This window comes from Aegilops tauschii, chromosome 7 (genome assembly GCF_002575655.3).
Source record: "Aegilops tauschii subsp. strangulata cultivar AL8/78 chromosome 7, Aet v6.0, whole genome shotgun sequence".
Lineage (NCBI taxonomy): Eukaryota > Viridiplantae > Streptophyta > Magnoliopsida > Poales > Poaceae > Aegilops > Aegilops tauschii.
In genome coordinates this window covers 30,721,713-30,865,891 of record NC_053041.3, presented here as the reverse complement: position 1 = coordinate 30,865,891, position 144,179 = coordinate 30,721,713, and the positions used below count along the sequence as shown (strand labels likewise).

The 144,179-nt window shown below is 46.9% G+C and overlaps 7 protein-coding genes across 7 annotated transcripts; 4 read left to right on the top strand and 3 right to left on the bottom strand.

Moving 5' to 3' along the window:
* Window positions 1-103: 103 nt before the first annotated feature.
* Window positions 104-1,543, top strand: LOC109783546 (stem 28 kDa glycoprotein-like). Its single transcript, XM_020342145.4, has 2 exons — window positions 104-622; window positions 996-1,543. Exons 1-2 carry the CDS (start codon window positions 165-167, stop codon window positions 1,378-1,380), a joined length of 843 nt encoding a protein of 280 aa, XP_020197734.1. The 5' UTR covers window positions 104-164; the 3' UTR covers window positions 1,381-1,543.
* A 3,152-nt stretch (window positions 1,544-4,695) lies between these two features.
* LOC109783553 (ethylene-responsive transcription factor RAP2-13-like) lies at window positions 4,696-5,067 on the top strand. Its single transcript, XM_020342152.1, has one exon. It carries the CDS (start codon window positions 4,696-4,698, stop codon window positions 5,065-5,067), a length of 372 nt encoding a protein of 123 aa, XP_020197741.1.
* A 60,816-nt stretch (window positions 5,068-65,883) lies between these two features.
* On the bottom strand, window positions 65,884-67,056 carry LOC141026700 (uncharacterized). The gene has a single exon (XM_073503546.1). The coding sequence runs from the start codon at window positions 67,054-67,056 to the stop codon at window positions 65,884-65,886; it is 1,173 nt and encodes a 390-aa protein (XP_073359647.1).
* A 1,823-nt stretch (window positions 67,057-68,879) lies between these two features.
* Window positions 68,880-73,291, bottom strand: LOC141026699 (uncharacterized). Its single transcript, XM_073503545.1, has 6 exons — window positions 72,690-73,291; window positions 72,289-72,482; window positions 69,986-70,407; window positions 69,683-69,881; window positions 69,400-69,418; window positions 68,880-69,045 (listed from the first exon to the last, which is right to left on the bottom strand). Exons 1-6 carry the CDS (start codon window positions 73,289-73,291, stop codon window positions 68,880-68,882), a joined length of 1,602 nt encoding a protein of 533 aa, XP_073359646.1.
* Window positions 73,292-85,037: 11,746 nt separating this feature from the next.
* LOC109737035 (7-deoxyloganetin glucosyltransferase-like) lies at window positions 85,038-87,555 on the bottom strand. Its single transcript, XM_073503278.1, has 5 exons — window positions 87,298-87,555; window positions 86,737-87,065; window positions 86,151-86,329; window positions 85,655-86,017; window positions 85,038-85,564 (listed from the first exon to the last, which is right to left on the bottom strand). Exons 1-5 carry the CDS (start codon window positions 87,553-87,555, stop codon window positions 85,038-85,040), a joined length of 1,656 nt encoding a protein of 551 aa, XP_073359379.1.
* A 7,575-nt stretch (window positions 87,556-95,130) lies between these two features.
* LOC120968293 (uncharacterized) lies at window positions 95,131-98,022 on the top strand. The gene is made up of 3 exons (XM_045230609.2): window positions 95,131-96,563; window positions 97,235-97,342; window positions 97,677-98,022. Exons 1-2 carry the CDS (start codon window positions 95,139-95,141, stop codon window positions 97,337-97,339), a joined length of 1,530 nt encoding a protein of 509 aa, XP_045086544.2. The 5' UTR covers window positions 95,131-95,138; the 3' UTR covers window positions 97,340-97,342; window positions 97,677-98,022.
* A 1,088-nt stretch (window positions 98,023-99,110) lies between these two features.
* Window positions 99,111-106,529, top strand: LOC109737032 (protein FAR1-RELATED SEQUENCE 5). Its single transcript, XM_045230739.2, has 10 exons — window positions 99,111-99,335; window positions 99,448-99,564; window positions 99,665-99,787; window positions 100,035-100,296; window positions 100,407-101,097; window positions 101,204-101,542; window positions 103,978-104,096; window positions 104,209-104,496; window positions 104,582-105,197; window positions 106,350-106,529. The coding sequence occupies exons 1-10, from the start codon at window positions 99,145-99,147 to the stop codon at window positions 106,358-106,360; spliced, it is 2,757 nt and encodes a 918-aa protein (XP_045086674.1). The 5' UTR covers window positions 99,111-99,144; the 3' UTR covers window positions 106,361-106,529.
* The last annotated feature ends 37,650 nt before the right edge of the window (window positions 106,530-144,179 follow it).

The following is a 144,179-nucleotide window of genomic DNA, read 5'->3' as shown; positions in this document are numbered from 1 at the left end:
AAGATAATGGATGTACCAGAAACAGATTTTGTACTGCGTACCCGAGACACGTGAATAACGAAAACACATGTACTCTACTATTTGACGTGCCGCCCACCACATACTCGTTGCACGGCACTGCAATAAGCAGAGCACCACAGAGCTAGCAGTAGCACACACTAACAATGGCGATGGCAAAGGTGCCCATCCTCGTTGCCGTGGCTCTCATGGCCGCGGTGGCCTCCTGCAGTGCAAGGGAGCCCAACATCTGTATGCCGCTGGCGGAGGTTGCGGCGACTGCTGCTGATGACGCCGTGGCGCCACTCATCCACGCGTTGCGGCCGCTTCTGGGCTCCGGCGGGCAGCTCGGGAGCCACGGCGGCGTGCCGTGCGACAGCTGGCGGCTGGGCGTGGAGGCGTACAACGTGCGGGACTGGAAGATGGTCCCCGCCAACTGCGAGGGATACGTGGGCCACTACATGCTCGGCAGCCACTACCGCCGCGACTCCAAGGTCGTCATCGACCAGGCCATCGCCTACCTTGACAGCCTCAGGCTCGCCGGCAATGGCAAGGAGGTGTGGGTCTTCGACATCGACGAAACCATGCTCTCCAATCTACCTTACTACGCCACGCACGGCTTCGGGTATGTACGTGCACATTATACATGCTATTTGCCTATTCCTTGCAGGTGTATTTGAGCAGGGGCCTGCACTGATCTTTCCGTTTAGCAAAAGAAAAAAAATTCTATGTGTACCTTGTTAAAATTAACCCACTAGGAAACACCAATAACATCATGACACCATGAAATTGAAACCGTCCTTATCAACAAATTTACGCCGTAGTGTCAAAATTAGTAGTAGCATATGACGTGAAAATTCATGCTGCGTGTGATACAGCGATCGATGTCCAAGGAACAACACGAAGATGCTTTATTTTCTTCAGTATGCAGATCAACTAGCTGACATCTCATTAACCCATGGACCTGTAATAATGTGTGCACATCAACCCATGTGCAGGGCTAGGCCGTACAATGCGACGAGCTACAACGCGTACGTGCTGGAGGGGAGCGCGCCTGCGCTACCAGAGACAAAGCGGCTGTACAACAAGCTGCTCACAGTGGGCATCAAGCCGGTGTTCCTAACGGGCCGGACCGAGGACCAGAGGGCCATCACAGTTGCCAACCTCCGCCGCCAAGGCATCTCCGGATGGATGAACCTGCTGCTCAAGCAACCAGGGTTCAAGGGCTCCGCAGTGATCTACAAATCCGGCGAGAGGCAAAAGCTGCAGGACGCTGGGTATGTCATCGTGGGAAACATCGGCGACCAGTGGAGCGACATCCTCGGCGCACCCGAGGGTGCTCGCACTTTCAAGCTGCCCGACCCCATGTACTACATCGGCTAGGCCCGCAGCCATCGATTTCTTGTGGTCGATGAATAAGCTCCTTCTTCTGAATAATTATATACATGATCCCGTCTGTTGTTGTTGCTTGGTTAGTTTCCTCAGTTGGGATCAATTGGTATTATCAATAAGACGTACGGGAGTAAAATGGATGTTGCTCAATCAATGGATCCATGGGCTGCTGCTTTTTTTTCTTTTTTTTTCACGAAATTCATGGGATATTGTTGTTTGATGTGTGGTTCGTCTGTCATAATTTGGATCATGCACAATTGCGTGGCATAGCGGTCTTTTGATGGTTCATGCTTGAGGTACCAGCACTACGTAATAGTTGCACAATATTGGAAGTGTTTAGCTGCCTGCATATAACTCCAACCCACATCTCCTATCCTAACTCCCTTATAGGGTGTTGTAAGAATTCGAGAGAGTTACGGTAAAGTTGTGATGTTCTTCACTTAGAAACTGAAGAGCCTTCGGGGAAGAATGAAAGTTTCAAAGGGAAAGTGTCAGGTTTGAATAGGAACTGCAATTTTCAAGTTATCATCTCCCCTAAAACATTCCCTACGTTAAAAATACACCACCTACAAGTGTCATGTAAAATTTTGGCTTATTCGTTGGCTAATTTCATATTTTTAAGGCACTTTTGTTATTTCAAATATTTTTCTAAGCAACATGCTTCCTCTGTTCCAGAATAATCGAAGTTCTAGGAAGTCTAGAAAAACTAAAAGTGAGGACGTAGGAGCTGCTTTACAAAAGATATTTAGCTAAATGACATCCATTAATGGTCCTAAAAAAGGCAGTCGTTCAGGGCAAAAAGGGGAATATCATGGCCTTGAAAAGGAGATATAAATGATCGGGGTTATGGCGATTTGTCATAACCTTACTAAAGTTGCATGATACCTTTAATTACGGAGTACAAGAGATCAGATACCGTCTTTGTCTCAACCATAAATGATGACGACCAGAAATCAGCGGATGTTGTTTATAAGACACCGCTAGCACCTTATGAGAAATCAAAGTCTTTGGTTTCCAGGGGAGTATGGTCGCAAGGTTGAAACATAAAGGAACTGACGGAAGGGCACCATCAGGCGTGGAGACTGCAGCTTAATTTGACTCAACATGGGGAAACTTAGCAGGTCCAGCCATAGCTTATTGTAGGTCCCAAATGATTACAGACTATCAACATACTAATACGCCATGGATACCAAATTTGAGGTCTCAAGTTCCCGGAGAACTTTCAACAAGAACATCATAAGTAATACCATGAGCAGCAATCCAAAAAATGAAAGATGTGGAAACGTCCAGCCAAGGAGGAGAGCTACGTCACCTTGTTCCTCCGCCGCCGGATACTACCGTGTGGCTTAGAGCATCTCCAGCCGCGCCCCCAACAGCCTCCTCCCCCCAATCCCCTGGCGATTTTTTAGCGCCGGCGCCCAAAAATCGGCCCAGTCGCGCCCCCAGGAGCCTGTTTTTCGTCAGTTTGGGCCGAAACTGGCGCCGACGGACCCAGGACGAACCCGGCGCGCTGGGGGGCGCCCGGGGGCGCCGGGTCAAGTGATTTTAGCGCGAACGAACTGCGGGCACGCCGAGTCACGACCCCCGCCTCGTCGTCCTTACAATGCCTCGGTTTCCCGCGGGGAATCAATGCCAAGACTGCCGCCGGTCCGCCTTTCATTGATTCCTCATGGGCGGTGCGGCGATACCCCCCTCCCGCCACGCGTACACACGGCGCCCACCCATGTCCGCTATATAAAGCAGCGCCTCCCCTCGCCTGTGGCCGCACCCCACCCACAGCCGCTGAGCTCTTCCTCTCTCTCCCCGTGCGCAGGCGCCGCCGACGTTCCTCCCCTCTCTCCCCGTGCCCAGCCGCGACGATGGGCGAGAGGTTCCCCGATGATGGGGCGGCGGTCAATGGCGCGCCCCCTCCTTGCGTCGTCAAGCTGAAGACGGAGCCGGGTCTGGCCGCCGTGAAGACGGAACCAGGGCTCGCCGCCGTGAAGACGGAGCCAAGGCTCAACGACGCGGCGGCCTTGAAGTGGGCGCGAGAAGACTGGGCGCGGACGAAGCTGGAGCGCCAGCGCCTCGCCCTAGAACAGCGATGACGACGCGCCTCCACCTACGCCAAGGCGACCCCGGGCAGGGGTCCAGCATGGGCGGCCGCGTGAAGGAGGAGAAGGACGATGAGGACAACGGCGGCGGCGGCGACTTCGCCTCTCTCAGCGCATTATTTGGCCTGTAGTTGCAGCCTCTTGTGTTTTTTAAGTAGTTTATCTATGTAAAAAACTATTTCAGTTCGCCGAAGTATTGCTGTTTCGCCGAATATTTGTCTCGTTCGTCGAATTTTAGTTGAATTAATGTTGAAAACAGTTTAAAACAGGCGCTTGGGGGCCGAACCTGGGGGCGTCGGCTGGGAACCCGATCGCCCCCAGGCCGATTTTAGCACCGGTTCGTCCCCAGGCAGCGATTTTTCAAGCCACCTGGAAAGCCAACGGCTGGAGATGCTCTTAGTATATATCGTGTATTTGTGTTAAGTTCTAGTTGGGATGATGTGACATCGAAGGAACAAGTGGTCTCATACCAGAGCGCATCATTATCAGTGATGTCGCATATCTCACCATGTACGAGAATTCGGTAGGGCAGCATAAAAAAAGAATGCAGTAGGGCATCACAGCATGACAGTGGATTTTTGGAGCAGGGTGCATTGGAGCACCTTATTTTAAATAATTTAAAATAACATTGAAAATTTCAAAAAGTCCGAAAATAATTCTACATCGTCATATGGATGCATATTACACATGTTTAAAATTTAGTGATGAAATAAGTAAACATGTGAGTTATATAAAAATGACAAAGTGGTGATTTCTAAATAATGAACAATACATGCACTGTTCACCTTTTCAAAATCACGATTTCATCATTTTTGTCTAAGTCAAATGGTTAGAGCAACTTCAATGGGGCGACCCAAATGGACGGCGATTTCGTCCGCTTTTTGTTCGTTTGGGTCGGCCGTCCGCCCGACGTCCGGCCTCTTTTAGATTTGGGTCGGCAGTACGCCCAACGCGCTGACCCATTCATGTCCGCGCGCAATTTTTAAAATTTAGTGATCAAAATTGAAAAAGGCCCACGGCCATAGATCGTCCCAGCGGCCATGTCGTCGCCCTAGTTTTGGCGCCCCAGAGCGCGGGGAAAAATCGGCCTAGCGCGCGCTGGTTTTGGCGCGCCGCGTCCGGCGCGCGTTATTAAGAAGGCGTTCCCTTCACACTCTGTCCGCCGCCCACTCGTTTCGCCGCCTTTCACTCGCCTCGTCGCCTCTGCGCCACTATGTCGATGCGCCGCCTGGGCGCTTCGGATTTTCGCGGAGTCCGCGAGCGCCGCTCCGGCGCCTTCTCCTCCAAAATCTGGTTTGGCGAAAAACGCCTCAGTCCTGGCACCTTCGACACCGCAGAGGAGGCGGCCCGCGCGTACGACGCGGCGGCGTGGCGCCTCCGACGGCCTCGTCGGGAGATGAATTTTCCTGACGTGTCGACGAGCCAGCAGGCGCAGGATCTCGCGCCTCTCCCGCGGCTTTTCACCGACGAGGATCGTCGTGACAACCTGAGGCGGCAGCGTCGCCTCGCCATCGCAGAGATGAACGAGGAAGCCTTGGCGATGTGGCGCGAACGCTTCCCGCAGGACATCGTCAACGAGCGCTAGTTTTACAAGCAACGCAGGACGGAGAGGAAGGCGAGGAGGATGGAGCGAGCCGCCTATCGGGAGGACAAGCGTGCGTGGAAGCAGAGCGCTCAATTGAAGATGAAGCTAGGAGAAGCGTTGTCCTGGGACTCCGAGGACGAGCGGTATGCTGACGCCTACATTCAGACTTCGGAGGACATTACTTAATCGGAGTCGGAAAACGACGAGTAGTTGATCTCTTTTTTTAACAGTATATGCTATGAACTATCTATGTATCACTATCCGGCCACCCCGACGAGTAGTTCATCTTTTCTTTTAACAGTTGATCTTTGGTACTATTTTATACTATTTAGAAACATTATAACCGAACACTTTTCCTACCCTCTCAGGCCATTAGCATTTGTGTCCATTGGATCTTAGTTTGATCGGCTTTTTTGGCCATCCGATGTCTCTTAATCTCGCGTCGATGACACGTCCACACTTCGTTCGCGGCAATTCCTAAACGGCGCCCGCTGCGCCCGTTAATGGGTTAAATGCAAACCGGCGCACACCCCCCGCCAAACTGGGCCGGCCCATTTAGTTTTTGTTTTTCTACTAAAATAGCAAAAGCAAGACAAGGGCGACGGAGGGAGACTCGAACCTTAGATCTCCAAGTGCAAATAAACTGGCGTAACCACACGGGACGCCTCGCCTCTTGTGAAAAGTTGTCCCTTTCTTTCTTTTTCTTCTTTCCTTCTTTTTCTTCTTTCTTTTCTTTTTTCCCTATTCTTTTCCTTCCTTTTTCTTAATGTCGTTAACTTTTAAAATACGTGACTATTATTCAAATCGATGATTTTTCTAGGAATTTGTGAACTTTTTTCGAATTGGTTAATTTTTCCGCAAAATTGATGAACTTTTTTGAAATCAATTAAAAAAATTGAAAACTGGTGAACTTTTTTCCGAATTTGTGAACTTTTTTTGAAACTCGATGAACTTTTTTTCAGACTCGATGAACTATTTTCAAGTTGATGAATTTTTTTTGAAAATCGATGAACTTTTTTCGAAAATAGATGAACTTTTTCTGAAAATTGATGAACTTTTCTTCTATTCTGATGAACATTTTTCAAATTTGATGAACTTTTTTTCAAACTCGATGACCTATTTTCAAGTTGATGATTTTTTTTTGAAAATCCATGAACTTTTTTCAATTTTGATGAACGTTTTTCCAATTCGATGAACTCTTTTTAAATTCTATGAACTATTTTCAAATTTTATGTTTTTTTGGAAATCCATTATTTTATGGTTCTGTGCTATTAAATAGCGCAGCGACATTGTTTATTACGCTTTTGTCGCTTATACAAAGCTCGAGTGGCTAGCGGGAGTGACGGTGACTTCGAAGTGCATGAGTTCAAGACCTGTAGATGTGTTTATTGCGGCTTTTTGCGAGCTTTTGCGTTCATTGTCTGCGCGTTTTTGTGGGCCAGCCCAATTAAGCGGCGTAGCGAGCGCCAGGGAGGAGTTCGGGCGCCTGAAGCGCCCGATAGGAGCTCCCCGAGTTACGACCTTGCTTTCGTTCGTTCGCTCGCAGCCTCGCGTGGCGGCGCCTCTGCATGGTCGACCGATGCGGGGGCTTGGACTACCATGGCGACTGCGCCGTGTTTCCAATGACACAACGTGACGGACAACGCCTCCTGGGTCCGTTAGGTTGCACGGAGGCGATGGACAGTGGGTCCTGGGTTTGTTTGGTTGCACGGTGCATCGGTATTGTGTGTGGCAGCGAACAGCCGTGAAGTTCAATCACTAAGGATGATTGATTGAGAGGTTAATCGATCATTAATGCCAGTCGATGCTCCGTGAAGTTCAATCGCTAAGGATAATCGATTGAGAGGTTAATCGATCATTAATGCCAGTCAATGCTCCGGGCAGGTCAGTTTTCATTCGCGATTCATATTTTTCATTCAATTCATGAGAGCCTATATAATCTGAACCTTGCCGCTGCTCCTTTCCCACTCTGCCCAATTTCAAACCATTCTCGAGCACAACATCGATGGGTGATTCTTAGGTCTCCAGTCGTTCCAATTCTCCCTCTTTGTCGCATCTCCTCTGCTGGGTTAGAAGGTGATGCGCTGGTTCCAATTATCAATTGTTGTCTACACATACAGATGTGTTCTCTATCTAATTTGGAATTTCAAATTATTGCAGGTTCTCTACAAGGACGAATTCGAGCTACGTACTGCTTGGTTTGTTTCGTTCTTCTAGCTGAACCTGTCTGTATTCAATGGCTCATGGACAGGTCAGTATTAGTGTGCCCTTATGCCTCCTTTAATTATGTGTCATCTCACTATCTATCTGTTGTACTATGACCTTTTATTTGCATGATATGGTTTCACTCTCTATGATTGTTTGGAATAATCAAACTACAGCCTACTGTTCATATCCTAGGTAGCAGGTTATTTAGCAAGTGAAAAATGCGCAAAAGAAAGACAAACGTCATACAAGGCGCTGAGGGACCAAATGGAAATATTGTGCTTTTCCCAGATCATAACCAACAAAACATACAAATGTCATACAAGGCGCTGATAAGTTGACATCACTATCTACATATACTGAAAATATTGTGCTTACCAACTCAAAACGAGCAAAACACCATGGTCCTCCTCTCAATTTTTTCCCTACATACAGAAGAGAACACGTCAATAAAAACCAGCAGACGCACATTAGGCACAGGAAACATGCATGCAAAAATAGCAAGTCTGGAGCGTTGTGTGATGCAAGTGGATGACCACAATTGCCTCTAGCAGAAGAGTACGTAGATGCCCTGAAATACTATAATTCGCACCTTCCTCTGTATTCTTAATATGAGAAAAACAACTAAAACCGTCAGATATACTCTTAAATAGGGCTAAGTGGACCAGATGCCTCATGGATTGCTACTCCCGTAACAAAATCGGTGGTTTATAGTTAATTGGACCTTTCTCGCGCAAGAGGGCCATTTAAGCTCACAGTAACATATCTCTTATTTGTGTTTGCCAGGATATGTGTGATTCCTGTTTCTGCATATATCTCTTATTTTTCTCTTCACACTAATAGAAAACAGGGCTTTCGTTCGGGCCAGATAAGCCCATTAGTCCCGGTTCAGTCACGAACCGGGACTAATGTGAGCATTGGTCCCGGTTAGTGCGGCTAAAGGCATTAGTCCCGGTTCAAATGAGCCCTTTAGTCCCGGTTTGAGACATGAACCGGGACTAAAGGGTGCGATGCCTTTTAGTCCCGTTTCGTATCTCAAACCGGGACTAAAGATTAATCATTTAGTCCCCGTTTGAGACACGAACCGGGACTAAAGGGTGCAATGCCCTTTAGTCCCGGTTCGTGTCTCAAACCGGGACTAAAGGTCCCATTTTCAAACTCTACCCCCCGGCACGCCTTTTCAGTTTTGTAAAAAGCAAAAAAGCATGATAAAACTTCAAAAATTAAAATCCTTCGAGATGTAGTTATGTTACTACATCTACTAGTTAGGAAAATTTAAAAACTTAAATTTGGACATGTTTTGCAAAAAGTATAGAGAAAATGTAAAACGGGTATAACTTTTGCATACGATGTCAGAAAAAACATATAATATATCAAAATGTTCAGCACGAAAATCCACATCCGATTTTGACAGCCTACGGCCTGTTTGCAAATTTTGAAAAGTTTCTTCCACAAATGCAGGTTTCATATAGGGTGTGTTTACATGGAAATGTTCGGCCAGGCCACATTTGGGTAGCACTTGTACTACAGGACCCCGGTCCACGTCATAATTTAAATTGGAATACCTTTCTATTTTTGTGACTATGCTCTAAAACTGTTTGCGTGTATCACTTGGAGCAAGAGATGCAAGAGAAGTTGGGGCTTGTTTGGTAGGTTGCATTACCCTCATCCAAGACAAGCGATATTTTGCCCCCAAAAAAGGAGGAGCGATATTTGGTCCGTTCGGATGCATTGCCCACACCAAAATGTTGGCCGGTACGGAATTTAAAGCACAACTGGGCCTGGGTGAGTGGAAATACTCAAATCAACCATTTCTACCCAGTCAGGCCTGAGCGATGCAAGCGAACGAGTGCATGTGGGTGAGTCTAGCGGTGCGAGCTGGTGTAGGCCTGTAGGTGGGTTTGTGCATGTTCTTTTCTACATAGCTTTCATTTGAGATAAGCTCTAAAAGAAGAAGATGCACACCGATGCTGTGATTCCATTCAGGCACACCGATGCATTTACACAGGATGAACGTATCAATTGGTACCAGCAAGAAGTCCTGGTTAGGAAAAAAACTACACAATATCAAATGACTGTACATTTGTCCTACTAGCAAAAATGCATTTACAGACATAGCCAAATGATGTTGAGGTTATTTTCCAGTTGAAGAGTTCCTAATTTTAATTCATAGAAGGAGAACTAAAGAATAATGATTTGGACTAAAGCTTTAGGCTGAGTTGGCTCCCTGCACTAGTAGGAAAAGGGGCTTTTACCCCGGTTCATAAGGGCCTTTAGTCCTGATTCTGGAACCGGGACTAAAGGGTCGTTACTAATGCCCTAGCCCTTTGGTCCCGGTTCTTACACGAACCGGGACTAAAGACAGTCCACGTGGCCGGTGCGGGGAGCCCAGGCAGGAGGGCCTTTGGTCCCGGTTGGTGCCACCAACCGGGACCAATAGGCAGGGCCTTTTGTCCCGGTTGGTGTCACCAACCGGGACCAATAGGCATCCACGCGTCAGCAGCTGGCAGGAGCTGAGGTTTTTGTTTTTTTTGAAAGGGGGTGGTTTAGGGGTTTTGGGGGGTTAATTTAGGTGTTTCATATATTGTGTTAGCTAGCTAATTAATAGAGAGAAGTGTCCTCTCTTATCTCCGTGCTTGGTCGACGCTACGTACGTATGGAGAGGAGTAGACACGCTAGCTAGTAATCAAATGAAGGAAACAGAAGATCGTCATGAACATATGCATACAGAGAGAAGTGATATCGACCACCTCTCCTTCTCCGAGATATTGGTCGAACAACAAGTTCTCGTATATCTATCCGACACTACCGGCTACATATATACAATAATTATCTCTTACAATACAATCTCCTAATTAAATTGTAGGAACACATGGTCCACATAGTATTTTCCGTTTTCAACGATCACGTGGTCAAGGAAGAATGCCACCAATTCCTCTTGAATTCCTCGCATACGATCTTCTGCTAGGAGTTCATCCCGCTTCCGAAACATCTAATTTGAAGAAGGGGGTCAATACATATATATATGAATAAATGAAACTCAACACAAATGATGGTAATAAAATAAAATTGTGAATATTATTGCTTACGCACTTCATATTGTTCTTCAGTGTAGCACCGCTCACAGGTCGTGTAGCGGATGGACTCGCAAACGTAGTATCCACAGTAATTATTCCCGGGTTCCTGCCACAACCACTTTACAAGAAATAGAGGTCAATCTAACTGATAAGCAAGCATGCTAAATGGTATTGATGAAACTAGCGCTTGAATCACTAGGAGATGCGCGGAACATGCTACTATAGTACTTACTTTCGGGTGATTAAATTGCAGCTTCTTCGGCACGCCCGGAGCTTTTGAGGTGAATTTTCTCCAAACCCTGCCAGACAAAGAAAACAATTACTTGATATCAGGAAATGAACAAAGTTGCTGATATGGTGGATAATGATCGATTTAACTTACTTCTCGAGCATTTGAGTCATGTTCGCATAGTCCTGTGGATCTTTTCGTCTTGAGTCTAAGACGGTTACTACTGCCTGCTCAAGCTTAATCTCTAGGAGAATATAGTGGAAGCTGCGCATGCATGCATAAGTCATCAATTACATTATCATAACCTAGACTAATAAGGGAAACCGTATATGCACAAGACAGTAACACTCACTTGAAGTTGTAAGGAAAGAGTATTATATCTTTGTTTTGATTTAATACCAATGATTGTAGCAAGTTGGCCTCGGCTTCTTTGGGATGTTTTTCAACCGTATATGCATCTATGAGATTTGTGTTAATGAACCCAATATCACCGATTTGTCTTTTCTTCAATTCGGCGATCTTCAATCTGCATAATATAGTGAGGATAAGTATAAATACATGCAATGAAAGAGCTGACCTATATAGAGAGACTTAATGACAGAAGTAGTACTACTTACAGACAGTAGCAAGTGATCGTTGTTTTATCGAGGGCCTTTTGATTGTAAAACTGGGAGAAATCCTCAAATGGAACATTCAGCAGATCAATTCCAACGAGGTCATGCTCCGGTTTAACTCTCAGTGTCAAAGTACTCATCCCATCAGACTCTCTGCAGGTTTTCATGTACCAATCATGTAGTCTTCGCATCATCGTTGATAGAGATCTTTCATCTTTGACGAGAGGCTTCCCGTAATGGTATTTGTGTTCGTCCACCTCCATGATTTCATAATGTACATCGTCGGGCAGGTAATCTCCAAGATTGCTATAACCGGGCACCATACTCGGATCATTAGCGACGATGTCTTTTGACACCTTGAGCGGGGGGCATGATTGGTTCGCTTGTTCGCCGAGCTGGGCAATTTTTTTCCCAGCTCGTCGTTCTTTCGACCTTTTATCGCTGACAGTACTTCCCGACCGCTCCGCTTCGGCATATGTCTTTGCAAGAATGCGCTCATAGTTGCCTCTCGGCGGAGACTTTGGTGGTTTTGTCAGGGCAGCCAGAGTGCGCTTTGCTTTCACCGGATCTACCTTCTCCTCCGGAGGTGGATGTTTCTTTGCTTTCACCCCTTCAAAGAAGTTCTTCACTTCGGCTCGCACGATCTTCGCGTTCTCCTCCTCGGTCCTCTCGTATGGTAACTCCTCTGGAGTCTTCAGAGAAGGACCGAATCTGTATTGCCTCCCGCCTCTGGCAGCTGTACTGCTAGACGCCGGCAGAGCAGACGGAGCGGATGCGGCTGTCTTCTTTCCTTGCTTACGAGGCGGAGGAGAAGGACTACGACGCGCCGGAGCAGCCGCAGCGGCGGCGGGTCTCTTCTGCCCTTGCTGACGAGGCGGAGAAGGAGGAGGATGGCTGCTCTGGCGCGCCGGCGCTGGCGGAGAAGGAGGCGGAGTGCCGCCACGCGCCGGAGAAGGAGGCTGAGTGCCCTGATCACTCGCCGGAGGAGGAGGCGGAGGAGGAGGCGGAGTGCCCTTACATGCCGGAGCCGTCCAGTTCGGAAGCTTGATGAGCTCCTTCCGCCATAGGCACGGAGTCTTCAGAGCTAAACCCAGCCGAGTCTCCCCTTCACCGGTAGGGTGGTCAAGCTGGAGGTCCTCAAATCCCTCCATTATTTCATCCACCATCACCCTAGCATATCCTTCTAGAATCGGCCGGCAGTGGTAGGTTGCGCCGGGTTCAGGAGGTAAAACAGAGCCAACAGCCGCCTTGACTTTGAAGTTCTGCCATTCCGCCATAAGGTGGCAATGTTGAGACTCCGTGATAGCATCCACGGGGTAGCTAGCAGGAGCCGCATGCTCCAGCTGAAGCTGCTCGGTGGAAGCCATGCTGCTTCTCCGCTGAGATGGCGGTGTAGCTTCGGGGACAGTTTCGGCATCTCGATTGCCGTCTCGTTCCTCTAGTGCTTGAACCCTTTCGTGCAGCTTCTGAATTTGGATCTGCTCCACTTTTTTCCTCCTCTCCTGGGTTTTGTAACCGCCCGCGTCCGGAAAACCAGCCTTCCACGAACGGAGCCTGGCGTGCCTCGTGTCCGTCCAGGGTGCTCAGGATTCCCGAGGGCCATTGTGAGCTCGTCGTTCTCTCTGTCTGGAACGAACGTACCTTGCTGCGCTACATCGATATAGTGCTTAAGCTTCTTGACGGGTATTGCAAGTTGCTCGTCCGTCCAACGACACCTCCCTGATACAGGGTCCAAGGTTCCGCCAGCCCCGAAGAACCAAGTCCGGCAACGGTCTGGCCAGTTCATTGTCTCTGGTTCGATCCCTTTATCAAGCAGATCCCTCTCAGACTTGGCCCACTTAGGCCGGGCTTTGAGGTAGCCACCTGACCCCGTGCGATGGTGAAGCTTCTTCTTCGCAGCATTCTTCTTGTTTGTCGCTAACATCTTCTTACTCTTTTCCGATGTCTTGTGGGCCACAAATGCGGGCTAGTGATCTCTGATCTTCTCATACCGGCCGATGAATTCTGGTGTCTCTTCTTTGTCGACAAACGTTTTCAGCTCATTCTTCCACCTCCCGAATAGGTTTGCCATCATCTTAAGAGCACGAGACTTGATTAATTGCTCTATAACTGGCTTCTCCGGATCCTCCTCTGGCGGTAGGGTGAAATTTGCCTTCAGCTCAGTCCAAAGATCATCTTTCTGCATATCATTGACATAAGACACCTCAGTGTCTTCCTTCTTAGGCTTATACCATTGGTGGATGCTGATCGGGATCTTGTCCCTAACTAGAACCCCGCACTGAGCAGCAAAAGCATCCTTTGTCCGGAGGGGTTCAATCGGTTGGCCGTCGCGCGCGATTGCTGTGATCTCAAACCTTTCATCCGAGCACAACTTTCTCTTCGTGCCTCGTCTCTTTACCGAAGTTGTGCTCGATCCGGAGGGCTAGAAAAAAGAAGAAAGACGAGTGTTAATTAATATGTGTACATACCAAAACAATGAATGCATCAATTAGCTAGTCAGCACAGGCTTAACTAATATATTTACCTGGCCAGACTCTGTTCGGTCACCGGAGCCGTCACCACGGGCTCCTTCTTGCACCAGCATTGGGTCACCGGAGCCATCATAATCATGTCTTTCCTCTTCCACTCTTCGATCACCGTAGCCTGCTTCTTCACCCTGTTCTTCCAGACCATCATTGTCATTAAGATACGACAAGATATCACCTCCGGCTAAGATTATGTCCCCCAACACCTCTTCTGCTTGCTCCTCTCGTCTGTGCTCCATTGTTTCTGCAAATATTAGAACATGGCAATTATAACACAAACATGACAGCAGGTGGATATATTAGTGCAAACGTAGACCTAGCTTATTCCGGGTTTGGGGTGGCCTAGGCAACGCTTCAAGGGTAGGGGCGTGGCGGGAGGGGGTAGGAGACCGACATCGTTTTTTTCTAGGGTTTGGGTGTCCTCGAGAGTTTTGGTCGAGCGAGAGGGCCGGGGGGGTGCTCCCGTGGTATAAGTTATCACAGTCGAGAGGGGGTATAGATATCGACCGTCCATCATGTCGAAGTTATCTGGGAGGGAGTTATATATATCGACAACGACGACATACATACACGGGAAAATAATGTTATCGGGGAGGGGGTATATCGACCCCCCCCACGTGTTGAAGTTATCGGGAGGGGGTTATATCGACAACGACGACATACATACACGGGAAAATAATGTTATCGAGGAGGGGGTATATCGACCCCCCCTCGTGTTGAAGTTATCCCCCCTCGTTTTGAAGTTATCGGGAGGGGGTAATATCGACAACGACGACATACATACACGGGAAAATAATGTTATCGGGGAGGGGTATATCGACCCCCCCCCCACGTGTTGAAGTTATCAGGAGGGGGTTATACGACAACGACGACATATATACACGGGAAAATAATGTTATCGGGGAGGGGGTATATCGACCCCCCCTCATGTTGAAGTTATCCCCCCTCGTGTTGAAGTTATCGGGAGGGGTATATATCGACGACGACAGACCCGATAAAACATAAGAAAACGAAGAAGAAATAAAAAGAGGATAAGAAGAAAGGAATAGAGGAGAGGATTGAAGAAAAAAAAGAAGAAAAAAAAGAGGAGAAGAAGAAAGGAATAGAGGAGAAGAAGAAAAAATAGAAAATATTCTATTTTTTCTTCTTCTCCTCTATTCCTTTCTTCTTCTCCTCTTCTTTTTCTTCTTTTTTCCTCTTCTTATTTATTTCTCCTCTTCTTCCTCTCCTCTTCTTCTTTCTTTCCTCTTCTTATTTTCTTCTTTCCTATCCTTCTTTTTCTTCTTTTTCTTCCCTTCCTAGCTAGATATATAAAACTTTTCTAAAATTGTAACTTTTGCATATATAAAACTTTTCCATGGATCATCATTTCTCATATATATCGAATATATATCCATTGTCATATATAAAAACTTTCTATATATGAACAAAAAACTTTGTATGAACAAAAAAACATTTTTGACATATATATTCATACATTTTGAACATCTACATACATACAATTTTTTTTGTTCACATATACATTATAGCCACATACACATATACATCACATATGAACAAAAAAATTAAACTAATAAAAAAAAAAAATATAGCCACATATGAACAAAAACATATAGCCACATACATACACATATACATTATATATATATATGATCAAAAAACAATTAAAATCAAAATAAAAAAACAGAGCCGGGCGGCGGCTCTCACAACGGGGGCGGCTAGGACGATGGCGACGGCGGGGGCGGCGAGGGCGCCGGCGCGCGGGGGCGGGACTGGGCGGGGGCGGCGAGGGCGCCGGCGAGCACGCGCGGGCCGGGCAGGGGGCTCGGGGCGCCGAGGTGGCGCGCGCGAGCAGGGGAGGACGAGGCGGGGCGGCGCGTGGGGGCAGGGCGACGGCGACGAGCACCGGGCGGCGACCCGTCGAGGCAAGGGCGCGGGGCGACGGCGACGAGGAGCGGGCGGCAACGGCGAGCACGGGCAGCCTGGCGGCGTCGGGGGCAACTGGCGAGGGATCTGAAAATTTCCCGAGTGTTGGCTTATATAGGCACACCTTTGGTCCCGGTTGGTGGCACCAACCGGGAACAATGCCGCCCTTTAGTCCCGGTTGGTGCCACCAACCGGGACCAAAGGTCCCTTTTCAGCAGCGCAAAGGGTGGGAAGCGGCGGCCTTTGGTCCCGGTTGGTGGCACCAACCGGGACTAAAGGGGGGCATTGGTCCCGGTTGGTGCCACCAACCGGCACCAAAGGCCTTGCGTTGCCCGCGGCCAAAAGTTTAGTCCCACCTCGCTAGTTGAGAGGGGCTCGGAGTGGTTTATAAGCCCCACTGCGGCTGCCCTCTCGAGCTCCTCTCAAATGCAGGCTTACGGGCCTAATGTCACACTGTGCTGTCTGTGGGCCTATTGGGCCTTCTGCGGGCCTGAATCCTGGCCCAGGTTGGGTTTCTAGTCGTATTCAAGGCGTGGTGGCCCAATAGGTGGCAGTTTTTTAAATTATTTTTCCAGTTTTTTGGTTCTGTTTTTTGCATTATTTATTTTCTTTTGTTTTTTGCTTTATTTTTTAATTCTTTTTGCTTTTACGTCAGCAAAATTATAAACTGTTTGTTAGTGCCATTAGTTTTAGAAAAAATGTAAACTTTCTATTAGTGCCATTAGTTCTTTATGAAAATTCTTTTTGCTATATTTATTTTGTTTTGTTTCTACTTACAACAAAAAACTTATTTATTTTATTTTATTTGTTTCTAATTACTTATTTATTTTACTTTATGATAATTCTTTTTGCTATTAAAGTTTCTATCAAAAAAATTTCTTTATGAAAATTCTTTTTGCTTTTAATGATTAAAAATAAAAAAGAGGCGCAATGCTCGTTGATTTGCTTCAAGCCTTTCGGAATAGTGTAGACTGCACTGCACATAGCTCGATGCAGTCTACCTTATTTCTCAAGGCTTGAAGCTAAGCAACGTGAGCATTGCGCCTCTTCTTCATCATCTCTGCACTCAGGGCTTATAAACCGCTCCTAGTGCCTCTCAGCTAGCGAGGTGGGACTAAAAAACTGCTTAGTAAGAAAGTCTAGTACCGGTTCGTGCCACGAACAGGTACTAAAGGTGCTCGTGGGGCCACAGCCTCATTAGTACCGGTTCGTGGCACCAACAGGGACCAAAGGGTGGAATTGGTCCCGGTTCGTGCCACCAACCGGGACCAATGGCCTTGCACAGCGGCGTGGTGGTGAGTTTAGTCCCACCTCGCTAGATAAGAGAGAGCCGCTCCTGTTTATAAGGTGCGGTGCGCCTGAGCTGTCGAGCTCCTCTCTAAAGCAGGCTTACGGGCCTAACCTCTCTGTACATGCCTGTGGGCCTACTGGGCCTTCTGCGGGCCTGAATCCTGGCCCATGGATGGGTTTCTAATCGTATTCAGGCCGTGGTGGCCTAGTAGGTGGCATAATTTTTAATTTTTGGCCTGTTATTTTTCATGCATTTACTAATTGTTTTGAGCTATAAGACCCTAAAATTGAAAAGCATTTCAAATGAACTCTGAAAAGGATGAAAGTTGGCATGGTATCATCATTTCATCCACATAGCATGTGCAAGAAAGTTGAGAGGGTTACGGCAAAAACTAGATGCACTTCTTGTACAAAACGGACAATGGTATCATACTCGTCTATTACAAAGTTGGCATGGTATCATCATAATAGTTGCGGGAGAAAGTCTTCACTTTTTCTTCGCTTGTGTCATTTGCTTATTGCGTCGTAACCATGGATAATCTTCATCGTTTATCAGGATGCTTGGGTCAGCCTTGACTTTGAAGGGAGGAATTTCATGAAACTTTTCATAATCTTCAGACATGTCTGTCTTGCCCTCCACTCCCACAATGTCCCTTTTTCCTGAAAGAACTATGTGGCGCTTTGGCTCATCGTATGATGCATTCGCTTCCTTATCTTTTCTTTTCCTCGGTCTGGTAGACATGTCCTTCACATAGATAACCTGTGCCACATCATTGGCTAGGACGAAAGGTTCGTCAGTGTACCCAAGATTGTTCAGATCCACTGTTGTCATTCCATACTGTGGGTCTACCTGTACCCCGCCTCCTGACAGATTGACCCATTTGCACTTAAACAAAGGGACCTTAAAATCATGTCCGTAGTCAAGTTCGCATATGTCCATTATGTAACCATAATATGTGTCCTTTCCCCTCTCGGTTGCTGCATCAAAGCGGACACCGCTGTTTTGGTTGGTGCTCTTTTGATCTTGGGCGATCGTGTAAAATGTATTCCCATTTATCTCGTATCCTTTGTAAGTCAATACAGTCGAAGATGGTCCCCTGGACAACGAGTACAACTCATCACAAATAGTGGTGTCACCTCTGAGACGTGTTTCCAACCAACTGCTGAAAGTCCTGATGTGTTCACATGTAATCCAGTCGTCACACTGCTCCGGGTGTTTGGAGCGCAGACTGTTCTTGTGTTCATCGACATACGGGGTCACCAAGGTAGAGTTCTGTAGAACTGTGTAGTGTGCTTGAGACCAAGAATATCCGTCCCTGCATATTATTGAGTCCCCCCCTCCAAGCGTGCCTTTTCCAGTCAGTCTCCCCTCATACCGCGATTTAGGGAGACCTATCTTCTTAAGGCCAGGAATGAAGTCAACACAAAACCCAATGACATCCTCTGTTTGATGGCCCATGGAGATGCTTCCTTCTGGCCTAGCGCGGTTACGGACATATTTCTTTAGGACTCCCATGAACCTCTCAAAGGGGAACATATTGTGTAGAAATACGGGCCCCAGAATGACAATCTCGTCGACTAGATGAACTAGGACGTGCGTCATGATATTGAAGAAGGATGGTGGGAACACCAGCTCGAAACTGACAAGACATTGCGCCACATCACTCCTTAGCCTTGGTATGATTTCTGGATCGATCACTTTCTGAGAGATTGCATTGAGGAATGCACATAGCTTCACAATGGCTAATCGGACGTTTTCCGGTAGAAGCCCCCTCAATGCAACCGGAAGCAGTTGCGTCATAATCACGTGGCAGTCATGAGACTTTAGGTTCTGGAACTTTTTCTCTGGCATATTTATTATTCCCTTTATATTCGACGAGAAGCCAGTTGGGACCTTCATACTGAGCAAGCATTCAAAGAAGATTTCTTTCTCTTCTTTCGTAAGAGCGTAGCTGGCAGCACCTTCATACTGCTTCGGAGGCATGCCGTCTTTTTCGTGCAAACGTTGCAGGTCCTCCCGTGCCTCAGGTGTATCTTTTGTCTTCCCATACACGCCCAAGAAGCCTAGCAGGTTCACGCAAAGGTTCTTCGTCACGTGCATCACGTCGATTGAAGAGCGGACCTCTAGCTCTTTCCAGTAGGGTAGGTCCCAAAATATAGATTTCTTCGTCCACATGGGTGCGTGTCCCTCAGCGTCATTCGGAACAGCTAGTCCGCCGGGACCCTTTCCAAAGATTACGTGTAAATCATTGACCATAGCAAGTACGTGATCACCGGTACGCATGGCGGGCTTCTTCCGGTGATCTGCCTCGCCTTTGAAATGCTTGCCTTTCTTTCGACATTGATGGTTGGTCGGAAGAAATCAACGATGGCCCAGGTACACATTCTTCCTGCTTTTGTCCAGGTATATACTTTCAGTGTCATCTAAACAGTGCGTGCATGCGTGGTATCCCTTGTTTGTCTGTCCTGAAAGGTTACTGAGAGCGGGCCAATCGTTGATGGTTACAAACAGCAACGCGTGCAGGTTAAATTCCTCCTGTTTGTGCTCATCCCACGTACGTACACCGTTTCCATTCCACAGCTGTAAAAGTTCTTCAACTAATGGCCTTAGGTACACATCAATGTCGTTGCCGGGTTGCTTAGGGCCTTGGATGAGAACTGGCATCATAATGAACTTCCGCTTCATGCACATCCAAGGAGGAAGGTTATACATACATAGAGTCACGGGCCAGGTGCTGTGATTGCTTCTCTGCTCCCCGAAAGGATTAATGCCATCCGCGCTTAAACCAAACTATACATTCCTTGGGTCAGCTGCAAACTCAGCCCAGTACTTTCTCTCGATTTTTCTCCACTGCGACCCGTCAGCGGGTGCTCTCAACTTCCCGTCTTTCTTACGGTCCTCACTGTGCCATCGCATCAACTTGGCATGCTCTTCGTTTCTGAACAGACGTTTCAACCGTGGTATTATAGGAGCATACCACATCACCTTCGCAGGAACCCTCTTCCTGGGGGGCTCGCCGTCAACATCACCAGGGTCATCTCGTCTGATCTTATACCGCAATGCACCGCATACCGGGCATGCGTTCAGATCCTTGTACGCACCGCGGTAGAGGATGCAGTCATTAGGGCATGCATGTATCTTCTGCACCTCCAATCCTAGAGGGCATACGACCTTCTTTGCTGCATATGTACTGTCGGGCAATTCGTTATCCTTTGGAAGCTTCTTCTTCAATATTTTCAATAGCTTCTCAAATCCTTTGTCAGGCACGGCATTCTCTGCCTTCCACTGCAGCAATTCCAGTACGGTACCGAGCTTTGTGTTGCCATCTTCGCAATTGGGGTACAACCCTTTTTTGTGATCCTCTAACATGCGATCGAACTTCAGCTTCTCCTTTTGACTTTCGAATTGCGTCCTTGCATCGACTATGACCCGGCGGAGATCATCATCATCGGGCACTGGTTCCTCTTGATCTTCAGCAGCTTCCCCCCTTGCAGCATCATTGGGCACATCGTCTGGTTCCTCTTGTTCTTCAGCAGCTTCCCCCGTTGCAGCATCACTGTATTCAGGGGGCACATAGTTGTCATCGTCCTCTTCTTCTTCGCCGTCTTCCATCATAACCCCTATTTCTCCGTGCCTCGTCCAAACATTATAGTGTGGCATGAAACCCTTGTAAAGCAGGTGGGTGTGAAGGATTTTCCGGTCAGAGTAAGACTTCGTATTCCCACATATAGGGCATGGACAACACATAAAACCATTCTGCTTGTTTGCCTCAGCCACTTCGAGAAAATCATGCTCGCCCTTAATGTACTCGGAGGTGTGTCTGTCACCGTACATCCATTGCCGGTTCATCTGCGTGCATTATATAGAATTAAGTGTGTCAAAAACCATTACAGAACATCATGAATAGATAATTAAGTAACCAAATTAATAGAAGTTCATCATCACATTAGAACCAAAGTACATACATAGTTCTCATCTAACAACATATATATAGCTCTCCAGAGCATCTAATTAATTAAACCATACATTGAAACTATGTAAAACATTTCAATGCGAAAACAAATGCGATCATAATCGCAACCAAGGTAACAATTGATCCAACAGCATAATGATACCAAGCCTCGGTATGAATGGCATATTTTCTAATCTTTCTAATCTTCAAGTGCATTGCATCCATCTTGATCTTGTGATCATCGACGACATCCGCAACATGCAACTCCAATATCATCTTCTCCTCCTCAATTTTTTTATTTTTTCCTTCAAGTAATTGTTTTCTTCTTCAACTAAATTTAACCTCTCGACAATAGGGTCAGTTAGAATTTCCGGTTCAACCACCTCCTAGATAAATAAAATCTATGTCACGTTGGTCGGTATATTTGTCATAAAAAATAAATGAACATGAACCAAATAGTTATAAAAAGATAATATATACCACATCCGAATCATAGACAGGACGAGGGCCGACGGGGGCGGATACCAAAACCATCGCACTATATAATAAGAAGGAATAATAAAAGTAACAAAATTAGACAAGTAACTATCTAAAGTAAGAATTTTTTCCTTTCAGAAAGAAGATAAGAACAAGAGGCTCACCACGGTGGTGCTGGCGACGAGATCGGCGCGGGCGATCGACGGCGGTGAAGACGGGGACGGGACGTGACGGACCGCTAAACCTAGACAAATCTTGGGGAAAATGGAGCTCGGAGGTCGAGTTTCGAGAGGACAAAGATTAACTAGTGTGGCTCAGACATTTCATCGAACACCTCATGTGCATAGAAGGTGAGCTAGAGCACCCAAATGCCCTCCCCTCGCCGGCCAGAAAAAACAGAGCACTCTGGAGTGCTCTGCTGTGGCGATGGGGTATATATAGGGAACTCATTGGTCCCGGTTGGTGGCACCAACCGGGACTAAAGGCCTTTGGTCCCGGTTGGTGCCACGAACTGGGACCAATGCCCCCTTTAGTCCCGGTTGGTGGCACCAACCGGGACCAAAGGCCTTGTGCTGGAACTGGCGCGGTGCGGTGGGATGTTTAGTCCCACCTCGCTAGCCGAGAGGCTTCCACAGTGGTTTATAAGCGCAGCTGCGCTGACCACTTCGAGCTCCTCTCAAATGCAGGCTTACGGGCCTATTCTGTCACTATTTGCCTGTGGGCCTACTGGGCCTTCTGTGGGCCTGAATCCTGGCCCATGGATGGGTTTCTAGTCGTATTCAGGCCGTGGTGGCCCAGTAGGTGGCATTATTTTTTTTCCTCCGTTTTTTTCTCTTTTGCTTTATTTGTTTTGTTTTGTTTCTACTTACAACAAAAAACTTATTTATTTTATTTCTAATTACTTATGTATTTTACTTTAATTATTTTATTTTTATTTATTTTACTGCGGCGAGCTATTGATCTACAACATAGATATGCTAATACTACCATGACTAAGTTCATGATAAATTATAGTTCAATTAATCATATTACATAAGAACTCCCACTTAGATAGACATCCCTCTAATCCTCTAAGTGATCACGTGATCCATATCAACTAAACCATGTCCGATCATCACGTGAGATGGAGTAGTTTCAATGGTGAACATCACTATGTTGATCATATCTACTATATGATTCATGCTCGACCTTTCGGTCTTAGTGTTCCGAGGCCATATCTGTTATATGCTACGCTCGTCAAGTTTAACCTGAGTATTCCGTGTGTGCAACTATTTTGCACCCGTTGTATTTGAACGTAGAGCCTATCACACCCGATCATCACGTGGTGTCTCAGCACGAAGAACTTTCGCAACGGTGCATACTCAGGGAGAACACTTATACCTTGATAATTTAGTGAGAGATCATCTTATAATGCTACCGTCGATCTAAGCAGAATAAGATGCATAAAAGATCAACATCACATGCAATCAATATAAGTGATATGATATGGCCAACATCGTCACCGGCGCGACACCTTGATCTCCATCGTAGCATCGTTGTCGTCTCGCCAACTTATGCTTCTACGACTATCGCTACCGCTTAGTGATAAAGTAAAGCATTACAGGGCGTTTGCATTGCATACAATAAAGCGACAACCATATGGCTTCTGCCAGTTGCCGATAACTCGGTTACAAAACATGATCATCTCATACAATAAAATTTAGCATCATGCCTTGACCATATCACATCACAACATGCCCTGCAAAAACAAGTTAGACGTCCTCTACTTTGTTGTTGCAAGTTTTACGTGGCTGCTACGGGCTGAGCAAGAACCGTTCTTACCTACGCATCAAAACCACAACGATAGTTCGTCAAGTTAGTGCTGTTTTAACCTTCTCAAGGACCGGGCGTAGCCACACTCGGTTCAACTAAAGTTGGAGAAACTGACACCCGCCAGCCACCTGTGTGCAAAGCACGTCAGTAGAACCAGTCTTGCATAAGCGTACGCGTAATGTCGGTCCAGGCCGCTTCATCCAACAATACCGCCGAACCAAAGTATGACATGCTGGTAAGCAGCATGACTTGTATCGCCCACAACTCACTTGTGTTCTACTCGTGCATATGACATCTACGCATAAAACCAGGCTCGGATGCCACTGTTCGCGAACGTAGAAATTTCAAAAAATTTCCTACGCACATGCAAGATCATGGTGATGCATAGCAACGAGAGGGGAGAGTGTTGTCTATGTACCCTCGTAGACCGAAAGCGGAAGCGTTAGCACAACGCGGTTGATGTAGTCACACGTCTTCATGATCCGACCGATCAAGTACGGCACGCACGGCACCTCCGAGTTCAGCACACATTCAGCTCGATAACGTCCCTCGAACTCCGATCCAGCCGAGTGTTGAGGGAGAGTTTCGTCAGCACGACGGCGTGGTGACGATGATGATGTTCTACCGACATAGGGCTTCGCCTAAGCACCGCTACGATATTATCGAGGTGGACTATGGTGGAGGGGGGCACCGACACGGCTAAAAGAGCAATGATCAATTGTTGTGTCTATGGGGTGCCCCCTTCCCCCGTATATATAGGAGCAAGGGGGCGAGAGGCGGCCGCCCAGAAGGAGGCGCGCCAGGAGGAGTCCTACTCCCACCGGGAGTAGGACTCCCTCCCTTCCTTGTTGGACTAGGAGAAGGGGGAAAGGAGGAGGGAGAGAGGAAGGAAAGGGGGGGGGGGCGCCGCCCCCCCTCCTTGTCCAATTCGGAGTAGAGGGGAAGGGGGCGCGCGGCCTGCCCTGGCCGCCTCTCCTCTTCTCCACTAAGGCCCATGTAGGCCCATTAAACCCCCGGGGGGTTGCGGTAACCCCCGGTACTCCGGTATATATCCGATAACCCCCGGAACCATTCTGGTGTCCGAATATAGTCGTCCAATATATCAATCTTCATGTCTCGACCATTTCGAGACTCCTCGTCATGTCCGTGATCACATCCGGGACTCCGAACAACCTTCGGTACATCAAAACTCATAAACTCATAATATAACCGTCATCGAAACTTTAAGCGTGCGGACCCTACGGGTTCGAGAACTATGTAGACATGACCGAGACACGTCTCCGGTCAATAACCAACAACGGAACCTGGATGCTCATATTGGCTCCCACATATTCTACGAAGATCTTTATCGGTCAAACCGCATAACAACATACGTTGTTCCCTTTGTCATCGGTATGTTACTTGCCCGAGATTCGATCGTCGGTATCTCAATACCTAGTTCAATCTTGTTACCGGCAAGTCTCTTTACTCGTTCCGTAATACATCATCCCGCAACTAACTCATTAGTTGCAATGCTTGCAAGGCTTAAGTGATGTGCATTACCGAGTGGGCCCAGAGATACCTCTCCGACAATCGGAGTGACAAATCCTAATCTCGAAATACGCCAACCCAACAAGTACCTTTGGAGACACCTGTAGAGCACCTTTATAATCAACCAGTTACGTTGTGACGTTTGGTAGCACACAAAGTGTTCCTTCGGTAAACGGGAGTTGCATAATCTCATAGTCATAGGAACATGTATAAGTCATGAAGAAAGCAATAGCAGAATACTAAACGATCGTGTGCTAAGCTAACGGAATGGGTCAAGTCAATCACATCATTCTCCTAATGATGTGATCCCGTTAATCAAATGACAACTCATGTCAATGGCTAGGAAACATAACCATCTTTGATCAACGAGCTAGTCAAGTAGACGCATACTAGTGACACTCTGTTTGTCTATGTATTCACACAAGTATTATGTTTACGGTTAATACAATTCTAGCATGAATAATAAACATTTATCATGATATAAGGAAATAAATAATAACTTTATTATTGCCTCTAGGGCATATTTCCTTCAGGTGCTTTGTGAAAGTCCAATTAAGCGTCTTGATCTATCTCTATAGATCTTGATGCCCAATATATAAGCAGCTTCACCGAGGTCTTTCATTGAAAAACTCTTATTCAAGTATCCTTTTATGCTATCCAGAAATTATATATCATTTCCAATCAACAATATGTCATCCACATATAATAATAGAAATGGTACAGAGCTCCCACTCACTTTCTTGTAAATATAGGCTTCTCCAAAAGTCTGTATAAAACCACATTCTTTGATCACACTATCAAAACGTTTATTCCAATTCCGAGATGCTTGCACCAGTCCATAGATGGATCGCTGGAGCTTGCACACCTTGTTAGCATCCTTTGGATCGATAAAACCTTCAGGTTGCATCATATACAACTCTTCTTCCAGAAATCCATTCAGGAATGCAGTCTTTACATCCATTTTCCAAATTTCATAATAAAAAAATGCGGCAATTGCTAACATGATTCGGACGGACTTAAGCATCGCTACGGGTGAGAAAGTCTCATCATAGTCAACTCCTTGAACTTGTCGAAAACCTTTCGCAACAAGTCGAGCTTTGTAGACAGTAACATTACCATCAGCGTCAGTCTTCTTCTTGAAGATCCATTTATTCTCGATGGCTTGCCGATCATCGGGCAAGTCAACCAAAGTCCACACTTTGTTCTCATACATGGATCCCATCTCAGATTTCATGGCCTCAAGCCATTTTGCGGAATCTGGGCTCGTCACCGCTTCCTCATAGTTCGTAGGTTCGTCATGGTCTAGTAACATGACCTCTAGAACAGGATTACCGTACCACTCTGGTGCGGATCTTACTCTGGTTGACCTACGAGGTTCAGTAGTAACTTGATCTGATGTTACATGATCATCGTCATTAACTTCCTCACTAATTGGTGTAGAAGTCATAGGAACAGATTTCTGTGATGAACTACTCTTCAATAAGCGAGTGTAGGAGATATGCCCTAGAGGCAGTAATAACAGTTATTTTGTATCTCCAAAGTTTGTAATGAATGTTTAGCTTCCATGCTATAACTGCAATGATTCTCGAGTCTGCAATATCCACGAGGCTCGGAGGGAAACTCATGTGCACGTGTGGTATACTAAAAGGTAAAATGTATTCCTAGTCTTGCCTCTAAGACTGGCTCATGTATTGCATGATGATCATGTTTTCCTGATCATGGGCATGTCTATGCTGGCAATTCTGAGGGCGCAATGTTCGTAGAACACTTGTGTTGAATCGACCCAAATTGATGTTATGCTATGAGATTCTTTTCGTCACAAGTTTATGGTTAATAACACAGAGATAGTTAATGTTTGCATAATTCCTTAGACCATGAGAGTATCGAGTTCCTTCGTACTTGCTTCGTGAACTTTTGGGTTTGTTAAACGTCATCCGTAACTAGGTGGCTATTACGGCGGCTTACGGGTTCACGGAAAAGTATGGCAAGTAACGAGATAGATCAAGATTGGGATTTGCTCCTACGACGATGGAGAGATATTCTCGGGCCCTCTCGGTGTTACGGTATCCATAATCGTCTGGCCAGACACCTTGTGATTTGATCACTGGGATGCCGGAACACGGAAACGAGAAAAGAGAACAGAACCGGTAACGAGGTAACTTGCATGGTGGACAAATTGTTCGTCCACGGGGATGCAATAAATCTCACCTCGGGTGTTTGTGACATATCGTGAAGCAATAGGAATAGCTCACTACAACTGGAGGTTCACTCGAATATTCATTCATGTGGGTATAGGGGTCAATATGGGTGTCCATGGCTCCGATGTTGATCATTGATCGGAAGGGGTTCCGGGTCATGTCTATACTTCACCGAACCTATAGGGTCACACGCTTAAGTGTCATTTATCTGCTGAATACTAGACAGGGAGTATGAGAGAAAATCACCGAAAAAGTTTCGGACACCGGAAAGGTTTCGGACAGCGGAATTGTACCGCAGAGAGAGGTCATCGGATAAGTTTCGATGGTACCGAAAAGTTGTTTCGGGATATACCATTAAGTCAGATTGGTTTCGGCAAATGCCTGATAATTCTTGGAGGGTGCCAGAATCATTCTGGAAGCTTTTTGGAATTTTCTGAGATAAAAACCGGAAATGTTCCGGAGCTGCCGGAGCCACTTCAGATGTGTTTCGCAGATGAAAATCACTAAAACCGGAATTGTTTCGGAACGCGTTGAAAATTATTTTAGTGGGTACTGAAAATGTTCTAAGCCCACATAAATATTTTCAGTTCGAACGGACGCTAAAAAATGTCGTCGTGAATAGTGAAAGTGCTTTTTGGGTATTTTTGGAGAGCCACCTTTTTGGACTTGGTCAAAGTTCTAGAAGGAAGTGGCTTACAAGGGAAGGAACCCCATTTGGGGGGGCCCCATAGGGGTGGCCGGCCATGGGTGGAGGAGCTCCTTGGAGCTCCACATGGCATCCCATTTTGTCCTTAACACCCTCATGTGTGACCTAATGCATGGGTTTTTTTGGTAATTTGTGGAGGCACACTACCCCTTGGTTTTCCTATAAATAGAGGAGGTGAGGGCTGCCATTTCTTCATCCCTTGCTCTCATACACATGCCATGCATTATCTGGCTTCTTCTCTCCCTCCCACGAAAAGAGTTTCGTAGAGCCGTAAGGCTGTCTGGTTCCGGCAGGAACTAGTTCTGGACGGCGAAGCCCTGCCAGATAGCTGACACCGTATGTGTGCAACCCCGTAGAGAGATTGTAGTTTCGATCTTTTGCCCGAGGGGCTGTTCGAGTGTCCTCCCGAAGGGCTGTCCGAGTCTCCGTCCGAGTTTCGAGGGTCCTCCCGAAGGGCTGTCCGCGACATCGTCCGGGGGACTGTCCGACCGCCTCCCGAAGGGCTGTCCGGAGAGGGAGTACATCCTCGCGGTTGGGAGGTTGTAAATCCTAGCTGCGGGGATCTGCACCGACGATCTACACCGACCCTTCTTCCGCTGCGCTTCGAGTCGGTACGGATCAGATCAAACCATGTATGCAGTCTCCATAGTGGTCCTGGGCGTGCTCGCTATACCGAAAATTTTCGTTTTCTGTTGCGTTCCCCTACAGTGGCATCATGAGCCGTGCTATGCGTAGATGAAGGTTACGATCTAGAATACATGGAGATGTATGGGTATTGCATAATATAATTTTGGAGTAGATGAGATCTATTGCTGAAAATTATTTATGCGGGTGACAGATGAAATCTGTTACCCGACGTTCTTGTTGCTTCCCTAGAATTTGCGTTTGCTCAATCTCGAGACAGCATGGTGGAATTTGACAAAGTTCTGGCAATCCGTGATCCTGATTGAGCATGGAAGTGCTATCAGTTCTTTGGGTTCTGCCATAGTCAAAAGAAAGATGAAATTCGCAGATGAAAGGGCATTGCAGATATGATCTGCACGGGGGTCATGCGTATGATGAAGTTTAGTATGGGGCTCGAGATTTAATTATCTCGTGTTTCATACACCCCGAGATGTTAATCTAGAAACTTGAATAATCATACTTGATGATAAAACGTTGGTAGCTGCGGTTTAAGTCAAAACCTTAGAAGCCACGTAAAATAAAATTTTGCATAAACCGATTAGAGGCGTCTAACTTGGTTTTGCAGGATGTGCATGTGATGTGGTATAGCAATGCTCATATTCAATTTGATTGTGTATGAGATGACTATATGATGTAATTAACATGACCTGCGTGTCATGATTCGGCATGATGGCTGGAGCCATATGATTGCACTTTAATGACCTGCGTGTCAACCTTAAGTAATGCATTTATTTTATCTACTATGGAGATAGTGATATTATCTGGTGCATCGACAAGGTGGTGGCAATCTTCGCGAAGGTGAACACCGACGCGAATGCCGAAGACGAAGAAATACTTAACTTCTCCGTCAGAAGAGGCTATACCATATCATGCTATTATGAATTGCCTGAGATGTTTATCCCTCTTAATACACCCTTCTTGATTGCGCGGTAGTCGCTTTTATTAGAGTGATCTCTCAAACTTAAAATATCAAAGTAGTTAGTGTTCACCCAAGTGTAGCACCGTCTGAAATTCGTATCTTTTCGGGGTGCGCCATGTACACATGAGCACGAACGAATCGAGAGGAATGAGGCGGGTGAGGTCAGACCTCGCAGCAAGATCACTTGGTTGTCTTTGACGTTCAGGTAGGAGAGTCCTGAGCTCAGAACACGCCCATCGAAAGATGAACAAGAATCACATAGAGATGTGATCGGCAAGTTGGCCTACCGATTGAAATTCGTGTCATCAGTGATGAACCCGTCAATGGCATCGAATAGAAATATGGATCTTGAATCACCCTAAATCAATTATGAGAGATATTGATTTGAGTGGGAGCGCACTTTAGAATAAAATGTTTATTCACTAGTGCAAATTTCATTATAAACAAAAGTCTAAGTGAAACTTGTGTTTTCCGTTGTAGATCAAATGGCTCGCAACACCGCGTTCAACTTAGGCCCGATGTTAGAGAAAGAGAAGTTAGCTACGACTGGAAACAACTATGCGGACTGGGTCCATAACCTGAGGATTGTCCTCAGGAGCGCTAAGAAATTGTACGTGCTTGAAACTGCTCTTCCAGCTAAACCGGCGGCAGATGCGCCGGAAGATGAACAAAATGTCTGGGCCACTAAGGATGATGATCACAACTTAGTGCAGTGCCTCATGCTAGCTTGCATGAGTCCAGGGCTTCAAAAACGTTTTGAATTCCATAAAGCCCGTGATATGATCCGGGAATTGGATGCTCTCTACAAGGAAACCGCAAAGTCTGAACGATTTGATATCATGAAGGCTTTGATGGAATGCAAGATGGCTGAGGGTAGTTCAGTTGGTGAACACGTGGTCAAAATGATTGGCTATTCTGAAAGGCTTAAAGCCCTAGAATTTCCACTTCCACCTGGCCATATGATGGACATGTTGCTTTCTTCACTCCCCCCGTCTTACGACGGTTTTGTCATGAACTACAACATGACAGGGATGGAGAAGACACCGGAAGAGGTGCTCGCCATGCTGAAAACTACAGAAGGAGGACTGCGGAAAAATCGCAAGCAAGTGTTGCTTGTGAATAAAACCGCCAGTTTCAAAAAGAAGAAAGGCAAGCCAAAGAAGGGCAAGGGCACCGGTAAGACCGGCTCCCAAAGCAACTCTAAAGGCGGAGCCAAGAATGAAACTGAGTGCTTCTACTGCAAGGGCACAGGACACTGGAAGAGAAACTGCAAGAAGTATCTGGAAGATAAGAAGACCCGGAAAACTGGAAAAGGTATAATTGTTATACAAGTTAATGTCATTGACGTTTTGCTTGCTAGCGAAAATTCTAAGTCTTGGGTATTTGATACCGGATCGGTTGCTCACATTTTCAATTCGATACAGGGGCTTCAGAAGGTGCGCAAGCTGGCAAAGAATGAAGTCGTGATGCGCGTCGGGAACGGCGTTGGGATCGCCGCTCAAGCCGTCGGCATTATGCCTCTACGTCTCCCTTCAGGATTTATCTTAGAACTAAGTAACTGTTATTTTGTTCCACTATTGTGTAGAAACATTATCTCCGGATCATGTTTGGTACACGATGGGTATTCGTACAAGTCTGAGAACAATGGTTGTTCACTTTATTGTAAGGATATGTTTTATGGATTTGCACCCATTGTTGGGGGCCTTTTCATACTAAATCTTGAATGTGGAAATGATGTCTTTAACGTGAATGCTAAATGCCTTAAGAAGGCTGATACCACCACCACTTTCATGTGGCACTGTCGGCTTGGCCACATCGGAAAGAAACACATGCAAAAACTCCATAAAGATGGAGTTTTATCGTCTTTTGATTTTGAGTCATTTGACACATGTGAAGCTTGCCTGATGGGGAAAATGACCAAGACGCCGTTCACGGGTCATCCTGAACGGGCGGGTGAATTATTGGAAATAATACATAGTGATGTATGTGGTCCAATGAACACAGGCGCATGGGGTGGGTATTTCTACTTCGTGACTTTTACTGATGATTTGACTAGGTATGGCTATATCTACTTAATGAAGCATAAGTCGGAAACCTTTGAAAAGTTCAAAGAATTTCATAATGAGGTAGAAAATCATCGTAACAAAAAGATTAAGTTTCTGCGGTCTGATCGCGGAGGCGAATATCTTAGTCATGAGTTTGGCCAACATCTGAGTGACCGTGGAATCGTTTCACAGCTTACGCCTCCCGGAACTCCACAAAGAAATGGAGTATCGGAACGACGTAACCGAACCTTGTTGGACATGGTAAGGTCGATGATGTCTCTTACAAATCTTCCGATATCTTTTTGGGGTCACGCACTCGAAACTGCTGCTCACACACTTAACAGAGCACCGTCTAAATCAGTTGAGACGACACCATACGAGTTATGGAACGGGAAGAAACCCGGTTTGTCGCATCTCAGGATTTGGGGTTGTGAGGTATACGTAAAACGTTTACAACCTACCAAACTAGATCCCAGATCAGACAAATGTTACTTTGTAGGTTATCCCAAGGAAACAATTGGGTATTCCTTCTACCACCCGTCCGATAACAAAGTGTTTGTTGCTAGAAATGGACAATTTCTTGAGAAAGAGTTTCTCGCCAAAGAATTAAGTGGAAGGACAGTACAACTTGATGAGATTAGTGAATCTTCGGCAACAGTTGATATGGCTAAGGAACCGGAAGAAATTCCGCTAATTATCCCTGCAACTGAGCCTGAAGTTGTCGCATATGATGCGGAGACTTCAGACAATGTTGTAACTGAACCGCGCAGATCAGGTAGGGCTATCCAGCCACCTGAGTGGTTTCATAATGAAATCTTCATTCTTGAAGACGATGAACCTGCGCACTACAAGGAAGCGATGGCGGGGCCCAGCTCAAAGGAATGTCACAAGGCCATGAAATGCGAAATGGAATCCATGTACGAAAACAAAGTTTAGAACTTGGAAGAACTTCCTGAAGGCGTAAAGCCGATTGGTTGTAAATGGATTTTCAAAAGGAAGACAGACGCGGATGGTAACATTACTATCCACAAAGCTAGACTTGTCGCGAAAGGGTTCACACAAGTTCCAGGAGTGGACTACGACGAGACTTTCTCGCCCGTAGCTATGCTTAGGTCTGTTCGGATATTACTAGCAATTGCTACTTATTTCGATTACGAAATATGGCAGATGGATGTCAAAACGGCTTTCCTAAATGGAAACCTCAAAGAGGATGTATACATGATACAGCCAGAAGGTTTTGTCGTTCATAAGGATGCTGGAAAGGTATGCAAACTTCAGAAAGCCATTTATGGTCTGAAGCAAGCGTCAAGGAGCTGGAACATTCGTTTTGATGAAGTGGTCAAAGAATTTGGCTTCATCAGGAATGACGAAGAATCTTGTGTTTACAAGAAGTTTAGTTGGAGCGCAAAAGCATTTCTAATCTTGTATGTGGATGACATATTATTAATTGGAAATGACGTAAATTTTCTTAGCGAAATAAAAGACTCATTGAAGAAAAGTTTTTCAATGAAAAACTTAGGCGAAGCGGCATATGTATTAGGCATCAGAATCTATAGAGATAGATCAAAACGCCTGATAGCACTTAGCCAAAGCACGTACATTGACAAGGTGTTGAAAAGGTTCAACATGGAGAACTCCAAGAAAGGCCTACTCCCCATGTCACCTGGCACAGTGCTTTGCAAGAATCAGAGTCCTCGGACTCTCGATGAGCGAGTGCAAATGAATGATGTTCCATATGCCTCGGCAGTTGGTTCTATTATGTATGCCATGCTATGTACAAGACCGGACGTTTCCTACGCGCTAAGTGTTAGCAGCCGGTACCAAAGTGATCCAGGGTTGGAACACTGGGCCGCAGTCAAGGGTATTCTTAAGTACCTCAGAAGGACCAAGGATTTACTCCTTGTGTACGGAGGTGATGAAGAGCTCATTGTAAGTGGTTACACTGATGCAGGCTTCATGACTGACCCAGATGACTTCAAATCTCAATCAGGCTATGTTTTCATATTGAACGGCGGCGCAGTTGATTGGAAAAGTTCCAAACAAAAGACTGTAGCGGATTCTACGACGGAGGCGGAATATGTTGCTGCTTCAGAAGCCTCCAAGGAGGCGGTATGGATCAAGCAATTTCTTGAAGACCATGGTGTGGTTCCTAGTGCCCAGGACCCGGTGGAGATCTATTGTGATAATAGTGGCGCCGTGGCTCAGGCAAGGGAGCCAAGTTCGCACCATAAGCGAGTGTAGGAGATATGCCCTAGAGGCAGTAATCACAGTTATTTTGTATCTCCAAAGTTTGTAATGAATGTTTAGCTTCCATGCTATAACTGCAATGATTCTCGAGTCTGCAATATCCACGAGGCTCGGAGGGAAACTCATGTGCACGTGTGGTATACTAAACGGTAAAATGTATTCCTAGTCTTGCCTCTAAGACTGGCTCATGTATTGCATGATGATCATGTTTTCCTGATCATGGGCATGTCTATGCTGGCAATTCTGAGGGCGCGATGTTGGTAGAACACTTGTGTTGAATCGACCCAAATTGATGTTATGCTATGAGATTCTTTTCGTCACAAGTTTATGGTTAATAACACAGAGATAGTTAATGTTTGCATAATTCCTTAGACCATGAGAGTATCGAGTTCCTTCGTACTTGCTTCGTGAACTTTGGGGTTTGTTAAACGTCATCCGTAACTGGGTGGCTATTACGGCGGCTTACGGGTTCACGGAAAAGTATGGCAAGTAATGAGATAGCTCAAGATTGGGATTTGCTCCTCCGACGATGGAGAGATATTCTCGGGCCCTCTCGGCGTTACGGTATCCATAATCGTCTGGCCAGACACCTTGTGATTTGATCACTGGGATGCCGGAACACGGAAACGAGAAAAGAGAACAGAACCGGTAACGAGGTAACTTGCATGGTGGACAAATCGTTCGTCCACGGGGATGCAATAAATCTCACCTCGGGTGTTTGTGACATATCGTGAAGCAATAGGAATAGCTCACTACAACTGGAGGTTCACTCGAATATTCATTCGTGTGGGTATAGGGGTCAATATGGGTGTCCACGGCTCCGATGTTGATCATTGATCGGAAGGGGTTCCGGGTCATGTCTATACTTCACTGAACCTATAGGGTCACACGCTTAAGGTTCATTTATCTGCTGAATACTAGACAGGGAGTATGAGAGAAAATCACCGAAAAAGTTTCGGACACCGGAAAGGTTTCGGACAGCGGAATCGTACCGCAGAGAGAGGTCATCGGATAAGTTTCGATGGTACCGAAAAGTTGTTTCGGGATATACCATTAAGTCAGATTGGTTTCGGCAAATGCCTGATAATTCTTGGAGGGTGCCAGAATCATTCTGGAAGCTTTTTGGAATTTTCTGAGATAAAAACCGGAAATGTTCCGGAGCTGCCGGAGCCACTTCAGATGCGTTTCGCAGATGAAAATCACTAAAACCGGAATTGTTTCGGAACGCGTTGAAAATTATTTTAGTGGGTACTGGAAATGTTCTAAGCCCACATAAATATTTTCAGTTCGAACGGACGCTGAAAAATGTCGTCGTGAATAGTGAAAGTGCTTTTTGGGTATTTTTGGAGAGCCACCTTTTTGGACTTGGTCAAAGTTCTAGAAGGAAGTGGCTTACAAGGGAAGGAACCCCATTTGGGGGGGCCCCATAGGGGTGGCCGGCCATGGGTGGAGGAGCTCCTTGGAGCTCCACATGGCATCCCATTTTGTCCTTAACACCCTCATGTGTGACCTAATGCATGGGGTTTTTTGGTAATTTGTGGAGGCACACTACCCCTTGGTTTTCCTATAAATAGAGGAGGTGAGGGCTGCCATTTCTTCATCCCTTGCTCTCATACACATGCCATGCATTATCTGGCTTCTTCTCTCCCTCCCACGAAAAGAGTTTCGTAGAGCCGTAAGGTTGTCTGGGTTCCGGCAGGAACTAGTTCTGGACGGCGAAGCCCTGCCGGATAGCTGACACCGTATGTGTGCAACCCCGTAGAGAGATTGTAGTTTCGATCTTTTGCCCGAGGGCCTGTTCGAGTGTCCTCCCGAAGGGCTGTTCGAGTCTCCGTCCGAGTTTCGAGGGTCCTCCCGAAGGGCTGTCCGCGACATCGTCCGGGGGACTGTCCGACCGCCTCCCGAAGGGCTGTCCGGAGAGGGAGTACATCCTCGCGGTTGGGAGGTTGTAAATCCTAGATGCGGGGATCTGCACCGACGATCTACACCGACTCTTCTTCCGCTGCGCTTCGAGTCGGTACGGATCAGATCAAACCTTGTATGCAGTCTCCATAGTGGTCCTGGGCGTGCTCGCTATACCAAAATTTTTCGTTTTCTGTTGCGTTCCCCTACAGCGAGCAGGTACAGTTACCTCATCAAGTTTTACTTTCCTCCCACTCACTTATTTCGAGAGAAACTCCTTTTCTAGAAAGGATCCATTCTTAGCAACGAATGTCTTGCCCACAGATCTGCGATAGAAGGTGTACCCAACAGTATCCTTTGGGTATCCTATGAAGACACATTTCTCCGATTTGGGTTCGCACTACTAGGAAAAGGGCTATAGATGGAATGGCCACTAATGGCGCACCAGACATGTGGTGCGCCACTACTATATAGCAGTGGCGCACCATGGGCTGGTGCGCCATTAGTGTGAAAGACACTAATGGCGCACCAGACACACGGTGCGCCACTAGTAACAATTTTTTTTCCAAACATACTAATGGCGCACCAGGGCACGGTGCGCCTTTACTAGTTCTAACTAGTAATGGCGCACCAGCCTCATAGTGCGCCGCTACTATTTTTTTTTTGCAAAACTACTAATGGCGCACCAGGGAACAATGCGCCATTACTAGTTGGCGCACCAGGGAACAGTGCGTCATTACTAGTTAAACTAGTAATGGCGCACTGTTCCCTGGTGCACCATTAGTGTTTTTTTTTTTGCAAAACTACTAATGGCGCAGCACCAGCAGGTGCGCCATTAGTAACCAGGGTTACTAATGGCGCATTTGTTGGTGGTGCGCCATTAGTAACCTGGGACGAGCTAGATATTTTGGACAGCCACACTACCCACTCACTTTCCCCACTTCATTCTCTCCACCTCCTGCTCCAAGCTTGTCTCGGCTGCCTCCTCCTCCTCACCTCATTTGCACCATAAATTCATCCAAATTAAGTGGTTAAATTACCTTTTTTGATAGGTAAGTAAGGGGGAAGCTATCTTTATGTTGTTCTCCCTCCAACAACGTGCACATGCACTTTTTATGGCCTAGCTAGATCTATGTATGTTTGTGGTGTTGCATATGTTTGTGGTGTTGCATATATGTTTGTGTTTGCAGGTACCGGTATTTGAAATGCGATAGTTGCCAATATTTTGCCGGAATGTTGATTCATTTCCGTTTCGGCGAGAATTTTGGCACTATGCATTCTTTTTGGTCCTATTTTTAGGGAAAGTCATGCCAAATTTTTTCTTGGTTCTAAAATATCATTTTGCTCTACCCCGCAGGCGACCATGGTCCGCACGATGACCGAAGGTATCGTGATTAGGTTTTTGAGCTCCGCGAAGGCCGAGATGCTTGAAAAGAACGAGACGGAGATAAGATGTCCGTGTCGAAGATGCAAGCTGAAGAGCCTTATTGCGGACCCGTATTCCGGGCAGGTGCGGGACCACCTGCTCTTGCGTGGTTTAATGGATGGCTATCGGTGGCAAGGTAATGAAGATGACTATGAAGTCGTCCATGGGGGCCGGGCAAGAAATGAGGAAGGGCAGCAAGACAACCACCGCGGCTCGGGCGGGCGAGAAGACGAAGAATCTCCAGGACATGATCACGATGGTGATGCTGTACACAGTGATCATGTAGAAGATGCCGGACATGATGATGAGGAAGATGCCGGAGCAGACGAAGGGCATGATCATGAAGATGAAGATGCCGGCGGAGCAGACGACGATGGACCATCGATGGGCTGGGTGCAGGACCCTCATATTCAAGAGCTGCTTCTCAAGCAGACGGATAACGCAAGAGCTGCCGCCCGAGAGAAAGCCAAGCTGGATCAACTGGAGATAGACGCGGTTACTCCATTGTATGAAGGATGCAGGCCCGAGGATACCCGCCTGAAAGTAATGCTCATGGCTCTGGAGATGAAGGTAAAACACAAAATGACTGACGCATGCTTCGACGAGAACATGTCATTCTGGCACGAACGTCTTCCCAAGGAGAACAAGTGCCCAACCAGTTTCGAGGAGGCGAAGAAAATCGTGTGTCCTCTGGATTTACCGCACGTGAAATACCATGTGTGCATGAACAATTGCATCATTTATCGGGACGAGCACGCGGAGTCTACCATATGTCCGGTGTGTGGCGTCACTCGATACAAGAAGAGGAAGAAAGCTCCTCGAAAAGTGGTGTGGTACTTTCCGATCACTCCTCGTCTGCAGCGGTATTTCGCGGACCCTAAGGTAGCAAAGCTCCTGCGTTGGCACGCAGATAGGGAGGAGAAGAAGCGAGAAGATGACGGAAATTATCCGGAGATAAATAAAAAAGACAATATGCTGAGTCACCCTAAGGATGGGAGCCAGTGGCAAGCGCTGAACTTCGAACACCGAGAATTTGGGAAGGATCCAAGGAACATCGTGCTGGGCGCGAGCACCGATGGAGTCAATCCGTTTGGCAGCCAGAGAAGCACACATAGCACCTGGCCTGTGTTTGTGTGGATGTACAACCTTCCCCCCAGGTTGTGCATGAAGAGGAAGTACATTCACATGAGTATGCTAATTGAAGGGCTGAAACAACCAGGGAACGACATCAATCTGTATCTGGGGCTGCTGAAAGAGGAGCTAGACACGCTGTGGAAAACGCCAGCCAATACGTGGGACGCCGCAGAGAAAGAATATTTCCCTATGAGAGCCGCACTGCTCACGACGGTGCACGACTATCTCGGTTACGGATATCTCGCGTGGCAGGTGGTCCACGGATTTTCTGAATGCGTCAGGTGCATGGATGACACAACGTATCGCCAGCTAGATAGAGATCTCGGGTCTTCGAAAACCGTGTTCATGGGACATCGAAGGTGGCTTCGCGACGATGACCCGTGGAGGAAACGCAAGGATCTGTTCGATGGTGAAACCGAACCCCGAAGACGCCCGCGTATGAGGAGCGGCGAGGAAATAGACGAGCTGTTGAAAAATTGGAAAGATTGCCCACTGCCGGGAAAGAAGCAAAAGGCGCCAGAGCCGAGAAAGAAGCGAAAGGCGCCAGAGCCGCTGCTGAAGGTATGGAAAACGAGGTCTGTTTTCTGGGACTTGCCGTACTGGAAGATCCACCGTGTGCCTCACAGCCTTGATGTCATGCATATCACGAAGAACGTGTGCGAGAGTCTGCTTGGTACCCTGCTCAACATGCCAGAGAGGACCAAAGATGGGCCGAAAGCAAGGGCGGACTTGAAATCAACGGGCATCAGGGAGGAGCTTCACGCTAATGATGATGATGATGATGATGAGGCGAAGCAGGACACGGAAAGTCGTCGCAAAGGCAAAAAGGCCAAGAAGACTGGAAATGACTTCCCTCCCGCGAGCTTCACTCTAAGTCAGGAGGAGATCGATCAGTTTTTCACCTGCCTCGTAGGAGTAAAACTTCCTTACGGTTACGCGGGGAAGATAAGCAGATACCTAGACTTAGCGAAGCAGAAGTTCAGCGGGATGAAGTCTCACGACTGTCACGTGCAGATGACGCAGATACTTCCAGTTGCATTCCGTGGGATCATGGACGCGCACGTCCGTGAAACGCTATTTGGCCTATGCAACTTTTTCGACGTCATCTCTCGGAAGTCGGTTGGCGTGAGGCAACTCAGAAGGCTACAGGAAGAGATCGTGGTGATACTATGCGAGCTTGAGATGTACTTCCCGCCCGCATTCTTCGACGTTATGGTGCATCTGCTGGTCCATATCGTGGAGGATATCATCCAACTTGGGCTGACGTTCCTGCACAGCATGATGCCGTTCGAAAGGATGAATGGTGTCATCAAAGAATACGTTCACAACATGTCACGTCCAGAGGGAAGCATAGCCAGGGGCTTTCTGACGGAAGAGTGCATCTCCTACTGCACGAATTATTTAGGCATCGAGAACCCCGTTGGTCTGCCCGTCAACTGGGACCTTGGCAGGCTCGCTGGATGGGGTCACCGTGAGGGTCGCCATGAAATGCATATCGACTTCGATGGTCGACTCGCCGACTTTGAAAGAGCAAACCTAGTCGCGCTACAACACATAGACGTGGTCGATCCTTGGGTGGTAGAGCACAAAACCTTTATTGAGAAGACGTACAATGACCGAGGCCAACAGAGGACGGACGGAGATATAATCAAAGAGCACAACTCATGTTTCACGCGTTGGTTCAAGCAGAAGCTTCTGTCGTACCGTTTACATGAGGGTTCTTCCGGGGAAGAACAACTCATATTCGCCTTGTCACAGGGCGCCGAGCACAACCTGATGATGTATGAGGCGTACGATATCAACGGCTACACATTCTACACCGAGGACAAGGACATGAAGAGCGATGGTTATCAGAACTCCGGGGTAACGATGGAATCCTACACCGGTAACGACAAGGACAGATACTACGGAAGGATCGAGGAGATCTGGGAGCTGAGCTACGCTGGAGAGAAGGTCCCGATGTTCCGTGTCAGATGGGCCAAGAGCGTCATAAAAGAAGACCGGTATTTCACCACCATGGTTATACCCGAAGCCAAATCCAAGACCGCAGGCGCGAACGTCACCGCGAAAAATGAGCCATGGGTACTGGCTTCCCAAGTGGGCCAATGCTTCTTCATTACCGACCCGTCAAAGCCCAGTCGTGTTGTCGTGAGGAGAGGCAAAAGGAAGATCATCGGAATGGATGGATTCGCCAATGAGCAAGACTTCGACAAGTACGGCGACCCGAAGATGGAACATGACGACGACGATGAAGTATTAGCATACACCACAAGAAGAAGCAGGACCACCCTACCTAAAGGACGTCCTTTCAAGAGAAGAACTCCATTTACGAAAAATAAGGGCAAGAAGATTGTGAACAGATAGCTAGCTAAGATCGATTGTATTTAAATTGTAGCCTTCATTTCTCGATTGTATTTCATGGGCACTTTTTGAACTCACGAATATTTTTAAATTTCATGGACACTCGATCTCGATCACCCTCCATCTCGATCGCTATCCCACCTCGCCAGATCTGGTCCCCCTCGCCGCCGAGCACCCCCCGCACCCTCTACCCCGCTCCACCGGCCGCCGCCGACCCCCCGCACCCTCCCCCGCTCCACCGCCGCCGACGACCCACCGCACCCTCCCCCACTCCACCGCCGCCGACGACCCACCGCACCCTCCCCTGCTCCACCGCCGCCGACGACCCACCGCACCCTCCCCGGCCCGCTCCACCGTCACAAAAAATTATTACTGTTTTTATAAAAAATTATTACTGTTTCATATTCATATCCATTTTCTAAAAAATTATTAGATACAACAAAAAATAATAATAAAAAAAATTACTTATGGCGCACCTCTGGCTGGTGCGCCATTGCTATATATAAAAAAAGATTACTAATGGCGCACCTCTGGCCGGTGTGCCATTGCTATATAAAAAAAAGATTACTAATGGCGCACCGATCGTGGGTGCGCCATTGCTATCTAAAAAAACATTCTAATGGCGCACAGCTTCGGGGTGCGCCATTAGTAAGTTTCCCCCTACCTAATTCCTCCCTCTCCCTCGCCAGATCCCCTTCGTACCTCTCCCTCGCCAGTAACTCCCCGACCCCCGCCGAACTCCACCCCCGCCGCCCCCGCGCCCCCACCACTGCAGCTCCCCCGCGCCGCCGCCCCCGCGCCCCCACCACTGCAGCTCCCCCGCGCCGCCGCCCCCGCGCCGACCCGCGAAGCACGTGGCCGCCGGCCTCCCCACGACCAACCGAGGCGCCCAGGAGGACCGCCGCCGTCTTCCTCTTCGACGACGAGGACCAGGACGAGCTCGGACGCCCTCGAGCCATCCCTTCGACGCCACCGCCGCCGCCGACCCCGACCCCAACCCCGACCCCGACCCCTCCGGCGACCGGCCGCGCCCGCCCAGGTCCCTCTCCTCCTTCCTCCTTCCTCCTTCTTGTCCAGCGCCCGCCGCCCCGACAGCATCTCCAGCAACACCACCCTGCAGTTGTCCATCTTCCCCTTCTCTTCTTCCCTTTCTAGTTTTCTTCTTCGTCTCCCGCATCTCATGCGTGCGTGTGTGCAGTTTGTCAGGAACAAGATCGCCAACGTCGAGGGGCTCCGGGAACTGACGAAGCTTCGCGTACTCAACCTCTGCTTCGACCCCCTCCGGCCTCCAGTGTTCCAGGTCTCACCCCTCCACCCAAATTCACTTCTCTTTGTTTATCAAAATCCCTGCTCATTTTCCCCTGCACGAATCATATGCCGATGGCACCACTGTTAGCCCCATCTGATCAACCATTGCGTTGGGAGCCTGCAAAAGAAACACACAGATTCAGATAGACACCAACCTTCTGAACTGAAACTGAAGAAAGCAGTGGCATCCTTTCCACAAGCTGCATTCTCTTCTTTGATACACACTTGGGTACCGTGATAAGTGTCAACACACAACAAACACGAAAAAGGAAGAAAATGAAAACAGTTACTCTCACGCTCCTACTTCTACCCCACCTTGAAATCACATTTTGCTTTGTCAGAATACTTGAGTCTGGATGGATGTTGTGGCCTGGACTTGGGACTATCTTGTTCTAAGCACTGCTATTTAAGAAGGTTTTAAGCATAAAAACTTTAGCTTTAAGAATGGCTGTGTTCTACTGGTGGTGTGGGGGGTTCAGTTTTGTAAAGTGACCAAGCTTCCCTCTCAAGCACCAAAGATTCTTGGCAATGGGGGCAAGAGCTCCTTTCCCTTTTTTTTGCAGAAGTGACTTTAGTCATGTTAGTACTCCTACTACTATTAGCACATTGTTTGGTTTTGATGCCCATTTTCTTTTTCCCTTGTCACTGTATCAGTTTCAGAACCAGACAGTAAGTTTTGGCACAGAGGAAACAAACAAGAGGTCAGCAAACAAGGACCAACACACAATCTGCAGGTTCTCACCTAATAAAGTAACCCTGCTCAGTAGAGAGGCTTTTGCCAGTTCCCCATCCTGCTTTGCCTAGCCTATTGTACATGTCCACTTTTTGTTACATTGCGTTATCTTTCTGTAGAGTAGCAATGCTCCACTTCCACATATTTTTAGTTAGTTATCTTCCAGTAGTATTTCAAATTGAAGCCCTGAGCAGCAACACCTCTTGTGTTGTTCACTATCACATAGTTGCAAAACTCCAGTTGCTTTGGTGCAGTTCTTCTGGCCACTGGCAGTTTTTATGCTGCATGACACTCCTAGTTCATGGGGTGGATGGTCCATGGCTCATAGCTCAGAAGATGGATATATGGCTATTTAATTTGCAGTCTCTTATCTACCCTGCCAGTTAATAAACAAGTACTCTGTTTTCAGATAGCTTGATAGTTAATCAACAAGTACTCTGTTTTCAGATAGCTTGATCATTGCAATTTGTTGCTGTCAGCATGAGTTTATGTTGTTATAAGTTTATGATCGTACAACTGCAATTTCATTTATGTTGTTATAAGTTTGTTGCTGTCAGCATGAGTTAACTTGCTGTCATTTATCAAAATTCAGAATGTGCTGGACTATATGTTCATTGGTACTACTTGTGATGCTGCTACTGTACTACTTGGGAATTTTGTCAACTTGTGATGCTGCTGCTGTACCCCGATAGGCCCTTGAGTTTACTGGAATGTCGATTAACTTCCGTTCCGGCAAATTCGGGTACTCCATATGTCCTATTTTCAGCAAAGGTCATGCTGAAATTTTCCATGAATTTTAGCATGACTTTGCTAAAAATAGGACATATGGGGTACTTGTGACTAATGCATGGGCCGGGGTCTTAGTACTTAATTAAGTAGGATCAACTGCCCCTTTATTCTTGTTGCATTAAACCATAGGTGGCAATAGAGCCAAGTGATTATGCCCAACTTAGAATTCTCCTTCCCAGCTTAGCTTTTAGGGTGCCTCGGTGTCGATGAGAACCTAAATGATGTACGCTTAGGCTTTTAGGGTGCCTCGGCGTCGACAAACCCTAAATGATAAAAGCTTAGCTTTTAGGATGCCTCGGTGTCGACAAACCCTAAATGATGAGACCATGATCTTGTTCCTTGACAATAACCAACTTTTTGACCAAACTTTTTTCCTATTTAGAGCGAAACATGGCCCACAACGATGAGGCCGGTGGTTCGGGCGGCAAGCAATTCTGGGAGCTATCCCAGGAGATGGAGGAATAACCTCACCGCTATGAGCACGCCGCCGCGGAAGACACCGATCCTGACTACACAACCCCTAGTGGTGTCGGGGATGACACCACTGATGGTGCCGCCGAGGATGCCACCACTGATGATGGCGGCGCACGCACACATGGCCGCCAACCGAAGAGGCAACGGAAGGACCGGCGCCCGAGCGTGCTCGGCACCGTCAAGGAGGAATTTACTGAAGTGAACTCCGACGGGCATCCAACGGCGCCCAAACAAGTAGTCAAGGGGTACTCGGTTTAGCTCGGGTGCATTCTCCGGAGCACCGTCTCGATCAACACCAAGAACCTAAGGCATATGGACCGAGGGAATTTGCGCAGCCTCCTCTTCACGAAGCTGCATGAACGATACAAGTTCCCCGCTGAGTTTGCAAACACACGCCTCTCAGGGAATAAAGTGATGACCGCAGCTCTCTTCTATGTGATGACCGCAGCTCTCTTCTATGTGATGGTAGTTTAGATGATCGCAGCTCTCTTCTATGTGATGGTAGTTTAGATGATCGATATCGACTTGTAATGTGAAGACAAACTCGCTACTCGCGGTCTCGAGACTTGTAATGTTCTATCTTTGTTCGGTCTTTTGAATTCGGAGACTAATATGATGAATTGTATTCGGAGACTAATCTTCTATTGTATTCGATGAATCTGCTGTTGCTGTGTGGTGCTGTTTATATTCTGTCCAATAATATATTTTGTAATCTGTGCAAATATCAGAAAAGAAAAAAATCCCTAATATACATACTAATGGCGCATCACCCCAACGTGCGCCATTAATATGCCAAAGGATACTAATGGCGCATCACCTCGCAGTGCGCCATTAGTATGGCAAAGCACATGGGTAAATATGGCCCCCTGGGAGGCATACTAATGGCGCACCGTGGCCTATACTAATGGCGCACTGCCTGGTGCGCCATTAGTATACCACATACTAATGGCGCACCAGTGGTGCGCCATTAGTAAAAAATACTAGTGGCGTGGTACTAGTGGCGCACCAGTAGTGCGCCATTAGTAGGCAAAACTGGTGCGCCACTAGTAGGCCTTTTCCTAGTAGTGTCGAGCTTATCAGGTTGAAGCTTTTTCGCATAAGCATCGCAACCCCAAACTTTAAGAAACGACAGCTTTGGTTTCTTGCCACACCACAGTTCACAAGGCATCGTCTCAACGGATTTAGATGGTGCCCTAATTAACGTGAATGCAGCCGTCTCTAAAGCATAACCCCAAAACGATAGCGGTAAATTAGTAAGAGACATCATAGATCGCACGATATCTAGTAAAGTACGATTACGACGTTCGGACACACCAATACGCTATGGTGTTCCAGGTGGCGTGAGTTGCAAAACTATTCCACATTGTTTCAAATGAAGACCAAACTCGTAACTCAAATATTCTCCTCCACGATCGGATCGTAGAAACTTTATTTTCTTGTTACGATGATTTTCCACTTCACTCTGAAATTCTTTGAACTTTTCAAATGTTTCAGACTTATGTTTCATCAAGTAGATATACCCATATCTGCTCAAATCATCTGTGAAGGTGAGAAAATAACGATACCCGCCGCGAGCCTCGATATTCATCGGTCCACATACATCAGTATGTATGATTTCCAACAAATCCGTTGCTCGCTCCATTGTTCCGGAGAACGGAGTTTTAGTCATCTCGCCCATGAGGCATGGTTCGCAAGTACCAAGTGATTCATAATCAAGTGATTCCAAAAGTACATCAACATGGAGTTTCTTCATGCGCTTTACACCAATATGACCTAAACGGAAGTGCCACAAATAAGTTGCACTACCATTATCAACTGTGCATCTTTTGGCTTCAATATTATGAATATGTGTATCACGACTATCGAGATTCAATATAAATAGACCACTCTTCAAGGGTGCATGACGATAAAAGATATTACTCATATAAATAGAACAACCATTATTCTCAGATTTAAATGAATAACCATCTCGCATCAAACAAGATCCAGATATAATGTTCATGCTCAACGCTGGCACCAAATAACAATTATTCAGGTCTAAAATTAATCCCGAAGGTAGATGTAGAGGTAGCATGCCGACGGCGATCACATCGACTCTGGAACCATTTCCCACGCGCATCGTCTCCTCATCCTTAGCCAATCTTCGCTTAATCCGTAGCCCCTGTTTCGAGTTGCAAATTTAGCAACAGAACCAGTATCAAATACCCAGGTGCTACTACGAGCATTAGTAAGGTACACATCAATAACATGTATATCACATATACCTTTGTTCACCTTGCCATCCTTCTTATCCGCCAAATACTTGGGGCAGTCCCGCTTCCAGTGACCAGTCTATTTGCAGTAGAAGCACTCAGTCTCAGGCTTAGGTCCAGACTTGGGCTTCTTCACTTGAGCAGCAACTTGCTTGCCGTTCTTCTTGAAGTTCCCCTTCTTCCCTTTACCTTTTTTTGAAACTGGTGGTCTTGTTGACCATCAACACTTGATGCTCCTTCTTGATTTCTACCTCCGCAGCCTTTAGCATCGCGAAGAGCTCGGGAATTGTCTTATCCATCCCTTGCATGTTATAGTTCATCATGAAGCTCTTGTAGCTTGGTGGCAGTGATTGAAGAATTCTGTCAATGACACTATCATCAGGAAGATTAACTCCCAGTTGAATCAAGTGATTATTATACCCAGACATTTTGAGTATATGTTCACTGACAGAACTATTCTCCTCCATCTTGCAGCTGTAGAACTTATTGGAGACTTCATATCTCTCAATCCGGGCATTTGCTTGAAATATTAACTTCAACTCCTGGAACATCTCATATGCTCCATGACGTTCAAAACTTCGTTGAAGTCCCGGTTCTAAGCCGTAAAGCATGGCACACCGAACTATCGAGTAGTCATCAGCTTTGCTCTGCCAGACGTTCTTAACGTCGTCAGTTGCATCTGCAGCAGGCCTGGCACCCAGCGGTGCTTCCAGGACGTAATTCTTCTGTGCAGCAATGAGGATAATCCTCAAGTTACGGACTCAGTCCGTGTAATTGCTACCATCATCTTTCAACTTTGGTTTCTCAAGGAACGCATTAAAATTCAACGGAACAACAGCACGGGCCATCTATCTACAATAACATAGACATGCAAAATACTATCAGGTACTAAGTTCATGATAAATAAAGCTCAATTAATCATATTACTTAAGAACTCCCACTTAGATAGACATCCCTCTGATCATCTAAGTGATCACGTGATCCAAATCAACTAAACCATGTCCGATCATCACGTGAGATGGAGTACTTTTCAATGGTGAACATCACTATGTTGATCATATCTACTATATGATTCATGCTCGACCTTTCGGTCTCCAGTGTTCTGAGGCCATATCTGCATATGCTAGGCTCGTCAAGTTTAACCCGAGTATTCTGCATGTGCAAAACTAGCTTGCACCCGTTGTATGTGAACGTAGAGCTTATCACACCCGATCATCACGTGGTGTCTAAGCACGAAGAACTGTAGCAACGGTGCATACTCAGGGAGAACACTTATACCTTGAAATTTAGTGAGAGATCATCTTATAATGTTACCATCGATATAAGCAAAATAAGATGCATAAAAGATAAACATCACATGCAATCAATATAAGTGATATGATATGGCCATCATCATCTTGTGCCTTTGATCTCCATCTCCAAAGCACCGTCATGATCACCATCGTCACCGGCGCAACACCTTGATCTCCATCATAGCATCATTGTCGTCTCGCCAACTATTGCTTCTACGACTATCGCTACCGCTTAGTGATAAAGTAAAGCAATTACAGGGCGATTGCATTGCATACAATAAAGCGACAACCATATGGCTCCTGCCAGTTGCCGATAACTCGGTTACTAAACATGATCATCTCATACAATAAAATTTAGCATCATGTCTTGACCATATCACATCACAGCATGCCCTGCAAAAACAAGTTAGACGTCCTCTACTTTGTTGTTGCAAGTTTTACGTGGCTGCTACGGGCTGAGCAAAAACCGTTCTTACCTACGTATCAAAACAACAATGATATTTCGTTAAGTATGTGTTGTTTTAACCTTCACAAGGACTGGGCGTAGCCACACTCGATTCAACTAAAGTTGGAGAAACTGACACCCGCCAGCCACCTGTGTGCAAAGCACGTCGGTAGAACCAGTCTCGCGTAAGCGTACGCGTAATGTCGATCCGGGCCACTTCATCCAACAATGCCGCCGAATCAAAGTATGGCATGCTGGTGAGCAGTGTGACTTGTATCGCCCACAACTCACTTGTGTTCTACTCGTGCATATAACATCTACACATAAACCTGGCTCGGATGCCACTGTTGAGGAACGTAGTAATTTCAAAAAATTTCCTACGCACACATAAGATCATGGTGATGCATAGCAACGAGAGGGGAGAGTGTCGTCTACGTACCCTCGTAGACCGTAAGCGGAAGCATTACGAAAACGCGGTTGATGTAGTCATACGTCTTCACGATCCGACTGATCCAAGTACCGAACGCACGGCACCTCCGAGTTCAGCACACGTTTAGCTCGATGACGTTCCACGAACTCCGATCCAGCAGAGCTTCGCGGGAGAGTTCCGTCAGCACAACGGCGTGATGACGGTGATGATGTTGCTACTGACGCAGGGCTTCGCCTAACCACCGCTACGATATGATCGAGGTGGATTATGGTGGAGGGGGGCACCGCACACAGCTTGGAACAATCAACTTGTGTGTCTTTGGGTGCCCCCCCCCCCCCGCCCCCGTATATAAAGGAGCAAGGGGGAAGGCCAGCCGGCCCTTGGGGCGCGCCAAGGAGGGGGGAGTCCTCCTCCTAGTAGGAGTAGGACTCACCTTTCCTAGTCCAACTAGGAAGAGGGAAGGGGGAAGGAAAGAGAGGGAGAGGGAAAGAGGGGCCGCGCCCCCCTCCCCTAGTCCAATTCGGAATCCTCATGGGAGGGGGCGTGCCACCTCCTGGGCTGCTGCCCTCTCTCTCCCCTCAGGCCCACTAAGGCCGAATACTTCCCCGGGGGATTCCGGTAACCCCTCCGGCACTCCAGTTTTCTCCGAAACCACCTGGAACACTTCCGGTGTCCGAATATAGCTGTCCAATATATCGATATTTATATCTCGACCATTTTGAGACTCCTCGTCATGTCCGTGATCACATCCGGGACTCTGCTACCTCTTGAGCAGTGCGTTGGTTTTTCCTGTGAAGAGGAAAGGGTGATGTAGTAAAGTAGCGTAAGTATTTCCCTCAGTTTTTGAGAACCAATGTATCAATCCAGTAGGAGGCTACGCTCGAGTCCCACGCACCTACACAAAACAAATAAGAACCTCGCAACCAATGCGATAAAGGGGTTGTCAATCCCTTCACGGTCACTTACGAGAGAGAGATCTGATAGATATGATAAGATAATATTTTTGGTATTTTTATGATAAAGACTAAAAGTAAAGAAAGCAAAATAAATGGTAATAGGAATAGCTAAGTGTTGGAAGATTAATAAGATAGAGAATAGACCCGGGGCCATAGGTTTCACTAGTGGCTTCTCTCAAGAGCATAAGTATTACGGTGGGTGAACAAATTACTGTCGAGCAATTGATAGAATTGAGAATAGTTATGAGAATATCTAGGTATGATCATGTATATAGGCATCACGTCCGTGACAAGTAGACCGAAACGATTCTGCATCTTCTACTATTACTCCACACATCGACCGCTATCCACATGCATCTAGAGTATTAAGTTCAAAAGAACAGAGTAATGCTTTAAGTATGATGACATGATGTAGAGGGATAAACTCATGCAATATGATATAAACCCCATCTTGTTATCCTCGATGGCAACAATACAACACATGCCTTGCTGCCCCTGCTGTCACTGGGAAAGGACACCACAAGATTGAGCCCAAAGCTTAGCACTTCTCCCATTGCAAGAAAGATCAATCTAGTAGGCCAAACCAAACTGATAATTTGAAGAGACTTGCAAAGATAACCAATCATACATAAAAGTTCAGAGAAGATTCAAATATTTTTCATAGATAATCTTGATCATAAACCCACAATTCATCGGTCTCGACAAACACACCGCAAAAGAAGATTACATCGAATAGATCTCCATGAGAATCGAAGAGAACTTTGTATTGAGATCCAAAGAGAGAGAAGAAGCCATCTAGCTAATAAATATGGACCTGAAGGTCTGAGGTAAACTACTCACACATCATCGGAGAGGCTATGGTGTTGATGTAGAAGCCCTCCGTGATCAATGCCCCCTCCGGCAGGACGCCGGAAAAGGCCCCAAGATGGGATCTCATGGGTACAGAAGGTTGCGGCGGTGGAATTAGGTTTTCGTGGATGCCTCTGATGGTTTGGGGGTACGTAGGTATATGTAGGAGGAAGAAGTACGTCGGTGGAGCAACGTGGGCCCCACGAGGGTGGAGGGTGCACCTGGGGGGAGAGTAGGCGCGCCCCCCTGCCTCGTGCTCTCCTCGTTTATTACTTTACGTTTGTTCCGAAAATCACGTTCCCGAAGGTTTCATTCCGTTTGGACTCCGTTTGATATTCTTTTTCTGCGAAACACTAAAATAGGCAAAAATAGCAATTTGGGCTGGGCCTCCGGTTAATAGGTTAGTCCCAAAAATAATATAAAAGTGTATAAATAAGCCCATTAAACATCCAAAACAGAATATATAATAGCATGGAACAGTAAAAAATTATAGATACGTTTGAGACGTATCAGACTCCGAACTACATTCGGTACATCAAATCACATAAACTCATAATACCGATCGTCACCTAACGTTAAACGTGCGGACCCTAAGGGTTCGAGAACTATTTAGAAATGACGGAGACAGGTTTTCGGTCAATAACCAATAGTGGAACCTGGATGCTCATATTGGCTCCCACATATTCTACGAAGGTCTTTATCGGTCAAACCGCATAAGAACATACGTTGTTCCCTTTGTCATCGGCATGTTGCTTGCCCGAGATTCGATCGTGGTACCACAATACCTAGTTCAATCTTGTTATCGGCAAGTCTCTTTACTCGTTCCGTAATACATCATTCCGAAACTAACTCATTAGTTGCATTGCTTGCAAGGCTTATGTAAATGTGTATTACCGACAGGGCCCAAAGATACCTCTCCGACAATTGGAGTGACAAATCCTAATCTCGATCTATGCCAACTCAACAAGTACCATCGGAGACACCTGTAGAGCACCTTTATAATCACCCAGTTACGTTGTGACGTTTGGTAGCACACAAAGTGTTCCTCCAGTATTCGGGAGTTGCATAATCTCATAGTCATAGGAACATGTATAAGTCATGAAGAAAGCAATAGCAATATACTAAATGATCGAATGCTAAGCTAACGGAATGGGTCAAATAAATCACATCATTCTCTAATGATGTGATCCCGTTAATCAAATGACAACTCATGTCTATGGCTAGGAAACTTAACCATCTTTGATTCAACGAGCTAGTCAAGTAGAGGCATACTAGTGACACTCTGTTTGTCTATGTATTCACACATGTACTAAGTTTCCGGTTAATACAATTCTAGCATGAATAATAAACATTTATCATGATATAAGGAAATATAAATAACAACTTCATTATTGCCTCTAGGACATATTTTCTTCAGTACATCCATACAAACACGAGCCATATGCTATGGTTGGTGTTCTGGTTGCCAAACGAATTCATGCCATCAGTACTCACGCCAAGCACGATGTTCCTTGGATCATCTGCGAAATATCGATATTTAGCGTTGAATGCTCTCCACTAGCTAGCATCTGCAAGGTGTCTCGGCTTTGGATCATCTTCATCGCCGGGCTTCACCCTCTCGCCGTGCCAGCGCATGAGCTTTGCTTCCTTAGGATCTACGAAGTGCCGTTACAGATGGGGAGTGATTGAAAAATACCATACAACTTTTTGAGGAGCTTTCTTTTCGGTCTTCTTGTATCGAGAAGTATTGCACACTAGACAGCTGGTTTTCCCCATGTGCTCCTTCCAATAAATGAGGCAATCGTTGATGCATGTGTGGTATCTAATGTGCGGCAGATCAAGAGGGCAGACGATTTTCTTGGCCTTCGTGATACTAGTAGGACACAGGTTCCCCGCGGGAAGAACTTTCTGTAGAAATTTCAAATGCTCATCGAGGCTTGCGTCGGTCCATTTGTTTTTTCTGCCTTCGCCTTTAGAAGTTTGAGCGTGAAACTCAAGCGGGTCACCTTGGGATCACAACCATCATACAATGGACTCTTCGAGTCTACCTCCAGTTGCTCCAGCTTGGCCTTCTCTCTAGAAGCAGCACTGTCGCTAGTCGTCTTCTTACAAAGCAGGCCTCGGACATGTGGGTCCCGCACGACTGAACTCTCATCTGCTGCACCTTCCTATCTGCAGTACGCTCATCCCCCGCCTTTTGCCACAGGTTTCAAGCTCTCCACCCATCTCCCTTCACCTGCCTCTTTATCCAAGGCTTCGTGAATGGCTTCGAGCCCGAGGACTCTTCTTTCCAAGCCAACCACCTCGCCACCGACCGGGACTTCGCCTCCACTGTCCGTAACTGCGATTTCGACCTCACCAGCCTCCTACTCCCAGACGAGGATGAGGACATCGACCAAGAAGATGAGAACAACGAGGAGGAGCACGACGAAGAGAACAACATAGAGGAGGGCACGGATGGAGAAGATGAGAACATCGAGGATGAAGAGAACAATGAGGAAGAGGAGTACAATGAAGCCGCCTCACCCGTGTGGACGATTGAGCGGTGATGCGACGACTATGTAGTCCTCTTCAACCAGAGGGCCAAGAAGATTGCTGCCTAATATCCTCTTATGCAGGCACTACGTCTCTTCCCCTCGCTGCCACGCCTCTTCTCCAATGCCTTAGACTTCGAGTTAAAGTATCATTGTACACTGGTAGAAAAAAGGCCTTTAGTCCCGGTTCGCAAAGGCCTTTAGTCCCGGCTGTGCAACTGGGACTAAATATGCGCGACTAAAGACCCCCCCCCCCTTTAGTCGCGCCTCTTACGAACCGCGACTAAAGGCTTTAGTCCCGGTTCTCCTGGCTAACCGGGACTAAAGGCCCGTCCACGTGGGCGCCAGGGGTCCGTCGGGGCGGAGGACCTTTAGTCCTGGTTCTCGTGGCTAACCGGGACTAAAGGCCTCCTCCGCAGGTTTAGGGTTTTAGCCCCCCTAAACCTGGTTTCTTTTTAATTTGTAGTGTTTTATTTCTTTTATATTTTATTTTGTGTTTTATTTTAATTTTGATGAAGTTTCAGTACACATATTCTACGCTACTATATACATGCATATGAAATTTCAAACAAGAAGAATCCAAGAGGAATATATAATATATATTCAATCTCGGGTGACCATATACAACTTCGAACAAGTTTCCATACACAATTAGGATGGATGACCATATACAACTTCGAACAAGTTTCAATCTCGGGTATGCATATAAATTTCTTCGTCCTCGGTATAGTGTTCTCCTTTAGGATTGATGACTTCCCTCATGAAAAATCCTGCTAATTCATCTTCAATTGGTCGGAAGCGAGCTTCTGGACTAAGCCTCCTCCGCAAGTTATCCGTCGCCTTCCGCACGCTATCCGATGCCTTCCGCTCAGAGGTTTCTCTCCGGATGTTCTCACAAACATAGTATCCACATAGATTGGTCCCCGGTGGCTGCTTATCCACATTAACTAACCTTCTAAAATCTAGCTCATGTTTGAATTCACCGACAATTTCTTCTGAGAACCGTCTCCAAACCCTACAAGGCAAAGAAAATTAAATGAACAAGGGAGTTATTAGTTACTTGATATTAGGAAATGAACGAAAGAGACCGATCGATATAGAGCTCAAATGATTGAAAATAATTACTTTTGCAGCATTTTTCTCATGTCGGCCCAACGCTTTGGATCCGAATCCATAGAGTCCATGATTAGAACTCTGGAGGTGTGAAGTTCAATATTTAGCAGAATCCAGTGGAACCTGCGGACACGTTACATGCACAGTCATGCATAACTCATCGATTAGACATACCATGCATGGAGTAAACAAAAGAGAATGGGCACAAGAGAGAAACACTCACCCAAAATGGTAAGGAAATAGAATATGACTTTTGAGTTGATGCTTTCTAAGAAACTTGTACAAGTCTTTCTCCACGTCTTCGGGGTGATGTTGTAACACATGTCCATTAACGATATGTGGGTCAATGAACCCAACATCATGGATGTTTCTTATTTTGCATTCCCAAATCTTCAATCTGCATAATAGCGTACGCAACAATATAGTTAGGACAATATATATATATATATATATATATATATATATATATATATATATATATATATATATATATATATATATATAGTGCAGGCAATGAAGAACGAGATGAGGTAGAAATAAATCACTTACAGAACGTAGCAACTCAGCATAGATTTGTCGAGGTCGCGCAGATTGAACAGCTGGAACAATTCACTCATATGAACTTGTACAGAGTACAGTTTGGTGTGATGCTCCTCTGTAACATCCACATAAACATATTCTTTGTCGGCCCATGTTATGAATTGCTTGTACCAACGTAGCAGATTTCGCATTTGTGGTGGTAGACTCTTTTCCCGCGCAGGCTCGACGAGAGGCCCATTCCGCACATATTGTAATGCTATCTCACATACTGGCGCATCCTCATGGCCTAAGAAGGCACGAAGAGTCAAACCCATCTCGGACGCTTTTTTCATGGCACTCGCTACAGTCAATCCAAGTGCTGCCGCAGCTGCTATGATCTCGGGGTCCTCTTCCGGACCGGCTTTCACTATGAGCGGGGGGATCGATTGTTTCTTCTGCATCCCGAGCTGGTCAACTTGTTTCCCGCTTTTTTTACTTTCTTCTTTCTCCTCCTTCAATATTTTTGCTTGCCTACGAAGTTCATGTCCATAGTCGTCAGGCATATTCAGCTCGGCTTGGGACGGTGTCGTCAAAAAATCCTTAGCCCACTTCTTTTGCTTCTCAGTGAATACTTGCTTGGGCTCAGGCTCTTTTATCGCCTTCATATCCGCCTTCCATTTCTCATAATCAGCAGACGCGGCCAATTTGGTTTCAGTTTCACTAAGTTCCCCAGGCCTTGGGAGGAGAGGCTTCAGTGATGGCTCCGGTACCCTTGTGGTCTTAGGTACATAAGGGTCCGGGTTAATAGTCCAGGAGCGGGTTTCCTTGCTGTCCGCCTGCTTCTGCTTCTTCGCCGGAGGTGGATTGGGGGGCGTCGTACCCGCCGGAGGAGGATAGGGGGGCGTCGTACCCGCCGGAGGTTGTGGATCGGGGGACGGCATCGAATGGCGTGAAGGAGGTGTAGGTGAACCACCACGACCACCACCACCGCCACCACCGCCACCACCACCACCATCGGAGGGGGGTGGACTTGCTAGCCTTGGCGCCTCGCCTGGAAACACTATGTACTCTTTTTCCATAGAATGATCTGGCGCTTGACATCTCCAAGTCTTCTCTCCCCTTCGGGTGTAGCTTTGTCAATCTCCAGGTCCTCAAACCCTTGGACTATGTCTTCCACCGTGACACGAGCATAGCCATATGCAATGGGGTTGTTGTGGTGGAGTACTCCAGGTGTACAGGGTAAAGCACTGCCGCTAGCTACCTTCGTGGAAACGTTCCCCACGGGATAATGCAGATCACATTCTTTCATCTCCTTTACATCATCCACGGGGTAGTGAGGCTCGGTGCACGAATCTCGATCATCGGTGCACTAGCACCAGGCGGGGCATCCGTGGAAGCCACGCTGCTTCTCCGCTGCTGGCTTCCGCGATCCACTTCATGATCTTCATGCGGCCCTGCAGCCGATTTTTCTTTTACTAGTTCATGCACGGTCTGCTTCAACTCATGGAGTTCTGATGCAAACTTCGCCATAAGATCTGCATCCCGGTCCGTCTTTCTCTTACGGCTTCTGTAACAGTACAGGTCATTGTCCTGGGAAAACCCTACTTTCCACGGAACTTTGCCTTTGCCTCATACACGTCCTCCGTGTTCATCATTCCCGAGGGCTGTTGTCAGTGCGTCTTTCTCTCTGTTGAACTTGATCAAGCCCTCTTGAGCTTGAGTCATTGCGTCAATAAGGGCTTGGGTGGGAGCAAACTTTTTCTGCCGGTGAACACACACCCCTGTCTCCGGGTCTAGCGACCCCCCATGCCCGTACCACCAGCTTTTGACCCTTGGGCCCCATCACTCTGTACCTAGAGGGATTCCTCGCACCCTCAGGTCCTCCTCCATCTTCTGCCACCTAGGCTCCGAAAGGCGGTATCCTCCTAGCCCCATAATATGATGGAACTTTTTCTTACTCGCATTATCCTTATTTTTTTCGATATTTCCTTGAAATGCTCCGATTGCTTTTGCCTCACAAATTCTGGCCAATCATCTTTCAGTTTCTCATGTTGTCCATTGAAATCTGGAGTCTTGCCCTTGTTGACATAGTCACGGGTTAAATTTTTCTTGAAGTTCCGGAATGCTTCGCCCATCTTCTGAAGAGCGAACTCTTTAACTAGCCTCCTCCTCTCACGTCCACCCGGAACCTCGTTACCGAATTCATCGACTTTGTTGTATTCCGGAGGTAGAATGAAATGTTCCATAAGCTTTCTCCAGCAATCCTTTTTCGTTCTCTTGTCGACAAAACTGAAACCAAGACGTGCCTTCTTTGGCTCCTTCCATTCCTGGACGGTGATCGGGACGTTGTCTCTAACAACGACTCCGCATTGGTTGATAAACTTTGAGGTGTGCTGTAGGGGCTTGCCGGTTTCACTGACAAACTCAATGGCATATGTTTCTCCTGTTTTCATCGCCTTGGATTTGCCACGCTTTGTCGTACTCGATCCGGCCGAGGGCTAAAAAAAGAAAGAGAGTCGATGTATATATATATGTATTCACATTTCAGTAAGTTTGTATCACGAGAGGCTCAATGTATATATATACCTCGCCGGAGGTGGTTGCTACTTGCAATTCGAGATCGTCGTTTGTTGACGGTTGACCTCCGTCGACAATGTCCGTTCCTTCACCTTCTTGATCATCGACAATGTCTGTTCCACCGTCAAGGTTCAGAAAAGAAGAGACTACATCCTCTTCTGGCTCATATTCTGAGCCCGGCACATAAGGAATCTCGTTGTTGATGATGCCCATTAAATAACGTTCAGCCTCCGGATCCCTAAGCGGCTCGTCTCTATCGTCCGCCATATGTGACTCCTGCATGTAGTAAAAATTCTTTAAGTATAAAGGAATTAAAAAATAAGATTAAGGGGACATAGAGGAGGAGGAATTAAAAAATAAGATTATTGAGCACTGCCAAGTATTTTGTTTTTCCTTTTCTTTTTCCATTTCTTCTTCCTTTTCTTTTTCCTTTTCTTCTTCCTTTTCTTCTTCCTTTTCTTTTTCCTTTTCTTCTTCCTTTTCTTCTTCCTTTTCTTCTTCCTTTTCTTTTTCCTTTTCTTATTTTGTTTTTCCTTTTCTTTTCTTTTGTTTTGTTTTTGTTTTGTTTTGTTTTTGTTTTGATTTTGTTTTGTTTTTGTTTTGTTTTGTTTTGTTTTGTTTTCTTTGTTTTCTTTGTTTTTCTTTGTTTTTCTTTGTTTTGTTTTCTTTGTTTTGTTTTGTTTTCTTTTCTTTGTGCTCATCTCAGACACGTACACCAGGTCTGGCCCACAACTGTAAAAGTTCATCAACTAATGGCCTTAGGAACACATCGATGTCGTTCCCGGGTTGCTTTGGACCTTGGATGAGCACTGGCATCATAATGAACTTCCGCTTCATGCACAACCAAGGAGGAAGGTTGTAGATGCATAGAGTCACGGGCCAGGTGCTATGGCTGGAGCTCTGCTCGCCAAAAGGATTCATGCCATCAGTACTTAGACCAAATCTTATGTTCCTTGCGTCCGCTGCAAAATCTTTGAACACTCTGTCGATCTTTCTCCATTGCGTTCCATCAGCGGTGTGTCTCAACTCCCCGTCGGACTTACGGTCCTCTTTGTGCCATCGCAACGACTTGGCATGCTTTTTGTTCATGAACAGACGTTTCAACCGTGGTACTATAGGAGCATACCACATCACCTTGGCGGGAACCCTCTTCCTGGGTTTCTCGCCCTCAACATCGTCACCAGGGTCATCGCCTCTGATCTTATAACGCAATGCAGTGCATACAGGGCATTCATTCAAATTCTCGTATTCACCGCGGTAGAGGATGCAGTCGTTAATGCATGCATGTATCTTCAGAACCTCTAAACCTAGAGGGCAGACAACCTTCTTTGCTTCGTACGTACTGGCGGGCAACTCGTTATTCTTCGGAAACATATTCTTCAACATTTTCAGCAAATTTTCAAATGATGAGTCACCTACACCTTCCTGTGCCTTCCATTTTAGCAAATCCAGTGTGCAGCCCAGCTTTTTCAGACTATTATCGCATCCTGGATACAACGACTTTTTGTGATCCTCTAACATGCGATCCAAATTCTCCCTATCCTTGTCAGTTTCGCAGCGTCTCCGTGCATCAGCAATGGTCCGACCAAGATCATCAGCGGGCTCATCATGTGCCTCTTCTTCACCATCACCTAACCCTTCCCCACCTTCAGCATCATCCTCCATGAAAGTATCACCGAAATGATCATGATAGTTGTCATCGATATCATCCCCTTCTTCATCTTCTTCCATTCTAACCCCTCTTTCTCCATGCTTGGTCCAACAATTATAGCTTCGCATGAAACCGTGCCGAAGCAGGTGCATGTGAACGTCTCTTGAGGAGGAGTAACCCTTCTGATTCTTACAGACAGCACATGGACAGATAATAAAACCTTGCTGCTTGTTCGCATTTGCCACTACGAGGAAATCTTTCAAACCCGTAGTGAACTCGCCGGAGACTCGGGGACCGTACATCCATTGCCGATTCATCTGCATTATTATTATATAAAGTATATAATTAACCATCATGCATTTGTTAAACTAACTAGCTAGAAATAATACAAATTAAACAATGAACTACACACATGCATATTTTATCAATGACACATGAAAAGTTCAAGTTGCTAACCGCGATCGTGGAGGAAAAATAAATGAGAAAGCTCAAGTGTGGCTCGGACACTTCATATCATATTTGTTTCAGGCTCTCGGGCATTTCATCGAACACCTTGTGTGCATAGGAGGAACCAAAAGCAAACCCACCACCCCCTTCTGAATATTGTGAAGTGAGCTGAGTGAAGTGAAGTGAGCTGAGTCCTATATATAGGGATGGGCCTTTAGTCCCGGTTGGCCTGGCCAACCGCGACTAAAGGCTTTCAGGGACCTTTAGTCCCGGTTGGCCAGGCCAACCGGGACTAAAGCCCCTCCCGTCCGCCAGCTGGATGGGCCTTTAGTCCCGGTTGGCCAGGCCAACCGGGACTAAAGCCCCTCCCGTCCGCCAGCTGTCGACCGAGCGCGCTGGGTCCAGATAGTTGGTCGCGGGTCTCCTCCCGAACTGCGACTAAAGACCCCTTTTGTCGCGGTTCGATTATTTTGGGGACTAATGGGGGCGTATGGAAGCCTCTTTTTCTACTAGTGGTATAGAAACAATTCTCACTCATAGTATCAACAGGCGCGGCAGCACGCCACGCGGGCATGGTTAGTTAAGCTAATGGATGAATACATGAAACCGGATGTGATGGTTTTGATGGAGTGCAAGCAAAAGGCGTTGGACCTCCCAGAGATCAGTTACAAGCGTTGTTTTCGAGAATCTTTTTTCTGCGAGAGGGATTTTCAATCTATTCATCAATCATCGTTGTACAGACTACAGAGAACACTAGAGGTAACAAAAATGACAACCAGGTCCTTGGACCACCTAGCAACCAATACAAGCACTCGAGGGAGCCGAAGGCGTGCCGCCGTCATCATCACTCGCTCATGAGAGCCAGACAAACCTTATTGAAGTAGACAGTCGAGAAGTCGTCGTGCTAAGGCCCCAAAGGACCGGAGCACTAGAGCACGAACCATCGCCGATGAAGAGAGTTGTAGACCGGAAAGATCAATCCTGTAACCACACGAATGGAAGACGAACAAAAACTGGAGCCAAATATATCAACCAAACACCAGCACCGACCGAATCCCACGAGATCCAACGGAGACACACCTCCACACATCCCCGGTGATGCTATTCACACCATCAAAACGGGATAGGACGTGGGAGATATTATTCCTAGTGAGGGACATCACCACCACCACACAAGCCCAAACAAGACGTTGAACCTAACAAAAACGAGAACGGGTCCCTCCAGCCGGCCGGGGGCCGAGATCCTCCGCACCTCCACGGCTCAAAGGCCATCGGAGGCGGGGCGGATTGGCGGCCGCGCCGACGAGAGGATGAAGGATACTTTTCTTGAGGAGGAGGAACAACTAATCAAGTAGCTGATGAACTAACCAGACATTCTTTCGATTCTAGATCTTCTAGCTTATTATAGGATGATGCAATCCCTAACTTTATTTCACATCTTGCGCTTAAAAATATCGTAGATATGTAGTTTATTTCTTAAGTTAGTTTTTTGACGCAAAAACCCTTATTAAAGGAGACTTTTCTGGAGGTCCTGGGCTGTATCCGTTCCGCTGGCATAAAACTCGGCCTTGGGTATTCGAACGAGACGAGACGCAGACGACCCATTTTATTCGGCTGCACCTTCCCCCACCACTGCTAGCTAGGTCTCGAGTGATGGCGCTGCCGCCGCCGCCGGTGAAATGCCCCACAGCCGTGCTCGATCTCGACGACTTCCTTCTCCGCGAGGTGTTCCTCCGCCTCCCTGCGCTGCCGAGCCTCGTCCGCGCCGCGCTCGCCTGCCGCACCTTCCTCCGCGCGGTCCGTTCGTCTCCCGCCTTCTGCCGCAGGTTCCAGGCTCTCCACCCGTTTCCCTTTGTCGGCCTCTTCATCGAACGCTTCATCAATGGCTTTGAGCCCGAGGACTCCTATTTTGACGCCCACCACCTCCCCACCGACCGGGACTTCACCGCCGTTGTCCGCGGCGGCGATTTCGACCTCACTGACCTCCCATTCCCAGAAGACTTTGAGGACAGCGACGAAGAGGACGAGAACAACGAGAAGGAGAACATGGAGGAGGACAGCCACGAAGAAGATAATAACAACGAGGAGAACATCATGGACGAGGACACCGATGAAGAAGATGATAACAGCGAGGATGAAAAGGAGGACGAAGAAGAAGACGAGAACAGCGAAGATGAAGAGGAGGACGATGAGGCCACCTCGCACGTTGTCCTCTTTAACAAGAGGGTCAAGCAGATAGCTGCCTACAACCCTCTTACGCTGGCACTGCATCTCTTCCCCTCGCCGCAACTTTGAGTTCCACATTATCTCCTCCCAAGAGGACCCTGGCGTACCACCCCGCTTGGTGGTGTGTTTCTACACTGACTTCGATGAGGCGGTCGTCGGCCTCATCTCGTCTGATAGCAGCATCAAGTCCGAGTGGCGGAAGTTCCATGAGACCGTGATCGGGCTCACCGGCAAGATGGTGAATGGCTCCATCTATTGGACCCACGTGGGGAAACCGTACATGACCCTGCTCGACACTACGACGCTGCAGTACACTAAGATTTTTTTTAAAAAAGAGGATGACCCCCGGCCTCTGTATTTGGGCGATGCATAACCTGGACCTAATACCAAACAGACATCGCAGCCAAGCCTAACATCTAAGACCAGAGACCCCAACCTAGCCACTTGCCGGGTCTGAGGCACACACTGGTCCGCCATGCTCTCAGAGGCCGCCGCCGCCAACTGCCACCGCTCCATCTTCAGAACTGTACTGATTCATCAACCTTGCTCGGTCTAGCTATCGTCGACGCCACAACGGCGCCCAACGGCACCTCCTCTCTGCGCGCAAACAGCTGAGCACGTCGCGGTCGCCACTGATACACCTCAGCGCCATGCTGCCAAGTACCACCAGCCGACACAGCTTGAAGTCCTTGGAAAATCTGTCGTGCGTAGCACCTGCTGACCAGGCATGACAAAGCGTAGCACCTGTCGGTCAGGCATGACTTGACATCTTCACCGAAGCTCTGTGCAAGACGAAGCCGCTCCACCTCCCGCCTCTGACTTCCAGCGCTGCTCCCCAAACGATGCTCCCAAGAGAGAAACGACACCGCAGTGCCGCCATCGTCCGATCTGGAACACCAGATTCTAGGTTTTCCCCCGGAGCAGCACGAGTGGGTCGACAGTAGTTACACGACGATGCCTTCATCAAGGTAACGGCGTAGAACGCCGCCATCGCCTGCCGTCGGCTCGGTTTTCACCGGCAACCATGTCTCCCCAACTCGCCGCCGGGACTAGATGATGGATCTCGAGATCCGATCACCCAGCTTCTAGCCGGCCACCGCCGACGAAGAAGATGACCACCACCACTGGCTACACCAGCCAGAACAGATCTGCCATGGGTGCCGCCAAGCAGTCCACCAGGCCCTCGACGCCGCCGCCGATCTAAAGCCAGATGACATGCCGTCGAAGACCGCATCGCGCCGCCGCCCGACGTGGCCCGACGCAGGGCCGACCGCCGCCGCCGTCGAAGCCAACGCCGTCGCTTCTAGATCGGCCGCACCTCCACGCATGTTGGGGCCCCGCCACCCCTGAGACGCGGGAGGGAGGAAGAGCCCCCGCCACCGCCGTCGGCCTTCGGGCGCAAGCCGGCGGCGGGAGGAGACGAGGAAGATGGGCTAGGCCCCGGCGGCGGCTAGGGTTGAGGAGCGACCCGAGTCGCCCGGGCGGTGAACACGTCGAAAGCTTCAACCGTGAACACGTCACCGCAGTTCACTAAGATGGATGTGCTGCCGCTCTTGGCAGAGCGGCAAGATGATCGTGAGTGTGCTTTTGTGCTCGGCAATACCAAGGATGGGAGGCCCTGTCTCGTTTCTCCAGATATGTGGGGTGATTGCTCGCTTAATGTTTTTTCCTGGAGACGTGACGAATGTATTGGCGATGGTCTCAATTACTGGATACTGGACCAGACATTTCCCTTGAAAACTATTCGTCAGTTCATTAAGTTCTCAAAAGGTGATGATGAATTTATTATTTTGCGGCTTATGCAGCTTATCGATGGGGTCGTGTACCTGCGTACTGCGTATGACGTGTATACCGAGGCTCCTCCATTATTGTTATCCTTTTGTCTCGAAACAGCGGAGCTGAAAATGATCTCTGTGAAGATTATCACAAGCCCATCCATCCCTACATCATGGCGTGGCCGCCTTCTTTGGTAATTGATAAGGTGAGCCCATGCACATTGTAAGAAAATGCTTTGCCACAGTTTCTTTCTATGTTCAAAACCTGGATTTTAGTATGCAGTTTTTATTTACTTGAGAACACTGAATTAATGGATTGTTGTAGGAATCTTCTATCCACTCTTACTGTACATGATTTCCTTTTTGCATTTCTATTTCACTTGAAAATACTGAACCATTATAAACTCTAATACTATGTAACCGTGCTATATATTGCTGAGGCAGTTCTATGCTGATAGTGTGCACATTATTGTGGCACCGTATTTGGTATTATGGTTTGTTATATTATTCTTTGTTTGACGGATGAAGCACTTGATTTGCCTAAAGCAGAAATTCAGAATCCGACTTGTCAAGGCACCCATTCATGAAAGATGGAAACCCTTCCACCCTTCAGTGTTACTGTTGTAATAGGTAAAGTTTCTCTGTAGGTTGAGCTACACAGAACCTCTTATCTCCAGCCCTCCAACATTGCTTTGAGATCCGTACTCGTCAACTAACTTACAGCGAGAAGATTTCTCTTTTTTGTTTCTCTCAAATGAAAGAACATATAGGCTTCAAACTTTGCAGATCAAACCAAATTTAGAACTTCAATGTGTGAAAAAACTTTCAGATTTTTTTGACCGACATAAATATACAAAATGAGGATTTTTTTATTAAAAAAATAATTTTTAGCACTTAAAATGCATGAAAAAATCTGAAAGTCTTTTCGCACATAGTAATCAGAATGTTTTGTTGTCCTGCAAAGTTTGAAGTTTATACGTTGTTTTGTTTGAGAGAAACAAAAATGACAAATGTGCCTGCACGGATCACGATGCAAAAATGGATGGCTAAGATAAGGGGTACCACGTAGCTCAAGCTACACAAAACCACACTCAGCATATGTTGTATACTTGTTGATGTTGGGCTCAACAATCTGTTGACTGCTTACAGCAGTATATGTCCATCGAGGCAACATGGGCTGATCTGTGTACTTTAATTTGGAGTAGAAACACTGTACTTGTTTTGGGCTGTTCACAATACATGTAGATTCTTCAGGGTCCCTGTTCAAAAGGTCAAGCTTTGTGTACACCAGGATCCGAAGGAAGTGACGTGAAGGCTTGAGGTGGCTTAATAGGGCCTGCATCTGTTGCAAAAGCATAATAGGTAACTGAAATGTTATATATAAATTCTGAAGGTGGATGTTTGCATAACTAGACATGGCCTGCACATTGTTACGATGGTATAAATGTCGATTCAGTTGGCCTGCTAGTTTTCTATAATCTTGCATCTCCAAACTTTGAAGAATCGACCTGAGACAATCTTTTTGTTGCTTTCTCTTTTAACATTTGGATGGTACCTTTTGGATGCATGAAAGCCAGCCATACCTAGATTTTGAATTAGCCTCATATTTAATTATTTTGGGGTCAGATGGTAGACTACTTGACTCAGATTTCTAACTACGCACTATATTGATGATTGGTGTGCACTTGTTTATCTTGTTTCTGTAGGATCACTTGGAGACCTGGTGAGATGGATGGCTGTGGTGTCTTTTGGCGATGCTGATGCATGGCAACTCAAATTCTGAATGTTGCCTTTTGCTTATTTATTTAGTATTCTGGAATTTCGGACCTACTTCAACCTTACTTGTCGATTGCTTGTCTCTTAAGATGTTTAATGGTCAGGTTATGACCAGCATCGTGATTTGAAGTTGTAAGCCTTGTTGCTGCTGATTTGACGCAATACTGGATTGCTGGGGTAATTTATTTCTATTTTTACCGCTTCTAGCTAGCTAATTCTTGTTTAGGATTTGCTTTGCCAACGATGTGCATGGATCTTCTGTGGTTAATTTTTCCTGCTGCTTGCTGTCGAATCAATGGAGCAACAACCCCGAGCTGGGCCTGAGCCTCGTATATATTATGTAGCACTCAAATCGATCCTCGGCTGACTCGTTATCGCATATGGTGCATCTACTCATGTTGAATGCAACAATTTTACAATGCAGTTCATATGCAACGTTTTTTGAGTCAAGTAACGATAATTTAAAGCATCTGAACCTTGGAACTGAACACTTGGAACATCACCAAGCTACAATTGAAGTTCATTAAATTTATTAAACATTTATATCCTCATCATGTTTTGATGTTCAGTTCACTAAATATAAAACATTTACTAGTGTGGATTGACGGCGGGAGCCGGAATGTACCTATGTATAACAGTAAAAGGGTACACAGTACTTGCGTTAGTTTGCTATAGATTATCTTTATCAGTTCGAGAAAAAAGGAGTATAAAAACAACTTTTTAAAGAAATAAAGATGCATTATGTAAGTCGCCATAATGCTCTGTAGCCCAGATGACCTTAGCTGAACTGTTCAGTTGAAACTATTCAAGGTTCATGTCAGTATTGCAAGCAGTTTTGGAGTGTCTCCGATAGTATTACTAGTAGCGACTGAATACCACTGAAAAAAATAGCGCGCTATAGCGTCGCTAATAGCACGCTATAGCATATTGAGAATCGTCTCGCTAAATATATTGATGTACAACGTCTCCCTAATAGCACGCTATAGCGCGATATAGCACGCTAATAGCATATTTTGAGCTCGGCGCTATTTTAGTGTAGCACGCTATTTTTTTCATTGCTGAATACTGATAACCGGCTGCAGGGCGGATCCAAAAAGTGACATGCTATTGTAACAAGCACGACCACTACAACATAATGCAACAAGCGCATGAAAGAGGTCTTCGTATGTTATATTGCAGGGGCCTACTTATGATAGTATTGGAGATGCCCTAAGGCAAGAACAATTGGAAGAATCTGGATTGACAAGTCCAAAAGTTACCGAAAAAGTTCACTTGTGTATAATATAGATATACTTAAGAGAGAAAATGTTAAGCTTATAATAGATACTCAGACATATAACAGGTAACATATACTTGTAGATAATCAAATAGAAGTTAAGCAAAGCCCTAGAAGGCTATGCTAGTTGACACTCAAATCGTGGTGAAGCAACAGAACAGCCGCTGCCACCAGTGTGCGTCCATTGTGTGTCTGTCGCTCACCTTAGTCTTTACGCCTGCCTGCTTGTTCAAGTCCAATTTCCGCGTCACTATGGGTTCCTCGGCCACAACAATCTCACCATCGTAATCGGTAGTGTGAAGTCCGAGGTCAACGGTGACATCGCAAAGGATGGACAGACAATCGTCCTTGAGGTGCTTCTCCTTGTCCAGATCTTCGCGGTTAATGAATTCTTCCCAGCCCCCATAATCGCACACGAGGAGGCCCCAATAGTTTGTGAAGCGGAGGCCTTGTGGCGAGATTTTAGTGCACGATGGCTTGAGCCCCATGTCGAGTATGCTCATCTTGAAAGTTGCTGTGGCGTGGCCGATCTTACCGTGCCGGATGAGGTAGAGGGAGATACAGCCCTCGGACTTTTTCTCGTCGCCGTTTGGGTAGCACTGGATTCGCCAGTCATGGCCGCCGACACTGAATCGTCTTGATGTGACGGCGGAGCCATTGGCCACCATCTCCCTTACTCGCGAGAACCCTTCAATCCTGAAGATGTGGGAGCCCGTCGCCTGCCTCGCGGTGACGGTGGAGGCGGTGATCTGCTGACGGGTCTCGGCGTGAATGGCGCACAAGAGCCCGGGTGTTGACGTGATGGGCGCGACGGCAGTAGGCTCATGGGTGTAGTGGACCGAGACGTCGCAGAGGACAGACAGGCAGTCATCCTTGAGGTGCTGCTCCTTGTCCAAATCTTTGAGCTTCATGAATTTTGGGTAGCCATGACCAGTGCCCGTGAAGCGGTGTCCTTCTGAAGAGTTAAAAGTGCACGACGACGACGGCTTCCAGGCCTTGTCGAGTATGCTTATCTTGTAAGTTGCGGTGGCGTCGCCGGTCTTGGCGTGGCTGTCATGCATGAGGAAGAGCGAGATATGGCCCTCGTCCTCTTCTAGTCTGCCGTTCGGGAAGCACTTGATACGCCAGTCGTGGCCGCCAACGCTGAACTGTTCTGACACGACCGACGCGCCATTGGCCACCTTCTTCGTGAATCCTTGGATTCTGAAGACGTGGAAGCCAGTCTCCTGCGTCGCATGAGCGGTGGAAGCCGTGATTGGCTGCAGGCCGGCGGCGCGCAGGGCAGACAAAACCTCGGACGTTGACATGATCTGCAGCCGGCAGGGGTGACGATCGCTTAGGGCTTGAGACGAAGATGATATGTGTATGGCACGACAGGTTAAATCAGCACACGCGTGTCTTATAATATGGTACTCCTGTGTAGAGATAGATAGATAGACTCTTTTTGGTATGGAAACCGATTTCGTAGCGTGTTACTCCTCTTTTCATATGGAAACCGATTCCATATCGCGTCTCTAGGCGTGAAATAGGAAAAATAAATCAATTATACAATTGGATTTGACCATCTACAGCCGGACACGCCATATCCGTCCCAACGCCAGGGGTCCTCCTGCCCGGTCAACCAGACCATTTGCGGGCGGATATGGGGATGCCCGGACGCGCCTGCCATGTCGGATACGGCCCACTATGGCCCGCCCGACCCCACATATATTCAGCCATATCTACACTCTAGACAAAACCCTAGCCGCACTCCATTCCATTTCACTCCCCTCCAGTCCCCTCCACACCCTCGCTCTTCTCCGGTGAACTCCGTTCGTCTCCGGCATGGCATGGATGCAGCGGATCCGTCTCCAAGATGTCCGGATCCATCGACTGGGACCTTGTCCCATGTGGTCACGAGGAGGATATGGCAGTCCACGCGGCTCTCCGCCCCTCCCGAGAGGAGTTCGCCCAACCACGGAAGACTTGTTCCGGTGGGAATCCATTGTGTCGGCGCAAATGGGAATTGGATCCGCCTGGGCTCGTGGTTATGTACCCCTACCTCGCAATATGTGGCGTGGTCCATCTGGCGTCCGAACCCTGGGATGGCTGCGCAACCCATTCAGTGGCGTGCCGTCCCTGCGGGCTTGGGCTCCAAGACGGAGGCAAATGTTGGCATGGTGTAGGACAAGTATGCTGCAGATGCGAGTCGCATGCCGTCAGACTGGACCGACTGGCCACGTCCATCATCGATCTAACATCGGCCGGCGACTGGCTTCGAAGAGGAAGAGCAAGGCATGGGAGACGGCGGCGCCTCGAGTCATGTGAGTCGGTCCGTGTCTCATGTCTTATTCTACCTCGCAGGCAACCTCACCTTCACTCCGAGGGGCTCATCCGGTCACTGGATATGGACAAGGCCGGAACAATAATGACGGTCGCAGGCAAAATTTTGGACTAGTTTTAAGTTGCATGTAGTCGAATGGATTTGATGATTTGAAATCAGATATCCAGTTGTGGAATCAATTTTTTTGCATCACTGTCCGCGGACGCACCCGACGCGTCCGCGGACATTTGGTGGCCGGATTTTGCTACTTGTGATTGTAGATGCTCATAACTCTTTTGACTTGGAAATGGATTTCATATTTGGTGGCATGAAAGGGTTGCATGTGTATCACATATCCGGTGCGCCACGCAGGGCAGAAATCCATCGGACCTAGTACTAAAGTTGAACTTAGCAATCTCATATGCGATCCCATTGGCAAGCCGATTAATTTTTCGGATTTTAAAAATCTAGTGTCATCCTGGGATACTCAGAGCCTCATTCTTCACATCAACGGGTGGAGACCTCTCAAGCTTCTCATTTAAAGGAAAGAACAAACGAACACATAGTCAGTCAGTATCCTAATGGAGAATGGAGAGTGTTAGATTGGATTGATGGAAGCGTTCCTACTCCTTCGTAGAGGAGCCGCGGGTATATATTGATTGTGAGCAGAAACAGCCTCTGCCTTGGCGTACAAGAAGCCCACCGATCGCAAGGATCCAGCGAGATAGAGATAGGACGTTACACGGGAGAGAGAAAGATAGAGATAGTAGTTGAGATTACATAACGTGAATATCTCTAAGTCTAACACCCTCCCTTAATCTGAACTACCTATCCTAAATTGAGATTGTTCTTGAATGCTTCAAATGGCTTGTACGGTAAAGCTTTAGTGAACCCGTCGGACACTTGATCTCTGGAAGAGATAAAGCGGATCTCCAGCTCCTTCTCTGCAATCCTTTCTCGTACAAAGTGAAAGTCTATCTCAATATGCTTGGTTCTGGCATGAAAGATAGGATTAGCGCTTAAATATGTGGCACCCAGATTATCACACCATAGGCATGAAATACAGTGTTGCTTCACACCCAATTCTTCAAGCAAAGATTCAAGCCAAATAATTTCAGCAGTAGCATTTGCCAATGATTTGTACTCAGCTTCAGTACTTGACCTTGACACTGTTGCTTGTTTCCTGGCACTCCAAAAAATAAGATTAAAACCAAAGAAAACAGCAAAACCACTTGTTGATTTTCTATCATCGCTGCAACCTGCCCAGTCTGCATTAGAGAAAGCACTGACAAGTGTAGAATTGGACCGTCTAAAATGAATTCCCAAACTTATAGTGTGCTTGACATACCGTATGATCCTCTTGACAGCTGTCCAATGAGCAGAAGTGGGAGCATGTAAGTATTGACATACTTTGTTAACAGTAAAAGAAATATCTGGTCGTGTCAAGGTTAGGTATTGCAAGGCTCCAACAACACTTCTGTATTTGGTGCTTTCTTCCTCCTTAAGTAGCTCCCCTTCATATGCTGACAGTTGTTCTGATGAAGATAATGGTGTGGGTGATGCCTTGCAATCCTTCATTCCCATCCGAGCCAAGAGTTCAGTGGCATATTTTTCTTGTTTCAACACTATACCATCCTGAACCTTTTTAACTTCAATGCCTAAAAAGAAGCTCAAATCACCAAGATCCTTTAAAGCAAATTCTGAGCTTAGATCATGCAGAAGGGCATCAGTAGCATTCTGAGAAGAGCTTGCAACTATAATATCATCAACATATATGAGCACAAAGATAACAGTGTTTCTCTTATTGTATATGAAGAAAGATTTGTCAGCCTTTGATGCAATAAAGCCAAGACGTTTTAACTGCATACTTAACCTGGAGTACCATGCTCTAGGTGCTTGTTTCAAACCATAAAGAGCTTTGCAAGTTTGCATACATAAGGAGGTTTTTGTTTATTTTCATAACCTGGTGGTTGCCTCATGTAGACCTCCTCTTCCAGAACACCATGCAAAAACGCGTTCTGTACGTCTAGCTGCCTTAGGCTCCATCCCCTAGACACAACAATAGCTATCACAAGTCTGATGGTTGCAGCTTTTACCACAGGGCTAAATGTATCCTCATAATCAATACCATAACGCTGCTTAAAACCTTTAGCAACGAGACGTGCTTTATATCTGTCAATGGAGCCATCTGTCTTTTTCTTGATCCTATACACCCATTTACAGTCAATAATGTTTTTACCTTTCCGGTTTGGTACCAAGTGCCATGTTTTGTTTCTCATTAAGGCGGTATATTCTTCATCCATAGCCTTTTTCCACTTCTGATCTCCAAGTGCATCATCCAATTTTGTTGGCTCGCCTGAAATGCACAACATGCCATACGAAATAGTGCCATCAGTTCTTATTTTTGGATTCTTAATACCTTTTTGTAGCCGAGTTGTAACTCTTGATGTGATTGGTGGAGGCTACTGTGCACGCTGGCGCACGGCATTGCTCATCGCAGAAGATCCTGGAGAGGAATCAGGAGATGCCACACCGGATCCAGTGGCCACGGGTGTGGTTTGTTCATTCAGCGCCGCGCCGTCTGTTGCCGCAGAAGATCCCGCGACAGATGAGCCTGTCGGGCGCATGTGCGAATTGCGCCTCGCAATTGGCTGCATGCGCGAGCCGTTCGAGGGGGATTCCCCGCGTGGAGACATGGCGGCCGCGGATTGCGTCGCCCGCACCTAGCCATGCAAACTGGCTGGCTCGCGATCCGGAGCGGATATCCGCGCCCGATACGAGGAGGATTGGCGCGCAGGGGTCGCAGGCGCCGCCAGATCGTCCTCGTTTGCCGCACCAGCTTCGTCCTCTTCTTGCACATGAAATATAGCATTGTTTTGAACGGGATTTTGATCATTTTCATCGTTTGGAACTCCATTTTCTTCAGAGACTTGCACACACGGAAGACAAGGACTGGTTCCAGTTGGAGTACTACCATCATGTTGGTTAGTGCAATTGTTTCCCCCGTGATCAAAATCTCGAAGTATAGATGGAAGAAGAAGAATCTCCTGACGAAGGAGGGCGCCGGCATTTGGATGGAGAGATTCAAACGGAAAAATTGATTCATCAAACACAACATCGCGAGATATATAAACTCGGCCTGTGGGAACATCTAGACACTTTACTCCTTTGTGCATAGGGCTATATCCCAAAAACACACATTTTTTGGAACGAAACGCAAGTTTGCGTGTGTTATATGGTCTTAGGTTTGGCCAACATGCACAACCAAATACTCTAAGAGATTTGAAGTCTGGTTTGACACCAAAAAGACGTGTGATGGGACTCTCAAATTTGATGACTTTGCTTGGTCGAATATTTATGAGATATGTGGCAGTGAGAAAAGCTTCATCCCAGAATTTGAGGGGCATGGAAGCATTGGCTAGCAGTGCTAGTCCTACCTCAACAACATGGCGGTGTTTGCGTTCAGCCGACCCGTTCTGTTGTTGAGCATGGGGGCAAGAAACATGGTGAGAAATTCCAATGTTTTGAAAAAAAGAATTTAGTTTTTCATACTCACCACCCCAGTCGGTTTGCATAGCAAGAATCTTTGAGTCTAGTTGGCGTTCAACAAGGTTTTGGAAATTGAGAAACACTTGGAAAACATCAGATCGTTTCTTTAGCAAATAGATCCAAGTGAACTTGCTATAATCATCAATAAAACTAACATAATAGGAAAATCTGCCAACTGATGTGGGAGCTGGTCCCCATACATCTGAAAAAACTAACTGCAATGGAGCAGTGGATACACTTGTAGATATAGGATAAGGTAGCTGATGACTCTTAGCTTGCTGGCAAGCATCACAAATTGACTCAACACTAGACTCATAGGGAAGATTATTCTTGCTAAGGACATGCTTAACTATGACTGAAGAGGGATGACCAAGACGACTATGCCACTTTGCCGAGGAAGGTTTGGTGACACTCCACGCTTGTTTATTCGACCATGATGAAGATGAAGATAATATGAGTGGATATAGGCCTCCCTCACACTTTCCTCTAAGTATGACCTTCCTCGTTGCCAAGTCCTTGATCACAAAAGAGTAGGGATAAAATATTATGAGAACGTTGTTGTCAAGGGCAAAACGATGAACAGAAACGAGATTTTTGGAAGCATGTGGAACATGTAAGACATTATTAAGATGTAAATATTTTACGGGGGTTTTAACAATTGATTTTCCAACATGAGTAATGTCCATACCAGTTCCACTTGCCGTGTGTATCTGATCACCGCCATGATACCTTTCCTGCATCGTCAGCTTGTCAAGTTCCCCGGTGATGTGCTCAGTAGCATCGGAGTCGGCATACCAGTTGGTGTCAATGCCATAGTTGTTGGTGACGAGGTTGGCTGCCTTCTTCTCCTCATGATCATCATCATAGCGATGCCAGCAAGCTCTTGCGCCACCGGCATGAACCTTGTAGCAGATCTAGCACTCCGGATAGTCTCCTTGTTGTTGTTGTTGTTGTTGTTGTTGTGGTTGGGGACGAAGTTGTTGCTGCTGATAGCCACCACCAGCACCGCAACCAGGAGAGGAAGAAGAGCGGTTCCCTCGACCGCGTCCTCCTCTGGTGCTTCGGCCACGGCCTCCCCTGCCACGGGACTGCCCGCGCCCCGTGTAGACGGCGTTGGCAGAGGAGCGGAAGCCTGCTGGTCCGTCCCCCAGCATCTCCATGCGCTGATCAAACGCAGAAATCTGCGCGAAGAGATCGTCGACGCTGATGGAGTTCTTGATTGCGCCGATTGCTGCCACGACGGGATCATAGTCCCGATAAAGGCCAGCCAATATGTAGTCCACCATCTCTGGATTGGTTATTACAGGACGCCCAGCCACAGCTAGCTCGTCCCCGAGGTTCTTCATCTTGGCGATGAAAGCGTTGCTCGACATGTTGCCCTTCTTGGTGTTGGAGATGGGCATCCGTAGATTGGTTATGTGGGATTGTGACTGCGCAGTGAATATTGTGGTAAGAGCAGTCCACAGATCAAAGGTGTTGTCCTTACCGATGACTTGTGCAAGGATTTCCTGGGTGAGCGAGTTCAATAGGTAGCTCAGAACCTGCTGATCCTTCGACAACCACGGGCCGTATAGAGGGTTCGGCTCAATGGCCGTGGTTTTATCCGCCTTGGCGACTTCTATGGTCTTTGGCGGTGCGGCGTCGCTGCCGTCGAGGAGGCCGGTCACTTGCGCGCCTCGCAGTGCCGACATGACCTGCGCCTTCCACAGGAGGTAGTTCCCCCTTGCGAGCTTCCCTGTTGGTGGAGCTCCTAGGTTGAGGCCGACGGCGCTTCAGCTCGTGGCCATGGCGATGGAAGGGTGTTTAGGGTTTTGGTTTTGCTAGACGATAGGAAGAGACTTGGCTCTGTATACCATGTTAGATTGGATTGATGGAAGCGTTCCTACTCCTCCGTAGAGGAGCCGCGGGTATATATTGATTGTGGGCAGAAACAGCTAGCCTCTGCCTTGGCGTACAAGAAGCCCACCGATCGCAAGGATCCAGCGGGATAGAGATAGGAGGTTACACGGGAGAGAGAAAGATAGAGATAGTAGTTGAGATTACATAACGTGAATATCTCTAAGTCTAACAGAGAGACCATTTGAGTTCACCACAGGATGTAGCTGTTCTTTGAGAGCTTGTGGCGGATGAAGTGCGCCAGATTCGGGACGCCTGCGATCAGGCACGTGGGCAGGATGGAGCCGGCCATGACGTACATGTTGTTAGCCAATGTTGCAGCAGACGAGGTTTGGGAGGCAGCGGTTTTCTGGTGTTTCCCATGACTAACAAACGGAACGATCGGATCTTTTGACAAGTTCTAGTACCATGAAAGGTTGGACGATGCAATTGCATTGCAATTGCATTGCAATGCACGCAGGCTAAACGATGTGTCTGTCTCCTGTATATATGCCACACAGGTTAGGGTTTAGAGGGTACAAGTAGTTAGGATTGCATACAGCTTGATCACAACAGCCTAACAGCCTAACAGCCTAACAACCTGAATATATAAGTACATACATTAACTGCATGCATCAATTCCATGCAACTAATTCATGGGCACCAAACTTGAAAAGGCCACGTAAATTTCTTTACCATTCCGATATGATGGCACATGATCATGAGGATACGTACAAGCCATACAAAGTTAGTACCCACAACGTAAAAAAAAAAGTTAGCACCCACCGCCATCCCATACCTAATACAAATTGCCTGTGGAACAACACACGAGCGGATTCTCTAATGTAATTTGCCCAAAATCCAACTTCCACATATGACCGACGTAGCCAAAATCATTGCCGAGGAGATGTATTGCGGGAACAAACTTACGAATTCCAACCAAAAAAATACAATCTTCGCGCATGAATCATGGAGAACATGAGCAGGTCACATGCGGGTAAAAGCCTAATAAAAATGAGGCGGCGGCCTCTCAAGAGAAGATGCCGGATTGAGTATATACAGTACTCTGGAAGGTAGGTGCCGGGCAACCGGACTCCATGCCGCCTCGATCCCCGCCGGTGAAGTCCAACGCATTACGGCCTCGCTCTCGCCTTGAAGCTGAACATACAAAGGGGTTTGGGGTTTGGGGAGGGCACTAGTAGAAAAAGGGCCATTTATTCCGGTTCGTAAGGCCCATTTGTCTTGATTGGGGAACCGGGACTAAAGGGTCGGTACTAACGCCCTATACCTTTAGTCCCGGTTCTTACACCAACCGGGACAGATGGGCCTCCACGTGGCCGCTGCGGTGATCCTAGGCAGGAGGGCCTTTGGTCCCGGTTGGTAGCACCAACCGGTACCAAAAGGCGTCCACGCGTCAGCAGCTGGCAGGAGCTAAGGTTTTTTTTTGAAAGAGGGTGGTTTAGGGGGTTTTGGGTGGTTAATTTAGACTGTTAGCTAGCTAATAGAGAGAAGTGTCCTCTCTTATCTCTGTGCTTAGTCGACGCTACGTACTATACGTATAGAGAGGCCCTCGACACGCTAGCTATTAAACAAATGAAGGAAACCATTAAGTACAGAAGTTCGTCATGAACATATGCATACAGAGAGAAGTGATATCGACCTCTCCTTCTCCGAGAGATTGGGCGAACAACAAGTTTTCGTATATCTATCCGACGCTACTGGCTACATATATACAATATTAAGATTTCTTACAATATAATCCCCTAATTATATATGAACTCAGCTTTCACATGGTATTCTCCGGCTTTATTGATGACGTGGTCAAGAAAGAATCCCGCCAATTCCTCTTGAATTGCTTTCATGCGATCTTGTGATAGGAGTTCATTCCGCATCTGCCACGCCTAATTTGAAGAAGGGGGTTAATACATATATATGAATGAAACTCAACAAAAATGATGGTGTAATAAAATGAAATTGTGAATATTATTGCTTACGCACATCATATTGTCTTTTAGAGTAGCCCCGCTTATTTTTGCAAGTCGCTTTGTAGATAAACTCGCACACGTAGTATTCACAGTAATCATTCCCTTGTTCCTGCCACAAGCACTTTACGAGAAATAGAGGTCAATCAAACTAATAATGAAGCATTATAAATGGCATTGATGAAAGTAGCTAGAATCAATGGGAGATCAGCGGAACTAGCTAGCTAGTAGTACTTACTTTCGGGTATGTAAATCGTAGCTCCCCCGGCAGTCCTGGAGATTGTGCGGTGAATACTTTCCAAACCCTGCGAGACCAAGAAAATAATTACTTGATATCAGGAAATGAACAAAAAGTTGCCGATATGGTGCGATAATGATCGATTGAACTTACTTCTCGAGAATTTTAGTCATGTCCGCATAGGTCTCGGGATCTTTTCGTCTCGAGTCTAAGACGGTTACTACTCCCTGCTCAAGCTTAATCTCCAGGAGAATATAGTGGAAGCTGTGCACGCATGCATAACTCATCAATAACATTACTATAACCTCAAGTAATAAGGAAAACCGAATATGCACAAGACAGTAACACTCACTTGAAGTTGTAAGGAAAGAGTATTTTATCTTTTTTTGATTTGTTACCAACGATTTGAGCAAGTTGGCCTCGGCTTCTTTGGCTTGAAATTTAACCGTAAATTCATCTATGAGATTTGTGTTAATGAACCCAATATCACACATTTATGCTTTTCTGCATTCGACGATCTTCAATCTGCATAATATAGTGAGGATAATTATAAATACATGTAATGAAAGAGCTGAGCTATATATAGAGACTTAATGACAGAAGTAGAAATTACAGACAGTAGCAAGTGACCGTTAATTTATCGAGGGCCTTTTGATTGAAAAACGGGAAGAACTCCTCAAATGAAATAGACAACAGATCAATTCCAACGAGGTCGTGCTCCTCTTTAACTCTCAGCGTCAAAGTATTCGTCCCCCTGGACTCTCTGCAGGTTTCCATGTACCAATCATGGAATCTTCGCATCATCGTTGTTAGAGATCTTTCATCTTTGACGAGAGGCTTCCCGTAATGGTATTTGTGTTCGTCCACCTCCAAGAAATCATAATGTACATCGTCGGGCAGGTAATCTCCAAGATTGGTATTGGGTAAAATCTCCGGATGATTAGCGACGATATCTCTAGACACCTTGAGCGGGGGGCACGATTGGGTCGCTTGTTCGCCGAGCTGGGCAATTTTTTTCCCAGCTCGTCGTTCTGCTAACCTTCGATCACTGACAGTACTTCCCGACCACTCCGCTTCGATATATGTCTTTTCAGTAATGCGTTCATAGTTGTTTTTCGGCGGAGACGGTGGTGGTTTCTTCAGGGCATCGATAGTGCGCTTTGCTTTCACCGGATCTATCTTCTCCTCCGGAGGTAGATGTTTCTTTGCTTTCACCGCTTCAAAGAAGTCCCTCACTTCGGCTTGACAGATCTCCGCGGTTTCCTACACGGTCCTCTCGTATGGTAACTTCTCTAGAGGCTTGAGAGATGGGCCGAATCTGTATTGCCTCCTGCCTCTGGCTGTACTACTAGACGCCGGAGCAGACAGAGCGGCTGCGGCTGTCTTCTTTACTTTCTTACGATGCGGAGGAGAAGGACTACGACGCACCGGAGCGGCGGCGGGTCTCTTTCGCCCTTGCTGACGAGGCGGAGAAGGAGGAGGCTGGCTGCTCGGGCGCGCCGGTGCGGGCGGAGAAGGAGGCGGAGTGCCGCCACGCGCTGGAGAAGGAGGCGGAGCGCCCTGATCACTCGCCGGAGGAGGAGGCGGAGGAGGAGGCTTAGTGCCCTGACTCGCCGGAGGAGGAGGCGGAGTGCCCTGACTCGCCAGAGGAGGAGGACGAGGCGGAGGTGTCAAGTTCGGAAGGTTGATGAGCTCCTTCCGCCATAGGCATGGAGTCTTCAGAGCAGAACCCAGCCGAGTCTCCCCTTCACCGGTAGGGTGGTCAAGCTCAAGGTCCTCAAATCCCTCCGTTATTTCGTCCACCGTCACCCTAGCATATCCTTCTGGAATTGGACGGCAGTGAAAAGTTGCGTCGGGTTCAGGAGGTCGAACAGAGCCGACAGCCGCCTTGACTTTGAAGTTCTGCCATTGCGTCATAAGGTGGCAATGTTGAGACTTTGTGATAGCATCCGCGGGGTAGCTAGAAGGAGCCGTGAAGACAGGCTCCAGCTGAAGCAGCTCGGTGGAAGCCACGCTGCTTCTCCGCTGAGATGGCGGGGTAGCTTTGGGGGTAGATTCGGCAGGTCGCTTGCTGTGAACTGCTCCTCGTTCCTCTAGCGCTTGTACCCTTGCGTGCAGCTTCTGCAGTTGGGTATGCTCCACTTTCCTCCTCCTCTCCTGGCATTTGTAACTGCCTGCATCCGGAAACCCAGCCCTCCACGGAACGGAGCCTGGCGTGCCTCGTGTCCGTCCAGGGTGCTCAGGACTCCCGAGGGCCATTGTGAGCTCGTCGTTCTCTCTGTCTGGAACGAACGTCCCTTGCTGCGCTGCGGCGATATAGTCCCGAAGCTTCGTGACGGGTAGTCGCAGTTGCTCGTTCGTCCAAACGCACTTCCCTGATACAGTGTCCAAGGTTCAGCCAACCCCGAAGAACCAAGTCCGGCAACGGTCTGGCCAGTTCAATGTCTCTGGTTCGACCCCTTTATCAAGCAGGTCAATCTCAGCCTTGGCCCACAACGGCCGGGCTTTGAGGTAGCCACCTGACCCCATGCGATGGTGATGCTCCTTCTTCGCAGCATTTATCTTGTTTCTCGCTGACATCTTCTTACTCTTGTTCGATGTCTTGTGGGCCAAAAATGCGTCCCAGTGATCTCTGATCTTCTCATACCGGGCGGTGAATTCTGGTGTCTTTTCTTGGTCGACAAACGATGTTTTCAGCTCATTCTTCCACCTCCTGAATAGATCTGCCATCTTCTTAAGAGCATGAGACTTGATGAATTGCTCTTTAACTGGCTTCTCCGGATCCTCCTCTGGCGGTTGGGTGAAATTTGCATTCAGTGCAGTCCAAAGATCATCTTTCTGCACATCAGTGACATAAGACACCTCAGGGTCTTCCTTCTTAGGCTTAAACCATTGGTGGATGCTGATCGGGATCTTCTCCCTAACAAGAACCCCACACTGAGCAGAAAATGCTTCCTTGGTTCGGATGGGTTCAATCGGTTGGCCATCGCGCGCAATTGCTGTGATCGTGAACCTTTCATCCGAGCGCAACTTTTTCTTCGGGCCTCGTTTCTTTACCGAAGTTGTGCTCGATCCGGAGGGCTAGAAAAAAAGAAGAAAGACGAGAGTAAATATGTGTACATACCAAAACATTGAATGCATCAATTAGCTAGTCAGCACAGGCTTAATTAATATATATACCTGGCCGGACTCTATTCGGCCACCGGAGCCGTCATCAGGGTCTCCTTCTTGCACCGGCATTCGGTCACCGGAGCCATCATAATCATGTCTTTCCTCCTCCATTGTTTGATAACCGTAGCTTGCTTCACCCTTTCCTTCCAGACCATCGGTTTCGTTGATATACGACATGACATCACCTCCAACTGCGATTATGTCCCCCAACACCAGTTCCGCGTCCTCTTCTCGGCCGTGCTCCATAGTTTCTGCAAATATTACAACATGGCAATTATTATACAAACATGACAGATGGATATATTAGTGGCAAACGTAGACCTAGCTAGCTAATCATAACAAGGAATCATATTAGTGGCCTCGACGCTTCTCTAGGGTTTGGGGTGGCCTCGGCAACGTTTCAAGGGTTCGGGGTGGCCTCGACGACAACACTCTTTTAACTTGGTAAATTTGGGTGGCCCTCGAACCTCTACCCTAGTTCCCGACCCTCGCCCCTTGAACCCTAGGCCCCTCGACGACCCTCAAACCCTCGGCGGCCCTTGACCCCTCGGTGTTCCTCGACCCTAGGCCCCTCGACAACCCTCGAACCCTCGGTGACCCTCGAACCTCTACCCTAGTTTCCGACCCTCGCCCCTCGAACCCTAGGCCCCTCGACGACCCTCGAACCCTCGGTGACCCTCGAACCTCTACCCAAGTTCACGACCCTCACCCCTCGAACCCTCGGCGACCCCCCCTCATGTCGAAGTTATCGGGGACGGGGTATATCGACCCCCCTCCTCATGTAAGAAGAGGAAAAGAGATCAAAGAAGAAAAAAGAGGAGAAGAAGAAAGGAATAGAGAGAAGATCGAAGAAAAAAAGGAAAAAAAAAGAGGAGAAGAAGAAAGGAATAGAGGAGAAGAAGAAAAAATAGAATTATTCTATTTTTCTTCTTCTCCTCTATTCCTTTCTTTTTCTCCTCTTTTTCTTTTCTCTTCTTATTTATTTCTCCTATTCTTCCTCTCCTCTTCTTCTCCTTCTTCTTCTCCTTCTTCCTCTTCTTATTTTCTAAAAATGTAACTTTTGCATTTATAAAACTTTTCTAAAAATGTAACTTTTGCATATATAAAACTTTTTCTTCTTCTAACTTTTGCATACATAGATAAAACTTTTCTAAAAATCTAACTTTTGCATATATGAACATATATACACAGAGAACATACATACATATATACATTTTTATAAAAATGCAAAAAACAAATTATCATATATATGAACCAAAAATCTGGAAAAAAAACAGGACATATAATCATATATACACACATACATATAATCACACATATTCATATAATCTGGAAAAAAAACAGAGGAAGGCCGGCGGCCGGACCGAACGTGGCGGCGGCGTGTGGTCAGGGCAGGCCGGGGTCGTGGGGCGGCGTCGGGGCAGGGGCACTGGCGCGGCTGGGGCGGCGCGTCGGGGCAGGGGCGCACGGGCCGGGGGCGGCGTGTCAGGGCAGGGACATGGGCCGGGGCGGCGCGCCGGGGCAGGGCAAGGGCGCGGGGCGACGGCGACGAGGAGCGGGTGGCGAAGGCGACGGCGACCATGGGACGGCGACGGCGAGCACGGGTAGCCAGGCGGCGTCGATGAGTTCGGCGTCGTCAGGGGGCAAATGGTCGATGAAATTGAAAAATTTACAAGTCCTGCTTATATACACATCGCATTGGTCCCGGTTCGTGGAACAAACCGGGACGAATGCCCCCCTTTGGTCCCGGTTCGTGCTACCAACCGGGACCAAAGCTCTCTTTTCAGCAGCCCAAATGGCGGGAAGCGAAGGCCTTTGGTCCCGGTTGGTGGCACCAACCGGGACTAAAGGGGGGCATTGGTCCCGGTTGGTGCCACGAACCGGTACCAATGCACCCCTTTAGTCCCTGTTGGTGCCACCAACCGGGAAGGCCTTGTGCTGCCCGCTTCGCCGCCAAAAGTTTAGTCCCACCTCGCTCGCTGAGAGAGCTCGAGAGTGGTTTATAAGCGTTGTTGCGCCCACCCTCTCGAGCTCCTCTCAACTGCAGGCTTTCGGGCCTAACCTGTCACTTTGTGCCTGTGGGCCTACTCGGCCTGTTGCGGGCCTGAATCCTGGCCCATGGTTGGGTTTCTAGTCGTATTCAGGCCGTGGTGGCCCGGTAGGTGGCACTTTTTTGTTTTTCTTGTTGCTTTATTTATTTTATTTTGTTTCTACTTATAACAAAATACTTACTGTTGCTATTTTATTTTATTTTATTTTTTGTTTCTACTTATTTATTTTATTTTGTTTCTACTTATTTATTTTATTTTCTCTTTGCTTATAATGTTTTGAACAGAAAATACTTTGATAATTTTAGTTGATTCGTTTTGCTATTAGAGTTTCATTAAAGTTTTCTAGTTCATTCTTTTTTCTATTAGAGTTTCATTAAAGTTTAATTTGTTTCTACTTATTTATTTTCTTTTCTTTTTTGCTTTTTTATTGATTTTATGTAAATTCTTTTTTGCTTTTAATGTTTTGAACAGAAAATACTTTGATAATTTTAGTTGCATAAATTTTATATAATTTTAGTTTCAATAATACTAGAGGTTTATAAAAGCTTTTTAGTTGATTCCTTTAGTACCGGTTCTAAGGCTATTACAAAGGCATTTCATTTAGTACCGGTTCTAAGGCTCCCCACGAGCACCTTTAGTACCGGTTCTGCAGCTGTTTTTTAGTCCCACCTCGCCACGCGAGAGGCACTCGTAGCGGTTTATAAGCCCTGAGTGCGGAGACGATTTGAAGGAGAGGCGCAATGCTCACTAGCACGTTGCTTAGCTTCAGGCCTTGAGGAAGTGGTGTACACTGCACGGAGCTATCACGGTTTCGAACGAAATTCAAAAGAGCTCTGAAATTCAAAAGCATTTCAAATGAACTCTTGAAAGGTTGAAAGTTGGCATGGTATCATCATTTCACCCACATAGCATGTGCAAAAAAGTTGAGAGGGTTACGGCAAAAACTAGATGCACTTCGTGTACAAAACGGACAATCTCTTTCGAAGTATCAGGGTTTCATACGGAAACTCATCTGTTACAAAGGGATTTCATTTTTTTGAACTTATTTGAACTCCAGACTTTTTGTGTGTTCAAAATGCACCATTCAAAACCACATTATCAATTTTCAACCCTTTCCGACTTCATTTGTTATTTTTCATGATTTACTGATTTTTTTGAGCTATAAGACCCTGAAATTCAAAAGCACTACAAATGAACTCTGAAAAGGTTGAAAGTTGGCATGGTATCATCATTTCACCCACATAGCATGTGCAAAAAACTTGAGAGGGCTACGGTAAAAACTAGATGCACTTCGTGTATCAAACGGACAATCTCTTTCGAAGTATCAGGGTTTCATACAGAAACTCATCTGGTAAAAAGAGATTTCATTTTTTTTAACTTATTTGAACTCCAGACTTTTTGTGTGTTCAAAATGCACCATTCAAAGCCACATCATCAATTTTCAACCCTTTCTGACTTCATTTGTTATTTTTCATGCATTTACTGATTTTTTAGCTATAAGACCCTGAAATTCAAAAGCACTACAAATGAACTCTGAAAAGGTTGAAAGTTGGCGTGGTATCATCATTTCACCCACATAGCATGTGCAAAAAAGTTGAGAGGGCTACGGCAAAAACTAGATGCACTTCGTGTACAAAACGGACAATCTCTTTCGAAATATCAGGTTTTCATACGGAAACTCATCTATTACAAAGGGATTTCATTTTTTTGAACTTATTTAAACTCCAGACTTTTTGTGTGTTCAAAATGCACCATTCAAAGCCACATCATCAATTTTCAACCCTTTCTGACTTCATTTGTTATTTTTCATGCATTTACTGATTTTTTGAGCTATAAGACCCTGAAATTCAAAAGCATTTCAAATGAACTCTGAAAAGGTTGAAAGTTGGCATGGTATCATCATTTCACCCACATAGCATGTGCTAAAAATTTGAGAGGGTTAGGGCATGGACAACACATAAAACCATTCTGCTTGTTTGTCTCAGCCACTTCGAGAAAATTATGCAGGCCCTTAATGTACTCAGAGGTGTGTCTGTCACCGTACATCCATTGCCGGTTCATATGCGTGCATTATATATAATTATGTGTGTCAAAAACTATTACAGATTCACATGGATAGATAAGTGACCAAATTAATAGAAGTTCATCATCACATTAAAACCAAAGTACATACATAGTTCAAATTAAACAACATATAGCTCTCCAGAGCATCTAGTTAAACCATACATTGAAACTATGTAAAACCTTTCAATGCAACAACAAATGCGATCATAATCACAACCAAGGTAACAATTGATCCAACGGCATAATGATACCAAGCCTCGGTATGAATGTCATATTTTCTAATCTTTCTAATCTTCAAGCGCATTGCATCCATCTTGATCTTGTGATCATCGACGACATCCGCAACATGCAACTCCAATATCATCTTCTCCTCCTCATATTTTTATTTTTTCCTTCAAGTAATTGTTTTCTTCTTCAACTAAATTTAACCTCTCGACAATAGGGTCGGTTGGAATTTCCGGTTCAACTACCTCCTAGATAAATAAAATTTATGTCACGTTGGTCGGCATAATTGTCATAAACAATAAATGAACCAAATAGTTATAAAAAGATAATATATACCACATCCGAATCATAGACAGGACGAGGGCCGGCGGGGGCGGATACCAAAACCATTGCACTATATAATAACAAGGAATAATAAAAGTAAGAAAATTAGACAAGTATCTATCTGAAGTAAGAATTTTTTTCTTTTAGAAAGAAGATAAGAACAAGAGGCTCACCGCGGTGGTGCTGGCGATGAGATTGGCGCGGGCGGTCGACGGCGGTGAAGACGGGGACGGGACGTGACGGACCGCTAAACCTAGACAAATCTCGGGAAAAATGGAGCTCGGAGGTCGAGTTTTGAGAGGAGAAAGCTTAACTAGTGTGGCTCGGGCATTTCATCGAACACCTCATGTGCATAGGAGGTGAGCTAGAGCACCACAAAGCTCTCCCCTCGCCGGCCAGAAAAAACAGAGCAGCGTGGAGTGCTCTGCTCGCCGGTGAGGGGTATATATAACCACCTCATTGGTCCCGGTTCGTGGCTGGAACCAGGACTAAAGCTGTGGGCCAGGAGCGAGGACCATTGGTCTCGGTTCGTGCCTAGAACCGGAACAAATGGGTCCACAAGAACCGGGACAAATGCCTCCCGAGGCCCGGTCGGCCCCCTGGGCGCACGAACCGGGACGTATGCCCCCATGGGTCCCGGTTCGTGACAGAACCGGGACTAATGGGCTATCCAGGCCCCAACCAAAGCCCTGTTTTCTACTAGTGGGGTTATCTCTCCACTAGAGGATTTGTTCAATCAGGGTTTTTTCTAAAAGAAGAATGAGCGCGGCAGCATGCACCGGATGATGTTGCATCCGATCTGGGAACCGCTCGACAGTTCTGTAACAAACTGTTACCGCATTGTGAGTTCTATGACCAGGTTTCTGGTTTTGAGTTTTTGTATGGGTCTATTACTGCCGTGCAAGTTAATGTACTCATGGTGATATTAACTCGTACTGCTTACATCATAAGACAACATTCGTTGTGATATGTGTCACTTGTCTCTTGTAAATATGATGGGAATCATTAACAAGAGCCAAACATGTCTAGCACTACAAACCTGGTTTAGGGTGCGAGACTCTAAAAGCAGCCCATCGATGCACACAATTAGTGTCCCCTATGCGCTCAAGCCATGGCTACTTTTCTATGTGCCTCGCTATGCACCACAGGAGTGGCCCCACACTCGATAATTTGCTTTTCTATAACAAGTGTTGCGGTCATTTTGTCTTTTTAGTCAGTGAAGTGATGGTGATAGTCAACTGGCATCGTTGAGTTTTGAGGCGACACAAAAAGGTAGTAGTGAATAAACTACTAAAAGCATCGTGAAATTTATCTCAAGAATACATACACCGTTTTATACATTGGCATGGCCTGGCCAGTTCAGAGTTCAGACAAGGAAATTCGATGAATAATCTGTGTTCGTTATCTTTAACAATGAACATCCAATTTAAATTTCGACATTGAATAGATCACAACGAGACATATATTCATTTGCATCAATTTATTACCAATGTAGACAAACCTGAATCTACTCATATTCCGTGACCCTCTTGGTAGGAGTCACAAGAAGCACCTCATTGACAACCTTCTCTAGATTTACCCAAGAGGATCCACCTGGCAGTGCAGCAACGGTTGACTTCTCCTTCCATTCCATCGCCACTGTTTTTAATTCTTTTCCCTTGTCCCCTTCCATCATTTCTATGATGGCCTCCTTCACCTCATTTCTTTCAACGTTGTCGCTGATCTCCAGCCCAACACGCCACTCAGAGCAAACATACCGCTTGTTCGTAAACTGGTCGGCGCCGAATGGCCAACAGAACATTGGCACCCCAGTGCTCATACTCTCTAAAACCGAGTTCCACCCAAAATGTGTCAAGAATGCGCCAACCGCCTCGTCTTGAAGCACTTCCTCTTGTGGACACCAGCTCGTCACGTAACTCCTTTCCTCCGTCTCCTCCAAGAATTCCGGTGGCAGAATAGAAGCCGGGGCATTGCCGTCGCCATTGTTCACTTGGTCATTTCTGATCACCCACAGGAACTCTTGTCGACTGTTTGCTGAACCTCATGTGAACTCTATTTGTTGTTCGCTCGTTAGCGTTGTTATGCTCCGAGAGCTCACATACACCACTGAGCCATGCCGCTTACCATTGAGCCATTCTAGGAAGGAGTTGTTCTCCTTGGAAAGGTTTGATTCCAATGTGTCAACCACACTACCAGAGACTTGACCGAGGAGTTGCGGCAATGGCCCCACGGCATAGATCGGTGGCAGGCTGGTAGACATCTCCGCAATGGCTTCATGATCTATGTCATCGAAGGTGTTGAAGATCATGGCGGATGGGGTGGTCCTGTAGCATGCCATTGAGCGCAGCAAGGTCTTAAGCATGGCATCGTCAAGGTCGGTGGTGCGGATGAAGCTCGGGAAGTCTCTGACGCGAACGTCTTTGGGCATCCCCGGCACCGAGTCCAGGACCGTGTTGTCCAGGTATCCATTCTTTAGGTGCTCAGCCTCTGTTTGTCAAAGAAAGAATTAATTTATCATTCCACTTAATAGTAGCAAATCCAGCATAAGGATTAAGACTGATTTTCATAGCAAAATAACTGGATTAATCGCTGCATATAGAGAAGAGATATCTTGGCTTACCTTTGAGCGGGACAATGCCCATATCGACAAGCGACTGACATTGGTGGAACGCCAAGAAGGCGCAGGCGCTCATTGTCCAGAGGGTGACACAGGGAAGGCCCATCTCCTTGGCCGCATACAAGACGTGCTCCATGTCGAAGATGACCCAGGTCACAGGCGGGAGATCGAACACGAGGTTCCTGAAGGGAGGAACGAAGGCATCCATGGTGGACAAGAGGGCAACCATGTCTTGCGACGCGTCCTCCTCGGACGGGGGCAGGCCGTCCGGGACAGCTGTGAAGCGGAACCCAGGGATCCCTGCGAGCGCGCGGGGCCGCGCGAGCAGAGAAGACGGCGGCGGTTGTGCTCCGTGTGGACAAAGGTTGTAGACGGGAAAGTTTGCAATACAATCGACGTTGTATTGATGGGGTGCTGGTGCACGTATATATAATACAAAGGAGGTCCTCTGCTTGACCTATACAAGACTAGGAGGTGGGCCACAACTCCAATACACATGCAATACAAAATACATACTCAACCCCCCCCCCCCCCCCCCCCCCCGCGCGCGCGCGCAGTCGAAGCATCGCCGGAGACACGGAGACTGGACCGAAACTCCTCGAAGACGGGAGTAGGCAATCCCTTAGTCATCACATCAGCAAACTGTTGCGTCGTCGGCACGTGGAGAACCCGAACACGGCCAAGGGCAACCTGCTTGCGCACGAAGTGAATATCGAGCTCAATATGCTTCGTCCATCGATGGTGCACCAGGTTGGCGGAGAGGTAGACCGCGCTGACGTTATCGCAGTAGACAAGAGTGGCCTTGTGAACATCACAAAGCAACTCCTGGAACAACTGACGTATGTAAGAGCACTCAGCCACGGCATTAGCCACGGCGCGATACTCTGCCTCGGCGCTGGAGTGGGAGACCGTGGGCTGCTGCTTCGATGACCAAGAGATCAACGAGGGCCCAAGGTAGACGCAGTAGCCTGACATAGAGCGTCGCGTGTCGGGGCAGCCAGCCCAGTCGGCATCCGAGTAGGCCACGAGGTCAGTGGAGGAGGAGGCCGTTAGGGTTGAGTCCCAAGGACATGGTGCCGCGTATGTAACGGAGAATACGCTTCACCAGAGTCCAGTGAGAGTCAGGCGGGGCGTGCATATGGAGGCACACCTGCTGGACAGCGTACTGCAGGTCGAGGCGAGTCAGCGTCAGGTACTGTAAAGCACCGACAATAGAGTGATAGAACGCTCCATCGGACGCAAGAGACCCCTTGAGAGCAGAGACCTTCGCCTTCGTGTCGACGGGGGTGGGCGCCGGCTTGCAGTTAAGCATACCGGCACGCTCCAGGAGCACGTGGGCGTACTTCTGCTGATGCAGAAAGAAGCCGTCAGTCCGTCGGACCACCTCGATGCCGAGGAAGTAGTGCATGGGCCCCAAGTCCTTGAGGGAGAACTCATCATGAAGATGAGCAGTCAGCTGCTAAAGGAGGTTGGGGGCGGACGCCGTGAGGATGATGTCGTCGACATAGAGCAGCAGATATGCAGTGTCAACTCCCTGATGATACACGAAGAGTGAAGCATCGGAGCGAGTGGACCGAAATCCGAGAGACTGCAGGAAGGCTGCGATACGCTGGTACCAAGCCCGAGGCGCCTGCTTCAACCCGTAAAGAAAACGGGAGAGCAAGCACACGAAGTCGGGGTGCTCGGCGTCGACGAAACCAGTGGGCTGCTCACAGAACACCTGCTCGGCGAGATGGCCATGCAAGAAGGAGTTGGAGACATCCAACTGGTGCACAGGCCAGCCGTGCGAGACCGCCATCTGAAGCACGGCGCGAATTGTGCCCAGTTTCACAACCTGGGCGAAGGTGTCGGTGAAGTCCACGCCCGCGCGCTGCTGAAAACCACGAACCACCCACCGAGCCTTGTAGCGCTCGAGAGAACCGTCCGGGCGAGTCTTGTGGCGAAACACCCACTTACCAGAGATGATGTTGGCACGAGGGGGTCGCGGAACAAGCTGCCACATGCGGTTGTGCTGTAAGGCATCGATCTCCTCCTGCATCGCAGCTAGCCAGTGGGGATCCCGAAGGGCAGCACGAGTGGAGGTGGGGACGGGTGATGGCGTCGACGTCGGGGCGGCGCACACATACTTGTCGGCGGAGTAGCGCGTGCTGGGCCGAAGCACTCCTGCTCGGGCACGGGTAGTCACGCCGAGTGACGGGGCATCAGGCCGGCGGGTGCCGCGGCGGCGGGGGCACCCGGTGCGGCGGCGGAGGCGGCGGCGGCGGGGGCCGTGGCGGCAGCATCGCCGGCCGATCCGGCGCCGGAAGAGGCGACAGGCGAGGTTGACGTCGAGCCCGTCACAGGGGTAGCGGGCGGGGTGCCGGGCTCAACCTCTTATGAGGGAGACGGGGACCCGGGGGCCTGCTCGGACTCAACCTTGGGGGAGGGAGTCATGATGCCAGGTGGTGGCGGCTGAAGGCGCCGGGCCGGGGGGGCGCCGGGGGCTGCCGCCGCGCATCGCTCCATGAAGGGGGCGCGGGGGCCGGCACCGAAGGGGACGAAGCCGGAGTAACCTGGAAAAAAGGGAACACGATGAGTGACAGGATCATAGCACCGGTAACCTTTGGTATTAGAAGGGTAGCTGAAAGGATCGAGAAGAGGTGTCTAGAGGGGGGTGAATAGACTCTTAGCAAAGAAAAGTGGCAGTTTTTAATTTCTTCAAGTTGAGGTGGAGTATTAGCACATGTTTAAACATTCACAATACATATCAAGCAAGCATGACAAGAGTATATGGGCAGCGGAAAGTAAAGCATGCAACTTTGCAAGAATGTAAAGGGATGGGATTTGAGTGTGCAAACGCAATTGGAGACACGGAGATTTTTGGCATGGTTCCGATAGGTGGTGCTATCGTACATCCACGTTGATGGAGACTTCAACCCACGAAGGGTAACGGTTGCGCGAGTCCACGGAGGGCTCCACCCATGAAGGGTCCACGAAGAAGCAACCTTGTCTATCCCACCATGGCCATCGCCCACGAAGGACTTGCCTCACTAGGGTAGATCTTCACGAAGTAGGCGATCTCCTAGCCCGTACGAACTCCTTGGTTTAACTCCACAATCTGGACGGAGGCTCCCAAGTGACACCTAACCAATCTAGTTGACACCACTCTCCAAAAGGTAATAGACGATGTGTTGATGATGAACTCCTTGCTCTTGTGCTTCAAATGGTAGTCTCCCCAACACTCAACTCTCTCTCATAGGATTGGATTTGGTGGAAAGATGATTTGAGTGGAAAGCAACTTGGGGAAGGCTAGAGATCAAGATTTATGTGGTTGGAAAGGAATATCTTGACCTCAACACAAGTGTAGGTGGTTCTCTCTCAAAAAATGTATGATGGAAGTGTAGCCATGTTCTGATGGCTCTCTCCACGAATGAAGAGTGGGTGGAGGGGTATATATATAGCCTCCACACAAAATCTAACCGTTACACACAATTTACCAAACTCGGTGGGACCGAATCAGAAAACTCAATCAGACCGATTTAGTTCATAATGTGACCGTTAGGCATTTCGGTGCGACCGATATGATCAACTCGGTAGGACCGATGTGCAAGGGTCAAGGTAAAGCCTCATCTCGGTTTGACCGATTACACAAACTCGGTGGGACCGATTTGGGTAATAAGTGAAACAGAGAGTTGGCCAAGCAAACTCGGTGAGACCGATTGCATATTTCGGTGGGACCGAAATTATTGCAATAGGCAATAGAGAGTTTGCAAGCCCATCTCGGTGAGACCGAGATCCCATCGGTGAGATCGAATTGGCTAGGGTTTGGCAGTGGCTATGTCAACAGAACTCGGTGGCGCCGGATAGAAAGTTTCGGTAGGGCCGAGTTTGACTTCTGGTTTGGGACAAATGTGGATGTGAGAAAGTGGTTGAGGGCTTTGGAGCATATCACAAAGCACTTTGAGCAAGCAAGCCATTTAAGCAACACCTCATCCCCTTTTAATAGTATTGGCTTTCCTATGGACTCAATGTGATCTTGGATCACTAAAATAGAAAATGTAGAGTCCTGAGCTTTGAGCTTGAGCCAATCCTTTGTCCTCGTCATCTTGAGGGGGTTCCACATCCTTTAGTCCATGCCACTCCTTTGTTGAACTTATCTGAAACATACTAGATGAAAACATTAGTCCAACAAGAGATATGTTGACATTAATTACCGAAATAACCCAGGGAGCACTTGTGCTTTCAATCTCCCCCTTTTTGGTAATTGATGACAACATGCATCAAAGCTTTAGATAAAGATATGAAGAATAACAACTAAAGCTTTGGAAGGACATGTAACATGCATAGGCTCCCCCTACATGTATGCAATCATGTAAATATGGAGTATAGGAGCAGGTGAATGCATAAGCATGACAGAGTAAGCCATGAGTTACATGTATCTTGGCTATATGCATCAGAGCAAATGGTGTGAGTATGGGAAATGTACCTTCATGCTCATGAGTCCTTCTTGCAAACAGTATGTACATCAGCAAGAAATCCTCATGCACATGAGTGTGATGCATATACTTACCTTGTGGTCTTGAGCTGGCTTTGAAAGAGATGAACCTGAGTAAACAAGGTTAGATAACACAGAAACATCTACTAAGTAGAGCAAGAACAGCAAACCACAAGAGTACCAAGATTGGGATGACATGTAGAATATGAGTACTAAATACTCTACTGGATATAGACATGTCCCCAAAAGGTAAAGATACACAATGAATTCAAAGATTTCCTTCCCTTAGATGTCTTGCACCCCCTGAATCTTGTATGGGATACTGGGAGAAGATAGGGAACAGAAAATCAGACCAAAGAAAATCAGAGCAAATGCACTCAAACAAGCAAACATGAACATGTCTTTTCCCCTCTGAAGACATGTGACTTCTCTCCTCTTTGAATACCAAGCATCTGGGGCCTTTGATGTGATTTCTCTTTCCCCTGGTGAAGAATTCTCTCCCCTGTTGAAGTGATTAGCTTTGATGTGATCTCTCTCTCCCCCTATGACATCAATTTCCAACAAGGGATCTTCTGGAGTGTGAGTCAAACTAGGTTTGGTCCTTGAGTCACAGAGCAAAGCAACATATAGAATGGGATGCTGGTAGAGGACAAGAATCATTGAGTGGAGCTGGAATAAAACTACAGGAACAAATGGCAAATTGTCATCTCTGCAGTGAAATCGGTGACACTGAGTTGTAGTCTTTGGTGGTACCGAATTGTTTAGGTTTGACCGAAAACAACAGATCGATGTGACCGAGTTCAACACAGAGAGAACACTTGTCACCTCAGCTCACTAGGCAAATAATATCTCACAAGGATTTGCAAGGAATTAACTGAAGGATTTGCGATGATTTAGATGCAGAAAATGCAGAACTAAACAGATAAAAGAAAATCTAGATGAAGATTTTTTTTGATAGAAGAAGGGGAATAAATATGCAATGGACAAATGCAAAAACTCATAGAAACACTAGAGAACTTCATCTAGAAATAGGCGGTGACAAAGTCACCTATGTTAGAGTATATTGACTAAGGAGTCAAGTGAGAACACTTAATCATAAGTCATACTCATAGTTTAAGCTCAAAATAGGGTTACCATTTTTTATTTACTCTTAAGTAAATATCATGTCTACCTCTTATTAGAAATTTAGAAAACCATAGGTTAAACAGAAGCTTTCTTACAAAAAGAGTGCTCTTCAGAAGCTACTACATGTATACGCTCACATCACATGCATGTTTTCTTAATTTTCAGGGGCTTATGAATTTCTGCGGAAGTACAGTAGCCTGTAGCTTTGTAGGCGTTGAACTAAATACCAATCCAAGTAGGAGCGAAAGGAAGATAATATAGGTTTTGATCTGCCAACAGGTCAAGTGATGCTTATTATTCTCATTTCAGTTAAGATTTACCTCTAAAACATTGCATGAACTCCTGCGCATATTGGATACTTTATTTATGCACCTTCTTGCATTTTAATTCCATGTAAGTTGTGTACTCTATTTAATAAGTTATTTTTATTTTGTCTACAAATGATTTTATCGGATACACTGTACACATTTCCGCAGTGACTGTTGCAAGTTGCTATACATAGGAAAAGATGGGAGTCAATCCAAGAAGACTTCAGCAACCAAAGGTGAACATTTATATAAACATTTGGTTTTCTGATACAAGAATAATCATGTTTTTTTAAGGTGTGTGTTTTTCTTTCAGTGTGGAAAATATTATGATGATCATTCATCGGAGATGCGTACGTGTGTTATATTCTTCTTACAAAGCAATTCAAGTTTGAATCTTAGATTTAACAATTATTTGACATGTCATGAAGTATGTACCGCATCACTCACAAAAAGCATAGCTTCCATCCAGTGGATTTGGCTGAGTTAATCCATGCATTGATGTTTCGCCATTTCCTGAAGTTATATTACTCTTGGTTTCCTTTAGGTTAATGCGATTATTCCATTAAGTGAAGGTTAGCCGTGCTCCTTGATCAAGGCTATTAATTTATAGGCGTGTTTTCGAGTATACTCATAGTAGTCCAGTGATGAGTATAAGTTGAAGCAAGAGTCTATTACATAAAAAAAAAACATTTTCATCTCAAACTAGCCATAAGATAGAAATGGCTATACATATATTGTATACATGAAACAAAAATGTGTATAACATGTCCAGCTTAGTATTTTTCCTCTTTGTGGTTATACTTACTACTGTCCATTTCAAGACAAAAGAAAACTTCTGCCAAACAACTTTTTTTAGACTATTTTATCATTTTCAATACATCATGTTTCAATTGTGTTTACCCTTTGTCACCTTATATTTATGGAAATTCCTATCAACCTATTGCCAAAACAGATGGGCGCGGCAACGCGCGCCTTCGACGATCTAGTAATCATGTACAATTGCATTGGCATATCGATCCTTTGACGGTTCATGCTTGAGTGGCCAACAGCGATGGCTGCACTCGCCACTCATAGTTTGAGTACATGTCTAATCTAGGCCCACATTACCATGTTGCAGAGTGAAGCCCATGACTGGTATGTGAAGTATCAGTGACACACATGGTAAAACACCCACCACCGATAAGTTTAGCCCACATCTAGTGTAGGTTGATATTACCTGTGGCGGGCAACGCAGAGTCTTGCCCGCCACCAGTAAGTGGCAGGTTTACCACTGGTAGGTGTGCTTCCCTGCCACTAATAATGTCATATTTAAAAGTAGTTCTATAGTAGTGGCTCAACAAACATGTCATGTGGTTAGCCTGTCCTAGGCTTTGGAAATGGGACACATGGGGTGTACGACAACAACCCGAGAATGCTAATAAAATATTAAACACATGTACGATGTTGGTTGGATGTTATACTAGGCCAAGCCACAAACAAAACACTTCTATCATAGGCAATCCTGGCCAGCTACGTAGAAAATGGATGTTGTTTTAGCCTCAGTCCATGCACAAGTTTATCAGAGGCACAAAGCTGAGGATGTCAAACAAATTGACCCAAAATACATGATGCCATTGTTGCCAAGTTGAACTCCTCTACGAAACCGAGAAAAACTAAAAGTGAGGACATATGGGAATGAAAAGGAGATTTTCATTAGATCTTTAGTTCAAAGACAACGATTAATGGTCCTAAAAAAGGCCGTCATTAATGGCAAAGAACAGAATATCATGGCCTTGAAAAGGGGATAGAAATCACCGGGATTATGGCGATAAGAACATAAGCTCACTAAGTTGCACGACACCCTTCGATTATAGACTATAAATATAATGTAGGGCCCAAATTATTACAGACTATCAAGATATTGAATACGCTATATATGAGGCCTCAGGTTCCCGGAGAGGACTTTGAACAAGAACATCATAAGTAATACTGTAAGCAGCAATCCATCTCCTCAAGAGGTTGTATTTCATTCTCCATAAGAATAGTCTCCTTCCTCCAATCCACCCCACATCCGATGGCCTTTGGGCCATGGAGGTGCGGAGGATCCCCCCCCCCCCCCCCCCCCTGTCGGAGGAATGTCTCCATTCTCGTTTTTGTTAGGTTTAATGTTTTGGTTGGGGCTGTGTGGCGATGGCGATGTCCCTCAATAGGAATAATGTCTCGCACCTCCTATCCCCGCCCCGATGATGCGAATAGCGTCGTCGGAGGATGTGTGGGGGTGTGTCTCCATCAAATCTGGCCTGATTCGGTTGGTGCTTGTCTTCGATGGATCTATTTTGGTTTAGTTTTTGTCTTTCTTTCTTCGTATGCTTACATATTTGATCTTTCCGATCTACAACTCTCTTCATCGGCATGGATGATGTTCTGGTGCACTGGTCCTTTGGTGCCTTAGCATGATGACTTCCCGATTGTCTACTACAAAAACGTTTGCCTGGCTCCAGAGAGGGAGGGGCGATGACGGTGGGGCGCCTTCGGCTTGTTCCAGTGTTTGTAGTCGTTGCTAGATGGTCCATGGACCTGACTGTAATTTTTATTACCTCTAGTGTATTCAGTACTGCCATGATTGATAAATAGATTGGAAATTTCTCTAGAAATAACAAAAAAAAAAAACAACAATCCAAAAAAAAAAACTAAAGATGTTGAAACGTCCAGCCCATCGTTACTAGTGGTTTGGCATAACGACAATGCAGTCGGGCAGCTAAAGACATTAAGGACATAGGCATTGTACATATGTTTGGAAAACTTCAACATGGTCGAGAAAGTTTGGGAACAGCTCAATGGCCTCGCCAACGCACACACTTTTCCATTGATCGAGAAAATACTATTTTCAACTGCGATGATGCACTCTGGGCCGGTGTCCTGCTGCGCTATAGCCTTGATCAGTGCGGCCCACGCAAGGTCGCCGACAGGCCTGGGCCTTATCCGCGGGATAAAACAAACGACACGCGAGAGACAACCCCAATGGCCCCATTCATCCGGCTTCCCCCGCTACACTACCCAGGGCTGGAGCTCTCCCTCAGAAAAAGAAAACCTAGGTCGCGAGCGATGCCGCCACCGCCGCCGGCGAAATCCCCGACCACCGTGCTCGATCTCGACGACGACCTTCTCCGCGAGGTGTTCCTCCGCCTCCCCTGCCTCCCCAGCCTCGTCCGTGCCGCCCTCTCCTGCCGCACCTTCCTCTCCGCGGTCCGTTCGTCCCCCGCCTTCCGCCGCAGCTTCCGGGCTCTCCACCCGTCTCCCTTTGTCGGATTCTTCATCCAACGCTTGACGAAAGGATTCATCGTCGGCTTCCAGCCCGAGGACTCTTCTTTCGAAGCCCACCACCTCCCCACCGACCGGGACTTCGCTGCCGCTGTGAGCGGCGGCGATTTCGACCTCACCGGCCTCCCACTCCCAGACGAGGATGAGGACAGCGACGTAGAAGATGAGAACGACGAAGAGAACAACATGGAGGAGGACACCAATGGAGAAGATGAGAACAGCGAGGATGAAGAGGAGGAGGAGGACGACCAAGAAGAAGAGAGCAGCAAGGAGGAGAACATGGAAGAGGACACCAATGAAGAAGATGAGAACGAGGATGAAGAGGAGGACCAAGAAGAAGAAGAAGGTGCCTCACCCGTGTGGGAGGTTGACCGATGCTGCGACGGCTACGTGGTCCTCTTCAACCGGAGTGCCAAGCAGATAGCTGCCTACAACCCTCTCACCCGGGCACTCCATCTCTACCCCTCGCCGCCCCGCCTCTTCTCCGACGCCACTTACTTTGAGTTCCACATTATCTCCTCCCAAGACCAAGAGGACCCCGGCACACCACCCCGTGTGGTGTGCTACGATTTCAACTTGTTTCAGGTGAAGGCGTTCGTCCGCATCATCTCCTCGGACAGCAGCATCAAGTCCAAGTGCCGGGAGTTCCCTGGCACTGCGATAGGGGTCACCGGCAAGATGGTGAATGGCTCCGTCTATTGGACCCATTATGGGAAACCGTACATCACCGTGCTTGATACCGCGACGCTGCAGTTCACTAAAATGGATCTGCCACCGCTCTTGGCAGAGCAAGATGGCCGTAATTGTGCTTTTGTGTTTGGTAATACCAAGGAAAGGAGGCCCTGTATCGTTTCCCCGGGTTTGTGGGGTGATTGCTCGCTTAATGTTTATTTCTGGCGACGCGAAGACGGGTATTTTGACGATGGTCTCAATTACTGGGTACTCGACCACACATTTCCCTTGAAAGCGATTCGCGAGTTCGTTAAGTTCTCAAAAGGAGATGATGAATTTATCAGTGTGCGGCTTATGGATGTTATCGATGGAATCGTATACCTGCGTACTGAGTATGACGGGTGTACCGAGGCTCCTCGGTTGTTGCTATCCTTTTGTCTCGAAACAGCAGAGCTGAAAATGATCTGTGAAGATTATCACAAGCCAATTTATCCCTACATCATGGCGTGGCCTCCTTCTTTGATACTACAGGATAAGGTGAGCCCATTCATATTGTGAGAAAATGAGTTTCTTTCTATGTTTGAAATCTGTATTTTAGTATCTAGTTTTTATTTACTTGAGATCACTGAATTAATGGGTTGTTGTAGGAATCTGCCATCCACTCTTACTGTATATGATTTCCATTTGCAATTCTATCTCACTTTGAAAATACTGAACCAGCATAAAGTCTAAACTCTTTGACCGTGCTATATATTGCTGAGGCAGTTCTATGATGATAGTGTGCACTTATGATATATCATACCCTTGTGGCACCGTATATGGCTTGTTATGTTATTCTTTGTTTTCCCCGCAAGAAAATGTTATTCTTTGTTTAACGGATGAAGCACTTGATTTCCCTCAAGCAGAAATTCAGAATCAGACATGTCAAGACAACCATTCATGAAAGATTTATAGATATATGTAAATGATGTTCCGTAGGCTGTATAACTGCTTAATTCAAAAATGGAAACCCTTACACCCTTCAGCATTACTGTTCTAATAAGCATATGTTCATATACTTGATGTTGGGCTCAACATTCTGTTGACTGCTTACCACAGTATATGTTCAATTGAGGCAACATCGGTGGATCTGTGTAATTTAATTTGAAGCAGGGACACTGTACTAGTTTTGGGCTGTTCACTTATATAGTAATCTGTAAATTCTTTAGGGTCCCTGTTCAAAAGATCAAGCTTTGTCTACCGCAAGCTCTGAAGGATGTGATGTGAAGGCTGGAGGTGGCCAAACATTGCCTGCATCTGTTGCGAAAGCATAATAGGTAACGCCGTGAACTGAAGGTTATATATAAATTCAGAAGGTGGATGGTTTGCATAACTGGTCATGAACCTGCACATTTGTTACGATAGTATAAATGTTGATTCCGTTGGCTCGCTAGTTTTCTATAACATTGCATCTCCAAACTTTGAAGAATGCACCTGAGATGATCTTTTTGTGGCTTCATATTTACATTTCGGATGCATGAAAGCCATCCATTCATAGATTTTTAATTGGCCTCATATTTACATGTTTTACGATCAGATGCTAGACTTGACTTAGGCTTGCAATGCGCTATACTGATGAATGATGTGCACTTGTTTATCTTGTTTTTGTAGGATTACTTGGAGACCTGGTGAGATTGATGGTGGTGGTGTCTTTTGCCGATGCTGATGCATGGTGACTCAAGGTCTATGTTGGTACTTTGAAGATTGAAATCCTTATGTCCTACTTGTTGCGGCTATGTAGCGATCCTGGTGGCCATGTTTTATCTTAATGTGCCTTTTGCCTATGCAGTATTATAGAACTTTAGACCTACCTGAACCTCCTTGAACCATTATTCTGTTTGTCGATTGCTTGTCACTCAAGATGGTTAATGATCAGGTTATGATTAGCATGGTAATTTTGATATATGTCTAGTATTACAGCTGCTAGTTAATTATTGTTTAGGATTTTCTTTGCCCACGATCTGCATCCATGGATCATGTGTGGTTATTTTGCCTGCTGCTCGCTGGTGCCTTCTATCCTCAGTCTTGCAAATCAATGCAGCAAAAAAGCTCAAGCTGAGCCTGAGCCTTGTATTGTGTAGCACTATCAAGCTGCGCTAGTCTGCTTCGACTCAAATCCATCCTCGTCGACTCATTTTCTCATATGATAAGTATGGTTGGCGGCTTATCGCAATGATCTCAGCATCATGTGCTAAGTATTCTTTTCAAAAAGTGATGTTCCAAGTGTTCAGTTCAATAAGTATAAAACATCCAGTTCAATGAGCTGCATCCTCTACGACATCGCCGTTGACCTCGGATTTCACAGCCAATCCGTCAGAGAAAATTTAAAACATCGTAGTCGTTAGTGTGAAGTCCGAGGTCGTCATGATGTCGCAGAGGATGGATAGACAATCGTCCTTGAGGTGCTTCTCCTTGTTCATATCTTGGAGTTTCAGGAATTTATCCAAGCTCGAAGCAAGGGAGTACATGAGGCGCCAAGCGTTCATGAAGCGGTAGCCTTGTGTGGAGATTTGAGTGCAGGAATGGCTTGAGGCCTCGTGTAGAGATATGAGTGCAGGAATGGCTTGAGGCCTCGTGTGGAGATTTGAGTGCAGGAATGACCTGAGGCCCTTGTCGAGTATGCCTGTCTTGTATGTTGCCGTGGCATGGCCAATCTTACGATGCCGGAGAAGGTGAAGGGAGATACAGCCCTTGGACTTTTTCTCATTGACGTTTGGGTAGCATATGATACACCACTCATGGGCTCATGGCCGCCCATGCTGAACGGTCTTGATGTGACGGCGGAGCAGAACGCGGATTTACACAGCATAGGCGTAGGAGTCCTGTTATCTGGTGCGTCCACTCCCGTGGTATGTCTCGAGATGCACGTCGGCTCACGGTAGCTAATATTTGCCATTATCAGTAGCGTGCGGGTGTTAGTCAGGCTTGATGGGTCTTGCGCGTGAACGACCACAGGCCATAGGCTAGGCCTGCGATGCGTTTGTTTTTTTCTGGCGACATAGATGCCGGGCACAGAAGTGACAACACGCAGCCCGCACCGCCCACACAAATTGAATCAGATTCTGTAGACAAATAAGGAATGCTTAGCGACCAGGCCCATGGGCAGATTTCCATCGTTAGAGAAATAAGGCCTTCCATGGCGATGGACTCCGAGCAGGGAGAGGGAAGAAGGCCTTCAATGGCGATTGACTCCGAGCAGGGCGATGGAAGAAGGCCTTCAATGACGATGGACTACGAGCAGGGCGATGGATTCAGCTCCCTACAATTAAGGTTTGGGCGCAGAACTACGATTCACTTCTGCCGTGCAATTTCTTCCACTTCACCTTTCACCGCTGTTGCCCCATCTGTTCATAACCTGCTGATCCAACCTTCGTCCCATCAGTTTTGCATCACTGAACACGGACGGAGGAAGAAGCCCTGCCCACCGCGCAAACGAGGGTACATATCGTGTTCTAAAGGCGCTTGATCTAAACATTCCCCCTGATTGCAGTGACCCAAGGTAACTTTATTCACCACATCTCATACGTCCATGCAATCAGCATATAACTCCCCATCTGGACTCCAAATTTGTGATGGCCCGATTTTCTGGTGTGATTCAGCACGGAACTGCCGCGTTACGATGCTGTCGACATTGAGCCCACGCCTAATTTAGATTCGTCGGACTGCGCTCCTCCCAATCCAGGAGGTTCAGATTTAATCCTCAACGGCGGCTGGAAACGGAGGTGTGCAAGTCCAATCCATCTCATGAATCCCTTTTCTGAATACCTATGTTTCATACAATCGCCTTGGCATTTCTCTTTGGTGCTATCTTTATATGCGGTCTTTAGATTTGTGCACTAGCTGGTCCGGGGGATGAAATTTTCGTTTCCTCTTTGTAGAAGTTACCCCGTTCATCATGTGAAATTCGTATAATGAATCTAGCTATGCTACTCATGACCCATTCAGCATATCTCTTACCATGTCCTTCAGGAACAGAGGCAAGCATGGCCCAGAGTGCCGTAGGGCGCCCTCTAAAATGTCGGCAATAGAGCAACGCCTGTATCAATTCAAAGACCGTAAGGGAGCAGAAATATTCGAGCCTACTGTTGGAACAACATTTGACTCCAGCCAAGAAGCATACGAATTTTATAATCTGTACTCATGGGAATGTGGATTCGGTATTCGTCATGGGAAGAGCAGAACTAACACAAACAACTATAGGAGCATGCACGAGCTAGTCTGCCAGTGCGCGGTACTCATTCATGACTTTTCTTCGTAGTTTTCTTGCAAAATTATGTAGATCAAATTCACATTCCTGTGACCATGACAAATCACATATTATGATATGTTTTGAACTTTCAGGACAAGGCGAGAAAGGAAAACGCATCATCATGCAAAACTGATTGCAAGGCAATGATCAAATTGCTTCGTACAAAGGACCATGGCTGGTATGTGAGTGCATTCGTCAAAGAACACAACCATCGGTTGTCATTGGGATATGATGCGAAGATGCAGTGGAATTCGCACAATCATATTGACGCAATATCACAGGATTTCATAAAAAATCTCCGTGAGAATAACATCAGTATAACTAAGGTCTATAACATACTGGGCGGACTTGGAGCTGGTCCGCAAGCTGTGCCATACCGCAAGCAGTTGCTGCGTACATTGTGCTCCAGGTACTCCCAGGAAACTATAAAAGATGACCTGTCCAAAACAATGAGTCTCCTGCAAGAGATGAAGGCTCAGGACAACAACTTGAAGGTGGAGGTTGATGTGGATGCAGAGGGACGAGTCCGATCGATGTTGTGGTGTACCGGCAAGAACCGTCAGGATTATGTGCACTTTGGAGACGTGGTCACTTTCGACACAACTTACAAAACAAATCTATATAACATGCCATTTGGTCTATTTGTTGGCGTCAACAACCACTTCCAGTCGGTTATCTTTGGAGGTGTCTTGATGCGTGAAGAAACCGAAGTGGCATTCAAGTGGGTGTTTAGCACGTTCGTCACCATTATGGACAACAAACAACCCGTTACTATTCTTACAGGTACAACACAAACACTCGTGGTCTTCGTACCTTTTCGAACAGTATTATGAGTACCAGAATTAGCATTTCAAATATTGATCATGTTCTGTTCTTTCCTCTCATTCAGACCAGGCACAGGCAATGAAGGGTGCAATCGAGTCTGCGCTTCCAGAAGCAAGGCATCGTTGGTGCAAATGGCATGTTCTGCGAGACGCCAAAGAAAAGATCGGCCATGTGTACAACAAATTCTCTGGATTCAAGAAGCAATTTCACCCTCTCATCAATGATATTATGTGTGTGGAGGAGTTTGAAGACAGGTGGTCCAAGTTGGTAGAAAAATACAAACTCAACAACAATGATTACATGACAAGGCTTTTCGACAAGAGAGCAATGTGGGCCAAGCCGTATTTCAAGGAGATTTTCTGCGCAGGGATGACAAGCACCCAAAGGAGCGAGAGTGCCAATCATATTGTTAGAAGGGAGAGAGAGGTTTGGTGGAATATTTCTTTGTATTGTTTGAGCCTCGTAGGCATATATATAGGAGTACAAAGACCAACTTGGAGTACAAGACAAGGCAGGACCAAATCCTAGTCTATCCTATACTTCCTAATAATCCTTATACTCAACATCCCCCCGCAGTCACAACGGTAGCAACGCAGACGGTGAGACTGGAGAAGAATCTGAAGGCAAGCCGACGGACACCCCCCCCCCCCCCCCCCCCACAGTCGTAACGGTCGACGCATCGCGGAGTCGTGGCTGGAGTGGAAACCAACGAGCTTGATCAAGCAGGCGGTAGCCCTTTGTGCCGTTGTCGAGGTAGCCGAGAGCGTGAGTGGTGGAGCCGTGGTCGAGGTAGCCGTGCGAAGAATGCCGGGGTCGATGTCGAGTCGGGGTGGCCGGTGTCGAGGAAGTCGCCGTGGAGCCGCGGGCGCAAGGGGTGCCGAGTTAGCATGGGCGCAGTGGTGTCGAAGTAGGGGTGCGCCGGGAAGAAAAATGTTGTTGACGACGCGTCGCGGCGGCTTTACCAAGCCCGGGGTCACATCGTGGACGAAGGCGCGCACCGGTGTTGCCAGCACCGGGCATGCGTAGACGGACGAAGACAAAGTTGACGAAGCGTCGACCAGGCTTGCCAGGCCTGGGGACACGTCGTGGATGAAGGCACGCATCGGTGTTGCCAGCACCGGGCATGCGTAGACGAGGGACCTGCACGAGCTGTACGCCATGTCGGAGAAGTCGGAGGGGCCAGCAGAGAAGAACTCGAGACGATTGCGGCGTCCATCGGCTCGGGGCCGATGTCACCAACGATGGTCGGAGTAGACGAAGTGGTCGGGGTAGATGACGGCGACGCTGGCGACGGGCTGGTGCTTGGACGAAGACGAAGTGGGGTGGACGGGCGGCGGCGACAGCTACGGAGGTAGCGGCGGCAGCGGCCAAAGAAGAGCGGCGGCGGCGGCCTGACGGCGGCGGCGGCAGCTAGGTTAGGAGTGCGGCGGCGGTGCTCGAAGTAGGCGAAGAACCCTGACAGCGTGACGAAGACCGGCACGGACGGTGGCGTTCCCGCGCCAAGGGAGACGGCGCGGCGCATACCACGGGAGGTCGACGCGCGGTGACGGCAGAGTGGACCGCGGGCCGCGGCGCTACGGCCCAAGGGGCGACGCGGCGGCGGCAGGCGGGTCGGGGCGACGGCGGGAAGACCTCGGGGCGGCGGCTGGGACCGCGGGCCGTGGCGCGGCGGCCCGAAGGGGCGACGCAACGGCGGCGCGCGAGGCGGTGCAGCCACGGGGACGGCCTCGGGCGGCGGTAGAGACCGCGTATCGCGGCACTACGGTCCGTAGGGGCGACGCAGCGGCGACGCACGAGTCGATGCAGCCGCGAGGAGAACCACGGGGCGGCGGCGCTGCGGCCCGACGGGGCGACGCAGCGGCAGCCCGTTGCTCGATCGGTGGAGGGGCGTGCTGAACTCGGGGACGATCTTCACGGGACCTGCGGAGGCGCGCGTAACCAACGGGCCAGGTCGGTCACGCGGCGTAGATGAGGCGGATCGCGGCGGCGAGCGGGTGATCAAGCCGATCGCGCGCGAGGTCGGGGACGCCGCTCGGTGGAGGCGGGGTGGCGGCGGAGTCCGCGATGAGGCCGGCGACGGCGGGCGGCAGGGCGGCTATGATTGGCCGCCGCATGGCGCGAGGCCGCTGGGTCGAGGTGATGCAGGAGTCCCGGTCGGAGCAGGGCGGTGACGGCCGGCGTAGATCGACAGGCGGGCCGTCGCGCGAACGGCGGCGGTGAAGGGCCGCCGCATGACGCGAGGCCGCCGGGTCGGGGCGACCGGCAGGCCGACGCGCGGACCGACGCGCGAGGCCGCCGAGTCGGGGCGACCGACGGGCAGACGCGCGGACGATGCACGAGGCCGCCGGGTCGGTGAAGAAGCCGACCAATCGCGCCGGTGTTGGAGTAGAGGCGCACGGGGTCGACGGCGGCGGTGGGCGACGCAAACCGGATCACATAGACCGGAAAACAAAAAAGTAGACGCCGGTTAAAGCGACCGGCGAGAGAGAGAAAACCCAGATCAAAGGATCGGGAAAAAAGACTCTCTAGGGCAGCCGGCCAACACGGCCGGCGAACGAACCCTAGGTACGGGCGGCGCGGCCCCCGGCGGCGATCATGGAGACCGACCGCTCCGGGGGCGGCGCGCGGGTGCGGAAGCGGCGGCGGCTAGGGTTTAGGATCGACTTGCGATAGATACCATGTTAGAAGGGAGAGATAGGTTTGGTGGAATATTTCTTTGTATTGTTTGAGCCTCGTAGGCATATATATAGGAGTACAAAGACCAACTTGGAGTACAAGACAAGGCACGACCAAATCCTAGTCTATCATATACTTCCTAATAATCCTTATACTCAACACATATGTTGAAGCAGTACATACAACGATCATCTCCCATGCATGTTTTTGTTCGTCAATACGGGAAGTTTCTCGGTGCCAGAAGGAGCGAAGAGGCTAGGGAAGCACACATGACAGCAAACGTAAGCCTATAAACTTAACATCTTTAGCACATAGGGGAAAATATATGTCATACCTTGGATCCTTTCGCTGGAAGTTATGCTTATCCTGCCATTATGTTGTAAACTCTTGCAGAGGTCATGCTCTTTTGAAAGCTCCTACCCTATAGAGGACGATGCTGCATCCATTTACACCCGCGCTGTGTTCAGCAAGTTCCAAGATGAGCTTCATAAGTCGGGGAGCTATGTGGTAACGGTGGTTGAACCAGGCTCTCATTACATCGTCAGTGTTGCGCCATCTAAGGTCGTGGACGAATCCAGACGTAAGCAAAGAACGGTTAAAATAGAGGAATCAGGTCAATTCATCTCATGTGATTGCGGAATGTTCGACCACGTTGGCATGTTGTGCAGGCACTCTATCAAGGTTAGTGCTACCAACAACTGTAAATGAAATGCTTCCTGTGGATGAACCCATCCCACATATAGTGTAATTTTCCCATATGCTGCAGGTACTAGTACGTGATGACATATTGAAGATTCCGGCAAAGAATATAATGAAACGCTGGACAATATGGGCATGCGGCGAATTTCCGAAGGGTATGGATATGATTGACAATGCTTCATCTCCCCATGACAACAGCTACTTGAAGAATCTTCTTCGTATCGCCGTTGAAGACCTGGTCCGTGAAAGTTGCGACAAACCAAGCCTAGAACATGCGCTAGAAGGGGTAACCAAGCTAACTTCCGTCGTACGCAAGAAAAGAAGGATATCTTCCGAACCTCCACAGAGCCTAATTAATTCCATACAGTGTCCAGTAAACATCACCAGCTCTGTGTTACTTCCTCCGGAAGGATTGAACCCCAATGGAAGGCCTGCTACGGTAAGGCCAAAGTCCAGGATGGATTATGTTGCAGTGAAGACTAGGAAGAAGAAGAAGAAAGAAACCAGCCGTGGCAATGGTAAGACTCCTGTTGGCACTCCGAAGAATAAAAAACGTCCAGTGGCCAGCTTATATGACAACCAGGTTCCATCGCTTTCGCCGGAGGTGAGCGCTGGAGAAACCGTGACACCAGATGTTGGCCGGCCAAAAAGGAAGATACATTGTCAAAGCTGCAAACTTCCAGGTCATACTCGACTGACATGCACTCAGCGAGGTATCTCCAAGAACCTGTTTGAATGTCGGTAACATGCATCGGTGTTATGCGGAATTATGTCATGACATTCGGGCCGCATGTCCTGGGCTTGTGATCTTTTGTCTAGTTAATTTGTATGTATGATAAAATCGTTCGTACTCTATATCTAGAGTGTTTGGAGTAAGTTCAAAATGTACGCCTCGGATCTGAATGTTCCTCGTGTTCTTAAGACCAACAAGAAGGTGTTTGGCAGAGAAAAAAAGACCCAAGTAGAAGGCGTTTACGTTTATGTTTTTGTGGTGTCATTAAACCATATTTTCGAGCATTCAACTCGTGACTAGTACGTGGCCCTGTGCATTTTAAAATTGTCTAGCCAATTAGTATCATTAACTTTTGCCTAAGAAAGTGACAGTGTATAATCCAAAATATTCCGATATTCGTATCCAGGAAAATGTCTATTCATATCCGAAGCATTTGCATCACAACTAAACTGGAGATGAAAATGGTTGTATCTACTTTTTACTTAATAAATACAAATACAAATATGATACAGGATTAAGATCCGAATATGGATATGAAACTGGATATATCTGCATCCATATAAAAATGATAAAAATTCACATTACAACCCTAAACTAAACACCCGGTCTAGAATTCAACCCCAGAGTTCAAAACCGGTCAAAATATACCCTGAATTAACTATGCAGTCTAAAAATCAACCCTCCTCACGGTTTTGACAGTCAAGTGGTTTTTGACAGTGTTGACCGCTGACTTGGCACTCCTTACATGTGGAACCACCAGGAAAGAAACAACAATAAAAACCATCCCACCCTCTCTTTGTCTCTTCTCTATCTAGCCAGCAATAGCACAGAGGCGTCACCGTGAAATCCCATTCTATGGCCGGACTCGCTCCGGCGAGCCATCACTAGCGACGGCGTCATTATTATTTCTATTTGCTCTTGCACAACAATATTAATTTTAACGCTTTCTGGCTATTACCACCCATTGTTCGTATGTGCATTCAAAATACAAAGGCACGATGAATTGTAACATGATTTAGTTGTGCTTAGTATAAACAAGTTACACTCTGCCACATTACATTCCTAAGAATTTTGAATTAATTGATGTGCAACTTTTTCTCAGGCCGGTCGTGATTAGAGTTACAGATATCCTCTTCCAGATGTGAAAAGAGGTACAAAGATCCTCATATATCAAAGATGAAGGATTGGTTCCACGTGTCCAACACCACCTATAAGATCAGGCTGTCATTGTAATGAAATTTGTTGGATAGATTGAGGTTAATGGTACATACATGCATGTGGTTAGAACATTGGTGAACGACTGAAGTAATAACTATAGTCTTACCAATACTTGATAATATTGCCTGACGACTAATGGCAGAAGTTATATTTTTATTATGTTTCATGTTAGTTTCTATGAGACATGAAAATTTGTTTTGTTACACTTTGCTAGTTAAAGTACAGAAAAAATGATCTTGAGAGCATGGAACTAATACATATTTATAATGAAAATGTTGCGTGATGTGCAAAAATCAAGTAAATAAGGGGAATATCTCACCTCACACTGAGAATTGCTTGGTCCAGTGGGTTTGACGCGTACATAAAAACGCAAAATTGTGTCTTTACGTTGGTGTGCAAAATATGCACATCACATATGGTCAGTAGCATCACGCAACTTTGCCAGTAGCATGCATCTAAGAACATCTCTAGCAGACCCCTTAAAATAGTCAAACCCGTAAAAAAAAGGTGTTTACAGTTCGGGTCGAAAAAACGGCACCTAGCAGATCCCGTAAAACTCGTTCGGCCCTTAAACTTTTCAAAGGGCACTGAAAATCCATCCGCGAGAACCTCAAATGTATATTTTTCAAGGCAGTATACTGTTCAGCTCGTAAACCGGTCAAACCTCATCGGAGCAGACGCGCCTCCGTGTTACTGGCCGGAATCTACCCGGAACTCACCGGAATTCGTCGCCACACGTCGGAAGAAGCCGCCGCATACCGGAATTTGCCGCCGCCGGTCCGAATTGCGGCTGGCTCGACCTCCACTGCCAAGGCGAGACCGTCCACGGGCAGGGCGGAGCAGGCTACCGGCGGCCTGAATCGGGGCGGGGCGACGTCGGAGAAGGGCGGGGGGAGGGGGACGGGTCGCGTGCGGCGGCCGGGAGCTCGCGCGGCCACGCCGGGGAGCGCGCGGGGCGGCGGGCGGTGCCAGGCTCAATCGGAGATGGGAAGGCGCGCCAAGGATTGCACGATCGGGCGGGTGGCACCGGGGCGAGGCACGCTGTGGCCGGAGACGGGCTCTGCCGGTACGGGAGAGAAAGGAAATACAAGAAAAAAAAAATGAGCTACAGTGGGATACAGTTTTATTTACGAGGTCTGCTCTATCCGGGACAATTTCGCACCATAAAAATGATTTACAGTGCCCTTTATACGCGTTTTAAGGATCAATTTTTAAGGGTTCTACTACCAGAGATGCTCTAATCCAGATGTGCCGTAGTCCAGATGGAGCCTCGCGCATCTGTCGTCAGTGCATGTGCGTATGTTGCACTCAACAAGTCTGATCTGTATACACCCACTAGTAGGAAAAGGGGCTTTTACCCCGGTTCATAAGGGCCTTTAGTCCCGGTTCTGGAACCGGGACTAAAGGGTCGTTACTAATGCCCTAGCCCTTTAGTCCCGGTTCTTACACGAACCGGGACTAAAGGCCGTCCACGTGGCCGGTGCGGTGAGCCCAGGCAGGAGGGCCTTTGGTCCCGGTTGGTGCCACCAACCGGGACCAATAGGCATCCACGCGTCAGCACCTGGCAGGAGCTGAGGTTTTTGTTTTTTTTTGAAAGGGGGTGGTTTAGGGGTTTTGGGGGGTTAATTTAGGTGTTTCATATATTGTGTTAGCTAGCTAATTAATAGAGAGAAGTGTCCTCTCTTATCTCCGTGCTTGGTCGACGCTACGTACTATATACGTATGGAGAGGACTAGACACGCTAGCTAGTAATCAAATGAAGGAAACAAAAGATCGTCATGAACATATGCATACAGAGAGAAGTGATATCGACCACCTCTCCTTCTCCGAGATATTGGTCGAACAACAAGTTCTCGTATATCTATCCGACACTACCGGCCACATATATACAATAATTATCTCTTACAATACAATCTCCTAATTATATTATAGGAACACAGGGTCCACATAGTATTCCCCGTTTTCAGCGATCACGTGGTCAAGGAAGAATGCCGCCAATTCCTCTTGAATTCCTCGCATACGATCTTCTGCTAGGAGTTCATCCCGCATCCGAAAGATCTAATTTGAAGAAGGGGGTCAATACATATATATATGAATAAATGAAACTCAACACAAATGATGGTAATAAAATAAAATTGTGAATATTATTGCTTACGCACTTCATATTGTTCTTCAGTGTAGCCCCGCTCACAGGTATGGTAGCGGATGGACTCGCAAACGTAGTATCCACAGTAATTATTCCCGGGTTCCTGCCACAACCACTTTACAAGAAATAGAGGTCAATCAAACTGATAAGCAAGCATGCTAAATGGTATTGATGAAACTACCGCTTGAATCACTAGGAGATGCGCGGAACATGCTACTATAGTACTTACTTTCGGGTGATTAAATTGCAGCTTCTTCGGCAGTCCCGGAGCTTTTGAGGTGAATTTTCTCCAAACCCTGCCAGACAAAGAAAACTATTACTTGATATCAGGAAATGAACAAAGTTGCTGATATGGTGGATAATGATCGATTTAACTTACTTCTTGAGCATTTGAGTCATGTTCGCATAGTCCTGGGGATCTTTTCGTCTCGAGTCTAAGACGGTTACTACTCCCGGCTCAAGCTTAATCTCTAGGAGAATATAGTGGAAGCGGTGCATGCATGCATAAGTCATCAATTACATTACCATAACCTGGACTAATAAGGGAAACCGAATATGCACAAGACAGTAACACTCACTTGAAGTTGTAAGGAAAGAGTATTATATCTTTGTTTTGATTTAATACCAACGATTGTAGCAAGTTGGCATCGACTTCTTTGGGATGTTTTTCAACCGTATATGCATCTATGAGATTTGTGTTAATGAACCCAATATCACCGATTGTCTTTTCTTCAATTCGGCGATCTTCAATCTGCATAATATAGTGAGGATAAGTATAAATACATGCAATGAAAGAGCTGACCTATATAGAGAGACTTAATGACAGAAGTAGTACTACTTACAGACAGTAGCAAGTGATCGTTGTTTTATCGAGGGCCTTTTGACTGTAAAACTGAAACAAATCCTCAAATGGAACATTCAGCCGTTCAATTCCAACGAGGTCATGCTCCGGTTTAACTCTCAGCGTCAAAGTACTCATCCCATCAGACTCTCTGCAGGTTTTCATGTACCAATCATGTAGTCTTCGCATCATCGTGCTTAGAGATCTGACATCTTTGACGAGAGGCTTCCCGTAATGGTATTTGTGTTCGTCCACCTCCATGATTTCATAATGTACATCGCCGGGCAGGTAATCTCCAAGATTGCTATAACCGGGCACCATACTCGGATCATTAGCGACGATGTCTTTTGACACCTTGAGCGGGGGGGCACGATTGGTTCGCTTGTTCGCCGAGCTGGGCAATTTTTTTCCCAGCTCGTCGTTCTTTCATCCTTTTATCACTGACAGTACTTCCCGACCGCTCCGCTTCGACTTATGTCTTTGCAAGAACGCGCTCATAGTTGCCTCTCGGCGGAGACTTTGGTGGTTTTGTCAGGGCAGCCAGAGTGCGCTTTGCTTTCACCGGATCTACCTTCTCCTCCGGAGGTGGATGTTTCTTTGCTTTCACCCCTTCAAAGAAGTTCTTCACTTCGGCTCGCACGATCTTCGCGTTCTCCTCCTTGGTCCTCTCATATGGTAACTTCTCTGGAGTCTTCAGAGAAGGACCGAATCTGTATTGCCTCCCACCTCTGGCAGCTGTACTGCTAGACGCCGATAGAGCAGACGGAGCGGCTGCGGCTGTCTTCTTTCCTTGCTTATGAGGCGGAGGAGAAGGACTACGACGCGCCGGAGCAGCCGCAGCGGCGGCGGGTCTCTTCCGCCCTTGCTAACGAGGCGGAGAAGGAGGAGGCTGGCTGCTCTGGCGCGCCGGCGCTGGCGGAGAAGGAGGCGGAGTGCCGCCACGCGCCGGAGAAGGAGGCTGAGTGCCCTGATCACTCGCCGGAGGAGGAGGCGAAGGAGGAGGCGGAGGAGGAGGCGGAGTGCCCTTACTCGCCGGAGCCGTCCAGTTCGAAAGCTTGATGAGCTCCTTCCGCCATAGGCATGGAGTCTTCAGAGCTAAACCCAGCCGAGTCTCCCCTGCACCGGTAGGGTGGTCAAGCTGGAGGTCCTCAAATCCCTCCGTTATTTCATCCACCATCACCCTAGCATATCCTTCTGGAATCGGCCGACGGTGGTAGGTTGCACCGGGTTCAGTAGGTAAAACAGAGCCAACGGCCGCCTTGACTTTCAAGTTCTGCCATTCCGCCATAAGGTGGCAATGTTGAGACTCCGTGATAGCATCCACGGGGTAGCTAGCAGGAGCCGCATGCTCCAGCTGAGGCAGCTCGGTGGAAGCCACGCTGCTTCTCCGCTGAGATGGCGGTGTAGCTTGGGGGGCAGTTTCGGCATCTCGATTGCCGTCTCGTTCCTCTAGCGCTTGAACCCTTTCGTGCAGCTTCTGAATTTGGATCTGCTCCACTTTTTTCCTCCTCTCCTGGGTTTTGTAACCGCCCACGTCCGGAAAACCAGCCTTCCACGGAACGGAGCCTGGCGTGCCTCGTGTCCGTCCAGGGTGCTCAGGATTCCCGAGGGCCATTGTGAGCTCGTCGTTCTCTCTGTCTGGAACGAACGTCCCTTGCTGCGCTGCATCGATATAGTGCTTAAGCTTCTTGACGGGTATTGCAAGTTGCTCGTCCGTCCAACGACACCTCCCTGATACAGGGTCCAAGGTTCCGCCAGCCCCGAAGAACCAAGTCCGGCAACGGTCTGGCCAGTTCATTGTCTCTGGTTCGATCCCTTTATCAAGCAGATCCCTCTCAGACTTGGCCCACTTAGGCCGGGCTTTGAGGTAGCCACCTGACCCCGTGCGATGGTGAAGCTTCTTCTTCGCAGCATTCTTCTTGTTTGTCGCTGACATCTTCTTACCCTTTTTCGATGTCTTGTGGGCCACAAATGCGGGCCAGTGATCTCTGATCTTCTCATACCGGCCGATGAATTCTGGTGTCTCTTCTTTGTTGACAAACGTTTCCAGCTCATTCTTCCACCTCCTGAATAGGTCTGCCATCTTCTTAAGAGCACGAGACTTGATTAATTGCTCTATAACTGGCTTCTCCGGATCCTCCTCTGGCGGTAGGGTGAAATTTGCCTTCAGCTCAGTCCAAAGATCATCTTTCTGCATATCATTGACATAAGACACCTCAGGGTCTTCCTTCTTAGGCTTATACCATTGGTGGATGCTGATCGGGATCTTGTCCCTAACTAGAACCCCGCACTGAGCAGCAAAAGCATCCTTTGTCCGGAGGGGTTCAATCGGTTGGCCGTCGCGCGCGATTGCTGTGATCTCAAACCTTTCATCCGAGCGCAACTTTCTCTTCGGGCCTCGTCTCTTTACCGCAGTTGTGCTCGATCCGGAGGGCTAGAAAAAAGAAGAAAGACGAGTGTTAATTAATATGTGTACATAACAAAACAATGAATGCATCAATTAGCTAGTCAGCACAGGCTTAACTAATATATTTACCTGGCCGGACTCTGTTCGGTCACCGGAGCCGTCACCACGGGCTCCTTCTTGCACCAGCATTGGGTCACCGTCATGTCTTTCCTCCTCCACTCTTCGATCACCGTAGCCTGCTTCTTCACCCTGTTCTTCCAGACCATCATTGTCGTTAAGATACGACAAGATATCACCTCCGGCTAAGATTATGTCCCCCAACACCTCTTCTGCTTGCTCATCTCGTCCGTGCTCCATTGTTTCTGCAAATATTACAACATGGCAATTATTACACAAACATGACAGCAGGTGGATATATTAGTGCAAACGTAGACCTAGCTTATTCCGGGTTTGGGGTGGCCTAGGCAACACTTCAAGGGTAGGGGCGCGGCGGGAGGGGGTAGGAGACCGACATCATTTTTTTCTAGGGTTTGGGTGTCCTCGAGAGTTTTGGTCGAGCGAGAGGGCCGGGGGGTGCTCCCGTGGTATAAGTTATCACGGTCGAGAGGGGGTATACATATCGACTGTCCATCATGTCGAAGTTATCTGGGAGGGAGTTATATATATCGACAACGACGACATACATACACGGGAAAATAATGTTATCGGGGAGGGGGTATATCGACCCCCCCCCCCCCACGTGTTGAAGTTATTGGGAGGGGGTTTTATATCGACAACGACGACATACATACACGGGAAAATAATGTTATCGAGGAGGGGGTATATCGACCCCCCCCTCGTGTTGAAGTTATCCCCCCTCGTGTTGAAGTTATCGGGAGGGGGTAATATCGACAACGACGACATACATACACGGGAAAATAATGTTATCGGGGAGGGGGTATATCGACCCCGCCCCCACGTGTTGAAGTTATCAGGAGGGGGTTATATCGACAACGACGACATATATACACGGGAAAATAATGTTATCGGGGAGGGGGTATATCGACCCCCCTCGTGTTGAAGTTATCGGGAGGGGTATATATCGACGACGACAGACCCGATAAAACATAAGAAAACGAAGAAGAAATAAAAAGAGGAGAAGAAGAAAGGAATAGAGGAGAGGGTTGAAGAAAAAAAAAGAAGAAAGAAAAGAGGAGAAGAAGAAAGGAATAGAGGAGAAGAAGAAAAAAATAGAATATTTTCTATTTTTTCTTCTTCTCCTCTATTCCTTTCTTCTTCTCCTCTTCTTTTTCTTCTTTTTTCCTCTTCTTATTTATTTCTCCTCTTCTTCCTTTCCTCTTCTTCTTTCTTTCCTCTTCTTATTTTCTTCTTTCCTATCCTTCTTTTTCTTCTTCTTCCCTTCCTAGCTAGATATATAAAACTTTTCTAAAATTGTAACTTTTGCATATATAAAACTTTTCCATGTGGATCATCATTTCTCATATATATCGAATATATATCCATTGTCATATATAAAAACTTTCTATATATGAACAAAAAACTTTCTATGAACAAAAAAACATTTTTGACATATATATTCATACATTTTGAACATCTACATACATACAATTTTTTTTGTTCACATATACATTATAGCCACATACACATATACATCACATATGAACAAAAAAATTAAACTAATAAAAATAAAAAAAACATATAGCCACATATGAACAAAAACATATAGCCACATACATACACATATACATTATATATATATGATCAATAAACAATTAACTAATAAAAAGCCGGGGCGGCGGCTCTCGCAGCGGGGGCGGCTAGGACGATGGCGACGGCGGGGGCGGCGAGGGCGGGACGGGGCGGGGGCGGCGAGGGCGCCGGCGAGCACGCGCGGGCTGGGCAGGGGGCTCGGGGCGCCGAGGCGGCGCGCGCGAGCAGGGGAGCATGAGGCGGGGCGGCGGGTCGGGGCAGGGCGACGGCGACGAGCACCGGGCGGCGACCCGTCGAGGCAAGGGCGCGGGGCGACGGCGACGAGGAGCGGGCGGCGACGGCGAGCACGGGCAGCCTGGCGGCGTCGGGCGCAACTGGCAAGGTATCTGAAAATTTCCCAAGTGTTGGCTTATATAGGCACACCTTTGGTCCCGGTTGGTGGCACCAACCGGGACCAATGCCCCCCCCCTTTAGTCTCGGTTGGTGCCACCAACCGGGACCAAAGGTCCCTTTTCAGCAGCCCAAAGGGCGGGAAGCGGCGGCCTTTGGTCCCGGTTGGTGGCACCAACCGGGACTAAAGGGGGGGCATTGGTCCCGGTTGGTGCCACCAACCGGGACCAAAGGCCTTGCGCTGCCCGCGGCCAAAAGTTTAGTCCCACCTCGCTAGTTGAGAGGGGCTCGGAGTGGTTTATAAGCCCCACTGCGGCTGCCCTCTCGAGCTCCTCTCAAATGCAGGCTTACGGGCCTAATATCACACTGTGGTGTCTGTGGGCCTATTGGGCCTTCTGCGGGCCTGAATCCTGGCCCAGGTTGGGTTTCTAGTCGTATTCAGGCCGTGGTGGCCCAATAGGTGGCAGTTTTTTAAAAAAAAATCCAGTTTTTTGGTTCTGTTTTTTGCATTATTTATTTTCTTTTGTTTTTTGCTTTATTTTTTAATTCTTTTTGCTTTTAGGTCAGCAAAATTATAAACTGTCTGTTAGTGTCATTAGTTTTAGAAAACATATAAACTTTCTATTAGTGCCATTAGTTCTTTATGAAAATTATTTTTGCTGTATTTAGTTTTTTTGTTTTCTTTTTTGCTAGATTTATTTTGTTTTGTTTCTACTTACAACAAAAAACTTATTTATTTTATTTTATTTTGTTTCTAATTACTTATTTATTTTACTTTATGATAATTCTTTCTGCTATTAAAGTTTCTATCAAAAAAAGTTCTTTATGAAAATTCTTTTTGCTTTTAATGATTAAAAATAAAAAAGAGGCGCAATGCGCGTTGATTTGCTTCAAGCCTTTCGGAATAGTGTAGACTGCACTGCACATAGCTCGATGCCGTCTACCTTATTCCTCAAGGCTTGAAGCTAAGCAACGTGAGCATTGCGCCTCTTCTTCATTGTCTCTGCACTCAGGGCTTATAAACCGCTCCTAGTGCCTCTCAGCTAGCGAGGTGGGACTAAAAAACTGCTTAGCTAGTAAGAAACTCTAGTACCGGTTCGTGCCACGAACAGGTACTAAAGGTGCTCGTGGGGCCACAGCCTCATTAGTACCGGTTTGTGGCACCAACAGGGACCAAAGGGTGGAATTGGTCCCGGTTCGTGCCACCAACCGGGACCAATGGCCTTGCACAGCGGCGTGGTGGTGAGTTTAGTCCCACCTCGCTAGCTAAGAGAGAGCCGCACCTGTTTATAAGGTGCGGTGCGCCTGAGCTGTCGAGCTCCTCTCTAAAGTAGGCTTACGGGCCTAACCTCTCTGTACATGCCTGTGGGCCTACTGGGCCTTCTGCGGGCCTGAATCCTGGCCCATGGATGGGTTTCTAATCGTATTCAGGCCGTGGTGGCCCAGTATGTGGCATAATTTTTAATTTTCGGCCTGTTTTTTTTCATGCATTTACTAATTATTTTGAGCTATAAGACCCTAAAATTGAAAAGCATTTCAAATGAACTCTGAAAAGGTTGAAAGTTGGCATGGTATCATCATTTCATCCACATAGCATGTGCAAGAAAGTTGAGAGGGTTACGGCAAAAACTAGATGCACTTCTTGTACAAAACGGACAATGGTATCATACTCGTCTATTACAAAGTTGGCATGATATCATCATAATAGTTGCGGGAGAAAGTCTTCACTTTTTCTTCGCTTGTGTCATTTGCTTATTGCGCCGTAACCATGGATAATCTTCATCGTTTATCAGGATGCTTGGGTCAGCCTTGACTTTGAAGGGAGGAATTTCATGAAACTTTTCATAATCTTCAGACATGTCTGTCTTGCCCTCCACTCCCACAATGTCCCTTTTTCCTGAAAGAACTATGTGCCTCTTTGGCTCATCGTATGATGTATTCGCTTCCTTATCTTTTCTTTTCCTCGGTCTGGTAGACATGTCCTTCACATAGATAACCTGTGCCACATCATTGGCTAGGACGAACGGTTCGTCAGTGTACCCAAGATTGTTCAGATCCACTGTTGTCATTCCGTACTGTGGGTCTACCTGTACCCCCCCTCCTGACAGATTGACCCATTTGGACTTAAACAAAGGGACCTTAAAATCATGTCCGTAGTCAAGTTCCCATATGTCCATTATGTAACCATGATATGTGTCCTTTCCCCTCTCAGTTGCTGCATCAAAGCGGACACCGCTGTTTTGGTTGGTGCTCTTTTGATCTTGGGCGATCGTGTAAAATGTATTCCCATTTATCTCGTATCCTTTGTAAGTCAATACAGTCGAAGATGGTCCCCTGGAAAACGAGTACAACTCATCACAAAAAGTGGTGTCACCTTTGAGACGTGTTTCCAACCAACTGCCGAAAGTCCTGATGTGTTCACATGTAATCCGGTCGTCACACTGCTCCGGGTGTTTGGAGCGCAGACTGTTCTTGTGTTCATCGACATACGGGGTCACCAAGGTAGAGTTCTGGAGAACTGTGTAGTGTGCTTGAGACCAAGAATATCCGTCCCTGCATATTATTGAGTCCCCCCCTCCAAGCGTGCCTTTTCCAGTCAGTCTTCCCTCATACCGCGATTTAGGGATACCTATCTTCTTAAGGCCAGGAATGAAGTCAACACAAAACCCAATGACATCCTCTGTTTGATGGCCCATGGAGATGCTTCCTTCTGGCCTAGCGCGGTTACGGACATATTTCTTTAGGACTCCCATGAACCTCTCAAAGGGAAACATATTGTGTAGAAATACGGGCCCCAGAATGACAATCTCGTCGACTAGATGAACTAGGACGTGCGTCATGATATTGAAGAAGGATGGTGGGAACACCAGCTCGAAACTGACAAGACATTGCGCCACATCACTCCTTAGCCTTGGTATGATTTCTGGATCGATCACCTTCTGAGAGATTGCATTGAGGAATGCACATAGCTTCACAATGGCTAATCGGACGTTTTCCGGTAGAAGCCCCCTCAATGCAACCGGAAGCAGTTGCGTCATAATCACGTGCCAGTCATGAGACTTTAGGTTCTGGAACTTTTTCTCTGGCATATTTATTATTCCCTTTATCTTCGACGAGAAGCCAGTCGGGACCTTCATACTGAGCAGGCATTCAAAGAAGATTTCTTTCTCTTCTTTTGTAAGAGCATAGCCGGCAGGACCTTCATACTGCTTCGGAGGCATGCCGTCTTTTTCGTGGAAACGTTGCAGGTCCTCCCGTGCCTCAGGTGTATCTTTTGTCTTCCCATACACGCCCAAGAAGCCTAGCAGGTTCACGCAAAGGTTCTTCGTCACGTGCATCACGTCGATTGAAGAGCGGACCTCTAGGTCTTTCCAGTAGGGTAGGTCTCAAAATATAGATTTCTTCTTCCACATGGGTGCGTGTCCCTCAGCGTCATTCGGAACAGCTAGTCCGCCGGGACCCTTTCCAAAGATTACGTGTAAATCATTGACCATAGCAAGTACGTGATCACCGGTACGCATGGCGGGCTTCTTCCGGTGATCTGCCTCGCCTTTGAAATGCTTGCCTTTCTTTCGACATTGATGGTTGGTCGGAAGAAATCGACGATGGCCCAGGTACACATTCTTCCTGCTTTTGTATAGGTATATACTTTTAGAGTCATCTAAACAGTGCGTGCATGCGTGGTATCCCTTGTTTGTCTGTCATGAAAGGTTACTGAGAGCGGGCCAATCGTTGATGGTTACAAATAGCAACGCGTGCAGGTTAAATTCCTCCTGTTTGTGCTCATCCCACGTACGTACACCGTTTCCATTCCACAGCTGTAAAAGTTCTTCAACTAATGGCCTTAGGTACACATCAATGTCGTTGCCGGGTTGCTTAGGGCCTTGGATGAGAACTGGCATCATAATGAACTTCCGCTTCATGCACATCCAAGGAGGAAGGTTATACATACATAGAGTCATGGGCCAGGTGCTGTGATTGCTGCTCTGCTCCCCGAAAGGATTAATGCCATCCGCGCTTAAACCAAACCATACGTTCCTTGGGTCAGCTGCAAACTCAGCCCAGTACTTTCTCTCGATTTTTCTCCACTGCGACCCGTCAGCGGGTGCTCTCAACTTCCCGTCTTTCTTACGGTCCTCACTGTGCCATCGCATCAACTTGGCATGCTCTTCGTTTCTGAACAGACGTTTCAACCGTGGTATTATAGGAGCATACCACATCACCTTCGCAGGAACTCTTCCTGGGGGGCTCGCCGTCAACATCACCAGGGTCATCTCGTCTGATCTTATACCGCAATGCACCGCATACCGGGCATGCGTTCAGATCCTTGTACGCACCGCGGTAGAGGATGCAGTCATTAGGGCATGCATGTATCTTCTGCACCTCCAATCCTAGAGGGCATACGACCTTCTTTGCTGCATATGTACTGTCGGGCAATTCGTTATCCTTTGGAAGCTTCTTCTTCAATATTTTCAATAGCTTCTCAAATCCTTTGTCAGGCACAGCATTCTCTGCCTTCCACTGCAGCAATTCCAGTACGGTACCGAGCTTTGTGTTGCCATCTTCGCAATTGGGGTACAACCCTTTTTTGTGATCCTCTAATATGCGATCGAACTTCAGCTTCTCCTTTTGACTTTCGCATTGCGTCCTTGCATCGACAATGACCCGGCGGAGATCATCATCATCGGGCACTGGTTCCTCTTGATCTTCAGCAGCTTCCCCCCTTGCAGTATCATTGGGCACATCGTGTGGTTCCTCTTGATTTTCAGCAGCTTCCCCCGTTGCAGCATCACCGTATTCAGGGGGCACATAGTTGTCATCGTCCTCTTCTTCTTCGCCGTCTTCCATCATAACCCCCATTTCTCCGTGCCTCGTCCAAACATTATAGTGTGGCATGAAACCCTTGTAAAGCAGGTGGGTGTGAAGGATTTTTCGGTCAAAGTAAGACTTCGTATTCCCACATGTAGGGCATGGACAACACATAAAACCATTCTGCTTGTTTGCCTCAGCCACTTTGAGAAAATCTTGCACGCCCTTAATATACTCGGAGGTGTGTCTGTCACCGTACATCCATTGCCGGTTCATCTGCGTGCATTATATATAATTAAGTGTGTCAAAAACCATTACAGAACATCATGAATAGATAATTAAGTGACCAAATTAATAGAAGTTCATCATCACATTAGAACCAAAGTACATACATAGTTCTCATCTAACAACATATATATAGCTCTGCAGAGCATCTAATTAATTAAACCATACATTGAAACTATGTAAAACATTTCAATGCGAAAACAAATGCGATCATAATCGCAACCAAGGTAACAATTGATCCAACGGCATAATGATACCAAGCCTCGGTAGAATGGCATATTTTCTAATCTTTCTAATCTTCAAGCGCATTGCATCCATCTTGATCTTGTGATCATCGACGACATCCGCAACATGCAACTCCAATATCATCTTCTCCTCCTCAATTTTTTTTATTTTTTCCTTCAAGTAATTGTTTTCTTCTTCAACTAAATTTAACCTCTCGTCAATAGGGTCGATTAGAATTTCCGGTTCAACCACCTCCTAGATAAATAAAATCTATATCACGTTGGTCGGTATATTTGTCATAAACAATAAATGAACCAAATAGTTATAAAGATAATATATACCACATCCGAATCATAGACAGGACGAGGGCCGACGGGGGCGGATATCAAAACCATCGCACTATATAATAAGAAGGAATAATAAAAGTAACAAAATTAGACAAGTATCTATCTGAAGTAAGAATTTTTCTTTCTTTCAGAAAGAAGATAAGAACAAGAGGCTCACCACGGTGGTGCTGGCGACGAGATCGGCGCGGGCGATCGACGGCGGTGAAGACGGGGACGGGACGTGACGGACCGCTAAACCTAGACAAATCTCGGGGAAAATGGAGCTCGGAGATCGAGTTTCGAGAGGAGAAAGATTAACTAGTGTGGCTCAGACATTTCATCGAACACCTCATGTGCATAGGAGGTGAGCTAGAGCACCCAAATGCCCTCCCCTCGCCGACCAGAAAAAACAGAGCACTGTGGAGTGCTCTTCCATGGCGATGGGGTATATATAGGCAACTCATTTGTCCCGGTTCGTGGCTGGAACCGGGACTAAAGCCCAGCCTTCTGTCCCGGTTCATGCCAAGAACCGGGACCAATGGTTGTGGGCCAGGAGCGAGGCCCATTAGTCCCGGTTCGTGACTCGAATTGGGACAAATGGTTCCATACAAACCGGGACCAATGCCCACGAGGCCCCGGCCGGCCCCCTGGGCTCACGAACCGGGACGAATGCCCCCATGGGTCCCGGTTGCTATTTCATGACTGAACCGGGACTAATGGGCTTGCCATGCCCGAACGAAAGCCATGTTTTCTACTAGTGACCGTGATATAGACACCATGATACACCATTGAAAATAGCAAATTGGTCTGCCTAAAAATGTAAATAACAAATATTTGAGTTCACCTTATCAGGCTTCTTGCCATTTATCACAGGCGCCACCCCATCGACGGTTCCCGCAGCCGCATCCAAATCATTTTTGCCGTGACGGGGAATAAGCAGTCGTCCCTTGGGTACTGTGGGATTACAAGCAATATGATCATAATCAAACGAATGTAAACAGAAAAAATTTAGTATATAGAACAATAGTCTTTACGATCTTCCTAGATGATCCAACGCTTAGCGAGCTGGCCTGCGAAAACGGTGTGATGCTGTGTGCATAGCACCCGACTCGACTGCATGCCCTGATGAGACAACACGAGCGGGCGTATTTTGCGTAAACCGGAGCTGCGACAGAGATGTGCAGCTCGACTGCGACGGTGGCGTACTGCCTGTTGGACGCGGCCTCCATGGATTTGACATCGCGTGGACGCTCGGCTGCTCAGCTCGTACCTATTGCATGCTCGGCGAGGAAACTAGGCTGCTACTACTGCGGTGCAGGGGGGTGGGTAGAGGGCGGGTCCTTTAGATCAATATTTAAGCACGTACTGCCGGGGAAAGCGACATGTACAGTGCTACGCGCGTCCTGCATGCATACGGCGAGTTCGCGGTGGACTGACAAAGTTTGCATGTGTGTGTCTCCATGCCATGGATGTGTTTTAACCATATACTCCCTCTGTTTCAAAAAAATGACTCAACTAAATTAGTATAAAGTTGGGTCATCTATTTTAAAACGGAGGGTGTTTGAACTGCTGGGAAGATTAAGTCCATAACGTCGATGACGCACATTATAGTGGACTCTGAATAATACTCCTACATACATGGATGGAAGTATAACTAGGGTTTATATTCATTAAGTCGTATTCGAGTATTTTTCTCCTCGCGAAAAAATCAGTTATTTTTTTGTATAATTCGTTGCGGCATCTTAATAGTGTTCCAGCGAGTTTTTTTCTATCCGCATGCGGCATGACTATTCATCCATCACATGTGGGCGTGAGTCCATCAAGCTGAAGCTGGCAAGGGTGGGCTGATTGCGTTGCGTACAGCGAAGTGACTATACAACTTTTTCCTTATTGGGATAGCAATCTTTGGCATCGTGTGGATTGACCAGGTCTCACTGCATAAAAAGTCGTATGGCAGGAATCTTTGTTGTGGGGGAGCAAGCTGCCATGCAACCATTTGCATGCATTGGCCACACCGTGTTATATGATAGATTCTGTGACCATGCATGTGAACGACATGGAAGAGAATCCCGCAGAGCGGTCTCTTGTATGACCCTTGTCTCATATTCTTATGTGCTATTTATTGTTCTCAGCTATGGTAAGGAGAACTGTCTCCGGTAAATGTACATAGATCAGCATGCACCGAGTACAGTTGTGTTCTTCAGATTCTTGCGGAGTGACTCCTGTACTAGGCTCACTTCCGCTCAGTGTATGCACCACGTATGGTCAAATCGGAATATATGGTTGTGCTTGCGCCTGGTACATGTTTATTAATGTGCATGGTAGAGATGGTCTACAGCTTAAGTGCTAGACATGTACTCCCCTCCGTTTCTTTTTAGTTTGCATATAAGATTTGATCAAAGTCAAACTTTGTAAAATTTGACTAGCTTTGTGGGAAAAGATATCAACATCCACACTTTGAAATTAATAATATTAGATGCATGATGAAATTAAATTTCATAACATATAACTTTAGTATTGGAGATGTTAATATTATTTTTCTATAAAATTAGTCAAACTTTACAAAGTTTGACTTTGACTAAATCTTATATGCGGACTAAAAAGAAATGGAGAAAGTATTTATACACTAGGTGCTGCATCGGAAGAGGATCTGTGGCTCTCGGGTGTCACACACCCCTATGTAAATCTAGCATTAAAAAACAGATTACTAGAGTGTTTTAAAATTCTGGAATTTTGAGATATAAAACGTGGGCGTCCCTTTGCACATTCATATTCAGTTTTCGTGAGGATTGGTTGCCCGTGTGAATGTCAGTGAAAATATAAAAAGATCTTATATATAAAATAATTTTTTTGTCGTACCCCTAGAACACAAACTATTTTTCGAACTGTGATTTTGTTTCAGAAACAGCAATAGCACTTGTACTAGGTACATATACCCCTGCAGGTGTTCCATGTACAACATGGTAAAAAGGCGTCAATGGGTGCTCCAGGTACATGTTGACAACAGGTGTTCCATGTACAACATGGTAAAAAGGCGTCAATGGGTGCTCCAGGTACATGTTGACAACAGGTGTTCCATGTACAACATGGTAAAAAGGCGTCAATGGGTGCTCCAGGTACATGTTGACAACAGGTGTTCCAGGTACAAGTTCACGATAGGTGCTCCTGGTACACGAGAAGAACGTGCCGTCGGTGAGTGTTCCAAGTACTAGTTGGGGTCATGTTGTGCCAAGAACAGCACTCCGTGTCATGGCACATGGCAGGCTGTGACATGTTCGCGGCGTACCACTTCGCGGCGTACCACGCGTCACTGTACGAGGTTCACGGGGAAAGTATCCGGTGCTCCCAACTTTGAGGTACTCCAATGTTTAAAAATATTTTTTAATGTTTGAAAAAAAAATTAAAAAAATATTGAATGTTTACAATGAATGTGACTATAAGCCATAAAAATTTCAGCTCCAAACTCGAAACACACATTGAGAAACAAAAATATGAAATATAGCATGAATAGTGTAAAGAAAAGACAAAAGCAACGTTGACACTATTCAGATCTGGATTTCTCTTTTTTGTTTCTCAATGTACATTTCAATTTTGGACCTGAAATTTTTAAGGATGTAGTAAAATTCCTCGTGAACTTTCTCTTTTTTTTTGGAATTTTTTAAACATTTAAAAATGCGTTTTGACATTAGAGCACCAGGAGTACCGTAAGGCTCATTGGATACTTTCTTTGGGTACATGATGTGGGGCACATGTTCCACAAGGACCGAACATGAATGTTTTGCTTCAATTAACACTTGCCCGTGACACGGCATGCACACATTGTTTTTAGACGTCACTGACACAACTTACACGTGATACCCAAACATGAGCTAACAGTTGTAATAATTTTTTTGAAAGAAAAAAAAACTTGTACGGACAAGACTCTTGCAGTGTGTAGTCTTTTTATTTAAATTGTTCAGCAACCCCTAGATTTGGACTGGATATGAGGGACGTTAGACAGCCCGGCGTTGGAGGCCTGTTTGGGTCACATTTTGATGACCGGACAGTGACCGGGCCTTTCGTCCGGATGTTTCAGGCGGATTTGGGATCACGACAACAACTCGTACCCGGAAACACTACTGGCGCGTTCTAAATATGTTGTGCCAGAAACAACTTCATGGGCATATGTATCCGGTACGGTACATGTTCTCAAAGCATCTACAACCACGTACATCAAGTTCGGGCCCTCAAAAGGGCAGCAACGCTCCTGGGCACAACATGACCACAACTTATCCGAAACCCTCTATTGGCGCGTTCTAATCATGTGTCAGGAACAACTGCGTGGGCATATGTACCTGGTACATGTTCTCAGAGCATCTACAGCCACGGACAACAAATTCGGGCCCTCAAAAGGCAGTGACGCGCCTTGGCACAAGACAACCACAACTTGTATCCGGAACACCTACTGGCGCATTCTAATCATCTTGTACCAAAAACACTTGCCCGGGCATATATACCAAGTACAAGTGCTTAGAATATCTACAACCACGGATATCAAATCCGGGAACTTAAACATGTGCGGATGCGCCCGGACACAACATGGCAACAACTTGTACCCGAAACACCTACTGGCGCGTATTAATAGATGTTCGGGGTACAGGGGTGCGCTTTTAAGAACAAGGATTAAGCACGGGTGCCGGAGGAGAAACGAACGGGGTGTCAGAGTCATACGTGGCTATCGTACACATAATGAATAACAGCTCTGACGAGAAGCTCGTGAATGTTCCCGTAGAAGTGTCCAAAGGAGGTATCGCGGCCGCATGAGTTGCACGATGCTCACAGAAAAAAAAGTCTCTTCATTTTTCTATTGATCATGCTAGTTGTATATTATGTTGGGTGTTGTTTGGTAGGGTCACCTAAATATACCAGGTACAGGTATACAGTTGTCTAATTAATGTACTAGGTACAAGTGTGCATAAATGTACAGGGTACGAGTATACAGTTGCCCACTTAATGTATCGGGTACGACTAAATGTACTAGGTACATGTATACAGTTAATGTACCGGATACAAATATGACTAAATATATCAGATACAAATATACGGTTGCCCACTTAATGTATCGGGTACAAGTATGACTAAATATACCAGGTACAACTATACAGTTGCTCACTTAATGTATCGGGTACAAGTATTACTAAATGTACCATATATGAGCATATGGTTGCCTACTTAATGTACCAGTTACAAATATGTCTAAATGTACCAGATACAAGTATACGATTGCCCACTTAATGTATCGGGTACATGTATGACTAAATGTGCCAGATACAAGTATATAAAAAGACAAGAACATAATGCACCCATCGCGTCCCTCGTGTGATATATGGTGGCACACGACCAGCACAACTAGCACGAGTTCATGTCTAAATGCGGTCTGCTATTGCTTTTGTTTGGTCTAGTATGATACAACAGATGTTGCATGACGCGTGGCGGCACCATCCACTGGTAGAAAAAAGCCCTTTAGTCCCGGTTCGCAACAGCCTTTAGTCCCGGCTGTGCAACCGGGATTAAATATGCGCGACTAAAGACCCCCCCTTTAGTCGCGCCACTTACGAACCGCGACTAAAGGCTTTAGTCCCGGTTCTCGTGGCTGACCGGGACTAAAGGCCCGTCCACGTGGCCGCCAGGGGTCCGTCATGGCGGAGGACCTTTAGTCCCGGTTCTTGTGGCTAACCGGGACTAAAGGCCTCGTCCGCAGGTTTAGGGTTTTAGCCCCCCTAAACCTGGTTTCTTTTTAATTTGTAGTGTTTTATTTCTTTTATATTTTATTTTGTGTTTTGTTTTAATTTTGATGAAGTTTCAGTACCCATATTCTATGATACTATATATATACATGCATATGAAATTTCAAACAAGAAGAATTCAAGAGGAATATATAATATATATTCAATCTCGGGTGACCATATACAACTTCGAACAAGTTTCCATACACAATTAGGATATAGGACCATATACAACTTCGAACAAGTTTCAATCTCGGGTATGCATATAAATGTCTGCGTCCTCGGTATAGTGTTGTCCTTTAGGATTGATGACTTCCCTCAAGAAAAATCCTGCTAATTCATCTTGAATTGGTCGGAAGCGAGCTTCTGGACTAAGCCTCCTCCGCAAGTTATCCGTCGCGTTCCGCACGCTATCCGATGCCTTCCGCTCAGAGGTTAGTCTCCGGATGTTCTCACAAACATAGTATCCACATAGATTGGTCCCCGGTGGCTGCTTATCCACATTAACTAACCTTCTGAAATCTAGCTCATGTTTGAATTCACCGACAATTTCTTCTGAGAACCGTCTCCAAACCCTACAGGGCAAAGAAAATGAAATGAACAAGGGAGTTATTAGTTACTTGATATTAGGAAATGAACGAAAGAGACCGATCGATATAGAGCTCAAATGATTGAAAATAATTACTTTTGCAGCATTTTTCTCATGTCGGCCCAACGCTTTGGATCCGAATCCATAGAGTCCATGATTAGAACTCTGGAGGTGTGAAGTTCAATATTTAGCAGAATCCAGTGGAACCTGCGGACACGTTACATGCACAGTCATGCATAACTCATCGATTAGACATACCATGCATGGAGTAAACAAAAGAGAATGGGCACAAGAGAGAAACACTCACCCAAAATGGTAAGGAAATAGAATATGAATTTTGAGTTGATGCTTTCTAAGAAACTTGTACAAGTCTTTCTCCACGTCTTCGGGGTGATATTGTAACACATGTCCATTAACGATATGTGGGTCAATGAACCCAACATCATGGATGTTTCTTATTTTGCATTCCCAAATCTTTAATCTGCATAATAGCGTACGCAACAATATAGTTAGGACTATATATATATATATATATATATATATATATATAGTGCAGGCAATGAAGAACGAGATGAGGTAGAAATAAATCACTTACAGAACGTAGCAACTCAGCATAGATTTGTCGAGGTCGCGCAGATTGAACAGCTGGAACAATTCACTCATATGAACTTGTACAGAGTACCGTTTGGTGTGATGCTCCTCTGTAACATCCGCATAAATATATTCTTTGTCGGCCCATGTTATGAATTGCTTGTACCAACGTAGCAGATTTCAAATTTGTGGCGGTAGACTCTTCTCCCGCGCAGGCTCGACGAGAGGCCCATTCCGCACATATTGTAATGCTATCTCACATACTGGCGCATCCTCAAGGCCTAAGAAGGCACGAAGAGTCAAACCCATCTCGGACGCTTGTTTCATGGCACTCGCTACAGTCAATCCAAGTGCTGCCGCAGCTGCTATGATCTCGGGGTCCTCTTCCGGACCGGCTTTCACTATGAGCGGGGGGATCGATTGTTTCTTTTGCATCCCGAGCTGGTCAACTTGTTTCCCGCTTTTTTTACTTTTTTCTTTCTCCTCCTTCAATATTTTTGCTTGCCTACGAAGTTCATGTCCATAGTCGTCAGGCATATTCAGCTCGGCTTGGGACGGTGTCGTCAAAAAATCCTTAGCCCACTTCTTTTGCTTCTCAGTGAATACTTGCTTGGGCTCAGGCTCTTTTATCGCCTTCATATCCGCCTTCCATTTCTCATAATCAGCAGACGCGGCCAATTTGGTTTCAGCTTCACTAAGTTCCCCAGGCCTTGGGAGGAGAGGCTTCAGTGATGGCTCCGGTACCCTTGTGGTCTTAGGTACATAAGGGTCCGGGTTAATAGTCCAGGAGCGGGTTTCCTTGCTGTCCGCCTGCTTCTGCTTCTTCGCCGGAGGTGGATTGGGGGGCGTCGTACCTGCCGGAGGAGGATTGGGGGGCGTCGTACCCGCCGGAGGTTGTGGATCGGGGGACGGCGTCGAATGGCGTGAAGGAGGTGTAGGTGAACCACCACGACCACCACCACCGCCACCACCACCACCACCATCGGAGGGGGGTGGACTTGCTAGCCTTGGCGCCTCGCCTGGAAACACTATGTACTTCTTTTTCCACAGAATGAACTGGCGCTTGACATCTCCAAGTCTGCTCTCCCCTTCGGGTGTAGGTTTGTCAATCTCCAGGTCCTCAAACCCTTGGACTATGTCTTCCACCGTGACACGAGCATAGCCATATGCAATGGGGTTGTTGTGGTGGAGTGCTCCAGGTGTACAGGGTAAAGCACTGCCGCTAGCTACCTTCGTGGAAACGTTCCCCACGGGATAATGCAGATCACATTCTTTCATCTCCTTTACATCATCCACGGGGTAGTGAGGCTCCGGTGCACGAATCTCGATCATCGGTGCACTAGCACCAGGCGGGGCATCCGTGGAAGCCACGCTGCTTCTCCGCTGCTGGCTTCCGCGATCCGCTTCATGATCTTCATGCGGCCCTGCAGCCGATTTTTCTTTTACTAGTTCATGCACGGTCTGCTTCAACTCATGGAGTTCCGATGCAAACTTCGTCATAAGATCTGCATCCCGGTCCGTCTTTCTCTTACGGCTTCTGTAACAGTACGGGTCATTGTCCTGGGAAAACCCTACTTTCCACGAAACTTTGCCTTTGCCTCGTACACGTCCTCCGTGTTCATCATTCCCGAGGGCTATTGTCAGTGCGTCTTTCTCTCTGTTGAACTTGATCAAGCCCTCTTGAGCTTGGGTCATTGCGTCAATAAGGGCTTGGGTGGGAGCAAACTGTCTCTGCCGGTGAACACACACCCCTGTCTCCGGGTCTAGCGATCCCCCATGCCCGTACCACCAGCTTTTGGCCCTTGGGTCCCATCCCTCTGTTCCTAGAGGGATTCCTCGCACCCTCAGGTCCTCCTCCATCTTCTGCCACCTAGGCTCCGAAAGGCGGTATCCTCCTGGCCCCATAATATGATGGAACTTTTTCTTACTCGCATTATCCTTATTTTTTTTTGATATTTCCTTGAAATGCTCCGATTGCTTTTGCCTCACAAATTCTGGCCAATCATCTTTCAGTTTCTCATGTTGTCCATTGAAATCCGGAGTCTTGCCCTTGTTGACATAGTCACGGCTTAAATTTTTCTTGAAGTTCCGGAATGCTTCGCCCATCTTCTGAAGAGCGAACTCTTTAACTAGCCTCCTCCTCTGACGTCCACCCGGAACCTCGTTACCGAATTCATCGACTTTGTTGTATTCCGGAGGTAGAATGAAATGTTCCATAAGCTTTCTCCAGCAATCCTTTTTCGTTCTCTTGTCGACAAAACTGAAACCAATACGTGCCTTCTTTGGCTCCTTCCATTCCTGGACGGTGATCGGGACGTTGTCTCTAACAACGACTCCGCATTGGTTGATAAACTTTGAGGTGTGCTGTAGGGGCTTGCCGGTTTCACTGACAAACTCAATGGCATATGTTTCTCCTGTTTTCATCGCCTTGGATTTGCCACGCTTTGTCGTACTCGATCCGGAGGGCTAAAAAAAGAAAGAGAGTCGCCCGCGTTAATACATATGTATTCACATTTCAGTAAGTTTGTATCACGAGAGGCTCAATGTATATATATACCTCGCCGGAGGTGGTTGCTACTTGCAATTCGAGATTGTCGTTTGTTGACGGTTGACCTCCGTCGACAATGTCCGTTCCTTCACCTTCTTGATCATCGACAATCTCTGTTCCACCTTCAAGGTTCAGAAAAGAAGAGACTACATCCTCTTCTTGCTCATATTCTGAGCCCGGCACATAAGGAATCTCGTTGTTGATGATGCCCATTAGATAACGTTCAGCCTCAGGATCCCTAAGCGGCTCGGCTCTATCGTCCGCCATATTTCACTCCTGCATGTAGTAAAAATTCTTTAAGTATAAAGGAATTAAAAAATAAGATTAAGGGGACATACAGGAGGAGGAATTAAAAAATAAGATTCTTTAAGTAAAAATTCTTTTTTTCTTCTTCTTCTTCCTTTCTTCTTCCTCTTTTCTTCTTTCTTTCTTCTTCTTCCTTTTTCTTTTTTCTTTCTTTCTTCTTCTTCCTTTCTTCTTTCTTTCTTCTTCTTCCTTTTTCTTTCTTCTTTCTTTTGGTTTTCATTTGGTTTTCATTTGGTTTTCATTTTTTTCTTCTTCCTTTTTCTTTCTTCTTTTTTTCTTCTTCCTTTTTCTTTCTTCTTTCTTTCTTCTTTCTTTTTTTCTTCTTCCTTTTTCTTCTTTCTTTCTTCTTTCTTTTTTTCTTCTTCCTTTGTTTTTCTTCTTCCTTTGTTTTTCTTCTTTCTTTTTTTCTTCTTCCTTTGTTTTTCTTCTTCCTTTGTTTTTCTTCTTCCTTTGTTTTTCTTCTTCCTTTTTTTTTCTTCCTCCTTTGTTTTTCTTCTTTCTTTTTTTCTTCTTCCTTTTTTCTCTTCTTTCTTTTTTTCTTCTTCCTTTTTTTTTCTTCTTTCTTTTTTTCTTCTTCCTTTGTTTTTCTTCTGTTTTTTTCTTCCTTTTTTCCTTTTTCCTTTTTTCTTCTGTTTTTTTCTTCTATTTGTTTTTCTTGTGTTCTCTTTTGTTTTCTTTTTTCTTTCTTTTTCCTTTTTCTTTTTTCTTGTGTTTTCCTTTATTTTTGTTTTTTTCTTCTGTTTGTTTTTTTGTTTTCCTTTTTCTTCTTTCTTTTTTTCTTTCTTCTTTTGTTTTTTTCTTCTGTTTTCCTTTTTTTCTTCTTTCTTCTTCTTCCTTCTTCCTTTTTCTTTCTTCTTCTTCTTCCTTTTTCTTCTTCCTTCTTCTTCTTCTGCCGGCGCGCGGAGGACGGCAGGCAGGGCCAGCGGGCGGCGGGCGGCCTGGCGTCGGGCGGCGGGCGGCGGGCAAGGGCAGGGCACGGGCGGCGGCGGCGCTCACTGGGGACGGGGGCGGCGGCGCGCAGGGCTTCGGCGTCTGCGTCGGGGCAGGGCTTCGGCGTCGGCGTCGGGGCAGGGCTTCGGCGTCGGCGTCGGCGTCGATCGGCGTCGGGGCAGGGCTTCGGCGTTGAGAGAGAGGAGAATGGGAAGTGGCGAAACTGCTAAGTGCAGTATTTATAGACGCACCTTTAGTCGCGGTTGGGGAGGCGGACCGCGACTAAAGGTACCCTTTAGTCGCGGTTGGCCACACCAACCGCGACTAAAGGTCACCTTTAGTCGCGGTCCGCCTCCCCAACCGGGACTAAAGGGTTTTGGCGCCGCTTTCGTTCCCGCGCAGAAAGACCCTTTAGTCGCGGTTGGGGACAACAACCGCGACTAAAGGGTACCCTTTAGTCGCGGTCCGCCTCCCCAACCGGGACTAAAGGCGTTGTGCTGGAACTGGCGCGGTGCGGTGGGATGTTTAGTCCCACCTCGCTAGCCGAGAGGCTTCGACAGTGGTTTATAAGCGCGGCTGCGCTCACCACTTCGAGCTCCTCTCAAATGCAGGCTTACGGGCCTATTCTGTCACTATGTGCTTGTGGGCCTACTGGGCCTTCTGCGGGCCTGAATCCTGGCCCATTGATGGGTTTCTAGTCGTATTCAGGCCGTGCTGGCCCAGTCGGAGGCATATTTTTTATTTTGTTTGTACTTATATATTTTATTAAAATTTATATTATTTTGTTTCTAATTCATTTTAAAAATCTTAAAAATACAATTATATATCAAAAAAATCAGAAAATAAAACTAATTCATTTTAAATTCTTGTTTTTCTTCTGTTTTTTCTTCCTTTTTTCTTCTGTTTTTTTCTTCTGTTTGTTTCTTCCTTTTTCTTGTTTTTCTTCTTTTTTTCTTCCTTTTTTCCTTTTTCCTTTTTTCTTCTGTTTTTTTCTTCTGTTTTTTCTTATTTTTTTCTTCTATTTGCTTTTTTCTTCTGTTTTTCCTTTTTTCTTCTGTTTTTTTCTTCTGTTTTTTCTTCCTTTTTCCTTCTTTCTTCTTCTTCCTTTTTCCTTTTAAAATCAGAAAAATAAAACTAATTCATTTTAAAATCTTAAAAATACAATTATATATCAAAAAAATCAGAAAAATAAAACTAATTCATTTTAAAATCCCTTGAAGGTTTGACAAAAGGTTTGATACATCATTCAGTTCATCGACCAAATACAAAGTTTGGTACAATAAATTATTACACATCAATTCTTCCCTTGTGTCCCTGCTTGCTTACGATTGTGCCGTATCCATGGAGCATCCTCATCATTTAACTTAATGCTTGGGTCAGTGTTCACTTTGAAGGGCGGAATTTCACCAAACATATTATAATCTTCTGACATGTCTGTCTTGTCCTCCACTCCCACGATGTTTCTTTTCCCTGAAAGAACAATGTGGCGCTTTGGATCATCGCATGATGTACTGATCGTTTTCTTATCTTTCCGTTTCCTCGGTTTGCTACTCATGACCTTCAAATAAAAAACCTGAGCGACATCTTTGGCAAGGACGAATGGTTCGTCAAGGTAACCAAGATTGTTGAAATCCACCATTGTCATTCCGTATTGCTCGTCCACCTTTACCCCACCTCCTGTTAGCTTGAACCATTTGCACCGGAACAAAGGGACCTTAAAGGAGGGTCCATAGTCAAGTTCCCATATCTCCTCTATGTAACCATAATATGTGACCTTTCGCCCATTCTCGGTTGCTGCATCAAAGCGGACACCACTGTTTTGGTTGGTGCTCTTTTTATCTTGGGCGATGGTGTAAAATGTATTCCCATTTATCTCGTACCCTTGGAAAATCGTTATAGTCGAAGATGGTTTCTTGGCCAACATGTACAGCTGATCTCCAACATCATTGTCATTCATTAAATGTTTTCGCAACCAACTGCCGAAAGTCTCCATGTGGGCCTTTCTAATCCAGGATTCAGGCTTCCCCGGGTTGTCCGAGCGTAAAATATTTTTGTGTTGCTCGAAGTACGGAGCCACAAAGCTGGAATTTTGCAGAACTGTGTGGTGTGTTTCAGTCATAGAATGACCGTCCATACATATCGTGGATTTCCTTCCGATCTTGCCTTTTCCACTTAGTCTCCCCTCGTGCCGCGATTGAGGAATACCAATCGGCGTAAGGTCAGGAACATAGTCAATAGAGAACTCAATTACCTCCTCATTTCCATAGCCCTTGACGATGCTTCCTTCTGGCCTAGCACGGTTACGAACATATTTCTTTAATACTCCCATGAACCTCTCAAAGGGGAACATATTGTGTAGAAATACAGGACCGAGAATGGAAATCTCTTCGACTAGGTGGAGCAGGAGGTGCGTCATAATATCGAAGAAGGATGGTGGGAACACCAACTCGAAACTGACAAGGCATTGGACCACATCGTTCTGTAACCGTGGTAGATCTTCTGGATTGATTACCTTCTGAGAGATTGCATTGAGGAATGCACATAGCTTCACAATGGCTACTCGAACATTTTCCGGTAGGAGCCCCCTCAAAGCAATCGGAAGCAATTGCATCATAATCACGTCGCAGTCGTGAGACTTCAGGTTTTGGAACTTTTTCTCCGCCATGTTTATTATTCCCTTTATATTCGACGAGAAGCCAGACGGAACCTTCATACTGCTCAGGCATTCAAAAAAAATGACCTTCTCTTCTTTGGTAAGAGCGTAGCTGGCACGACCTTGAAACCATTCCGGATGCCGGTCATCTGGGTCTTTCAAAAGTTGCTGGTCCTGCCGTGCTTCCTTTGTATCATTTGTCTTCCCATACACGCCCAAGAAGCTTAGCAGGTTCACGCAAATATTCTTCGTAACATGCATCACGTCGATTGCAGAGCAGACATCTAGGACTTTCCAATATTCTAGCTCCCAAAATATAGATTTCTTCTTCCACATGGGTGCGTGCCCGTCAACTCCCCGCGGAACTGATTGTTCGCCAGGACCCTTTCCAAAGATGACTTTCAAATCCTTGACCATATCAAATATCTCAGCACCAGTACGTTCCGCAGGCTTCGGCCGGTGATCTGCCTTGCCGTTGAAATGCTTGCCTTTCTTTCTTACGTTATGATTTCGGGGAAGAAATCGACGATGACCCAGGTACACGTTCTTCTTACAATTAACCAAACGTACACTTTCAGTCTCATGTAAGCAGTGCGTGCATGCATTGTATCCCTTATTTGTCTGTCCCGAAAGGTTACTGAGAGCAGGCCAATCGTTGATGGTTACAAAAAGCAACGCTCGTAGGTCAAATTCCTCTCCTTTGTGCTCATCCCAGACACGTACACCAGGTCTGGCCCACAACTGTAAAAGTTCATCAACTAATGGCCTTAGGTACACATCGATGTCGTTCCCGGGTTGCTTTGGACCTTGGATGAGCACTGGCATCATAATGAACTTCCGCTTCATGCACAACCAAGGAGGAAGGTTGTAGATGCATAGAGTCACGGGCCCGGTGCTATGGCTGGAGCTCTGCTCGCCAAAAGGATTCATGCCATCAGTACTTAGACCAAATCTTATGTTCCTTGCGTCAGCTGCAAAATCTTTGAACACTCTGTCGATCTTTCTCCATTGCGTTCCATCAGCGGGGTGTCTCAACTCCCCGTCGGACTTACGGTCCTCTTTGTGCCATCGCAACGACTTGGCATGCTTTTTGTTCATGAACAGACGTTTCAACCGTGGTATTATAGGAGCATACCACATCACCTTGGCGGGAACCCTCTTCCTGGGTTTCTCGCCCTCAACATCGTCACCAGGGTCATCGCCTCTGATCTTATAACGCAATGCAGTGCATACAGGGCATTCATTCAAATTCTCGTATTCACCGCGGTAGAGGATACAGTCGTTAATGCATGCATGTATCTTCAGAACCTCTAAACCTAGAGGGCAGACAACCTTCTTTGCTTCGTACGTACTGGCGGGCAACTCGTTATTCTTCGGAAACATATTCTTCAACATTTTCAGCAAATTTTCAAATGATGAGTCACCTACACCTTCCTGTGCCTTCCATTTTAGCAAATCCAGTGTGCAGCCTAGCTTTTTCAGACTATTATCGCATCCTGGATACAACGACTTTTTGTGATCCTCTAACATGCGATCCAAATTCTCCCTATCCTTGTCAGTTTCGCAGCGTCTCCGTGCATCAGCAATGGTCCGACCAAGATCATCAGCGGGCTCATCATGTGCCTCTTCTTCACCTTCACCTAACCCTTCCCCACCTTCAGCATCATCCTCCATGAAAGTATCACCGAAATGATCATGATAGTTGTCATCGATATCATCCCCTTCTTCATCTTCTTCCATTCTAACCCCTCTTTCTCCATGCTTGGTCCAACAATTATAGCTTCGCATGAAACCGCGCCGAAGCAGGTGCATGTGAACCTCTCTTGAGGAGGAGTAACCCTTCTGATTCTTACAGACAGCACATGGACAGATAATAAAACCTCGCTGCTTGTTCGCATTTGCCACTACGAGGAAATCTTTCAAACCCGTAGTGAACTCGCCGGAGAGTCGGGGACCGTACATCCATTGCCGATTCATCTGCATTATTATTATATAAAGTATATAATTAACCATCATGCATTTGTTAAACTAACTAGCTAGAAATAATACAAATTAAACAATGAACTACACACATGCATATTTTATCAATGACACATGAAAGGTTCAAGTTGCTAACCGCGATCGCGGAGGAAAAATAAATGAGAAAGCTCAAGTGTGGCTCGGACACTTCATATCATGTTTGTTTCAGGCTCTCGGGCATTTCATCGAACACCTTGTGTGCATAGGAGGAACCAAAAGCAAACCCACCACCCCCTTCTGAAAATTGTGAAGTGAGCTGAGTGAAGTGAAGTGAGCTGAGTCCTATATATAGGGATGGGCCTTTAGTCCCGGTTGGCATGGCCAACCGCGACTAAAGGCCTTCGGGGACATTTAGTCCCGGTTGGCCAGGCCAACCGGGACTAAAGCCCCTCCCGTCCGCCAGCTGGATGGGCCTTTAGCCCCGGTTGGCCTGGCCAACCACGACTGAAGGCCTTCGGGGACCTTTAGTCCCGGTTGGCCAGGCCAACCGGGACTAAAGCCTCTCCCGTCCGCCAGCTGTCGACCGAGCGCGCTGGGCCCAGATAGTTGGTCGCGGGTCTCCTCCCGAACCGCGACTAAAGGCCCCTTTTGTCGCGGTTCGATTGTTTTGGGGACTAATGGGGGCGTATGGAAGCCTCTTTTTCTACTAGTGATCATGCAAGAGTCCTATTGAAACGGCCGACGCATTGTCGAGTACAATATACGGACTCGACTGGACATGTACTAGACCTATAGCCCAGTAGCCTAGAACAATAAATAATCTGCGGGAACCACGATCAACCCGCCTTTCCCTCTTACTTCCATATATCTCCCACCGTCCCTTCTCTTGGCAATACGCACCCAAAAAATCAAAATGCTAAAAGACAGTAGCAATTTAAAAGTTGTTTTATGAAAATAAAATCCATGCAATTTGATTGAAAGAATAAACAACTAATGATTTAGGTAACAAAGCATATAATTATCTATAATGATGATTGAACCTGATGCTTATTACATATTGAACTTCATATTATAACCATTTTTTAAAGAAATGTACATACCAAATTCAAGCAATTAGTCTAAACTTCATCTATATTTTGGTGACGAACAGAGTTGCATTACCATTGCTTCTGAAAGGCGAATTTCATGATGGAACAGAATTGTCTTAATACGATAACAAATCATCCAACATTGAATTCGCAAAAAGTGCAAAGGCCTATACATTTTTTCTAATTTTTTTAGATAATATTAAATTTTGAACCATATTTTGAATCTGGCTAGCTAAATGGCCATTATCTTCTAGTCCATTTTGTCCAAATATGCTCAAACTTTATCATCACACCATTGTCCAAATCGAGTACTACAATCTGAAAAGAAAGACCAACAAAAAAAACTTGCACGCATTTTCTCAAGCACATCGGCCTCGCTCCTTGTTTCGAGGGAATCCGCCGAAGGTTCGACCGTTGTTCCATGAAATAATCCTCATTGTCATCAATCGAGTAGTTGCGAACAAAAAAGAAAGAACATGGAATTTTTTATCTTTCACGCATTTCCTCAAGCGCATCAGTCTTACTCCTTGTCTCATCCGAATCCGGCTCTTTTTCAGCCGTCGGAGGTTTCAACCCGACTGGCATTGGTGGCCTTACATTCAATTGTTCCAAGGAATCATCCCAACATCGAACAAAAAAGGAAATAGTATAAAAATAATATCTTGCACGCATTTTGTCAAGCACGTCGGCCTCACAACTTATCTCGACCCAGTCAAGCTCCTCTTCAGCTGTTGGAGGTTTCGGCCTGACCATCGTTGGTGGCCCTGCGTTCAATTGTTCCATGAAATGATCCCACCGTCATTCAATCGAGTAATTGTGAATGAAAATGAAAGGATAGGAAAAAATGTCTTTCATGCATTTCCTCGAGCACGTCGGCCTCGCTCGTTTTCTCACTCGAATCCGGCTTCTCTTCAGCTGTCGGAGGTTTCGTCCAGACCGGCGTTGGCAGTCATGCATTCAATTGTTTCAAAAAAAATAACCCGCATCATTATTCAATCAACTAACTGCGAACAAAAAAGAAAAAATAGGGAAAAAACTATCTTGCATGCATTTAAGTGTATATACCGGGTACAAGTATGACTAAATGTACCAGGTACAAGTATACAGTTGCCCACTTAAGTGTCCTTGTGGTAGCCGAATGTACCTAGTCCAGTTACTATGCGCTGATTGTACCTGGTACATGTATGTTTATGATGGGTTAATGTGTGTTGATTGTACCATGGGTTAATGTCAAAGTTTTAAATAGCGCGCTAAGCCTCTTAGCGGCGGACCTCTTCTAAATGCTATAGCATGCTATAGCGGCGCTATAGCGAGCTATTTAAAATGTTTGCTCATGAGTTTGAATAAAAGACCCTTAGCGCAGGACCTCTTCTAAACGCTATAGCGGGCTATTTAAAACCATAGTTAATTTACCAGTTAAATATATGCTTGTGATGGGTTAATGTACCAGATACATGTATGTTTGTGATGAGTTAAGGTACCAGGTATATATAATAGTACATGATAACAACCAATATTACAACCAACCACGAAAGACTGTAGCATACATGTGGTATCTACGATGTATATAAAAAGACAAGAACATTTAATGCACCCATCGCGTCCCTCGCATCATATATGGTGGCACACGACCAGCACAATTAGCACCAGGTCATGTCTAATCACGGTCTGCTGCTAATTTTGTTTGGTCTAGTATGATACAACAGATGTTGCATGACTGCATGACGCGTGGCGGCACCATCATGCAAGAGTCTCATTGGGACGGCCAATGCATTCTTCAGTACAATATACGGACTGGACTGGGCATGTACTAGACGTATATATAGCCCAGTAGCCTAGAACAATAAGTAATTTGCGGGAACCACAATCAACCCGCCTTTCCCTCTTACTTCCATATATCTCCCACCGTCCCTTCTCTTGGCAATACGCACTGAAAAAAATCAAAATGCAAAAAGATAGTAACAATTTAAAAGTTGTTTTATGAAAATAAAATCCATGCAATTTGATTGAAAGAATAAACAACTAATGATTTAGGGAACAAAGCATATAATGTCATATAATGATGATTGAACCTGATGCTTATTACATATTGAACATCATATTATAACCATTTTTTTAAGGAAATGTACATACCAAGTTCAAGCAATTAGTCTAAACTTCATCTATATTTTGATGACGAACAGAGTTGCATTGCTTTTGAAAGGCGAATTTCACGAAGGAACAGAATGGTCATAATACGTTAAAAAATCATCAAACATTGATTTCGCAAAAAGAGCAAAGGCCTATACATTTTTTTTTGATTTGTTTTAGAAAATATTAAATTTTGAACCATATTTTCAATCGCCTAGCTAAATGGCCATTATCTTCTAGTCCATTTTGTCCAAATATGCTCAAACTTTATCATCACCCTATTGTCCAAGTCGAGTACCGCAATATGAAAAGAAAAAACAAAAAAAATCTTGCACGCATTTTCTCAAGCACATCGGCCTCGCTCCTTGTTTCGAGCGAATCCGCTGAAGGTTCGACCCTTGTACAATGAAATAACCCTTATTGTCGTCAATCAAGTACAGATGCTCAGAGCATGTACAACCACAGCAAGAAAATTCAATCCCTCATATGCCCGCGGACGTGCCCAAGCACAACACTATCGTAACTTGTACCCCGGAACAACTACTGACACGTTCTAAACATGTTGTACCAGGAGCACCTGCCATGGGCATATGTACCCGGTACAGGTGCTAAGAGCATCTACAACCACAGACAGCAAGACGACAGACGTTCCCGAGAACAGCATGGCCACAACTTGATGCGCTATAATGATGTCGTATCAGGAACACTTACACGGAATGTTCTCAGTTATCTTTTTAGAAATTTATTTATATAGTGTTTGAAAACAAAGTAAAGAAGAGATAGTTGTACTTCATCCCTCCTAAAATAATGTCTGTACAAAGTTGATATATTTATTTTGGGACGAAAAAAATAAATTACAACACAAAATTTCCCTTGACCTTGTATAGTTTGCAGCTTCACACTTCGTCTTTTTTTTAGGATGGAACAAAGGGTGGCTACACCGCAAGAGTGCGTCTGTGTCTGGAGCAATAGAAGCCAAAGTCAAAAGTGCTTTTCACTTTTTACTACCCGGGGATCTTCTGTGAGCAATCCATGTACTCCGTTTTATAGAAATGCTGTTCGGGACAGGGATTTATGAGAGGCCACATAGCTCTTTAGATAAATAATCGAAGGCCTTCCAGAAAATTTCTGCATATGGATGGGAATCGTGTCCCCTGCTGCTCGCTGTTACCGCCCAGTACGGCGACATATACACATGCAGCAGAGGGCCGGTCAGCTATCCCGTCAGGCCTTGAACAGTACATGCGCAGGCCATGAACAGTACATGCAGTGCACGGAAGGGCACTGTTGGGCACAGTGGCTTACCGGGCCGTAGGTCGATCACAGATACCTTTCTGAAAAGCTGCGTCCGCTTACAGATGATTACTCCAGATTCTTGTGCCGTGCCGTGACACCGCTGTGTATCCGTGGACACGCGTACGACTAGGATAGCGCGACTCCAACGCCTGTGCTGTCTCAAATGTTAGCGCGGCGGAGCAACTGGCCACCTTCTCGCTGACTCGCGTGAACCCTTCAATCCTGAATATGTGGGAGCCCGTCGCTGCCTCACGGCTACAGTGGAGCCGTGATCTGTTGCCAGTTCTCGCCGTGCAGGCCGCACAAGAGCCCGGGTGTTGATACTATGGGCGCGACCGAAGTAGGCTTACCGGTGTAGTGCACGGAGAGGTCACAAAGGACGGCCATGCAGTCGTCCTCTAGGAACTCCTCCTTGTCCAGATCTTCAAGTTTCATGAATTTTCCCCAGCCTGGACTATTGCCCGTGAAGCAATCTTCCTCCGACGAGGTATGAGTGCATGATGGCTTCCAGGCACTGGCAGAGGACCCCGGTGTGCAAGGTCTGGCCGCCGCCATACATTAAATCGCTAAAGAAAATTTTGTATACCTATGCTGCTACGCACAAGTCACAGCCATCGCTCCCCCATTGCCTGCTTTCTGTCATGGTCCGTATTAGCAGTCTCGTAGCTCCACCTCGATGAACCTTTCAACCTAGCTCTAACAGCTGCAAACATTCTCTTTCTCTTGACTGCTACTATAATGCTTGCTACTCCGCTGTATGGGCCAGCTAATGTAGAGATTTTCCTTTTTATTTCTTCTAGTTTCTTCTTTTTCTTTGGTTTTATTTTTTGTTTTTCTCACTTATTACCTTTTTGCATTCCTTTTGTTTTTCTTTTATTGGTGGAAATGCACGAACATTTTATAAAAGTGTATGAACATACATATAGACATGTACTCCCTCCGTTTCTAAATATAATTTTTAGAGATTTCAAAATGAACTATATATGATGGATGTATATAGACGTATTTAGGAACGGAGGGAGTATGAAACAGAAAATACAAAAATATATACTAAATTGTTAGGCACTGCCAGCCGGGTCTTCTAGACGGCATTGAAAGCTTCATTATCGGTATGTATTGCATTTTCATTGTATTTGGTTATTTTATTAAGGATCACATACAAAAATATACAGTAACGCTCAATCTGCCACACGGGCGAGGCGGCCTCAGCGTCCTCCTCTTCCTCGCTGTTCTCCTCTTCTTCGTCCTCCTCCGCTTCATCCTCGCTGTTCTCATCTTCTCCATCTGTGTCCTCCTCCATGTTCTCCTCCTCATTGTTCTCCGCTTCCTCGTCTGGTAGTGGGAGGCCGGTGAGGTCGAAATCGCCGCCGCGGACAGTGCCTGCGTAAGAGGGTTGTAGGCAGCTATCTGTTTGGCCCATCTGGTTGAAGAGGACGACGTAGCATATGTTGTATACTTGTTGATGTTGGGCTCAACAATCCGTTGACAGTATGTGTCCATCTCGGCAACATCGGCTGATGTGTGTACTTTAATTTGGAGTAGAAACACTTACTTGTTTTGGGCTGTTCACAATACATATAGATTCTTCAGGGTCCCTGTCAAAAGGTCATGCTTTGTCTACACCAGGATCCGAACGAAGTGATGTGAAGGCTCGAGGTGGCTTAATAGGGCCTGCATCTGTTGCAAAAGCATAATAGGTAACTTAATGTTATATATAAATTCTGAAGGTGGCTTAATAGAGCTCTACCCGAACACTACCCAGATCGCCCCCACCAGGCGCCCTTACATCTCCCCCAAATCACCGCACACCTCAATCCAGGGCCTCCGAGGGACGCGGCGCCAACACGCACGCTGGCACGCTGCCAGGTCCACGGTTAGGGTATGCCGCGGGAGAGCGTGCAGAAGCGACAAGTTGAGGCTGCAGACGAAACCAGTCGTTGAGAGGATGCCAGGCCGCACCAGTGCTTTTTTTTTTTTACGAAACCTCGTCAGAGGGCCAGGTGCTCTGGCTTTGCGTTATAGAAGAGGAGAGTTGATCCAGTTTATGAGGGAAACTGGATCGAAAACCTAACAGAGTGGCCCAGTTTATGAGGAAAACCAGACCGAAAAACCGCACATGCAACGAACCCTTGCCGACCACACGACCCAAGGCAACATTGCAACAAACACACACACCCGACTCCGGAGCCGCCGCTCCGACATCCCCCACCCGCACGCGAGCCACAACGCCGCGCGGTTCAGGCGCCTCGTAGCCCTTACTAAACGAGACGACCGCCCGCAGACCACGAACGTTGTACCAAACATCCGGGGCCGCCGCCCCGACTTCCAGCCAGACCGACCCCACAGATCGCGTCGACCGAGCCGACGAACTGGCCACCCTCGCAGCACCAGGTCGCCGCCCATGCCAAGCAAAGCAGCGGACCTACCCCATAGAACCGCCGTTGCATGACCGTCCGAGGCCGCCGCCTCGGCATACATCCACCGTCCGGAGCCGCCGCTCCGGCATCCACCGTCTCAGCATACCACCAGAAGCACAAAAGCCACAAGCGCCAACCGAACCTCGTCTCCAAAGATGGCGCATCCAAGAAAGATAAACGACGTCCAAGAAGACGCCGCCGCCATCCGATCCAGCAAACTAAATCTGGGTTTTCACCTGGAAGACGAGGTTCCTTTGGTTGGAGGCCGGTCGGGGCTCCTCGACGACGCCATCAAGATGGAAGCGGCGCAACAGAGCGCCGCCGTCGCCGGCACCGATCGAGTCGGGCAGAAACTTTCATCCAGAGACCCACGACAACCACCATCACCGTACTGCCGCGAGGACAGCCCACCGCGCCGTAGCCCTTGACACATCCAGGGAGCCACCACCCTCACCGGAAGCACCAGCGGCCATGCCACACGACACCGACCCGGAGCCGCCGCCAACAGCCATGACCACCTCTCCACTGCTCGCACGGCCGGAGCTGGCAGAGCACACACCGCCCCGGAGGCCAGGGACCGCTCCCCACGACCGCCGCAGCACATCCACCTACGCGGCGCCGCCGCGCCGCCATCCAGGAGCTGCAGCACGCCGCCACCACCGCAGCTCAACCAGCCGGACGTGCAGCCGCCGGAGCCACACGCCTGGGCAGCCCCACCGACGGATCCAGCCTCCTAGCGCCAGATCCGCGGCGGCTGGCCCACCACCGCCCCTCACGACCCACAGGGAGGGAGGAGAGGAGAGAGCGGCGCCGCCACCATGCCCGGGGCCGCCGCCCCGGCTTGCCTGCGCCGCCCCGGCTTGCCTGCGCCGGCGAGACGCCGCCGCCGCCGCCAGTCGCCTCGCGTCATTCAGGGCCGCCGCTACGCGTCTCGCGCGGAGAAGTCCCCGCCGCCGCCGAACGCCGAGCGGGCTTTGCCCGTTGGATTCACCTGGCGGCGGCGAGGGGAGCTGGGGTGGAGGTGGGGAAAACGGGGGCGGCGGCGGCTAGGTTTCGCCCGTGCCGCCCCCCTCCGCACCAGTGCTTTGGAGCGCTGATTAGTGGTGGAGATGGCCGGATTCAGGGGCAGAGCTGGCGGCGAATTTGGGAGTGGGCAGTGTGGAAGACTGGTCAAGCATGTTTGTGTTGCGTGTATGGGGAGAGAAGTACAGGATACAAGGGCCTGCATGTACGGCCCCAAGCACGGATTCCCTACACGCGACGCGACCAGGGAGACGACCCGGTCAAAATCGATACACCAAATCCGAAATCAACATCCTCAATCGCTTCCTATGCGATTTACCCCTCGGGAGGTTCGTGATCTAGATTATGTGAGCCAAATAGCGACAGCTACAGAAAGAATTGCGTAAAAATTTCTGTAGTTAAAATTGTCAATCAAAATTAATAATATGAACTGCCAAAAGTTTGAATTGCACTTATGGTCTGTTCCCAGAATATTCGTGTGCACAATCTCTTATTGAAGTGAACCTTCTTTTGAAATCTAGCAGTTACGAATTTTAGCAAAAGACACACACACATGCACGCAGACGAACGCACGCACCTACACACTCACACATGCACATACGCATACACGTGCGCACGAACACGCACACGCGCGCAAACACACGCGCACACAGCACACAGGCGCACACAGCACGCAGGCGCACGCACGGGCGTGCGCGCTCGGAAATTTGTTTGGTTTTTTATGTGCTTTAGCCCTTAATACATCTCGGATCTATGGGTGGAACTTTTGGCAGCTCCACCTATCCAACCTCTCGTGAACATAGTGATGTTCACTTAGATATGATTAACATAGTGATATTCATCATTGAAAACTACTCCATTTCACGTGATGATCGGTTATGGTTTAGTTGATTTGGATCACGTGATCACTTAGATGATTAGAGAGATGTCTATCTAAGTGGGAGTTCTTAAGTAATATGATTAATTGAACTTAAATTTATCATGAACCTAGTACCTGATAGTATTTTGCATGTCTATGTTTGTTGTAGATAGATGGCTTGTGCTGTTGTTCCGTTGATTTTAATGCGTTCCTTGATAAAGAAAAGTTGAAAGATGATGGTAGCAATTACACGGACTGGGTCCGTAACTTGAAGATTATCCTCATTGTTGCACAGAAGAATTACGTCCCAGAAGCACCGCTAGGTGCCAAACCTGCTGTAAGAGCAACACCAGATGTTATGAACATCTGGCAGAGCAAAGCTGATGCCTACTCGATAGTTCAGTGTGCCATGCTTTACGGC

What these genes read in the sequence shown, in the direction of transcription:
- LOC120968293 (XM_045230609.2), top strand. Translation starts at nt 95,139, where the DNA reads ATGCCGCCACCGCCGCCGGCGAAATCCCCGACCACCGTGCTCGATCTC. An exon ending in CTTTGATACTACAGGATAAG is followed by an intron (nt 96,564 to 97,234) that starts GTGAGCCCATTC and finishes TAAATTCTTTAG; the next exon opens with GGTCCCTGTTCAAAAGATCA.
- LOC109737035 (XM_073503278.1), bottom strand. Translation starts at nt 87,555, where the DNA reads ATGCACTACTTCCTCGGCATCGAGGTGGTCCGACGGACTGACGGCTTC. An exon ending in GGGCATTGTCCCGCTCAAAG is followed by an intron (nt 86,018 to 86,150) that starts GTAAGCCAAGAT and finishes TTTGACAAACAG; the next exon opens with AGGCTGAGCACCTAAAGAAT. An exon ending in CTTCCTAGAATGGCTCAATG is followed by an intron (nt 85,565 to 85,654) that starts GTAAGCGGCATG and finishes CATGAGGTTCAG; the next exon opens with CAAACAGTCGACAAGAGTTC.
- LOC109737032 (XM_045230739.2), top strand. Translation starts at nt 99,145, where the DNA reads ATGCTTAGCGACCAGGCCCATGGGCAGATTTCCATCGTTAGAGAAATA. An exon ending in AACGGCGGCTGGAAACGGAG is followed by an intron (nt 99,788 to 100,034) that starts GTGTGCAAGTCC and finishes CATGTCCTTCAG; the next exon opens with GAACAGAGGCAAGCATGGCC. An exon ending in AAGGAGCGAGAGTGCCAATC is followed by an intron (nt 101,543 to 103,977) that starts ATATTGTTAGAA and finishes TATACTCAACAC; the next exon opens with ATATGTTGAAGCAGTACATA.
- LOC141026700 (XM_073503546.1), bottom strand. Translation starts at nt 67,056, where the DNA reads ATGTCAACGTCCGAGGTTTTGTCTGCCCTGCGCGCCGCCGGCCTGCAG.
- LOC141026699 (XM_073503545.1), bottom strand. Translation starts at nt 73,291, where the DNA reads ATGTCGGCACTGCGAGGCGCGCAAGTGACCGGCCTCCTCGACGGCAGC. An exon ending in GTCTACACGGGGCGCGGGCA is followed by an intron (nt 72,483 to 72,689) that starts GTCCCGTGGCAG and finishes CGGTGGCGCAAG; the next exon opens with AGCTTGCTGGCATCGCTATG. An exon ending in ACACACGGCAAGTGGAACTG is followed by an intron (nt 70,408 to 72,288) that starts GTATGGACATTA and finishes TGTGCATTTCAG; the next exon opens with GCGAGCCAACAAAATTGGAT.
- LOC109783546 (XM_020342145.4), top strand. Translation starts at nt 165, where the DNA reads ATGGCGATGGCAAAGGTGCCCATCCTCGTTGCCGTGGCTCTCATGGCC. An exon ending in TACGCCACGCACGGCTTCGG is followed by an intron (nt 623 to 995) that starts GTATGTACGTGC and finishes ACCCATGTGCAG; the next exon opens with GGCTAGGCCGTACAATGCGA.
- LOC109783553 (XM_020342152.1), top strand. Translation starts at nt 4,696, where the DNA reads ATGTCGATGCGCCGCCTGGGCGCTTCGGATTTTCGCGGAGTCCGCGAG.